General features: G+C 34.9%; 1 protein-coding gene and 1 long non-coding RNA gene across 6 annotated transcripts; one reads left to right on the top strand and one right to left on the bottom strand.

Annotated features, from left to right (window-relative positions):
- Positions 1-48,111: 48,111 nt before the first annotated feature.
- LOC100914907 (bax inhibitor 1-like) lies at positions 48,112-63,702 on the bottom strand. Of its 2 annotated transcripts, XM_031957614.1 has the most exons (5): positions 62,961-63,702; positions 61,275-61,421; positions 52,420-52,559; positions 51,622-51,731; positions 48,112-48,762 (listed from the first exon to the last, which is right to left on the bottom strand). In XM_031957614.1, the coding sequence occupies exons 1-2, from the start codon at positions 63,618-63,620 to the stop codon at positions 61,380-61,382; spliced, it is 702 nt and encodes a 233-aa protein (XP_031813474.1). In that variant the 5' UTR covers positions 63,621-63,702; the 3' UTR covers positions 48,112-48,762; positions 51,622-51,731; positions 52,420-52,559; positions 61,275-61,379. The 2 variants fall into 2 exon arrangements, with proteins under 2 accessions (XP_031813474.1, XP_031813473.1); XM_031957613.1 differs by lacking the exon at positions 51,622-51,731 and having other exon boundaries at positions 48,113-48,762.
- A 70-nt stretch (positions 63,703-63,772) lies between these two features.
- On the top strand, positions 63,773-116,777 carry LOC116422194. Of its 4 annotated transcripts, XR_004232746.1 has the most exons (5): positions 63,773-63,914; positions 105,709-105,802; positions 105,918-106,063; positions 106,793-106,913; positions 107,271-108,032. It is a non-coding gene; the product is annotated as an uncharacterized LOC116422194 (long non-coding RNA). The 4 variants fall into 4 exon arrangements; XR_004232745.1 differs by lacking the exons at positions 105,918-106,063; positions 107,271-108,032 and adding an exon at positions 116,487-116,777 and having other exon boundaries at positions 63,776-63,914; XR_004232744.1 differs by lacking the exon at positions 105,918-106,063 and having other exon boundaries at positions 63,778-63,914.
- Positions 116,778-144,179: the final 27,402 nt, after the last annotated feature.

The raw sequence follows: 144,179 nt of genomic DNA, 5'->3' as shown, positions 1-144,179 counted from the left end.
ATTTGTCTGGGTCAAATGTCTCAAAGCAAAACAGACTATTATTATATAATGAATTTTGTACAGGAGCAAACGAGGCAATTTAAACAAACAGTAAGTTTCTCATAGGGTGTCTAAAGTGGAATGGTTATTATTAAATTGGAATCATCTTGTGTGATTCTTTTTTATCCATTTTTATAACAAAATATTCTCTACTATGAGGTGATTCAAGCCAATTCCAATTGGCTTTTGATGTAGAGAGTCATCTACACCAGAAAGACATCTGTGGGGACTGAATATGGATCATAATATAGTATTTTTACTTTTTCTGTTGTCATTTGCTTGCTTTTTTTCCTGTTTTTTTTCTTTTTGATCTGATTGTACTCATGCAGCATGATAATTGTGGAAATATATATAGAAAAGTTGCTTATATTTAACATATATTGTATTATTTGCTATCTAGGGGAAGGAGTGGAGGGAAAGGAGGATAAAAAGGGACACAAGGGTTTGAAAGTGTGAATATTGAAAACTATCTATGCATACATTTTGAAAATAAAAACCCCAAAAAGCAACTAAATAAGTAAATAAATACATATTCTATGCTGTTAAATACATCACCTTTACTGTTCCTGGATTATATCAGTCTCACTTTTATATTTTTATTTTTGCTTTTGCCACAACCTGAAACACCATCTATACCCACTTCTTTGGGTCCATTCAGTTCCTAGATCATATCTCTTGGGCTTCAGAATCCTTCCAAAAATCCCGTGAAAAAGTGGGGTAATTATATCTATCTATCTATCTATCTATATATGTGTGTGTGTGTGTGTGTGTGTGTATACATACACACATATCTATATATCTATATCTATCTATCTATCTATATCTATAGATATCTATATATCTACCTATATATCTATATCTATATATCTATATATATGTCAGGGCTGCTGCCAGAAATCATCTTCATTCATTCTAGTTCTTCTGAATCCAACAGTATAGAATCCTCTGCTCTAAATCACATAACTTCTTGTTTATCTTTCAAGGATTAGGCCTTTAAGGGTATCTAGTCGAGTCTGTCTTTTGTCAATGAACAAATTGAGCCCCAGAGAGGTTCAATCAATTGTCAGTGTCATATACTCATAAGTGACAGAGAAGGGATTTGCACCCCAGTGCTCTGATCCCAATCCCTCACATCTAACAGTCTTACTAGGACTCCCTCTTGAATATATCATCCTACTCTAGGCCTCTAAGCCCCCAGGGACTGTCCTTTTTGCATAGTTTTTGTATTTTTTGTTTTTGTCTTTGGCTATTTCATAGCATTTTATCTTTGCAGTAAGATTTTAGCTTCCTCAAGGGCATACCTGCATTTTCTGGGCTTTCCTTTATACTAGCCATGCTGCAGAACATCTAGTTTATTAGTCAATTAATTTTCATGAAATGAAATGAAAATCATTGCATAAATTTCTAATGATCCTTCTAAGGCTAAAGGGGAGACAGTTGCCTCCTCTTCTGCACTTTCTAATTTGTTCAGGTTTGAATCTATCCCCTCGCTACACTCATCCATCCACCCAGTCCCAAGGCTTATCTACAAACATGACTGAGTAAGGAGAAGCTATTGTTCAGTCATTTTCAGTCCTGTATCACATTCTGAACCCTTTTGGTTTTTCTGGACAAAGATATTGGAATGAGTTTATTTTACAACTGTGGAAACTGAGGCAAGAGCAATGAAAAGTCTGAGGTCAGATTTGAACTCATAAAGTTGAGTCTTCCTGACTCCAGTTCCAATGCTCTGTGCGCCACTGTAGGAAGTGGTACCTTGAGGAAGTACAAACTCCCCTAACTCTATTTATTTATTTATTATTTTATTAGTATTCTATCTATTTATCTATTATTTATTTAACAAACTCCCACTCTATTTAGCTGCCCCAAAGGCACCCACACTCCTCACCAACCTATCCTGGCACTTACAATTGCTTCTTGCTGCAATTTTGACATATTCTTCTTTCTCTGAAAACACCACTGCCATGGCTAAGGAGGACATCAGTCACCTACAACCCCTATTGTTGTCACAACATTTGAGACTACTTAGAATGAAACATTCCTGGGACCCCCTCCTCTAGAACAAACTCCCTGAGAACAAAAACTTTCTCCTTTTATACTTATTCCCTCTGCCCTCATAGCGCAGTGTCTGGCATGGAGTAAATACTTAATGATCTTTGCTTTTCCATTCATTCAACAAGAATTTAGGTGGAAATAAATTTCTTATGGGAAATTATACTCCTTGGGGGAAGATATAGTTATTTTCTAAAGAATTATGTCAAATCCATCTTTCTTGGAAGACAATGCAAAAAGAAACTTCCCTCTAAGTGAATTCACTATTTATTTAGAACCATTATGATTTTAGGTAAGAAGACATCTGGTTTGGTTAACCAGTCCACCATTTCAAAAGAAAATTACCAATTTTTCAATTCACCTTGATAGCTGCTCTCTTTATCTATATTGGAAAATTATCTTCGATGAATCCAACTTCTTGTGTTGTCAAAGAATACCTTTAAATGCAAGCTAATTCTGTTAGAAAGATAATTTATCAGCTTTCCTAGCTGGCCTAGAAAATATGATGTTGCTTTAGATAATTTTGCCAATTCCTTTTCCAATCTCTTCTACCTGATTCACAAACAATTTTTAGGATTATTTTTCTAGCTTCAGTAAATTAACTACCCAGGGGGCCAACAATTTATCAAAATACTGAGGCTTTTATGAACACAAAACAAAGCAAAAGAAAAGACCTACAAGAAGCAAAAATAAAAACGTGAGCTATGGTTTATGAGGAGAAAACAAATCATTTGTGACCATTTTTAATTAGATCCTATTACCATCTAAATGTGATATTTACAGAAAAATATTGATACAGATGACATAAATCCAATATTTTGGTGAATTCTCTCTCTCTCTCTCTCTCTCTCTCTCTCTCTCTCTCTCTCTCTCAAAAGAGATCACTCACAAATTTAGAAGAATTTTACTAATACTCCTATCAGTATAGTTCCTTTACACATGCATGACTTGTATGTTTATTAGATCTTATTAACATAGGTATTCCCTGACACAATGTACATCCCATTCCATGTTGTGTAAAACTTTCCCAGGCTCCATGGATCAACTCAACAGAATGGAAGAAGGGTAGAATTTATTTTGATCTCCTGTCTTTTTTGTGTAGCCCTGGTTAAAGTGTTCTTTGCATAGGATATTTCTTCCTCTTGCCATGTGATTAGTTCAATATTATTGTTGTTATTGTTCAGTCATGCATTTCCTTGATGACATCTTTCATACTTCCTCTTCCGAATTATTTTTTAGTGTAGTGTTGCAGCTTGGACAGCCTACAACATGTGTCTCTATTACATGTGTCTGGGGTCATCTAGACTTTAATTATTAATTGACTGGGAAATTCCATGATTTGTTTCTTATGTGGAATAACAGGAAGCATATTGATGTCAAAGAGATGTGCTTTTTTATTTAAACATTTTATTTTCAAAACATATACATGGATAATTTTTCGACATTGACCTTTGCAAAACTTTGTGTTCCATATTTACCTCCCCTTTCTCCAAAGATGCCCCTCTCCTAGATGTCAAGTAATCTAAAATATATTAAGCATGTGCCATTCTTCTATGCTTATTTCCACAATTATCTTGCTGCACAAGAAAAATCAAATCAAAAAGGAAAAAAAATGAGTAAGAAAACAAAATGCAAGCAAACAACATCAAAAAGAGTGATTATGCTATGTTGTGATCCATCCTCAGTTCCCATAGTCCTCTCTCTAGGTATAGATGGCTCTCTTCATCACAAGATCATTGGACTGGCCTGAATCACATTGCTGTTGATAAAAGCCATATCCATCAGAATTGATCATCCTATATTATTGATGTTGCCATGGACAATGATCTCCTGGTTTTGCTCACTTGATGCAGCATTGGTTCATTTAAATCTCTTAGTCGTTTCTTACAATAATATTCCATAACATCCATATACCATAAATTATTCAGTCATTCTCCAACTGATGGACATCCATTCAATGTCCAGTTTCTAGCCACTACAAAAAGGGCTACTGCAAACATTTTTGCACATGTGAGTCCTTTTCCCTTCTTTATGATCTCTTTGGGATACAAGAACAATAGAAACACTGCTGGATCAAATGGTATAGATGTCTTTTTTTCTGAAGACAAATTGTGAAGTAGTGGAAAAAATAATATTATTTTCCAAAAGCAACCAGCCCAATTTCATTGCCTTGTTAAATTAAATTTGACTTTGTTATTTATTTGAAGGGTCCATACCAGCTCTATATCTTCAAAGGCCATTTTCATAGCTTGTCTATACAATTTCATATCATGATACTAATAGTAGGCATTCTTTACATACTTTATTGTTCTCCCATATTAAGTCAAAATCAATTGTGTGATTATAAATCTTTAAGATATTTTATAATTTCATAAATAAAATAGATATAAACCTATATTTTTGTATTCAACTAAATTGAACTGTTGAAACTCTCTTTTGTAATACTACTCAAAAATGATACTAAGGCAAATAGAAGTTTCAGAAATGCTACTCAGAAATGATCCTAAGACAATGGAAGTCAATTTCCTGTATAAAAGTTGTTCCATTAAGGGGAGAAAAAAAAGATTGTACTAGGAGAAGAGGAAAGGGGAAGCAGAATAAGTAAATTATATGAACAGGCTTAAAAGACATTACAGTAGAGAGAAAGAAGGGAGTTGGGTGAACATTGTTTGAACTTTACTCTCATTGGATTTGGCTCAAAGAAAAAAACAATACACACTCAGCTTGTATAAAGAAATTTATGTTACTCTATAGAGAATTAGGAGAGGAAAGAAGATACACACAGATTAAAGGTAAAATGCAAAAGAAGAATATATTATGCTTAGCTGAAGGGGGAAAAAGCAAGGTTAGAACAGACAAAGCAAAAGCAAAAAGAGATCTAATTAAAGGAGAAAAGATAGGAAACTACATCTCATTAAACAGTACCATAGACAATGAAATAATATCAATACTAAATGTATATTCACTAAGTGGTATACCAGTCAGATTCTTAGAAGAAAAGTTTAATGAGTTACAGGGAAAAATTGAGGGCAAAACACAAGCTTTCAAATGTTAGGACAAAAAAAGATACTTATATTTCCCTTGTGCTACAAAATTTAATGAAATACTTAACTTATTTAGGAGGATCTTACTACCGATATTGGCTTCTGCAGTAAGGAACACAAATTTTAATATAAAATGGATGTTGATATTAATTAGATATTTTACATGTGATATATACATGGACGAACTTGGATTCTAAGCTACAGGAGATTGTAAATATTAAATTACTGAATTATACTAGGCTAATTTAATGAATGAGATGGTCACAGCTGGCATTTGTCACTACATTTTCTTGCATATTTGAAGAATATATGAACATTATTTCCTTCATTCTTTTTTAATCTTTATAATTCTGTTGATTAAGCATGAAAATGGCTATTGAAAACATTATGTCCATTATCCTGCCAAGTAATTGTGCAATATTTTCTTTGACTTTCTCCCAAATCTGAATACATATATGTGTGTATATATATGTGTGTGTGTATATATATATATATATATATATATATATATATACACACATATATATATATATATAGTGGTTAGAAGTTCAGTGCTCCCTTAACTTCTAGAAATGACCCTGCAGGACTGTGCTCATATTATTCATACTCATGAGCCTTTTCTAGCTTCCTGTTAACTGTGCTTCCTATAAACAATTTGCCAGAAGATTCAGCTCTTCATATAGATCTTTATCAAAATGGCACAGAAAAAATAATAGGTATACAACAAACATTTCCATAAATCTTAGGGGCCCACTCCCACAAATACACAACCCTTATGGGAAAAGTGGACTCAAATTTGTAACAGAAACATAACAAGGTTTAAGTGTAGAATTACCAAATACTAAGTGTATTTCAAAATTCAGGTACTACACAGACACTGAATTTTTTCTAGATTTGTATAGCCCTCACATAGTACCTATAAAGTAGAAAAAAGCTCTAACATATCCCATAATTGTCTCATAGATGAATGGATTAAAGTTTTAAACATATTTTTATTATTGGGTGAATAAATGCTATGTTGTAAGAAGAAAAGCAATGGAAGAAAGAGGTCAGGTTCTTTGTTCCAGTAAATGTCAATATTATTCTCTACCATGTGATTCAGCCTCTCAAAAGTATATGAAATAATTTGGCTATTCAAGCCTTCTTAAAACTCTCTGATCCAGCAGAACCTAGTGGTCTATGCCATATTGTAATATAATTATTCAAGAAGTTAATTCCATAGGCCTACATGAAGCAGAATAGATGGCAATTGCTTCATTGTAATCAAGTGATGGGTTGAGAATTGAAATGGCATAAGATGGCAAAATGATTTTTTAAAAATGATAATTAATAATAATAATAATTCCACGTTCTAACATGAGCAAACTATTCCTTATTGCTTGCTTATGTAAATGGTAAGGAAATTGAAGATTGAATTATTTTTAAATAGTAGTCATCTCTTCTCTATTTTTCTCAGCATTCATTAAAATGCCTTCCTTCTTTTCACCACAAACCATTTGAATATGGAGTTTCCCCTCTGGTTCTATATCAAAGATCTTAAGATATTAAAATCACAATGTCCCTTCATAAAGAGAGCAAGAGCAAAAGACAGAGAGATAGAGTCAGAGAAAGATGGAGAGAGAGAAAGAGAAAGAGAGGAAGTAGAAAAGAAGCGAGGAAGAAAGGAATGTCAGGAGAGAGGAAAGAGGAAGAGAAGAAGAAAAGAAGGAAGGAAAGAATGAAGGAAGATAGGAAGGAAGGAAGGCAGGAAGGAAGGAAGGAAGGAAGGAAAGAAAAATAGAGGAATTAAAGAAAGAAAAAAGGAAGAACGAGGGGAAGGGATGAATAAGTGAAGGCAGGATGGAGGGAGAAAGGAAGAAACACAGGAAAGAAAGAAGGAAAGAAGGAAGGAAGGAAGGAAGGAAGAATAGAAATTAAGAATCCTCTAATCAGTTCTAAGATAAAACAACAGCAGCAGCAACATTCCTACTACTACTGATGATGATGATGATTATGATGCTGATGCTGATGATAATAATAAAAAATCATTAAGAGGTAAATGAAAGATGTTACCCATCTATAGCCAGATTTTGATTATTTTTTTTAACTTATTACTAGCAATTTTTTTCTCTGGGTAAAATTAATTCTTATTTACTAAGGATTGTTAAGAAGTTACTCAAGACAATGAATAAAAAGATAAAAGACAGTATTAAGTATTGATTATTTGCAAAGCATTGTGCCAAGCACAAGGGATACAAATATAAATGTAAGACAGTCCTTGATCCTAAGTAGCTTACATTCTACTATGGGAACTACACATAGGATTTTTTAAGTTAAAAAAATCAGAGGGAAAGTCCCATTATACTTATATAGTAAAAATAAAGCAGATGGCAAATTATCTTCTTTCATGTTATTTCAATTGCTAAAATAATGTTTTTCATCTAAAACTAGTTCACTGAAGACCAAAATAAAAGAATGAACAAGAACAACAACAACAATAAAAACAAAACAAAAAAACAACATTTAGAGTTCTCACTGTGTGTCAGACACTACTAAGTATTTTATTAAGGAAATTATCAAAGATTTCTTATTGGAGATAACATATGTATAAGGCCCTGGAAGAACCTAGGGATTCAATGAGGCAGAAGTGAAGAGGAAGTGAAGTCCCAGTATAGGAAACTGAAGTTTCAGAGGCAAAAAGACATGAAATGTCAAATTTAGGCAGCAACGAGGAGGAAATGTTGTTTGTGATACACAGAATAGAGAAGAGTGACACACAGAATAGAGAAGAGTAACATGAAATGAGCCTGGAAAAGCAATTTGGAAAATGGCTAACTAGCTTTGACCAAATGCATAGGAAAATCAAGGCGCCATTAAAGCATGAAATAGAAGCAAAAATCTTTACCAAAATAAGACATTGAATTTGGTGTCTTTAACTGAAGAATTGAACCTACCCTTAAATGTTTAAAAATAACCTATTTCTAGGATTTCCGTATCTCAAGAAGTTGCCGTTGAAATTCACTAAGTGAAAAACAAAAGTCTATTGGTTCGAGAGTTGTTCCTAATTAGCTGAACAGATTCTAATATTGATAAAATAGTAACAAAACAATTCCTCACTTAGATAGTCCTGAGCACCTATGAGCATTTAAAATATTAATATCTTCAAGAATTCTTGCTTGGTTTCTGGGAATTTCATGCATATTAAACACATGGACAATTTCCAGGCAAGACTTTGTGACTGAGATATAAATGGCAATAAGGAATATGAAGCCATTGCTAAATGACAGCAAACGTTATAGTCTCCAATGAGGACATACCTTCATGTGTCACATCCTGAGCTCCAATGTCAAAGTATTCAGAGAATCCTGTCAAATGAACTGCTGTAAATCAACCCATAATGACAAGTTTATGAGTCTACTTTCAATTTCTGAATTATATACTGAGAAAATGTAAAGAGAAAACAAAAGAGACTTGTGTATCATGGAAAACCAGAATAATTTTGCTTCATGTTCTACAGAAACTTTTAATCCATCCTTATGACAAGAAAGCTTGATATGTTTCAGACATCATCAAACTCCATGTATTAACAGACAATATTCTTGTTGAAATCTGGAAAACAATAGAGAAATCTAACCAGCTGCTCTCCTCTTGGGAATAATCTAAAGAAGCTTATGGTCTGTTACACAAAAGGGGATCATGTGGAATAGGTACAACAGAAAAGAAACCTTCTAAAACTGCTGACTTGATTTTAAGTATTTGTAGGTAGGCTGACTTATCCCTGATTTCATGGCTTTTCCCCATGGAAACTGCTCTAATCCTGAATCCTGAATTCCTAGAGGGATAATGACAGTGATCATCACGATCAATGAATGAAAACTGATTAAATCCTGCTACATTTCATGCAACATACTCAGTTCTCAGAATGAATTCATAGATTCAGATTAAACAGGTCCTAATTTCAAAGAAGTGCTCTTAAGATAATATGTGTGTATGTAAATTTATAGAAATTAATAGAAAAAAAAATATATATAGGAACAAGATATTTTTGGAGAGAAGGTAGAACTAAGTAGATCAAGGAAAATCTTTGGTGGAAAGTAATGCTAGGGCTAATTTTTTTTAAGTATTGAATTTTTTATTTACAAAATAAAATAAGCATTTCCATAACATAAATATAATTTTTTAAAAAGATGATTGCACATAAAACCTTAAATCTATTATGCATTTTATAGAGATCCTAAGAAATGGAAATAAGGAGGGCATGTATCTCACCATGGGGTATAGACACAGAGATGAAAGACAGAGTGTGATATGTGATGTAAAGAACAGTAATAAGACAGGTTTCACTGAACTATATAGTACTTGAAGAATAATGTAAAATATGGATGGAAAAGTATGTCAGAGAGTGGTTGTAAAGAGCTATAAATGTCAAAGAATGGAGCTTGTAATTTGATGTTAGTGGCAATGGGATGCCACTGGATTTTATTCTGTATGCCGATGAAATATAGAGATTTGAGTTGATATTGTCAGGGCTCTTTAAGACTTACATAGCACTTTATAATCATTATCTCATTTGACCCTCACAATACCTTTACCAGTGAAGTTGATACTACAGATGCTATCATCTATTTTATAAATAAGGAAACCAAGTCTTAAAGAACTAAAGTAATTTTCCAAGCAGCCATTAGTAAGGTAATTTGCTTGTTACATATTCAAGCAGATCTATTTGAGGAGCACATTTGTTACTTAGCTTCATTTTCCTTAACTGTGCAAATAATATTTTGTGCTAGATATAGTCTGAGGTCCCTTTCAACATTAAATCTTACAATCTTAATAATATGCTATTCAAATTATTATTGAGAAATGGTCTAAGAATTAACCAGCTTCGTGCACTAATAAGTCAATGTTTATTTGATGCACAAAAGAAAAAGAAAAGAAAATTTAGAATTGTATTTATAGAATAGGTAGAATAGAAATTATAATTCTACTTATAAATTCAGCTGATTATCTAGGAGAATATAAGTCATATATATCCTTTCATAGATTTTTCAGTTAGTATGATAGTACCAAGGTCAAATTTTTTATTTTTAATGATATATTAGAACTCTTCAAAAAAATCCCCTGTGTGTCATGGGTATAGGGAACGTTTACTTCAAGATTTTCTAAATGATGACAGAAACTCAATGGATATCACTGCTATAATTCCCTTAGAATAAGTTAAACATCAATGATTGAGTATTGAAAGGCAGTTAGGCTTAGAATATCAAATATAGAAAACTGGCGTTAAGACATATGGGTAATAATAATGAGTGAAAAAAGGAGTTTACTGAGTTTTGGGGTTTTTTTTGGACTAACAGGCAGTGTGCTAAGCTTTCAGATACAAGTATAAAGAAGAGAGGAAATGGACATTTTGTATTACTTTAAAATTGGGGAAGCACACACTCCCATTTGAACCAAACAGCAATTCAAGGAGGTAAATTCAACATTTTGCAGCTATAGACATTGAGATTCATTGAGGTTTTGAACTACTGATTGTCACACAGGTAAAGATTAACAGATGAAGATTGCAAAGCTCAGTTTTCTAGACTTTCATTCCAACACTATTTATTCTATTGCCTTTCAAAGTTAATGGATTAAAAAAAGAAATAAAAATAAGTTTATAACAATTTAATATTAATATTAAATCTTCTAAAATATTTTATTTAAACTTGAATGATTGTAGAAATTAAAGCACCCTTACATATTCATCTATTTCAACTCCTTATAGATTTTACATCCATTCCTACAGATTCCATTATGTTGCAAATAATCCAGGCTTTCTTGAGTTCACAAGCAATATCACTGAAGCCATTATGGTTGTTCCTACTTGGATCAGTAGTAATGTATAAAGGCCCCACCTCTTGAACAACAAATGAGCCACTCTTCAGAAGAGGATATTTCAATGGAACTGACTCAGCCAAGTGAATATCAAGAAGCTAGATTATTTCCCAGCAGAGCTTCCCAACCGAAAATGAGTAATTGAAGTGCAGAATACTTAGGAAAGACCTTTGCAGCTAGCAGCCAAAATCATTGCAATTTAATGACCATCCAGCTTTAAAATTTAGCTGGTAACATGGTGAATTTAGTGGGAAAAAATGTCATATGGATATAGATATACATGCATACACATATGCATAGATTTATTCATAAATGTATAATTATACATAAAAATAGCCAGCATACATGTATGATTATATACAATGTATTATACACATACATTGTATATATGTGTGTATGTTCACATATACATGAATACATGTATGTCTAATCTATACACACATATATGAACACTTACTATACATATACATATTATTGTACACATATAGTTTATATATAAGATATGTGTATGTGTGAATTTATGTGTATATGTGTATACACATACATATATATATATATACATATATACATATATTTATGCATATACTTTAAAAAAATTATCCTCAAGTAGACTGGCCCAAAGTGATTTTAGAAACCAATATAAAATGCATTTACAATACTGTATTCCTTGGCCACCAATGGACATATTTACATTATTAATAAGGACCTTATTTAATTTAAAAGATGCATATCTTGGCTGGGGGAAATGGCCATCCTTATTCATTTCTTCTTTAAAAGGTTTACTTTGAGAAATTTAATCATTGTACAGTACTGATAACATCCTAACTTAAACCACTTAGGAATCCTCAAAGAATTCCCTCAAGATTATGCCCCATTATCTGTTCCATTTGCTCTCTAATAACTAAAGTCCTTTTTCTCATATAAGATCAAATCACAAAGGCTCAGAGAAAGGAGTGAGGATTACTGATCAGACATTTAAACCTACTCTATAGGAAAGAGTTGAAATCAAAGGTTTGTTGGGACTTTTATGGTGACAAATAAGTCATCAGCCACTTGAACTCTAAGAGTCTGCAAATGTGGGTACAAATTCTAAGCCTTTGTGTGTCAATTTGCCTTTCCATCTGCTCTTCTCCCTATCTTCAGTGACCTAGGTACAATCTCTATCTCTTAGCTTTATTCCAGACTCTAAATTCTACATCTATAGAAGTCTTTTCTCAATCTCCCTAATTCTTCATGGGAATATCTTTCATTTACTATGCCTATCCATAGTAATTTATATGCTATATTGCATATTAAAATGTAAGCTCCATCAAAAATTAATAATAATTTAAAAAAGAATATAAGGTCCTTCAGGGCAAGAACTAGTTTTGCATTAAATTGAATATCAAGTGCAGGGGATCTTAGCCATTTCTGTGTCATGATCCCCTGTGGCAATCTGATGTTTCTTCATAATTATGCTTTTTAAATAAATAAAATCCACTGAAAACCAATATTATTGAAATATACTTATAAAAAGTAAAAGAAAAGAAAAATTAAAAATCAAAACTGAGTCCTCCTACTAAAATATGAAGCTTTATACTAATAGCTAGCATTGTCTAGTAGAGAGTACTTAATAAATATTTATTGATTGATTGACTCTGCCATTTTATTTTACATACTCTAAATGTCCTAAATAATTACATTATTGTAAAACTATTGAGCACTCATAAGAAAGCATCATTTAAAATGAATGCATATCATGTTGGAATTCTATGATATTCTAAATTATCCATTAAAGCAAAAATCTGGGAGATAACATTAATGATGGTAAAATATTTCTGGTAGAATCTAGTTGAAAAGTGATTTTACTCATTAATTCCATTAATAAACTTTTAAAATTTAAATTAGACGACATTTTCACATCCTCTTCATTTCTCAAGAAAACTCTCATATCTTACAAAAAGAACCATTTCTTATAGGAATAGAAAAGTGAAAGGGAAAAAATAAAATTAGCAAGACAATCAAGTTTGATATTATAAGCTGTCTTCTATAACCTTCACACCCCTTTCCACTTCTCCAAGGTAGAGATACACCTTTTTAAAGTGGTTTCTCTGTATAGAATATTGCACTAGGTCCTGGGAAGGAAGGAGAAATGCAAAATTGATCCATCCCAGGTCCTTCCTTCATATACCTCACAGTCTAGAAGGGTATTAATATTGATTTAACTAAATAAAGTACCCATGAAGTCTCTAGAGGAAGATGATAACTGAGTGGGAGCTCAGGAGAGGTTTCATGAATCAGGGGGTATCTGAATTGGGCTTTAAAGATTGGGCTTTAAGGGGAGAAATTCAATATGGTAAGAGTGAGAGCCAGGGTACTGTAGGCACCAGAAACAAAATGAGCAAAGTCATGGGAGAGAATGCAGTTCCAGGATATAGAGGGCTTGAGAAAGCAAATGAGTCAATCTAAGCAATCTGAGAGAGCAAAATTATATTTAATTCACCCAGATCTATGAATGAGTCTAGCATTGACATGGATGAGTCAATATAAGGAAAAAGAGAGGAAATAATATCATGTGTCATTATAATTAATGAATAGTGGAAGCGATATCATGTGCTATTATAATCAATGCATCAATTACTTAAATAGGTGAAATAAATTATTTCAATCAAAAATCTCTGGTGACTTTTTCCAGGCCTTAAAAAATGACAAAAATACTCTACAATTTGCCTACTATGTATATATTCTCTTGGTTTTTAAAAAGATTTTTAATTAAAAATAACAGGACAAAAGATTTGTATCAGTGCTGAAGAAAATATTGCTTCATGAAGTGATTATAGATACCCCAGGCATACATATAGGTATAAATAGATATAGATTCTAAGTTCTGGGCTAAGAACATTTAAAAAGTTTATTTAATTTGAGGAAGATGTGGATTCAAATCAGTAGGGTGCTGGTAAATATTTAATAACTGGCTCTCTAAAAAAATATGAAAGACACACTCAAGTTTAATATGCTTACTTTCTTATTTTTGCCCAATATTAGCCTGTAGAATCTGAGAAAATTATGGATCTCTCAGTACTCTAGGCAATTCTATGAGACTGGAAATCACAGTCCAATCATCTATTTTTATGTATAGTGAGAGCTCTTATATTAAAAGTTGTCTAATCCATGACATCATAAATCCTAATATATACCCCCCAAAAAAGAATAGAACAAGATGCCAAAGAAGTCCCTTTCAAATCCAAATTTTTATGTATCTACAAGCTAATTATATAGTGTTGTTATGAGGTTCTTGAGAGAAAGATAATATGAAAAGGAAAATCATCAATACACCCTCAGAATAATTTCAGCTATTTATTCTTCCCAACTACAAAGGTGAGTGTTCCACACATTGACTTAAACAGTGTTAATCAGAATTTCACGTGGACATTTCTTATTTATCATTAGACAAATCCACCCCTAAGGCTAAGCAGGTGGTCCATGATTCTTAAAGTGAAATGTCCAAAGGTCATCAATAATTGGATTCAACTGAAAATAAACTGGCTTGAAACTAAAGATACCTGTTTCATTAGTTATTCCCTAGTAGGATCAAAGAAACTTTCCATATGGCATACAACTTATGAATACTTGAGCATTATTGGAAATTTTGGCCCATAAGTAAAATCATGCACTCCAAGAAAATATCTGAGAAACTCTAGATTATTATGTTCATTAATTAACTTCAGTATAATTAATATATTATTATTATTAATTCATTAAAATATTCAGTATATTTATTCTGCCAATCAATGAATGAACAAAGGACTCAAAGTTCTTATTCTATGCCAAACATTATGTTACCAAAAAAATTGAAAACAAAAAAGAGTCCTTGCCTATGAAAAGCTTGCACTCTATTAGGGGAAAAGACATGCTCAAGTAGTATATTTGTCATTCATTCAGTTTAGTCATTAATTTGTCAAATTTTTATTCATTTTGCAGTATCAAATCACTTCCCATTAAGCTGCTTTTATCTATAAAAATAAATTTCACAGAGAAAGAAATCATACATACATACCGGTATTTTTAAAAATGAAGTAATTCTCAATACTCTCTGTGGCTATGGATCTTATTACTTATCAGCAAGTCCATCATTTTTCCATAAAAAACATGATAACATAAACTTACAGCTGGAAGTGAATTAATGAATAAAAAAGTGTATTAAGCGTTTACTAGGTACCATGCAAAAAGGGATACAGATAGAAAAATGAAGACAGTTTCTGTCTTAAAAAGCTGACATTGTAACAAAGGATCACAGCATCAAGAGAAGAACAGAGGCCAGGAAGGAGTTTTTTAGTTTGAAAAGTTATGGGGCAATCAGATGACACCTTGAGTAGAACATCAGACCTGGAGTCAGGAAGACCTGATTTCAAATCCAACCTCAAATACTTACCAGCTGTGTGACTCTGGGCAAATCACTTACCCCTGATTGGTTCTTCACCTATAAAATCAGCTGCAGAAGGAAATGGTTCACTATTCCAATATTTCTGCCAAGGGTCACAGAGTGGGACATGACTGAATATTATAACAAATGATGAGGCTATGGGGGAAGAGATGGATCCACCATTTTACGTAGCCATAACAAGATTAAACTGATCATGGTTCCAGAATAGGAAAGAAGAAGGTAGAGAAAGTAAAAGGTGTACAATGGTCAAGGTTTTGTTTTGTTTTGTTTTGTTTTCCCAGGTAATGTCCTGGGAATAAAGAAAGGAATGGCTAATCAAGACATACTTACCCACTTAAAGCCCTCACTATTAAAGACCCAGATCTTGTAGGGGCTTTGGAGATTATCTACCTGTCCCAATTTTATTGATAAGAATGATGATATGTAGAAAGGGAAACAAAATTATCTAATAGGTAATAAATGTCAGTTTTTTTTTTTTTAACGTAGAACTTCCAAGTCCACATTATCTGAGCCCAATTTTAGTGCTACAAAAGGAAACTGGTTACCATTTTAAGTGAGGAAACAGACTCTGAGAGATAACGTGTTTTATCCATGATTTAAAAGTAAAAAACTGTTATAATAATTCCTGAAAAATAATAATACTTTAAATTTTATAAAGTATTTATTACCTGATTTAGCTTCACAACTTTCCTGGGGGATAGTTATTATTATCTTCATTTTACAAACACGGAAACTGAGGTTTAGAGAAATTAAATTACTTGTCCATCTTTATGTAGCCATTTAATCAGAGGTGAGATGTGATACTAAGAGCTTGAGGTTAAAGCAGAATTCAGATGTCTCCAAGCCAAATTTGTCACCTGCTATGTCATACTGCCTCTGTAAAAAAGTGAAAAGTTCATTTAATTATCCAGATGTTTTATTTATAAATGCCAAACTTGCAGATGATGAGAAGTATATTATAACCAAAGGTAAAACAGGGAGCAATAGGATAATGATTGTATTTCTTTGCTTAATAAAAGTCCTCTGCTTCTGAATAGGTTTAAGCCAGTCCATATGTAGCTTCCAGCTTTGTTTTGCCTATTTTTTTCTCCCGAGTCTTCTCTCTCTTTCATTGATTCATCTCAGTCTCTTAACTAGAATGAGTAAAGTCTTGTTGAGATAATAGAGGACCAGGCCAGAATACTCTTGATTTTCTCTTTCTCATTCCACTAAAGCCCTAAGTTCTGGCCAAATGCTCCCTAGTGTGCTGCCTTCTAGAAGAGATGATGGAATTGATTATTTTTCAACCATTTAAAATTTTTTGCTCAAAAGTCCTACTTTCAATACTAATAATGGCATGAAATCATTATGGAGCTGGACAGACCAGTTGTGTTTCAAAATAGAAACAGATCCCAGTGGGTAGTATATAAAAAATAAGCACAAAAATTAACATTATCTTTTTGAGTGTGTTTATTAAATACTTCCTAATTATATTTCAAACTGATTTGGCTGCCGGCTGCCACCTGGCTTTGACACTCATCTTCAGACAATGACAGCAGTATGGAAAATGTGCCAGATCCTGGTTGGATAAAAGGCCACTCGAAAGATGAACTGGGGAGTGAGGATGGAGAATGCTCAGACGTGCTTGGAAGATGGTTAATCTAAGTATAGGAATATGTGATCTGGTTTGCCAGAAAGGACATGGATACAATAGATCAACCAAATATGAAACTAATGCAACACTTAGTATTTGTACCCTACTAACCAGGGGGGACACAAAAAAATTAAAATCTTTTATTCTCAACTTGCTTTCTAATAAAGGGATATAATGCATCCTTGAAAAATAGTCTCAAGTTACATGCAAAATTTTGAGCCCATAATCCCTCACTCCACCTCTGCAAAGAAAGGAAGGAGTTGCATTTTCCTATGACATCTTTGGGACCTAACTTGGATAATATAATTTTACAAATCTATTTTTTGTCTATTTTCATGGTACTCACCATTGAATATATTTTCCCCTAAGTATATTGATTTCACTTGTTTCTTTATATTTATCATATCATTATTTCTTCTAGTACAGCAGTGTTCTCTTATACTGATACCACAATTTGTTAGTACATACCCTTCAAATACTCATTTACTTTGGTTCTGGTTCTTTGTTTTACAAAAAGTACTAAGATCTTCATACATGTAGAACTTCCTCTTGTAATCATCGACTCCCTTGGATTATAGAGTTACTTTGTGAATGGTCTTGGAAACTAATAATAGTGAAGCCTATGTGTGTAAATACAAACCAAGTGCACTGAATTCTAATTAAATAATGAAGTAATTTAAAGAAAAGGCCAGTTCAATCAATGTATTCCCATTTTTTTTTCTGAATAGCATTTGGCTCAACAGCTTAATTTTTTATCCAGTATTATAGTAGTTTGTAAAGAAAATCTTTCCCTCCTTCCCTTCATCCTTCTCTCCTTCCCTCTCTTCCTCCTTACCTTTCCATCTCCCTCTCTTTTTTCCTTTCTCCCTTCCTGTCTTCCTTCCTTCTTTCCCTTTATCTTTTCTTTCCTTCCTTTGTTCCTTCCTTCCTTTGTTCCTTCCTTTCTTCTTTCCTTTGTTCCTTCCTTCCTTCCTTTTACAATGACTATACTGTTATAAAAATATGAATACCAAAATATGCTGGAGTACACTTTCATCCCCCCAGCAAAATTCCCACACAAGAACTTCCTCCTTTTCAAGTTATTTCAATAACTTTCTCCTATCTCACTAACTCTCTCTGTGTCTCTATTTCTTTTCTCTATCTTTTTCTCTGTGTGTCTATGTCTTTTTCTTTGATACAATTCTATATCTTCATGTCTCTGTTTTTGTGCTTCTGTCAGTTTTTGGGTCTCTGTTTTTGGCTTTGTCTCTCTCTGTCTCTCAGTTTTTGAGTCTCTGTCTCTGTCTTTGTCCATCTGTCTCTCAGTTTTTGGTTCTCTGTTTTTGACTTTCTCTCTCTCTATTTCTCATTTTTTGAGTTTCTGTCTCTGTTTTTGTCTCTCTGTTTCTCAGTTTTGCGGTCTCTGTATTTCTGTCTCTCAGTTTTGGGGTCTCTGTCTTTCTTTCTGTCTCAATTTTGGGGTCCCTGTGTTTGTCTCTGAGACTGTCTGTCTCATTGTGTGTCTTTCTATCTCTTCCAACTCCATCACTAATCCACACCTGGTCCTTTCGTAATGTGTACCACTGAGATTCCAAGAAGGGAGAGAACATTTTAATACATGGGCAAGGACAGGGATCAGAAAATCCCCTTACAGATCTCATAGACTTCTGTACAAACCTTTCTTCTTCTATGTACCATTGTCAACTTTGCCACGGGGTTCCCAACTCAAATACACTGAGCTAATATTAAAGTGCAACCTATTAAAGGAGAAAGGAAATGTCTACTACATTCAAGACTTCTCAGTTTCAAGTCTCTGGTGAATTCAGTGTTATTTTGCTGGTCTGAAAGAATTTACGGACCTGTCATAGATTAAAGACCCTCCCTACTTCCCAAACTGGAACACAGTGTTGAAGGGTATTTTGAAGAGCTAAATTTAATTGGGTGTGTCAAGATTCTTATAGTTAATTCAAATTTAACTAGATTTATCCTGAAGAGGAACCTTAGCCCTTTGTATTTGAAGATTTATTCAAAAAGGAAAATAGGGCAAATGCTTTATAGTGCAGACACATGGCTATTCCCTTGAGAACTTCTTTATTTTATTTCATTTTATATGGTATTGTCTTCATATTTTCATCTTTTTTATAATCACAAAGTTTCAATAAAAGGTGGTTTGCTTGGAATATTAGGTTTTTGGGGGTATTCCTTTGGGAAAATCCATATGAATGGATGATTTAAAAAATAATCAGGAAATGATTAAAAAAGAGGAAATGTTAAAAATAATTTCAGAATCAATCCGTTGTGTTATTTAAATTTCTTTTGGTATTCTCATTCTAGTACCCAAGGCCTGACTGGGAGGCAAAGAATTCTGGATTATGTGTTTGATCATAGCTTCACCTTTCTGATATGGAATTGCTACTTCTTCTTTTTTTTTTTTTAATAAAACAGATGCTTACATTTTTAACACTGAAAGGCAGAGCGTATATCCAAACCTCTACCGTTGCAGCAGAGTGATATCTACTCCCCATTTTAGAAACTATGACCCCATAGGTGGACCATGTCCATAAAGATGAGACCAGGATAAAAGGGGAATTAAGATGCGGAAATAAGGAGCATCCTGTGGAAGTAAAAACAACTTTGGAACCTCAAGGACACGAACTTGGTAGAAAGGGAAGGGTAGCACACAGAAGGTAAGACAGCTAGAGGGGATTGTATTTGCACCAGCCCATCCCTAAATACATTCCAATATTCCAGTTCCAATATATTCCAAAATAGATGGAGATGGTGTGGAAGTGGCCTCTTTCTTTAGGCAGTCCAGCTAATAAAAATACTAGGAAGAAAGAAACAGGAGGGAAAAATGGAATACTAGTTCTGTGGGAGAATTGGAAGGAGAAAAGAAGCAGCAATGGTCACTGGGCTTGAGTTCTACAATACATGTAACTGTGATGACTCCTGAGTATGTGAATGGTTAAGCATTGCTGCCATTGGAAAATCCATCACTCAGGATGCTTGCAGTTCCCCTGGAGAGTGACTAAATCTGGCAGAATCTACATATCTATAAACTTATATATTGGTATGGCGAAACTCCTTGGATGATGGAGACCTATAAACTAGCTTCTTCTATAAGATAATATATCTGTCTAGAAATCATATTCACTGACTGTCTCCCATTTATGTAATGTTTATCTTCCTTTTTTCTTGCTTCTTCACTTTGCTGGATTCTTTAAAATCCTAATTAAAATTTCACCTTCTACATAAAGACATTCCCAACTTCCTCTACCCCCTACTTTAAAGCTAATGCCTTCCATTCCTTCATTATCTCTGGCTTAGTTTATCTTCTATATATGATTTTTATACATAGTTGTTTATATGTTGCCTTCCCTTTTAGATTGTGAGTTCCTAGAAAACATGGACACTTTTGCCTTTCTTTGTATTCTGTACCTGGCACATAATAGTAGGTATTAAAGGACTTAAAAAATCCAGATGATACTAGTGCTTTCATTAGTTATTTCCAAGTATTTTTACTCGATTATTTTTTACATCTTTGGTCATGAGTTAAAAACAAACAAAAAATAAAGCAACAAACCAAAAACCTTACATCTGTGCACAGTTAAATGTGCTTGTAAATGGACTCTCATTCCACATGGCTGGAGCCCATTAAATGGAAATGCAGGAGGAAAAGGAAGAAATGAATCTTCTGGTGCTCTTGGAATGACCCAGGCTTTTAATCTATAGCCTTTAGACTCATGAAATGAGCAGAGGCCATCAAATAAGGGAAAGAGATGCTGATCTGGGACTATGGAGTGAGTGCAACACCTAGCCATTCCATAGTGTGGAGTGATGGGACAGAAGGACCCGGGGAACACAGTACTGGGAGCTCCTAAGTCCTCATTAAGGGAGGGAAAAAAAGATAAGTAAATCCTGCTGTAACAATATTATTATGTCTCCTGAGTTGATTGCCCATTAGGGAGTAGTTAGCAATTCAGAGTATCATTAGTTAAATCCCACAGAGCGATAATATTTTTTCATTTATTATTTTGTCTTCAGGGTGAACTCATGTTGGCGACTTCATTTTAAGTCCACTCCATCACTGAGCTCCTAATATTCAAAGCAGTCTATAGATCCCTTAATTCTGATTGAGATGATGATTGAGCCCCAAAGGCTTCCTCTCCCATGACAACATTTCTCTTGATCTTTTAACATTTCAAGATACCAGAGTAGACCAAAGTCCATCTGCCTGTCATCCTTTGTTATATTGCATGTCTGTCCCTCAGCCTTATCCAATCATGTTTCCTAAGGTTGTCGTTATTTCATTTTTTCATCGTAATAATCATTTGTCATACAGCATTCCCTATTTATATACCTATTAGAACACCTTTGAGTAACCCACAACTTGGAGCATATAAGGTTCACAGTGAAATTTTTAAAAAATCATTAGATTTGCAGACAGCATTACAATCTACTAATTTTCTCATAAAAACTCACTAATTTGCTCAGCCTCCCTGGACATGAACTAATTGATTAGAGTTTGCAGTACCAGTTATTTAGCAACATGAACACACAAGGTGACAATGAACAGACTGTCGGATATAAAGATTGAGTTTTTATTTTAAAAAATTATGAAAGGGAAGGGGTATTATTTCTAGCACATTCTCTTATCAGATTCTTAATAAGTATTTGGCAAAGTAAATAAAATTGAACTTCTTTTTTTGGTACTTGAAAAGCAGAATGGATTTTAAGACAGAGCTATAGCTACAGGAGTTCTATAATTATATTTTATGAAAATTATAGGGGGCAGGGATGGAAAGCTATTTGAATTGGATTAACCTGATTTCTCCCTTGTTTTAAAGCAAAAAGAAAACCAGAAAATATTAAGTCATGCAAGTGACAATAGGAGACCACATGAATTATTTCAAAACAGGAGGAAAAAATTAATGCCATTGATTGAATAGGACAGTATCACATTACAACTAGTGGTTATTTCTATTTCAATATACCAGGGAACCAAAGTTCTCCAATTTCCTATGTATTTGTTTTGTTTCTCTTTGAACCTTAAAGTTCATTGATTTAGAGAACTTTCGATGTTGACATTTCCTCTACCAATATATTGACAATTGCATAAAAATCCTTTCCCAATCATCATTCTCATTTATTCATTCTACAAGCCTGTTTTCAAGGATTCATAACATTATCACTGTTTTAGTTGTAAAGAATACAGAAATAAAAATTAAGCATTCCTTACTCCCTGCCCTCATCAAATTTATATTCTATTTGGGGAAAACATCATAAACACAGATAAATATACATGAATACTAATACACAGAAATGCAAAGTCATTACTTGGAGTTGGTACTAACAGCTTGAAATCAAGAGCTTGAACTTAATCAAGAGCTAGAACATTTAAGAGCTAGAACTTAATCTGAGCCTTGGTAAACCAACATTTCTAAGGTGAATAGAGGAGAGGAATGTCCATTCCAGACCTAAGGATCATTTTGGACAAATATATGGAGCTAAAAGATGTCGGGGTGAGCTTTAGACATATTGATTAGGCAGCTGTATGAAGGTCAGATTGGAGAGAGGGAAGGCTGGAGGCAGGAACACCATGTAAGAGATTACTGCTAAAGTCTGAATAATACGTGATCAGGGTTTTATCAGGTCACTAAGAAGGTGACCATGTGAGAGACATCGTGGAGACAGAATTGAAAGAGTTAATAAATAATTGGATATAGTGTGAAAGAAGGAGAGGGAAGAGTAAAGGATGCTTCTGAAATTGTGAACCCAGGGTGCTGAAAGGAGAGAAAGAACTAAGATTTATATAGTTTCTACTGCTAGTTAAGCACCGTGCTAAGTAGTTTTCTGTTTGTGTGGTTTTTTAATATTATCTCATTTAATCCTTCCAACAATGATGGGATGAAATTACTGTTATTATCCTCATTTTACAAATGAGGAAATTGAGGCAGGCAGAAGCCCTATAATACTGAGTACAATATAAAAAAGGCAGGATGATAATCTGATAATTGTTTTATTTAATGAACATACATTTATTGTTTCATTATTTTTCAGACACTCTGCTAAGCTCTGGGGATACAAAGACACAACTGCTGCATATTAATAAATAAATCTCAAATAATATGCATCTGTCACATAATTTAAGGCATAAATAAGATAACCTTTCAAATTCTGAGTGTACAGCAAATGGCAGAGACTTTTGATCAACTACTCTGTATTTTCCACACTGGAATTGAAGGACATTGACAAATCTGAATGAAGAATTCTTCACCATTTGTTTTTGATGAAATAAAAATTTCAGTCTTCTGGACTGTCACATTTACTGTTTTTGACAAGTGTCACATTCACTAAAAAATTAAAAAGAACAAAAATATGGGTGGGGAAACTAAGTGGGAATAGAAAATGCATTGCAATAGTGCTCCAATCCATAACCAATCAAAGTGGCTGTCAAAGTCCATTTTTAAACCCAAAAAGAAAAAAAAGAAAAGAAATATTCCCTGACTCCATTCTTTAGTGGCTAAGAGAGATACTTTCTCCCAGGGAATGTCTTGGTATGAATACAGCCATGTTTGCCTTTTTAAGAAAGGAAATGTTCTCAATTCACATTATTCAGGATACATTTTCCCCATTTCAGAAGAAAAGAGACATTTAAAAAAATTATCTTTTCCTGAATGCAATTAAAGCCAGTAGGACATAAGTAAGAGATCCCATGACTGTACCCAGAAGCCTATAGTATTTTAAGCAAATATTGCTGGAATAATTGTCTATTGGATTTTATTAAAAATCCATTCATAGGCTTTTGACAAATGCTTTGATTTTGATCTTAAAAAAACAGTGAACAAAGAGATGTTTAATGAGCTCTTAATATGCAAAAGAATCATTTGTGAAATTCAGTAAAGCTGTTATATTACTTCTGACTAAACAATGAACAAACATTTATTAAGTATCTAGTAGTACAACTAGTCACTATATGCACTTAGTTTATAAGTTATCTTAAGTAAAAGGACAGTAGAAATGTGATCTTCCATGACATAGCTATGTTTTGAATTTATATTTAGACATATATTTTATTATATTTATATAAACATTATAAATATAGTATATATTCATATATTATATGTCCTTATATTGAATGTATGTATGTGCATATATGTGTGTGTGTGTGTGTGTGTGTGTGTGTGTAGAAATTGGGATAGAAAGAGATATGAATGATAGATGATTTAGAAATTATTTTCCCTTCTGATTGGGAAACATTGAAGGGTATTGTTTAGAAAGCTAGGTTTGAAGCCAAGAAGGATTGAATCCCTCCTTATATACTCTGCTTCACTCTTATTCTCAATGATTCTACATTAAAGAGAAGATGCTGACCTACACTGATGGGATGAGTTTCCTTACCTAATATTTTGCTGGCCACTGAAATTAGTTTCAGTTCCTATGGCTTCCAGCTAAATAGATTTGTTCTGTCTTTCTGTCTCTGTCTCTGACTCTCTGTCTCTCTCTCTCTGTTTCTCTGCCTATTATTCTATTTGCATAGTAATAATAATTGACTACCTAAAGTTATTTTAAAGATTATTTTAAAGATACTTGACATCATAATGGGATAGGGGCCCAAGATAGTCGGGGTATATTTATTTATATATATATATATATATATATATATATATATATATATATATATATAAAATAAAAAAATGCCTACACAAATAAATCAAAGAGCATAAGATCATTGTGCTGGTTGGTCAATGTACAGCAAAAACAACAAATGACATAATTAAAGCAGTTGACTTTAAATATTCTTTTGCCAATATACAATTCTTTGGGTTTCTATTCATAATGCTTTCAGAAGAGAAAAATAAGAATAATGTGGTTACATAATATACATAATTGCATATTACACTTATTTATATTACATATACTGTATTACCTGTGCAAAATACATTATAGGACATGTTAAATAGGATTAGCACATGGATAATTTATTAATATATTCTTCAACTTTTTGTATTTTTAAAGGACTAGAAGAGGTATTTTGATAGCATGATCAAGACAGGAAATACACAGTTCATAGCAAAAATAAATAATTACTGCATTTGGTTTTGGGGAAACTAGAGGTTCTCTGGGTTAAACTGAGAAAGCCAATGAGAAGTAGTAAATGAAGTATAATTCTCATATTGCTTTGAGGAAATAGAACTGAATTTAGAGATGGAGGATCTGTACTCACAACAGTGCTGTTTCCACAATTATCTGGAAATAGGGACACTGACACTAAGTTCCACCAGAGTTAAGGGGATTTAATCAAAATCACCCAGGTAGAAAGGTGGCCTAGATAATGACTCCAGTGAGGTCTAGATCTATAATTGGGATTATCAAATTCCTTGCCTGACCTAGTCCAATAGTAGCTGATTCCTGCCTTACCTCCTGTTTATTCTTCAGAGCATTATGAACCAGTCATTATTTTTAATTCTCCATGAATTGTTTAGTTAATTTAAGAGGAATCTCTCTAATGATAACAAATGACATTTATATAGTGCCTTTTTTCAGGCATTATATCATGCAAGTTTTCACATAATATTCTGAATTTTAGAAGCATTATGCTAGATCTCTTGAACTTTTTATATATCACATAGGTTAGGTAAAAAGCACTCTGTAAATTGTAAAGAGCAATACTAATAGGAAATCGTTAATGATAATAATTAATCATGATGATGATAGTTATTATAACATTGTTATGCTTTTTATTCCTTTTTACAAATTAATAAATATAATTAAATTATTTCTTTATTTGATTTATTAAATTAATAAAGCTTATTTGAATTTGGTAAAGGTACAAGGTAGTAGGGATAATTTTCATTATAATAGAATGCAATTATAAGGATTTGGTTAGAAATGCAAAATCTTTAGATTCCCACAACTGTTTTTTTAAAAATATAATGTAAATTTCCACTTTTTTTTAGTTAATAAGGAAGAAATAGTTTGTATGGCTAGACACAACCTAAGGCAAATAAGCTTAATATGTCATTTTAACTGCTTGTTGGCCATATGCATTTAAATTTGTACTTGTACCCTGAGGTAAAGAACAAAATTTTCAGGAAAAAAATAAACAACAACAAAAAAGGCAAACTAAATCTCCAATATAAATAAAATTGCTTTAGATTCTATTACTGTTCCACAAGGAGCAATAGTGCTTTGTGAAACTTAAAATGTCCCTCTCTGTACTTATTACAATAAGGAGAATCATAATTTAAAGAAAGAAGAAACTTAAGAATTTACCTAGCTCAAACCACTCAATTATTTTTATTTATTTAAATCATTTGTATGTATTTTTTTCTTTTCTTTTTCTTATAAAGACTAGAAATGTAGCAGTCACTTATAAGATGGTCTTATTGCTGAATTGTCACATTTCTATTTCAATTTCAAGGGCAGCTAGATTGCACAGTGAATATAGAGTGGACCTGAGTCTGGAAGCCCTGAGTTCAAATCCAGCCTCAAGCATTTAGTAGTTGTTTGACCCTGGACAAGTCATTGCCTAATTCCATTTGCCTCAGTTCCACATGCATAGAATGAGTTGGAAAAAGAAACTTCATTATCTTTGCCAAGAAAAGCCCAAATTGGATCATAAAGAGCTGGATGTGACTGTAATAACTAAACAATAAGTTTCCAACTTCAGCCTCTTTACCCATCCTTAGCTGGATTCCTGGAGAGTCACACAATTGTTTCTAAATCTAGTGAGATCACTCGCTGACTTTAGCCAACTGCACAGTCCACCACAGTGGCAGGAACCACTGTCATGGGCCACCAATTATCTCTTGTGTTAATAGAAATAGTAGCCAACAAATAAATCTTAGACAAAATCTCCCACAGATAATCTCTTCTCTCTCCCTTCTTCATCAATATCATGCTAAACCAGAGGTTCCTCTCCCTGAAGTGTCTAATCTGACCACTTGGAACTGGTCATCAGTATATTTAAGAGCTCATCATCTAAATAATCTCCAGGAAACTGGCTCCACATTAGATACTATGGTTCCCTGGAAAAAGTAATGGATTTGACGGTAGGCATCTGGCACTGGATTCTGATTCTGAAACTCTGTATGTATAGAAATTGTATTAATTCTATGTTGCCTTCCTAGTAAATGCTTTTGGAAGAGCTACTTCTGTCTTGGGGTTGATTACTAATGGAAGCACACTGGTGGGGGCCAAAAACGAACAATGTGAGAAGTGCTGCTGCCTCCCAGAGACTCAGGCTTTGAGAAGGAGTGGAAGTTGGGGAAATGAGACCAGATGTTTTTTGCTGTTCAGCTTTCCAAGTGGAACCTTCACAGTTTGGATCCCCAGTGATGGGTGCTGTTTTGGACTCTGGACAACTAGATGATCCAGGGAAGGTCCAGCTTGGAAACAGAAAAACTTGAATTCAAATCTTGCCTCAGTAGGATAAACCTAGTCAAGTTCCATAATCTCTTGTAACCTCAGTTTTATTATCTGTAAAATGAGGATTATATTAACATATCTCTTGAAGAGTTTTTGTGAGGTTTAATGAGATAACATTTGTAAAGCACTATATAAATATTAACTATTGGCAATTATTAGAGGAAACCTCTGGGAAGGTTAGCCTAATACTATAGTTTAAGACCCTCTATCAGTATGCTTTCCATGAATAATTAATATATATACATACATACATATATATATATATATATATACTCACAGACATACAGCACATATATGTAGATGTAGCTTTATACATATATGTATATGCAAATATACACATATATTCTCTTAAATATATACGTATAGGCAATAGGCATATGCATTCATATGTACATATATATATATATAAATATGATAGTTTTAAAATTTTAATTTTATAGAATTTATGTCATCACCACTTTGTAAGAAATACAATTTTTATAGCCATTGTTAAAATTTTCAATGAAGATTGTATCTTTAATTCCAGGAATAATTACATATAAATATGGAAATAGATATGAATTTGAAACACTTTAAAGTTAGCTATCCCCATACTAACCCTTTTATAAAACTCAATTAAAGGTAAATCTTCCCATGGAAATTATAGCAATGGTGAAAAAAAGGCAAAATGGCTAATGACCATTTGGCTGTTCAATTATTTCAATCATGTCTGATTCTCCATGATCCCATTTGGGGTTTTCTTGGCAAAGAAACTGTGGAGCAGTTTGCCATTTCCTTTGATGGCTCATTTTACAGATGAAGAAACTGAGGAAAACAGGATGAATTGATTTGCCTAGGGTCATAAAGCTAGGAAGTATCTGAAGCCAATTTTGAACTCAGGAAGATGAGTCTCCTGACTCCAGGGTTGGGGCTCTATCCACTTCCCTACCTAGCTGCCCCTCCCAGTGAACGGCACATAATGAAAACTAATGTACATAGTGAGAATTTTTTAAAAATCATAAATGATTCCATTTATTTTTAATTTATATTTGCTTTGTAATGTTTAATATTTCTTTCCAATTTTGTAGACTTAACATATCAATAGTCAAAAAATTTCTTTTCAGGGGTATGTTGGGAAGTGTTAGGGATTCATTGTAAAATATTTAATAGTGTTTAGGGCTTGGGGGGTTAAAATCTCCATTGAAAGGTATGTGTGTGTGTGTGTGTGTGTGTGTGTGTGTGTGCAAGGAATGATGTGACTAGTTTATTCGTAGACATATTTCACTTACAGGTTGAGTGCTAAGAGAATGTGTTTGCAATTGTTAGTCTTGTTATCCATGAAGTACAGACTGAAGGGCTCTTTGGGGGAGTGAAGGGAACAGATGGCAACGCTTTGATTGCACAAGTGAGGAAATGGGCTAATTTCAAAACTTGTGGCTGGTTTTCTCAAAGCTGTTCCGAGTTGTTTGTGTTGTTCGGGTTCAAGTGTAAAACTGCCATTCTACCTAGAATAATCCCATGGGTTATGGATGAAAAGGACAGTTATACCATAAACACTTCATTTTTTTCTAATTTCCATGGGAAAATGATTTTTTTCAAAGAACAGCATAGCATATTGAATAAAGAACATTTAAATTTGGAATTGGAATCAGAAAACCTTAATTAGTATAAGTTTTGTTTCTTAGGTTCATAAGATTATAAGACCACAGAATGGCATTTGGAAAGGTTCTTAAAGACTATAAATTTCTACATGAGAAAACTACATAGCATCAGAAGTGGGGTGTGAACCTCTATTCTTTCCCATCGTAGCTCATGTCCTTTTTGAGGGAAATAAGAAATATTGAGAAAACGAAGTCTCTCTCCTCATGTCACTTATAATTTAATAGTGAAAAACACTGCATGAAGATACTCAATATTGGATGGGGTTTGCATCAGGGAGCAAGAAAATAAAGGGTTTCATGAAGTCTGAAAGTGAAAGGTGTTGCCAACTGGCAGAATCAAGCAGATTTCCTTTTTGTGTGGACTTACCCAAGTCATAGCCCTCATAACAAGCCATCAGATGTGACACATCTAATGATTTCATAGCTTTAGTTTCTTCATTATAACTCAAGGAGGAATAGATGGTCTCCAAATCCCTGTCAACTCTAAAGCATACAATCTGGTAATGCATATAATCTACAATCAAAATCAAAGAATCATCTGGGAAGCAATCCAAAGACAGTGCTTCAATTTAGTATGAACTGAAGATGTTATCGTATAATTCTTAACAGATTTTGCAATGTTGCACTGGAAAGTGTCAAATCATAACATTAATTTAATGATTAAAAAATAAGAAGGATTTAAAGGAAAAAAATAGTGATAATTATTGACTCAAGCTGAATAATAATAAAAACCACTACTAGTAAGAACTAGCATTTAAATAGCACTGAGTATGTTCAAATACTTTATAGAGTGGATTCTCACAATCCTGTGAGGAAGGGGATATTATTATTCCCATTTTACAATTGAAAAACCTGACATAGAAGTTAAATGATATGACCAAAGCCATACAGCTAATAATTATAAGAAATTGAATTTAAAATTTTGTTTTCTTTATTTTGGGCTTAATGCTCTCTCCACTGCACCACCTACCTGCCTCTGTGAATAACTATTAACATCCAATAGGAATTGTTTACTTGTTGTCTCTCCCTTAATAGAGCATAAACTCTTTGTGGGCAGGATTGTCTCTTGCCTTTTTTGTGTCCCTAGACCTTGACACAATGCCTGACACATAACAGATACTTAAATGACTAACCAATAGGTAGTGCTCTCAAATAAAAAGTAAGAAAAATATCCTTTTCTGTTTCTTTCTCCAATTTTTTACTCATAATTTATGTTACATTCAATAAAAATAAAAGTGCCTGTTGGTAGTATTATGGGAAATAGATTTGGATTCCAGGTATCTCAATGCAGACATGTTTCCCAGATATAGAATCAGATGACTTGAGTTTATCTTTGATCTCAAACACTTTTAGTAGCTGCATGATGCTGGACACTGAACATTTGACTTCCTCAGTATTCTCCTCTGTAAAATGCTGATAGCACCTATTCTTGGGGTTTTTACAATAACAAAAAGAATATTTATATAAATACTCTTAGACCTTTTGCGATATGTATGACTGGAATGATATTCTTTCTAAAGATTTTACCATTTCTAAATCTTAGAATCAAAATGATAGAACATTAGCTTTTTGGTTGTGCCAATCTTGCAAAAGAATCGACTTTACTATATCTGTTAAGTGGTTTTGCAAGTTTCTGCTTGAATCCCTTCTCCTAGTCTCTACACAAACCACTTCACCATGTTCACAAGTGGACAAGTCTAATTATTAAGAAATTGTTCCTCACATCAAATATAATTTACCTCTTTTCAAGTTTCGTCCATTGCTGCTGATGTTATCTTTTGCAACAATTCTAAGCCCTACTCCATGATGTAGCCATGCAGACACTTAAAAACAATGATCATGTTCCCTCTAGATTTTCTCCCATTCCAGGTAAAATGTCCAGGTTTCCTTCAAGGGAATATCACAGGACAAGAAATTGAAGCTTCCCATATTCCTTATCACCTTTCTCTGGATAGTCTCCATCTTATCATAATTTTTCCAAGAGCTTTCCTGTGATAAGACTAAGATAGAGTGCAGCAACACTACACAATTTATTTCTGGAACTCCAGGCTTTCTTATTTCTACTTCCATAGCATAGCTTATAATTATAAATTTATTTTGTGGATTGTAAGGTGAAGATGTCCTTCCCTAATCCCTCAGAACATGGATAGTTTCCATTCCTTTGTCCAGGTGGGAATTTACAGGGGATTGGATGAATCATGTGCAACTCAGCAAATGGAAGTCTCTTAATATTGAGGAGTCTGAAGAAATTATATCTCTGGAAGTGCTGATACAGAACTGAGTGTGTATTCCAAACAGAGTGACCTTTCCCTTTGTTATTTTTTCACTTTGTAGTTCATGCTCTGCGGGAATAAGGAAAGACATCACTATACCTATTACAAAAATAGATTACTGTTTAATTAAATAATAAAAGTGAGAGAAATTAATGATTATGTAAATAGAGAGAAGTGAATTTTTTGAGGTAAAAATCATAAGATTTGGTACTGGGTTGAATTATAATGAATTAAGAATGACATTAAGGTTGTGAACCTAGTAACTGAGAGGATAGTGATCTTCAGAAGTGATAGAGAAGTTGGAAGGGGCTATTATTTGAGGGAAAATATAATGGGATCTCTTTTGAGTTTGTTAAATTTGAGATTCAAAAGATCCATCTAGTTTGAGATGGCCAAATGTAAATAGTGATGAAGGACTGCAGCTAAGAAGAGAAACCAAGGCTAGATATATGGGAATCATATGCATAAATATAATAACTGAATCAATCACAGCAGGTGAGATTAACAGGTAAGATACTTCAGAGAGAAGGTCCAGGAAAGATCCATTGGGAAGAAGCACAGTTAGAAGGTATGAAATGGATGAAGTCCCCACTAGAATTGGTAGTGGTGAGGATGAGGGAAGGAACTAAACATTGACACAATGAGTACAAATGGACATGAAACAATAGTCATGTAGGGAAAGTAAAATTCACTTTATATAGTGAAAGGGAAATCTTCTTAGTGCCTTACTATGGTAAGGTGGAAAAGTTCTGTTATGGGATTATGGAAATATGGGAAATATCTGTCAATATTCATTTCAAATTAAGTTTTCTTCTCTATAAAATATTTAAATGCACAAATGGATATATTATTCCTTTAGTAATATGGAAGATGGGGCAGCTAGGTGGTTACTTAGTTGATAAAGGACTGTGTCTGGAGTCAGGAAGCCCTGAGTTCAAATCCAGCCTTAAACACTAAATAGCTGTGTAGCCATAAATAAGTCACTTGATCCTGTTTGCCTCAGTTTACTTATATGTAAAATGAGATGAGAAAGAAATGCAACCACTTCAGTATCTTTGTCAAGAAAACCCCAAGAAGGGTCACAAAAAGTTGCACACAACTTAAATGATGATAAAATACAACATAATTAGAAGGGACCCAGTGGATAAAGTATAGGACTGGAATCAGAAAAACCTGAGTTCAAATATGGCCTCAAATACTTATTATCTGTGTGACCCTGGGCAAGTAACTTAATCCTGTTTCTCTTCATATCCCCATCTGTAAAATGAATTAGAAAAGTAACCCTGCCAAGAAAATCTCAAATAAGGGCACAAAGAATAGACTTGATTAAAAAAAGACTGAACAATAACAAAAAGGGAAATAAAATGGCTGTAAATGGTCATTAAAATCATTCCAATTCAGATATTACATAAGTACAGCCATTCCTGTACATAAGTCTATAGCCATCAAAGATGCTCTGATAGGTAACACTTCAGGAGAGTAGTCCCAGGTAAATGTTTGGGGACTATAACTTAATTCTGAATAAAGCCTAATCATCTATTGCAGTATATTAGTCTATGAATAATAGCCATGTTTATAAGTGATGAGAATCAATCTTATCAAAATTACATATAATTAACAAAAAAGCTAGTTGTAGTAGTAATTCATATTTCAGTTTGATTCAATATAATTCAATTCAATTCAACCAAACATTTGCTGAATACATATTATAGTTTAAATACTTTACTAAATGCTAAAGAAGGAGAAAAAAAAAAAGAAACAGACTCAACCATCAAGAAGTTTATAGGGGGACCATAGATATAAGCTAGTAATCAATAAAAACAAGTATTTATAAAGTTCCCATAATATGCAATCACAAATTCTGGGATACATATACAAAGAAAAGAACAATCCCTTTTCATAAGAAACTATCGGTTTAATGGGGGACAACAGAGATACTTATGATAAAATACAAAATAAAGGTAAAGAGAATAAACACAAATAAACATAAGCTAACCAAATGCAAGTAAGTTTGAGAGGGAAAGCTGCAGCAGTTGAGACAATCAAGAAAGATTTCCTCTAAATGCTTCTTACAATATAGAGAAATTCTGAGGAAAAAGTGAAGCAAAGGACATTCTGGCCATGAAGGACAGCCAGTGAAAAGACAGAGAAGGGAGATGGGGGGTCATGTGTACTGGTTTGACTGGATCACAGCCTCAGAAGGGAGAGTAAAGGCTGGAAAGCAAGATGAAGGTCAGGTTATATAAGACTCTCACAGCTAAATAAAAAGGCTGTAATCTTGTCCTTAATTCTGATAGCAATAGGAAGATATTGGAGTTTACTTGGTCCTATCTGTATTCTGAATAATGAGTAAATTGAAAGAAGGGGAACTTGAGGAAGAAGGCGTTTGCAGGAGTCTAAGCAAGAAGTGATGAAATAGGAACTATGTAAGGGGAAAGATGAAATTTGTGAAATGTAATAGAGGTAGAAATGGAAAGAGCTGACAAAGGATTGTGTTTGTGCTTTGAGAAAAGGTGAGCAGTTCAGGATAATGTCAGTGTGATAGAATAGTGAAACAGAAAGAATGGTCATGAAGTTTGAAAGAGGAATAGACTTAGGAGGAAAGAGTGAATTTTGTGTGGTTATATTGAGATTGAAATGTCCCTGGAATATCTTGTTCAAAATATCCAATGGGAAATTGGTGATGGGAGACTGAAACTCAGAGCCTAAATAGATAGATCTGGGAATAATTTATACAAAAATGATAACTAAACCTATGGGGGCTAATGATATCACTGAGACCAAGGGAATAGATAGAATCCTAGTTCTAGAATCAGGAAGAATAGTTCCCATCTCACAAACCTACTAGTTAGGTGACCTTAACCTCTGTTTGCCTCAGTTTTTTTTTTTTTTTTTATTTGTCAAATGGGAATAATAATAGCATTTCCCTTCCGTGGTTGTAAAGATCAAATGGAGATAGTTGCAAAATGCTCAGTAGAGTTCCTAGCCAATAGTAGGTATTATATAAATATTAGCTGTCATTTATTAATAGGAGATAAAAGATAGTCTTGGAGATTTCCTGTAGATAGAAAGTATGTTCTTAATGATAAAACAGCAAAGGAGACTGGGAATGAGAAGTAGACAAATAGAAAATATATACCAAGACATACATCACAAAAGTCAAGAAATGTGAAAGTATCTATGAAAAAATAAATTCAACAGAGAAAAATGAAGCAGATGGAATAGACCAGCAAAGAGGACAATTAAGAAATTATTGGTGACTGTGAATAGAGCATTTTCTATTGATCAATGAGATCAGAAATGGCAGACAATGGATATCTGGTTAAGGAACAAAGGAAGTAAAGAAAAATGAACTGGAGGAACAGGGGGGTTTTTCAGACTAAGACAAAGAGCAGAATGCATTGGGTGTGAGAGTGGCAGATGTTTAAGGTAAAGGGAGTTAAGGACAGATTGGGAAGAAGGAAATTGTGTATAGAAAGAATAATTCTAAAGTAATGGTGAAATCCAAAGTGCTGCCCATTTCCCCTTGTTTCTTGAAGTTCTATTAGGAACAATTTTAAAGATTTTAACCAAAATCCTTGCAGAAACACATGACAGGGGATACAATTTTAGATGTGACTAAAATACACTTACAGTTGTACCTAAGCATCAGCTTATAATTATTTCTCATTGTATGGCCCTTTTCTTTTCTCATGCAGATATTGACATCTCCCTGCACTAGGGCACCTATCTGTGGAAACAACAGAGAAAACACATCTGCTAAAGCCCACATATTTTATGTTTGATGCCTTTGATTATCTGGATATGAGTCATTTTCACTGTAAGTTGATCTTTACAACGTCAATCCTTTAGCATCTCAGATGATATAAGGACCTTCTATCACCAAAGCCTAGTGCTGTCTGCCCATCAATCTGCCATCCCTATTGTTTCTGGAACTCTGATTTAAAGCTTCCTCCTCCTTCCTTCTAGTTCCATCTTTAGCCAATGTGTATGAAAGTGAGGGGGGGAGCACTTTCATTTTGAGGGGATTGCTTTTATAATCATAACAACAAAGGCTTGGGAATTTTTCCTTTCAAGATTGCAGTTTGTTTTGTCTGAATTAAGTTGTTGCTTCTGTTGTTTTTCTCTTCCCACACATGACCTCGGGCACTCTTTCTTTTCATGGGAGTAATAGTTTAAAGATTTACAAAGGGATTCTGCCCATTTCAATGGGCCTGTTTTATGTTCCCGTACACTCTCATCTCATTGCCTGGTTTGCTAAGATTTAAGGTATTTTCTCTGTCAGATCCTAGAGGTTTTCAGGACTTTTGCAGTTGAGCAGGGTTTCCATCAGTTACCTTTAATGTGTAACTACAGGCAATGTCATATTAAGTCTAAGGAAAAGGCCCACTGCCTGAGCACACAGACCACTGAACCATTGTGAAGGAACAGTTAGTTCTGTTTGGCCAAACCACTGGTGCCTTGATACAACTTCATGCTGTCTTCCTTTGCCACTGCTGTTTGTTGCTATTTTTGTGTGTTTTTTTCTATCTTTCTGTCTCTATATTCCTTTCTTCTCTGTCTCTCTCCATATTTTGATGGCACCCCCTTTTCTGTTCTCCCATTCCTTTCTTCAGTCCAAGAAACAGACACTTTAATTTACTGAAAAATGATTAAACTGACTTTGTTTGCAAGATGAAGTTTTGATAAAGTGACATTTATATGATTTAGAGCTGGAAAGAATCAGGGTTAATATTATAAGCTACCATATATAACAAATAAGAAGAGAGAGAGAGAAAGAGAGAGAAAGAGAAGAGAGAGAGAAAGAGAGAGAGAAAGAACGAGAGAGAAAGAAAAAGAGAGAGAGAGAGAGAAAGAGAGAGAGAGAGAGAGAGAGAGAGAGAGAGAGAGAGAGAGAGAGAGAGAGAGATGGGGAAGAAGACAGGGAGATAGACACATATTTGCCATGTAGAATAACTCAGAATCTCCTCCTTGAACCCTTCTCCCTGCCCCATTCTGCTGTTAATTTCTTAGTTTCTTAAAATTCTCTCTCCTCAGCACTTAAGAATAGCTGCCTCCTCTCATGACATCTCATCACAGAAGTGTTGACAGGTTCCCTGACTTTGCCTGTTGGCTGCTCTCTAGGTAGCCTCCCTCCGACCCAAGATCTCACCATATTGTGTGACTTAGGGGACTCTCAGTTGCTTTTGGAAGATCTGGAGCTCATGCAATCCCCCAACCTGAGCCTTCCCCATAGACAAGGATTGCAAGCTTGTACCACTCCCCTTGGTGCCCAATTAAATGCTTAGCTCCTAGAAGAAAATTATTATTTCCTTCTTTTTAGACTGTTTATTTATTTATTTATGGCCTTTTCGTCTTCAGATTCCAGCTTGTAACTGGTATATAATAGTGTCTAATAGATAAGTGTTGGGTTGAATTTTTGAATTAGCACAGCTCATTGACCATCGTGGAGGCTTGGAAATTGTTCTTAGGATGTTGAATGTGGTATCCCAAGCTTTTAACAACAGCAGAAAGCTTCAGCATCTCAGCAAGCTGGACCTTTACTGGAACCACTAAGAAGAAGCACTGAATAATTTGTTTTCTCTTTGTTAGAGGTTGGGATGAATTAATCATTTGAATAACTGATCAGGGAGCATATATTAAGCATCTGCTTTGTGCTATTAACTCCTAGGGACATAAGCATGAAAACTTAAGTTTCTAGGAAGAGAGAGGGGTAGCTGGGTGGAGCAGTGGGTAGAGCACTGGCTGTGGGGTAAAGGAAGACTCATCTTCTTCAGACCCTTACCAGCTCAGTGACTCTGGGCAAGTCCCTTTACCCTGTTTATCTCAATTTCCTCATCAGTGAAAGGAGCAGAGAAGGAAATGGCAAACTGCTCCAGCATCTTTTCCAAATGGGGTCACAGAGTTAGAAATGATGAAACAATAGCAAGGGATAGCCCCCTTTAATCACTTGCTTTCCATGTCAGTCAGGGCCCTACTCATCATGGCATCCATCCCATTCAAAAAGGGAAGTACAAACAACAGATCTGGATCAGATAACGTCCATTCAAATCCTGGCTTTTAACTTGTCAAATCTGCCCTTTTCATAATGAGTCCCTTAACATGTATGGACCTCAGTTTTCTTAATTGTAACAGAAAGGAATTGGATTCTATGATGTCTAAAATTCCTTCCAAAGCAAAGCTAAATTTAAAAAGAGCACCGCAAGAATTATGCCAACTGGCTCGTTTTGCATAAAAGTAAGTTGAGAACCAGTAAGAATAATGCAGTACCTGGGCTACCCTGTCCCATGGCACTAGCTCAAAAATCTGCCCAAGTGTGGAAATGCTCCCTCTGATCCTCTCTTGTACATTGGTATCATCATTCAATTAAAATAATTTGTGATTAAGACCTAGTAGTCTTGAACACTCCAAATATACATTTGGGAGTAGCTCATTGACCTGGTCTGGACCAAGGAGAGAGAGCTTAGAATTGAGATAGCCAGGTATGCCTTTGGTAATTTAGAAAAACCATAGGATGAAAATGTAATTATGTAGAAATTGGTTAAAAAAAAGGAAAGAAAGAAAAGGAAAAAAAAAGACTTGAGAGGTGATCTCTGAACAAGATTTTATTCTGTCTTGCCTTATTTTCAAGCAGCCAGATTCTTTCTTCTGTAATATATCACATGGAACAGATGGTCTCCAGAGTTAAATCTGATCCAGAATAATACTAGAGTAATCTTAAAACGATAAAATGAAAATTAAAACTAATACTAGACCTTTTAAAATGATTCAGTCATGATCATTATCAATAGCAACTCTGCCTGATGTTTTCCTTCTGATAGGAAGAATTTTATGATAAAGCTTAATCTAGTTTGATAACTGAATATTTCAATTTGCATTTGGCTATAGCGACCAACTTAAATATATGTTGGATATACTATCTATATGTAGCAAGGGATTCTTAGCATTTCAATTTTAAAGAAAATGAACTCTCCCCCTCTTTTCATTGTTTTCTCCCTGGAGAATGAAAGTCAGCAGATGTTCTATCCTTGAGTTGCCAGAAAAATTAGCACTTTACCAGCAGATACAAATAGAGTTGAAACATCTTCTAGTCATTGTCAAAATCGATCTCAGCATGGCAGTGAGTTGCAAGAAGGCAACAACTTTTTTTTTTAATGGGAATATCTTGTCAGTACCATGTTAACTTACTTTTGGACCATGGGTTCCAGGTACAAATTATGGTAATCCAAGAAATCAATACAAATGGAAGGTATTAAATCATGACAAGGCATTTCCCTAAAAATCAGTATCAGTGATATTACCCCCCCCCCTATCCATTTCACCCAATTGACAAATTTAACAGGCTTCAACGTTTTATTGGGTGAAGGCCACTGGCAATCTAAGTGGATATTCCCATCAAACTGTGTTGTTCTGCAATCACCCCTGAACCTCACCAATATTGACCTTCAAGCTTTACTTTGACAGAAGGATTGGTATATACCCTTATTGATATGGGCTCCTTCTTGTAATTCCATTCACAACCTATTCATATCTGTGCCCTTCAATCAGCCCTTCACAGGAGGTACTTATAATAATCTGGGTCCCTCATATCAATGTTGTGCCTTTGAGTAAACATGAATGGAACACATTGGCTCTTCATAACCTTTTTTTTTTTTGCCACATGATCAGCCCTCAGTCTTTTCTAAGTCGTACATCTCTTTGATACCATCATTTATCCCACTTCTCTTGTATAATTCTTGATCAGCAAAGTCACCTGAGGCTTTTCATGCCCATCATATACTTCTGCCTACTGCCTTTTATTACCTTCAACCACAGTTCTTTAGTAACTGTTGTATTCAATAACTCATAAGAATAGAACACACCAGAGGATGAAGGCTAGAAAAAGGAAATGAAATAGAAAGATCCAGAGAATGAAAGACCCTTATTGGCTTATAGTTTGGTGATTATAAAACAAAACAAACAAAAAACATTGAATTATTGATTCCATGAAGTGAAAGGATACATTAAAGTCTTTGTTCTGCGTAGAGATGAACTCTTTACTCTTGAAAGGAAGCTTGTGTAATTCTGATTTATGAGAATTCTATCATGTTGTGGTTATGAAATTATTATGATTATTCAATTTAAAACTGAATTACAAACAGTATTCAAAATAAAGATCCTAAGTTTAAATGTCAATAATATGAGCATGAACTCTAAAGCACCCAAACTAGAGACTAGATGAATAGGAAATTTTACCCAGAATGAGATTCTACAATAAAATCTTGCATGGAGAAGTGCACACTGAGAATGAGAGTGATCAGGGAACTCACATGGAAGACTCACTACTCTCATAATACGAACTACTATTGTCTCTTGATCATTGCACTCTCTGATTCACCTGTTCCTTACCAGAATAACACCTCTGATTCTCCTCTGGTTCTTACCAGACACAGCATTTATCTATTCCCCAATGGATACCTCAGTTGCTTCCTATAACATATCCAGTGTCTATTATATCTAATTTTAGTGATGCACTATCTCTGGTAGCCTCATAACCTGCACAACATCTCATGAAGATGTGATGATTAGTAAGCTTTTTGCCTGCAGAGAGGGTTACTACTCTACACGGTATTCTTAGACTATGGCAATATATGTAATTAAGGCTTTCCTCGGTTATTCCAATCAGTTCCAAAATGTTCAATATTCACTTTGCCTTTCTACCAGTTTTCAAGAAGCATGTCATTCTTCTTGAAAATATAGCAAATGATTATTAATTCCTCTAGCCCTTTTTCCTTCACTTGAGACAGCAGAGTTTAGTGACTAAAGAGCTAGATCCAATTTCAGGAAGATCTGAAATCTCTAACTTTCTATTCTAGGTCTACATCCCATCTTCTGATTTTCTAGGAAAGAGAGTAACTAGGTCTTAACTAGTGCATATTGATCATAGCCGAATATCCAATCTCTTCTTTTTATAAATGAAATAAGAGAACTTAAACACAGAAAGATTCATTGACTTGTCCAAGATAACAAAATATATAACAAGAAGTTCCAAAACAGTTTTCATTCTTCTTTCTGCTGCTCCACCTATGCTGAAACAGAATCAACAATATTTCCTTAACTTTATAATGATTTAATTTCCCAAATATTCACATATTATTTTGTTATTGAACATTTACAATATGCATGATACTGTGCTAGAACCAGAGAGGAAGATAGATGATAGATAGATGAATCAATGAAAATTGTCCTCATCTTCAAAGAACTTATACTTTAGTTATAAAATTAAAACATAGTTAAAGTACACATAATGCAAATTATATTGTGAAAGTGAAATAAGAGAGATAGAAAGTATTCTATTAGTTCAAAGGAGGAAATTTGTAGGAAAATATAAAACCAGGTTATACAGAAGCAGCTTAATAAAGCATTTTTCATTGTGTTAATCCTCTCTTCTCACTGAGAACCCAAGTAAGCTACAATGTAAGCAGAATCACTTCTTAGGAAAGCTTCAAAATTTGTTAAAACAGTGGTTAGAGTTCTCATGAACTAAATAAGTGGTATTTATATTAGTAATGACATAGGCACGAAAAGAATCAATTGAGAAAATATTATATATTTAGGTGGAGATTTTCTTCATGTTTCCCAATGTCCCCTAAAAATCAGTACAACTATGAATGGACAAACTTCTTTAGGAGTATTTTATACTAAAATGACAGCCTACTCAAAAAGGGAAGATGAGGACAGATCTTTCTTTTATTCTGTTGCCAAAACTTATCTCATTATCACACTTATTTTTTTTTTTCCTTAAATTGAGTCATGTCCTGTTTTCACTAGAGCCATTTATTTTCCTTTGTGATGACTTAAACAATGGGAGAGATCAGATTCCATATGCTGGTGACATCAAAGACAAGAACAGATTTTACTTTTTAATCTTTTTTTCAATAACTATAAATCATTCAGCAACAGTTCTACTAAACAGTTATAATATTTCATACTCCAGTAAAAGCCTGGGTTAAGGGTATCTTCAGGATAGTCATACTCTATGAAGTTCTTTTGTCTCTCTATTTTATTTTCTATTGTATTAAATTAAATAATCTGTAATAATAATGGAAAACTTTTTATCCTCCCCTCTGCCAAATTTTTCATGCTATTATGAAATCAAGTCTTGAGGATTTACCTTGAGATGGTGAAAGAAAATTTAATTCAAATGAAAAATGTTTGCTCTGCAACTATTCCCAAAAATGGAAGAATTCAGAACATAAATTATTAATCAGTGATCTCTATTACTTAACAAATAATTAAATAATGTTATCCCCTTTAGCTTTTAAAAACAGTTACATGGAGCTGATAAATGGATTGGTTCAGTTAATGGATTTAGGAATGTCACTGAAAGCTTGCTCTTAATAGTCTAGGATTAACATAATAAATTAGTAAAACATTGACTTCTATTCCTATCTTCCTTAAATTATATAGAAAACAAGGGTAATACATTCCAACAACAGTAATTTTATAAGAATTCCAAACTGCCAATTTCAGGAAAGAGATATTTGTCTTACTTTAATCAAAATTTTAAAAAAATACAAAAAGCTCAGTTCTTCCTCTGGGAATACTTTGCTTTATTATTCTTGTGGCCAATACCAATGTGGACATTCTTTAAAAAGCAAATACTTAAATGACTACTTGGAATCAAACAATTCTGTGTAGTCATAGACATACACCTATGATTTAATTTTTTTCCAAATTAAATATTTTAAAGGTTATTGTTGAACTATTGGTCAGATAGGATGTGATACAATATTGCCACATGATTATTTCTGTTATTGAGAAGACCCATTCACTTTATTTGTTCTTCATCGTGGTACCAGTTTAATAAGATCTGTTAAAGTGGAAAATGAGCAAAATATTTGAGTACAGTAAGGAGAAGAAAGTAGGAAATGTACTAAATGTCATCCTTTCCTCATTAAAAAAAATGTCATTTAATATACATTGATCATGAGATTTTAAAATTTTATTCAGTTAAAATATTAATTTTTTAAATCACAAGCAATTTTTGTATGCAAATCACATATGTAAATCAGTTGTAATTACTAGATGTGATGTTCTCAAGAACGTTATTTGATGGTTAATTAACAATAATATTCAACAAACTCTAATTTGACCAAGGAGCATTAATAAAGGCATAAAAATATTTTGATGATGTACTCATATTTTCATTCTCAAAATTTTAATGTTTGTTTTTCTTTTCTTTTGAGTTCAGTGAATTCTGGGTTATATTTTGTGAGAATAGAAGATACTGAAATTCATTGCATTATTAAAATAATTTACAAGATTAGGATATACAATGGAGAGTGTGCATTTTTATTCAATTGATGATATTGTAATTTTTCTTCAATTGATATTGTATAAAATTTGAGTGATAATTTTTTCTCTCAATTGAAAAATACTCTCTGGTTCACTCACATGAAAAAACATGTTATAAATGCTACCAAATTATGACTTCATTCTTTGTTTTAAGAATGTTGAAGTAAACCTATCATTAGTAAGACATAATTTCTATCTCTTTTCCTCTCATGATTCTTAAGTACAAAGCATACCATTTGTGCTAATGGCTTTAAAATGTATTGATTCAACTCCACAAATATTTCTTGGGTGTACTACAGACAAAGCAATGTCACTGTGATTGCAGCTCAATTTTTATTGTAATAAAAATAACTTTGAATTAGGACAAAAGTTCTGGCCACATCATTTGTACCATGTAATTAATAAACACAACAGTCATTTCAAAGATATTATACCTCTTATTTTTTTTTACTGAAGTGAATCTTCAATATTGCCAAGAATGATTCTATTTTCCAGAGGTATAGATAGCAAATCATCTATATCTTCTTATTTTGTACAATTCTTATTCCTTTTTTTTCATAAATTTGTCATAGATAATCAACCTTCTGAAATAGCAAGGTGGAACAGAGGTTAGAGTACTAAATTTGGAGTCAGGAAAATTTGATTTTAAATCTAGCAATAAATCTAAACAAAATTTTCACTCTTTGAAGATGATATATTTAGAAAAACTCAAGGAATCAATTCAAAACTAGTTGAAATAATTAAGAACATTAATAAAGTTGCATGATAAACTCATCTAAATTATCAGCATTGTCTATATTACCAACAAAACCCAGAGATAGAGAAATTTTGTTTTTCTTAATGATAAACAGTATGAAGTATTTATTAGTTTACCTGCATACTACTACTAGAATTGTATGTCAAAGAAATCAAAGAAAAAGGGAAAGAACCTACAACTACCATATATATATTTGTTGGCAAAGAATTGAAAATTGAGTTAGGGAATGGTTGAACAAGTGGTGATTTATGTTTGTAAAAGTATACTCTTGTGCTGTAAGAAATGACAAGCAGGATGGTTTCAAAAAAGCCTGGGAAGACTTAGATGAACTGATGTAATCAATGTACAGTGAGCAGAAGCAGAAGATTTTTGCACAATTGACAGCAATATTTTAATGCTGATCAACTGGGAAAGACTTAGTTATGTTAAACGGACTGAACCCATCTGCAACTGTAGCTGGCCAAAGCAAAACAGAGCAGACAACCAGAGACAGGAAAGTCAGGAATCAAACAGAAGTTAAATTTCAAAGTGAGGGAAATGGCTCCCAATCAAGGACACATGTGCTGGGACCCCCACCTATGGGAGGAATGTGCTTTAGTGTGGGGAGTTCTCAATACTTATGCCCGTGGCTACACAGTGAACAATGAGGGGTAACAGCCCCCACAAAACAAGCTTGATGTGCAATGGGATGACATGATCATGGGTCTTTGTCTGAACTTGACCTGTGCTTATTGGAACCCAAAGAATACCTGTCAAAACAACACAAACAATACAAAACTAGTCAAAACAGTACAGTAATTATGAGATTTTTGTTGAAGGGTGAATGCAAAGGATGGTTAGTTTGCTGGGTCTTAGCTCTGGAAAACTGGTAATCTCCTAATATCTTAACAGCTTCTCTGATCGGTACAATGATCCATGACAATTCCAAAGGAATCATGATGAAAAATACTGATGAGCTAACTCTGATTACAGTCTGAAGCATATTTTTTCACTTTATTTTCTTCTTCCTCCTCTTCTTCTTCTTCTTCTTCTTCTTCTTCTTCTTCTTCTTCTTCTTCTTCTTCTTCTTCTTCTTCTTCTTCTTCTTCTTCTTCTTCTTCTTCTTCTTCTTCTTCTTCTTCTTCTTCATCTCACTAGGATTAAACTGGAAATATATTCTGACTTCATTGATGTAAAGTGTAATGGATGGAGAGGGAAATTTTGAAACTTAAAATTTAAATAGGTTAAAAAAAAATTACACATTTTAAAAAATGCCCTTTAGCACATTCCCAAGTAACATGGACTTTTCTATTGCCCTTGGATCACCTGAAATCCTAATTCTTCCAGGATTCAGTTGAATATTTCCCAGATACAGACATCACTGAGAAAACATTAATGTTATGTGACAATGAAATCTCTTAATTGCACTACTTCATTTAATATTACGGCATAGTCTTTAAAATCTTGATTTAGGGTCTTTCTACATTATTCTTTAAAATGGAGCACAGTATTTTTTTAAGTGTTTTTTAGCCAAGAAAAACTGGGTCCTCATTTGGTCTCAACCACATTCTAAAAGTTTGACCTTGAACAAAATTCTAAATCTCCTCAGTCCTCAGTTTTGACCTAAATCCGAAAAATGAAGAGTTGGACTGGATGGTATTAAACTCCTTTCCCATTCTAAATCTAGAATCTTATGAAAAGAAAAATACGTATATCATTTAGCTCTAAGTGACAGAACAGAGATCAGATATCTGAGAGATTAGTATGCAAAAAGGACTTCTCCACTTCCTTAGCTGCCTCTGTATTTCTGTACCAAAGTTAAAAATAAGAAGTAATAAAAAGTAAATGAGATTCTTCAGTAGGTGAATCTGGTCTCTATTATGGAACCACAGTTCAAGCTGCATTGTCCCCAAAGCATCTCTGGCTCTGTATACATTTCTTTTTTCTTACAAGGCTCTCCAGGTCTTGAATATCCCTTACTATTATGCTGATGCTGTAAATGAGTCAGCTTTATTAGATTAGATAGTCTAGCCAGTAATGATTCAGTTTCATGCAAAATCCTCTGAAAAGATTGCTACTTATTTATTCCTGATGAAGTAAAAGGACTAAGGGGCCTCCAGGCCATTATAAGACCTTTATTTCCTGTTGATTAAAGTACGAAGCACCTTTTTTCTGTGCTAAGGGAAATAACATTGCCTGTTCTGAGACACTAGAGATACTTAAGAAAGAAGTGCACTTAATTGAAATTCATTTCCTATGGTCAAATGTTTCAGGCACTGATCTCACCAGTGGGGACACAGGAGATATGTCAATTTTCCAGGTTAGATTCTAAGAAAACTGAATGTCTTGAGAGTTAACACATCCCTTAACCCTGTGATGTTTGGATATGAAGTGAAATAATAGTCAACAAATAAATACACCAGAGTTTCCCCCAAAGCTAAGTGAACCAATTCTTTTTCTAATATTTATTTAGGATGTAAACAACCTAAGCTGATTGTTCCTGATTCATTTCACCTCAGCTCCTTCTGCTAGGTTATAAAATCAAAATGGGATTCTGCAGGTCTCAGACAATCCTTAAGAAGTTTGAAAACACTGTAACTCAGTAGTCTCTATGGAAAAAACATGACTTTATACACCTCCTAGATTTTATTTATTCATTTATTTAGGTCTTACAGGCTGACTACTTCCAAAACAATTTGAGGCAGCTTACCAAATTAAACATTATGTAAAATAGAATGTCTAGGGAGAAAAGCAGAGCAGATACCATATCTAAAAGCACAGAGGGAAGAGATTATGGTGTTTAGAGCCGGGAGAGACTTGAGAGATCATCTAAGCAAACTCCTCATTTCACGGATGAGGGCAATAGGGGCCAGAAGAATTACAGAACTTGGCTCCCATCACACAGGTATGAAGTAGAAGAGGTCGCTCCTCCACTCCAGTCTCAGCCCTTTCCATTCCACCTCGCTACATCTTAGGGCTCTTACTGGGTGACCGAAATTCCACGTTTTGGATCTGGTGAGAGCTCTTGAATTAGAAGGCAGCTCCTGCTAGCCAGTACCACCTGCTGTCATCAGCTGAATCCCTGTGCAATGGCCGTTAAAACTAGTTGTGATGGCACAATGATGTCATTGTGCTTTGCACAGAGGGGAATCTGTCAGCTTTGAGACAGGGAAAATGTCTGAGAAGGCAACCTCAGATCAAGGGTATGGTGAGGGGTGAAGGAGTCTCACAGACTGGGCTAGAGGGAGAGAGACCCCAAAACTGGTGAAACTGGGATCTGGCCCACAGCGGAATCTGGCATCTTAAACAAGCCTTTGGCAACTGCTCAGCTGGGGATACTCCTGAGGATATTCTTTGACAAAACCAAAGAATAGAGTATTCTAGTTATTCCTAGGGAGATCCATGTCTTCCACTATGACCTTGAGAAACATTGTTATTTTCAAAATGAGTCATGAAGGCACAAGATTTCTCCTTCTATTGTGGAAATATAAAATTGAGATTTCTATTCTCATTCAATTGGAAAACAGTTAATCATCCCTGTAAAAGATAGTTTGGGTTCTTGTCACTACTATCTTGATTATAATATAATCCAAACACAGTTCAAAAATACATTTAAACAATTCAAAAGGTTAGAATAACATCCCCCCCTACAAAAAAAGAATCAATATGATCCTTTTGTTAAGTGAAGAGACTGTGTCTCTGATCAAATTCAGGCAATATTGTTTTTTCAATTGAGATCCTTTCTGTTTTAATTGTGGTAAACAAGCACATACTGTCTTGCCCTTGAACAGCAAATGCATTATCTTTAAAATATTCTCTCAAATTAAAGTTCCAATCATTATCTCATTTCAGAATGTCAGTAAAAACCAAAAATCAGTTTGAATTTCTTGCTTGAATGAGACCATAGATTTCTGTAGCATGGATAGAAACAAATCTAGCTATGTAGTTTTCTTTATGATATAATAGATGATTAATGATGAAATCTATGCCAAAGGATTTAGACTTCCTGTTTAGTCCCATTAGATTGGACCTGTAGCAATAAGATGAATCTCTGAAGCGGTAAATTTATTTGACAATATTAAAGGAGCTATCCAAAAGTAAAATGCCTTGTTTTTGAGGCAGTAGTGGTGGTAGTAGTAGTAGGAGGAGGAGGAGGAGTGGTAATGGTGATAATGATGTGTATTTCCCTTAATATGCTCCAGACACATTCCTAAATGCTTTATAATTATTATTTTGTTTGATCTTCACAAGAATCCTGGAAATAGATATATTTACTCTCCCCATTTTACCAGATGGGGAAACTGAGGTACAAAGTACTGGGTCGCATGGCTAGTAAGTGTCAAAAGCCGGATTGTGGCTCATTATTCTATCCAGTATGCCATTTAACTGCCCTTTCCCAGGAGGTCTTCAATCAGACTTGCCTAGTTCCCAGGAATATTGAAGAAGGGAAACTCTGAATGGACCATTTGAACCAGTTGGCCATTGAGTCCTGTTTTAACCTGGGGATTCTGGAATTCACTTCATGCTTATACAAATGAAAAAATGCTAAAAAAGGGATGAGGGAAAAGTCATTGTTTAAAGTATTATGAAGAAATATGTATGATAATTCACTGTAGAACTATAGATTGGTCTAACAATTCTAGAAAACTAGCCCAAAATGATAGAAGAAAAAGATATTAAATGTGTTTTTGTGTAATCCTCTATTTGATCCTTACTCACAGAATAACCTTATTGATTCAGAAGTTTTCCCAGGATGACCACTACATGTTGAGTAAAGGCTCCTGTTCTTGTTTTCAGAAAGTTCTGGGAGGAAACCACTGAAAAGAAAAGAGGGAAGGAACCACATTCGAGTTTTGAACATGTGTATCTTCCATCACATATAGGAAGCTGATGGCATCCAATACTGCCATTCTCTCTTCCTTTCTTGCAACCTTTTTATTCAGAGAAACAATGTCTTTGGGGCAGTGAGTTCATTAATTTAGTGGTAGTTCCATATTGCAAATCTATCCTCTCTCAAATTATGGAATACTTTTTCCTTGTCTCCTGACGAATTTCTCACAGAAATCTGGTCCATGTACTCAAGCCATGTCTATGATTCTTTTGACATCGGTACTATACCAGAGGAGCAAGGCTATCCATTGGTCATCCTTTGTTTTAGCTATCTGGTTGAAGCTCTTGCATTCCCAGTAATATCTCTCTCTCAGATGTCCTTCATGCTGCTTCTGTTGAAAAAAATCTATTTGGGTCATATGCTGTAGCTTATTCATGTCCAATTTGTGCTCTCCCATCTCTCTTCAAGTTATTCGTCTAAACAATCTCACCCTGAAATTTATGGAGAAGAAAGTAGATTAAAGTTTTGACAGAACCAGTTCAGCAGACAGATTGGCATGTAACTTATGGATAAAAAGAAAAGCACATCATAGCAATAAAGCATTATATCAATAATTCATTACAATTTTTGTGATGGTTATTGTCAATCAGCATACCAAAATCAAGATTGCCCTGATGCTGGCAGCTGTTCAGCATTTTTCAGACTGTACCCCAAAATTTGCCATAATATCACCCAAGTTTGACTCTAATGAGATTAAAATGCTATTTTTGAAGTACAGTGGGATTGAAATTGGTATAAAATTTGTCATCCAGATTGGGAGATTATATGTCTTAGACAACTGATGACTAGAAAAAGCTAAATGTGACAGGAAAAGTAAAGGTAGACTTAGATCAAGGTTATGACTTTTGTTCTGACTTTAATGATCCAAGCTCTAAAAGAATAGAACCAAGATAGAAAGGAGAAAAATATTAATCACATGGGGAACCATCAGCACCTAATAGACTGTCATCATTAACTGAGAAGGAAATGATCCCAAGCAAGAAATGTCTTGGAACCATTAAAGAGCTAATTCGGCCACCTCAGATTTTGGATCTCAATAAGGAGAAGAGACATCTCCAGTATGTCACTGATGAGATCACAATGGTGTGGAATCCTCAGCTAGTTAAAAGCCACAAGGAAAAAAAACTCTAAAAATTGTGCATTTGACAACAGACGGAAGTTCTCCATTTTTTGGACCAGAAAAACTGTGTGCAAGGAGACAGCAGGTACTATGGGAAATATAAATCATTATCATCCCCACCAGCAGCACCAATTGCACCTACTTTGAAAACCGTTTTTGGAGGAGAGAGTTGAAGGAACAAAGTAGGTTGAGGCACTTTAGGCAGTGGGGTTGTAAACTGAGAGGAGACTGGATAAAATACAGACAAAAATAGAGATGGCTTCTTATAAATTGAGAACAAAGAACCTCCCCATTCATCTTAAAAATCCTGACTATAGAAAAGAGGGCAAATGATCCCTTACTACATACATCCTCAGGATAAAATGGCTCAAATAATAACAAAGCATCTGAGAGATGGGGCTCAAGAAACTGGAGAGAGTGCTTTGCATAAAGGCAGAGGTTTGTGCTTGTGTGACTGGAGTTACATTGGCACTGTTGCCTAAAATTATATTTTCTGCTTTCTGAAAAAAATGGATAAGTCACTTCAAAAACATTATTATAAAACAACTTAATCAAATGTCTTGATTGTCTAGAAAATTAAATGCTCTTTGTGTGTAGGCTTGCATACAATAAGAAATTTTATAAATATATTTCTCAAAGCTATTTTCTATTAAGGAGTTCTAAGATTTTACTTCTAGCTGTACTTTATCATCTACTATTTAATTAATTAGTTGTATTGTGTTTTCTTGAATCATTTATCTTCTGGCCCTTTAATTCTAGCAGCCAAGATTGTCCCTTAAGGTCGCTGTTGTTATTATTGTCATTGCTGCTTCACCCAGATTTAACTTTTCTGAGAAGACATTTTTTTAAAATAGGATATAGGCCCACTGGGCTGACCCCTGCAGAAGATATATAGATGATCTCTCTGTCATTGGTCTCCTGACTCAGTGATGATATTTTTCTTTTAGAAAATCTGGCCTGGAAACATATAGACTTATAGTGTGGATAATAGCTATCATTTATGTAGCATTTCAAGTTTGTAAAGTTCTTTATTCATTTTATATCATTTTATTCTCTCAATCACCCTGAGAGGTAGATAACATTATTTCCCCCATTTTACAGAAGAGGAAATTTGAGGCAGAGGTTAAATGACTTGAATATGGTCATACAGCTGGGTATCTGACTCCTTATTTTCACTCAGAGCATCCTGACTCCAGATTGACAACTATTGTACTATGTGGTGATCTTTATTTAGAAATGGAAGAGTCTTAGATACTTTCAGAACCAAACCTCTCATTTTACAGGTGAGATCGCTGAAGCTCAGAGAGATCAATGGACTTCCCAAATGTTACACAGCTAATAATTGTCTGAGACAGGATAGTGTGATGAGTGAGAGAGATTTTACTTTGAAAAGATACAGGGAGGGATGAATAGAGCCATTCATTGGGAAGGAGAAGGACACTCCTATTCTTATAGGTATAGCAGTTTAATTTAAAGATGGTTCTATAAAGGAAAATAATTAGGCCAAGGCTGTGCAGAGGGCATATTGATCATGAAATGCATGACACATGTTCACAGGATGGCTGGAGCAGAAATGGAGTCCAATAAGATAGAGAGGTGCACCAATGGCCCTCACTGATTGGTACAATGGGCATATCGGGGCCGTCGTTCCAACATTGAAAGGGTTAAATCTTCCAGGATGGCTGGTAAGGGAGGTAACTGGAGAGTACAGTGAAGCATGGTAAGAGGTCACCTAATTTTTATTTATGTGATATATGTATGACTCGACACTTAACTAGAGCAGGTCTCAACTCTTCAATGCTTTAGTAGAAAGTCTTTGAAAATTCCCATAGTTGAAATATTCATCACTTTGAAAATGGCCTCTACCAGGATGCTAGATGATGATGAAATGGATAATACCTTGGATCTGTAGTTAGAATGAGCTGGGTACAAACTCACTAACTGATACTAGCTTTGTGACCTTTAAATTGCCATTTATTTACTGTCCACCTCAGTTTCTTCATTTGTAAAATAGGGTTAATAAAAGTACCCACCTCACAGAGTTGTTGTGAAGATAAAATGAGATGATATTTAAAGTATTTTACAAACTTCGAAGTGATATACATTTGATAGGTATTGTTATCATTTTTTATTAATTATTCCTAGGCTAGTACTAGGACAAAAAACATACTTCTTATCATTGGGTCTGTCCTTGAAGCCCAATAAGAATCCTACTCCATCATCAAGGCACCAGAATTCTGTCTCTTTCAAGACCACAATTAGACATCAGATGAAGATTTACTGGAATAATCAACAATGTAAAAATGTTTATATGAACCAGAAAAATACAGGTATATAAAGTTAACTCAACATTCATATAATGGACAAAAGACAATGAAGTTCCTGTCAGATTAAAATTACCTTCATTCATTCTGAAATTACAATTAATTAAATGTTAATTTGTCTAACTTAAATGTTAGATCATTCCCTTTTATAACACATTAGAAAATTGCCAATGATGAACTAAATTTGTGCTGTCTATATTTAGATATTCTGATTTCTGCACACTAGTTCAAAAAGAAATTCACCCCCTAAAATCTATTTTAACATAGTTAAAATTTGCTAAACCTAAAGACCCTTCCCCAATTAACAGAATTAATAAGTAATATCTAACTTGTTAAACTATCCCGCCATTGATCTCTTTCATGTCAAATCACTGATTTTCAATACTAATATTTTCATCTTAAGTTTCTCTGCTGCAAATGTTTCAAATGTCATAGTGCTCTAAAAAGGCTAAGGGAAATCAGTGCCATTGTAAAACTTGCTGTAGCAGTTCATTCCACTTGGGAGAAATGTAGTTTAAAGTATTTAGTTTGGAAAGGTACATGAACATGTTACCAACCATGAAATCAGTTTTTTTCTAAGAACTATATCCTTACAACTGGTAATCCAGCCCGATGTGACATTAATTCAAATATATTGTCATTACCTTTTGAATACAAGACTGAATTCCAAAATGAATCATGGATGGACAAATTCTTTCTTTTCTTTTCTTTCTTTCTTTCTCTCCTTTCTTCCTTTTCTTTCCTTTTTCCTTCCTTCCTTCCTTTCTTTCTTCCTTTTTGCAATCTGTGATTTTATTGCAGAAAGAAAAGTCATGCAGTATAGTTTATTTTTTATGTAGTGAAAAGAGGGGGGAGGGCAAGAGAAGGAAGGAAGGAAAGAAGGAAAAAAAGAAGGAAGGAAGGAAGGAAGGAAGGAAGGAAAGAAAGAAAAAAAAGAAAGAAAACCATAGAAAAATAAAGCAAAACATTTAAAGTCATCTAATAAGTACTTGGGATGGGAGTAAACTCCCAGTCTTCTTATTCCAATTTACCATTGTCCATTCTATCATTCTTATACAAAGACAGCCACAGGAGATATGTATCAACATAGAAATAAGACATAATTCACTCTCATTATCTATTTCATGAAATATGCAGGACTATATTATGTTATTCATGGAAAACATAGTACTTCTCAGCATAAGCAGATATAAAATTTAATCAAGCCTTGTGATCCTTTTTTAATATTATCATTATCAATAGTCTTTAGTGGTGACCATAAAATATGATGGGGATTTAGCTCAGAAAGTCTCAGACAAAGGAATGTTAATGTATTATAATTATTAATTCTGGTTAGACATTACATAGTAAAAATATATTTCCATAAAATATTTGTGACTGCTATGGATCTCTCAGATAATTTTTGTGAAAATCAGCTTTTGATGGGCAGATAACAACTAGATATTCTATCACATATAAGTGACATATGTGGCTTTATAGACTTGTGTAAAGACACAAACTTAGTTGGGCCATGACTTTCTCCTTTTTAATGTCATCCTGAGTAAATACCAGGATGTGAATTTGCATTTCACCTATATCTATGAATCCATAATGTTTTTCCTTTTCATCTCAAGGATCCGGTCTGTAAAGCATCGTCCTGTAGCAGACATTATTGTGAAGAGTTTGTGGATGAGATTATAAAGAATGAAGATAAATTCTCATAGGATTCTGTGCAAGTGTGCAACCATCCAGCCCTTTAGTCCAGGGATAGCCCAGCCAAGTGTCTTGTGATATAGATGCTCCATACAGAAGCCCGGGTCTCTGGGTCTTATATCTAACTGTTGGGACTGGACAGATCCCTTTGTGGAAGGAGGACCTTAGGAAGCAATTTGTGCATATAAGTATAAATGTACATGTGGACATGAAGTGAATATATATATATATATATATATATGAACACATATATACACACATATAACTATGCACATTATCTTTGTGCTCCTATATGCACACACATAGAATTTGTATATGTGTAGTGCGTGTATACGTATAAGTAAAATGTAATATATATTGTAGACAATATACATGTGGACCTATATCTGTATGTAGACATAGATACAAATGTATATTCTCTAAGCAAATATCAATTTTAAAGACCCCAAAAGACAAACTTCTGAAAACTTTCAGGTGAAAATTTTTATAATAATCTGCAGAGAGATTGTGAGAATATGGCGCTGTAGAGTCTGTTGCTTAGCATCTCAAAGAAATAAGAGTGGGTAGGGTAGCAGAGAATAGCTTAATGAGACAGTTAGGTGGGAAAACTGTACAGCTTCTCAGTTCCTTCTGAGTCAGGTTTTCATAATGTGACTCAATTATATTATTTGAAAAGAATTCTAAGAAATGACAAACAATACACCAACTTATAGTAAAGTGAAATACAAATTATTGTCAACTCTATGTATTTCTCCTTCTATGTATTTGAGTCATATACTAATTATTGTATATATTCAGACATGCAAGAAAATACATATATGCAATGCATATGCATAAGAGCAAGTGTTCACATGTACCTATATATGTGTATTTACAAATCTAGCTAAGTATAGTTGGAGACATATGTGTGTGTGATTGTGTATAATAGCATTGATTATTACCATAATTCCTATTAATATGCTTTATTCTAATAGTAAAAGAATGGAGGATGGTAGAGAACATAAGTAACCGAAAATTGAGTCTTTTGCTCCATACCCTTCAATATATTTTCCTCCATATTCAGGAAAGTAGGGGCGGGCTAAACACTAGGTTTTCTTAATTTCAATAAGCTAGTAAAAGAGGACCATATGGTGACAATCATATATATTTATAGTTTTGAAAATATAGGACTTTATAGTTTTGAATAATAGAATGGTAGAAGACCATGAAATAGGAAAGTACATTAAAAATTATGAAGATCTATTTGCTTCCTTCTGTCTAGTTCCTTTCCTGCGTGAAAGGAGTGTATATGTGTTCCTGTGCATGACTGATTGCATTTCTGTTTCTTTTTTTTCTCTTTGTCTATATTGCTCTTTATTAAAAATTCAAATTAAAAAAAAAACAGATATAAGCTATTGAGCTTTCAACTAGGATAAGTTTCTGTATTTTTCTCAAGTTGATTATTTCAAGTAGTTTATTGAGAGCATCTATATCAAAAGGAAGAGATAATGGTAATTATTTTCAAATAAGTGATAAAAGGATTTCGCATTAAACCATATTATTATCAGGAGATTAACACAACTCTCCATACAGACAGATAGCAATTATATTAACATCATTGCTGGTATTTGAACAGTAACTAAAATTTGTATATTCAACTCTGGATGTCAGACTTAGAAGTTTTATGATATAAATAGCATCAAAATCTAAAAGTATGAATGTACACAATTTCATTTTGAATATAAAGTAGAAGATAAAAATAATCTAATCCTCCAACTGTGTCTGTCATCACAATATATTCATTATCCAGTCATATTAAGAAAAGATTCAGTGCATTGTACTACATTACCAAAATATATTGTTTATACACTTTTCATGTTTATCCATTTTTTATCACAATCCTAATGTCATTAAAATATTTATGAAAGGATTGTAAAGGCCCAAGGCCAAGAGAAGAGAAAATAGATAAGATTTAAAAGAAAATCATGGTGCAGCTAAATGTAGGCTTTCAAAAAGTCCATTGCACTGGAAAAGCTACATGTGGAGTCATGTGATATGTTAAATGCTTTCTCTGGCACATCAACTCTATCACTTTCATAAAATCACAATCTCAATGGGCCTCAGTTTCCACATTTTAAAAAAATCATGGGAAAAGAACTAAATTCCCTCTAAGATCCCTTCCCAAATATAAAACTGTGTTCACATTTAAAAAAAAAAGACATTTCAGTTGCTAGGGAAGACCTCTGGAAATGATCAATTAGAATAATTGTTTTCTAGATACAAGACATTTAAAGTAATCTAAAGGAGATTTTATAACAAAATCTCGATCTTTTTTTTAATGAGAATCCTTAGAACTATCTATGTACAATTTTGAAAAAGGCAATATTTTTCAAAGATGCTAATTCAGGAAAACCACAAACCCTTACCACATTATCACATTAGCAAATCCCTTACCACAAATCAAGAGCTGAATTTCTAACTTTTCCCATTGAGTAAACTTATTTTTTAAAAGATAAGTAGAGTTTAGGTACATTAGCACTGGCTGTGTAACCAAGTTTCTTCTTGCTCAGATTTATATTCCCAATTGGATTCTACATCATATGTGTTTTCTTCCATAATAACTGATTTAGTATTCCTATTCAAAGTCTAGGCTGGCAGAAACAATTGGAAAAAGCATTATTATTTTCACCTCTTTGTTTATCACCCAAGATATTCAAGTCACTAGAAGCCCATGAAGCATTTCTTTTGGTAGTGTCATTTGTTTCCATATGACTCAGGGCTAGTGTGGAGAACAAGGCAGTGAGTACATTTGATATTTTAACAAGCAAACTGACCCCCCTTTCAGATAGATGGTCCTGATAAGGCCATCCCTCAAAGTTAGCTTGGTCAAGTTGCCTCTGTAACATTCAGGAAGAAGTCATTAACCATTATTATGTGCCTCTCCTGGTGATAGTAACAGATTTCTGCACATGGTGAATCTTTCATATGAACTAATAACACTTCTTTAGAATCTACCATCCATGAGAAAATCTTCATATCAATCATATAATTGCAATGTTACAGAATTTCTTTTTCCCTTGCTCAATCAATGCATCAAACAACAAGCAATTATTTAGTAATTATTCTGTTTTATGAATTGTATAAAAAGTTGGGGATATGAAGAAAAATCAAAAGGAAGTCTTATCTTCAAGGAAATTACATTCTTTTTTTATAATAATTATAGCTTTCTATTGATAAAACATATGCATGGGTGATTTTTCAAAATTGACCCTTGCAAAAACTTCTTTCCCAACTTTTCCCCTCCTTCCCTCCACCCCTTCCCCTAGATGGCAGGTAGTCCCATACATGTTATATATGTTAAAGTATATGTTAAATACAATATATGTATACATATTTATACAGTTATCTTGCTGCACAAGAAAAATCAGATCTAGAAAGAAGGTAAAAATAACCTGGAAAGAAAAACAAAAATGCGACCGGCCAAAAACAGAAGTGGGAATGCTATGTTGTGGTCCACACTCATTTCCTAGTGTTCTTTCACTGGGTACAGATGGTTCTTTTCATCACTGATCTTTTGGAATTGATTTGGATCCTCTCATCGCTGAAGATATCCACTTCCATCAGAACTGGTCCTCATACAATATTGTTGTTGAAGTGTGTAATGATCTCCTGGTTCTGCTCATTTCACTCAGCAACAGTTCATGTAAGTCTTTCCAGGCCTCTCTGAAATCATCCTGCTGGTCATTTTTTACAGAACAATAATATACCATAACATTTATATAGCACAATTTACTCAACCATTCTCCAATTGATGGGCATCCATTCAATTTCCAGTTTCCAGTCACTACGAAAAGGGCTGCCATAAACATTTTTGCACATACTGGTCCTGGGAAATTACATTTAAAGGAGGAAATTAGCATGTAGAAAATAAGTATAAGAAGAAACATAGAAACTAGGTGAGTTGGAGGGAAAACATGAGCAATTGGGAAATTTTGAGACTGCTTATTTTAGAAAGTAATGTAAATTGAGTCTTTTATTCACCAAGCTATTAACCTTATTTTTAAAAAATTTCTAAATTTCCTTATGATTTGTTTCTTCCTTATACCATTCTAAGAAAAGTCTCTCAACTCTCATACTTTGTCTATATTCTCTTCCCTAAACTCACAAGACTTTATTCCATGATAGGGATTATATTCTCTCTGCAAAAGGGAAGCAGCAGAAATGTTATCAGAAATAGCAGATAGTGGGAAAAGTCTGGGGCTTAAGGTCAAAAGATGTACCTTTGTTTCCCAGCCCAGCCATGAATCATTGCATGATGTTACAGAAAACCATGTGACCTTTTACAATATGAAATATTTCAGTAAATATGAATATGTAAATATGAAATAAATAAATGAAAATATGAAATCAAGTGGGAGAGCATATGAAAGATGAGCTCCTAAGGGAAACTCACAGTTACCCAGTGGAAATGGAGCACCCCATGAGGTTGGGACATGTCCTAGCTGGGAAACTAAATCCTGACAGGGACTTAGTGCTCTAGAAGATTTGGTGAGCTATAAGGAGAAATGGGATTGGGAAGCCTAGGAGAGTGTGGGGAGAGTCCATGTGGCATGGGGAAAAGAAAAGGGGAAAGACACCACAAATTTAACAGGAATTCAAGCGACCAAGTTCCAAAAAGATTTAGCAAAGAACCAGAAGCAAGGAGACAAATTTATAGGAAAAGTTAGAGAGACCAGGAACTTCATGTTAATTATTTACTGATTTTATGATTTACAGGGAGATCTGAGGGGTTGTCTATTCACTATTGTCCCAGGAACTTGGTTATACTGACCAACACACTATCTGACAGTCAGAAATGTTTGTAGGACTATATTAGAGTATCCATAAGGCCAGGAGACTATAGAATTATTGACAGATTTTTGGAACAATATTACCAAGGTCAGAGGACCTCAGGATGACTGCTATATTTCCCCTAGAATATGTACCCAATTAATACTCTTACCAAGATGCTCTTAAAATATATTTTTAACATCTCTGAACCTTAGAGTTTACTGGATAGATTTCTTTCTTAAGGATCAGGCCTTAAGCCAAAAAGAATCTGATTCTAATTGACCATCAATAGGTCCTAGCCCCATTTAGTAATAGCTTGGGTCCTGATTGACTCCGATTGAATGTAAATAGCTGTACTTTCTATTTTGCCTAGAAACCCTGAAGCTCTTCTCCTCCCAAATTTATTTATTTATTTGTTTGTTTGTTTATTTGGGTGGGATGGGTGGGAGTAGGTGAAAGAGAAAATTCTTTGTAGCTTCACTCAAACTGAGACCACTGAAGGACTTTAGCTTAAAAAGGACAAGCTCTCCCATTTCATCCAGAGCCATCTTGAGTGGTCCTGATCCATATCTGGCCATTGGACCCAAATGGTTCTGGAGGTGAAAGTAAGGCAGGTGATCTTGCCCAGCCCTTCATCAGTTCTAATTTACTGTCATGTCACAGTATTAACTCCTTGAGGATGACATGTCCTCTTCTCGAACAAAGGACAAACCAAAAGAATTCCTTTGAAAAAGACAGACATGATGCTAATCACCTGGTTCTTTCAACTTCTTGGGGGACAAGTGCTAATTTATGGCTGAGGAACATTCCATCAGTATATGCTCCTTTTTCCCCTTTTTGTATTAAACACTCAAGTGCTATCAGCAATGAATTGTACCCTTGATGTGAAGGGCCATTACCAATGTGCTTGTGGTGGAAAAATCATTTCCTTTTTAATTACTACAAGAATAATAAGGAAAAGGGAAATGAACACCTTTATTTGAATCTTGTTTTTCATTTCAGGCACACAAAATTCTGTCTGTCACTGATATTTCCTTTCAAATTAGCAGCATGTAACTCAGTTCAACAATCTTGTCATTTCCATTTCTCACATTTGATTTTTGTTTATTTAGTTTGTATTAATCTTGCTGCTGTCTCATCTCAGTTAATGGTTTACAGAAAAGCTCAGCCCTAGAAAGTTTAGTTTCATGAAACAATTTCACACACACACACACACACACACACACACATACACACAATAGCTAAAAGCAACCACATGAACTCAAGTCTTACTGAAATTATAGTGGTTTGGGTAATAACAAATGGATAGGGCAGGAGATCATTATATACTTCAACAACAATACTATATGAGGATCAATTCTGATGGACCTGGCCATCCTCAGCAATGAGATCAACCAAATCAGTTCCAATGGAGCAGTGATGTACTGAAACAGCTACACCTAGGGAAAGAACTCTGGGAGATGACTAAAACCCATTACATTGAATTCCCAATCCCTATATTTTTGCCCACCTGCATTATGGATTTTCTTCACAGGCTAATTGTACAATATTTCAGAGTCCAATTCTTTTTGTACAGCAAAATAACGGTTTGGTCATGTATACTTATTGTGTATCTAATTTATACTTTAATATATTTAACATCTACAGGTCATCCTGCCATGGAGGGGAGGGAAGAAGGGGGAAAATTGGAACAAAAGGTTTGGCAGTTGTCAATGCTTTAAAATTACTCATACATATAACTTGTAAATAAAAGGCTATTAAAAAAAGAAAAAAAAATAACAAATGGATAGTGGACAAGTGACCAGGTAGGCCATGACAATAATTGACTTGACATGTATATTCTCATAATTCTCTTAATCTCATATCATGTCATGTCAGTCACATCATTTTTTCTTTCCTCTTCTCTTTATCTCTCCTTTCACGTTTTCTATGTTTCTGCTGCTGTCTCTCTCTGTCTCTCTGTCTCTCTCTCATTCTCTCTCTGTCTCTCTGTCTTTTTCTCTGTCTCTATGTGTGTACATACATATATGCATATGTATATATATATATATATATACATTTTACACCCACAAAGGCAAATACACATATGTATTATAGATTTGCATACATGAATGCCATGGTGTATACACATGTACCTATGTGTGCATGTGTTGTATATACACATATGTTGCAGATGCACATGTATGTATTGTGCAAACTGTCCCTGAGTGTTCACACCAATGTGTAATGAGCAGTTTCTGTCATGTACATGCTGACAATGTGTATATTCTATATGCACATACATGCACACACTTATGAATGTGCATGTACCTGCATACATATGTATGTGTTACATATATTCTCTATGCATATATTGTATCTATATATAACATACATATATACCAATGAAATATATATGTGTGTGTGTGTGTGTGTGTGTATGTGTATGTGTGTATATATACAGTTAATCCTCAGCTTCTGAGGTTACATTTCTAGAAAATGGCATGATTAGAATATAAATGTTGCTACATTGACCTTATGAGACATGAGAGGTGAGCTTCCTGAAATCACTTAAAACTAATTTTTCACTAAAGATTGCAGAAAATGCCCTTTTCTGTATAGAATTCTTTACAACAAAACATTATTTTATATAATATATATTTATCCTAACCCAGAAGCAAGGAATAACTCCTAAAATTCAGTGTGCAAAATAAAATTAATAACATGCAAAAACATTTTTTTCTTGCTAGTAATTTCCTAACATTTCATGGCCTTTTGTGATAACATCTCAATTAAAATATATTTCAGACAATATTTACTTTGCGTGATATGAAATCTACCATAACATAACTGCATATAGTAAATAAAATACTTAAAACAAACATTTTTTTGACCTGAATCTTACTTTCCACTGTGACAGATGGCAGTGTTATAATTCTACTGTAAACCTCTTTACCTTGGATGCCCTATGAAAACAAAGGTAGTTATGGGGATTTTAGTCCCTACTTTCAGTACTCACCGAGTCTTGTGTGTCTTGAGAATACCTCAGATATTCTGTCCTTCAGAGCTGCTGCATAGAAGAGAGGCTTGTGAAGTATTACTTAATCCATCACCAATGTTTGCTTCATGCAGAGTCTGAGATCCTAAAGGGTCTCTCTTCACAAGCCTGCAGACATTTTGGAACAAAATTTATCTTACACCTTTATTTTTTTTTCATGACATTTTCATCACTGACTTTGCACACTTGAGCTTAGAGCTAAAGGACTTGCATTAAACTTTGAAGGCATAATTGTAACACAAGTTTCAAATTTTAAAAGCAAGCAATGAAACTATGAATGCACAAGAAGCTCTTTACAATACAGGGTAAACAAGACCAGTTGAGTATCTACTAGAATACTGGCCTCTCCACAAACTTGACATATCACAATTCTTTTTCCCTTCTTCTTACACATAGATGCCATTATGTGGTTTCCAAAGCAAAAGTGAAATTAAGGTTATTAATATAATCACACAAATGTTTAAAGTTGGAAACATTTAATACTTAAATGAGGATTAACTATGTCTATGTGTGTTTGTGTGTGTCTGTGTATAATAAATTTCTATAGTAGTAAATAAATGAATGAACAAAAAATGAAAAAAATAAGAGTCAAATAACCCATTTGCCCCTTCATGAAGCATCCCACCCCCAACACTGACACACACACATACACACACACACACACACACACACACACACAATTACTCTTAAGCATCTTTTTTTTTTTTTTTCACTTTTTTGCTGAGGCAATTAGGTTTAAATCACTTGCCCACGGCCACACAGCTAGGAACTTATAAGTGTCTGAGACCAGATTTGAACTCAGGTCTTCCTGATTTCAGAACCTGTGTTCTATCCACTGAGCCACCTAGTTTATCCTAAACTTCCTTTTTAAAACTATCCTCCTCTTGACCCTTGCAACCCTAAGGCCTGGGGATAAATGTGAGAAAATCTGAGAAAGATCCAGCATTATGGAAAATATTAGATGCTCAAGGACATTTCTTGGTCCAATATCAGGGCATGAGGCATTATCTTTTCATCTTCCTTCTGGTCTCACTTAACAACCATTTAAAGAACCCTCCCCATCTCCATCCAGTTCTCTGAACCAATCTTGGGCAGGGAGATCAGTTCTCAACCTATTGCTGCAGGTTCCGGTCCAGTCTGGCTCCTGTGCTCTTTCCTTTATGACCAGAATTCTAAGAGAAGGCCCCCTGAAAGGACAGCACTTTCATTATGGAGGGAACTAGGTCATCGTCTCTACCCCAAAGCTTATCTTCTTCCAACCTTGGTGTTTCTCCTCTAGACTGAACCACTGGGGAAAAGTTCTGTTGTCCAACCCTAGTTAGGACTCTGGTTGGATGGAGAAAAGAATGGCAGATGAAGGGAAAGGGTAGGGAAGAGGTGATAAATGGAAACCCAGGAACCAAAAGGCCAGAATTTTAAAAGATCTGATGTTTTCTAATTTTAAAAAAATGACATAATAGAAAACAAGAGAGGGCCAAAGCTTTATTTTTTTTTAATCAATGCCTTTCTTTTTCATTGATATGCCTCCTGCTGTTGGTACAAAGAGAAAATTTGGGTTTGTAAGAAAAGAGCCAAGGAGAAAAATGTCAGATGGTTGTCTTTTTATTGCCTTTTCAACTTGCCCTTTTCATTCATTTCAATAATCACCATGAATTTCCTGAAGAGGGTAACAAAGTCCAGGAACAGGTCCATGCAGTGCCAAATGTAGTCTTCGTCCTTTCTCTCTGCCTTCTCGATGATGAGCTGCGTGTCGAAGATCACTAGTCCGCACAGAAATGCCAGTCCGATGTACATGTTGGCTTGGGAGAGCCAGCTGGACAGGAAGAAGAGGTTCCCCAGGTAAGAGACGAGCAATAGGGTGAGGGCGGACAGCAGGATGCCCCCCAGGCAGAGACAGCCGAGGCAGCGGCCGTAGAAGGCGTTCAGGGTGAAGGAGCTGAAGGTCATCACTGTGCCCATGAAGGAGGAAGGGACGATGTTGGGGTCAGTGTCGATGCAGGAGTCCAGCTCAGGGCCCAGCCCGACCCCGATGAGGAAAGCGAAGCCCCCCAGCAGGAGCAATCTCTTGGGCTCCGTGTCATCTCGGTGGGGGGTGATCAGCAGCCAGAAGAGAATCACAAAGGAGCTCAGCGCTGAGAGAAAGCCGGCCTCGAAGAGGTGGGCCGCCACATTCAGGTGGGCACCCGTGGCTGCCACCAGCATGCAGAGGGCAAGGCTGGCGTAGACCTTCTTCAGGTGCTTCTGGGTAAAGGGGGTGAGATTGGAAATCCTCCAAAGGGCTTCCAAGTTGGTCTTCCAGTAAAACATCTTCAAGGTGTCCGAGAGCACGGGATGGCCCAGGTCTTCACCATCTTGGCTCCAGCCTTCTGAGTTTCAAATTGCCAGGATCTTTGGACTTGGGTATCACAGGTGAGTGTGACATCACGTGCCCCACCCCTGGGACACAGCAAGTGGATGAACCTTCAGCCTCTGTCCCACTGAATGCCAGGGGGCTGTCACAATTACAGGAAAACCAAAAGTCTGCTACCTCCCAGACTCCTAGACACTCAAAGGTCACTTAGGGAGCAGCACCTGGGACACAAGCTCTGGAAGATGAGGAAGGTAGTCATAAATATTATTATATATCACTTTTGCATAGAGTTTTAAGGGTTGTCAAATCCAGTGTGGACATTATCTCACTATCTAGAGCTTAGAAATCAGAAAGTAGAAATCCACTTATTGGGAAGTTACTTGAATACATTACTGGTATTTGTCTAGCTTGTATTCATTTCCAGCAGGCTCTGAAATTCTGTTCAATTAATCAACAATTGTGGTGCTGGGGATACCAAACTCAAAATACCCCTGTCCTTGTAATAGGAGAGAAACTATGAGTGCAAATTCATATATAATGGATACTATCACAGCAGATGGAAGGTCACTTTGGAACGTAAAGCATGAGCAGCTGGGGATCCAGCAGAAGTGATGCTCGAGCTGAGCTTTAGGAGGAACCGGGGATTCAGTGAGGCAGAAGGGAGGAGAGAGAGCAAACCAGACTTGAGGGACAGCCAGAGAAAATGCCCAAAGATGGAAGATGGATCTTTTCATGAGAAGAGAAAAAAAGGAAGCATTAAATGGAATATAAAGGATGCAAAAGGCAACTTATATCAATTCTCTTTATGTGCATTTTGTGCATGATAGTACATCAGTCCACTAGGATGGAAGATCTTTGAAAGCGAGGATTATTTCATTATTTGCACCTTCAACACTTAGAACTAAGCCTAGCACACAGTAGGGGCTTAATATGTGTCTTTTTGATAGATCAGTCATATAGAATGGCATACAACTGGACGCTTGGAGTAGAGTTTGGAGGGGGAAATGGAACATCCACATTTAAGGGATAGGAGAAAAAGGGGAGAGTCATTAATGAAGTCAGAAGAAACAGTTTTAGAGAAAAAAGTAAAGTCATTTCAAGTTATGGAGGCCAAGGGAATGAGATTTCAAGAAGTTAGGAATGGAGAGCAATGAAAAATTGTACAGAGAGAAGACCAAAAACAAGCTTTCAGTAAAGGTCATTTTTTTCATCTGATTCCATAGATTTGTGAGGGACTTTTGGTGGAGACAAAAGTCAAAATGATTCTTTTAGAAGAGATTGGGGGGAGGAAGAGATGAGACTGGATGACAACAACTGCCAATGACATATGAAGTTTGATCCTATCAATGTTGAAAATTAATCCATGCATATGATTTGAAAATAAAAAGCTTTAACAAAAAAAAAGAAAGAAAAATTTAAAAAAGAAGTCTGACCCCAAAATAATGGCGAGAAATAGAGGGACTAGGCAGACTTAGGGATCAGATTAAGGAAAGGGCTTACTTTTCAAGTGAGGGATCACTTGGACATGTAAAGACAGGAGAAAATAAAGTCAGGAATTGAGAGATTGAAGGTGTCAAAGAAAAATAAAATTGAGGGGAGCACATTGCGAAAGCTGACTTTTGACTTTGACTTTTCCGGGCTTTATCCTCCTCGTCCCTCTCATTTCTTTTCTGCTAGCCCTCTCAATGGTTAATGCCCTTATAGACTTCCTGAAACTACTCAGTTTCTAAATTTATTCTTACCATTCTGAGTAAGACAAGAAAACAGTGTCTTTCGTGTCAAGAAATTGTCTCATCTCATCCCTACCTTTTAGAATCTCTTATTTCTTTCAAAGATCTTCCTAGGCTATGATGCTTTTCCTAATTTCCCCCATCTTCTAGTACCTTTCACTCTAAATTTTGCCTTGTGTTTTTTGGGGGGTTATTAGATGTTTACATTTTTTCTCCCTAGAAATAATGTAGCATCCATGACAGAGGGTGGTTTAGTGTTTGCTTTATCACCCCAACACCCATCACAGTGACACCCTGTACAGAGGAGATAATTAAATACTCTTTGGGATGAATGAATAAGCTCATTTCAACAGCTCCCCCTCACACTCCCACCCTTTGTTTTTTAGTATTTAACTCAGTTTTGAAGACTGAAGAGGATTTGGGAAAGTAGAGAGAAGGGTAGAAATTTCAGTGAGGTTTGAGTGGGAGGATCCAAAGCTCAGAGGTATAAAAATTGGGAGGTATGTTTGTTGCACTATATATGAATCAGTCTGACTGCATTAACATAAGAGGGTAGGAAGAGGCCAGTTGACAAAGGCACCAGGGGCCAGATGGACAAAGGCCTCATCAACACAGCTAAGCACTGTATAATATGAGAAGCTATTGATAAGATTAAGGGTGGCAAAAGACATCTTCAGAGTTATGGACTAAGGTCAATTTTAGGCAGTGTTGTGAAAGAGAAATTGAGTTAAATGTGTATACTAAAAAAGTAAAGTTGATTAAAAATTCAGATTGAGCCATGCAGTAAAATATGTATCCTACTGAAATACCACAAGGAGAAGAATCTATTCTCTCCAAGGAAAGAGGGGAAGGGAAAGGAAAATGGAAAGGGAAAGGGAAAGGAAAAGGGAAAGGAAAAGGGAAAAGGAAAGAGAAAGGAAAGGGGAAGGGAAGGGAAAGGAAGTGGGAAAGGAAGGGGAAAGAAGGGAGAAGGGGAGAGGAAGGGAAAAGGGAAGAGAAGTGGGAAAGGAAGGGAAAAGGAGAAGGGAGAAGGGGAAAGGAAGGGAAAAGGGAAGGGAAAAGGAGAAGGGAAGTGGGAAAAGAAGGGAAGGGAAAAAGAGAAGGGAGAAGGGGGAAGGAGGGAAAAGGAAAGGGAAAAGGAGAAGGAAAAGAAAAAGGAGAGGAGGAGAGAGAGGGGGGAAAAAAGGATGAATGCACATAATTATACAGGAAGGAAGGAACCGGCAAGTACCTCAACTGACAATAGCCAATGTTTTAGTATTTGTCCTAGGATTTGACATTGTGCAAGACAATGGGCTTTTGTTATGTTTTCTTTTTCTTCTCTTTTTTGATATTGCCATTTTTCTTTCAAAAGCCAGTCTTCAAAATATTTTTGGGACAGTCATTGGCCCTGCTTTAATATGTATAGTACTTTCAAAGCAAGGGCAATAGAATTTTTAGACTCCCAGATTGTATATTAGCACTGCCAGTTAAAGATAATGAGTTACTGAAATTTAAGGATTTTTATTGCCAGAAAATAATTGCTTGGCAGATTTTGTGTGGGAGAACATTGCAAAGTACTGTACATGGCAGTATTGTTTCCCCAGATTTGGGCTACTAATTCTAAGGATTGTGCTTCACTTTCATTGTCATGAAAGTCTATCAGTCAATTGGGATAGCTCTTTTCCTTTGGCAAAAATTTAAATGAGAATTAAATAAAGAGAAATGTGCTTTTTGCACAAAGAAAATGTGGTTACCTTGAGTGATAGGTATGGTTTTTTCACCCATGGCAAGAAGTTTTCTAGATCTGGTGTTACCAAAAACAAATCCATTAATTATTATTCATGCTACTAGTCCTTTCTTATTTGCATAATTTAAAAACTCCCAAAAGAAAGAAAAAAATATTTCAATGCCAAAGAATACCTACCTAGGAGCAGGCAGAGAGTAAGCTTATTGTATGATTTCAGTCTTCACCTAAATATTCTATACTCATAAAATATTCATGAATTTGCATAATATAGGAACAATAATAATTCAGTGGTCTTTGGGGAGGGACTTACTGCATTATTAGGGACTTATCTAAGAAGATATATTTATAAGACTTGAGTTCTAATCTGAGATAAGAACTGAGTTCAAATGTGACCTCAAACACTTAATAGGTATGAGACCCTGAGCTAGTCACTTAGCCTTGGTTTTTAACAGTTTCCTCTTTTGTAAAATGTTGATTATAATAGTCCTTCTCTCACATGGATGTGAAGATCAGATTGTAAAGTGATTGCATAGTATCTGACACATAATTATAGCTACATAAAGTTAGCTATTCTTATTATTTTAATGAAGTCCACTCTCAAATTAGGTTTTAAGGCTCAGCAGAATGTTGATCTTCATTCTGATTAAAAAGTGCTTAAACATCCCAATTTTTGAAACAAGGCGCGTTAATGATGTTTTTTCTATTCTGTACCTGTGAAGTTGATTTGTTTAACCCAAGCATAATATTTTTTCCATTTATTCTTATTTAATTTCATCATCTTAGATTCATTCCAAAGGCCAAGATCTCTTAGGATTTTGACTCTTATTTCAGGTTTCAATACAAATTTGATGTCATGAGAAAATTTGATGAATTTAACATCTATACCTTATTCCACAGCATTGCTAAAAAGTAGTTCTTCAACATACTTACAATTTAAATTTTTTGTTTCAACCATTGATGAAAATATTAGATATTTTTTTCAGATCATAGCATTTATTAGAAAATGGGATTCTCATCTCATAATAATGAGGCCTTGGGCTTATTAAATACTATGGTATGGTGTCCATTTATTATTTATTATTTATGATATTTATTTATTATTTACTTACATTTATTATATTTTTCTAATGTTCACCATTGTTTGTTATTTCTGTTTTTAACATATGCCAAATCATTATAATGATTACTTCTTTAAAGTTATTTTGAAGTTTGTTACTGATATTCCCTTTCATTCTTATTTTTTCCCCCATCATTTCCTTGGAAATTTAGGGCCTTTTGTTCCATCCAATTACTTGGTTAATATTTTTGTTTGAATTAATAAAATAACCCTTTCATAATTTGATTACAATCACAATATATTTGTAATTTAATTTAAATAGTGTTGTCATTTGTATTTTACATCTTGGTTCAACTATGGACAATTAATATCTCTTTAGTTATTTGGACTTTCATTATTTTTGCAACCAATTATTTTGCAATTGTATCCATACATTGGTTGACATGTTGTAGAAGGATGTACATTTAATATATTCTCTAGTTATTCTGAATGCAATTTCTTTTATTCTCTCTCTCTACTAGCAATATACAAAAGAATCAATGAGTTCATTTATAATCTGTTTCCTCCCTGATGTTATTCTTTTTATTAGTTTTATTGTTAAATCTAAAGGATATTTGAAGTATGCATCATCTACAAATGGTAATAGTGTTTTTTCCCTTTCCTATTTGCTTATATTTATTCTTTCAATTTCTGTTTTTCTCCCACATTCCTAAGGGAAACATTTCTACAACAATATTGTAAAGTAGTGGCAAAAATAAGTTTCTTTGCTCTGTACTTTATTCTATTTTTTATTTTTTTGTTTTTTTAATTTTTTTTTACTGTTTATAATTTTTTTTTACTTTATTCTATTGTAATTTTTTTCTACTGTTATTCTATTACAGATAATGCGGGTTCTTGGTTCTCAGTAGATCCAAAGGAAAAGTATATTTATTATACTGCTTCCTAGTGTTTTAAAGCTAAATGAGGAGTTTATTGATTCATTTCTTCTTCACATACTGATATAAATGCATAATTTATTATTATTTTATTAATGGGTTTTTAAAATATTAATTACTAATTACAAAATAAACTTACATTCCTAGGATAAATCCAACTTAATTATAATGAATTATTTTTAATATGTTGCTTTAAACCTTTAGCTTATAATATCCAATATTCAAGCATTAATATTCTTTAAAGATATTAAGCTATTATTTTGTTTCCCTGTTTTATTTCATCCCACTTTAAGTATCAAAGTCATATTTATTTCATAAGAAGAAATTTGATAGGATGATGCTTTTATCTATTTTATAAGGGCAGCTAAGTGGCATGGTGGAGAAAACATTGGCCCTGGAGTCAGGAAAATCTGAGTTCAAATTCCACCTTATACGCTTGCTTACTCTGTGACCCTGAGTAAGTCACTTATCATGTTTTTCTGGCTAGCACCTACTTCTCAGAGTCCTTATGAAGAATAAATGAGATAATAATAATAAAGTACTTAAACACATTAGTGCTGGCACATAATGAGTATTTTATAAATATTCATCATTATTATAAATAGTTTATATATGGTTGTCATATTTATTAATAATTTACTGGTGGTTGTTAGAATCCACTAGTAAATTCATCTGGTCTTTAGAACCTTCTCCCCACCCTCCCTCCCAATCCCCTATTATCTCCTCAAGAATATTTTCCTAGCTTGTTCAATTTCCTTTGCTGAGACTGCTTTTTTCTTGCTTTTAATGTTGGTAGCTTATATTCCTGTAAATTTCAATTTGTTTCAAGTTATCTATGTTGTTAACATATTAATTGCAAAATATTTTTTAATAAATTCTTTTCCAACTATCCAATTTGCTTAACCTACTGAGGATCGTTAAAACCTGAAGGGGCTCTTGCTTCAGGTCCTCTGTCCTTTCATCATATTTTAATGGATGAGAAAGATTGATGGTATTTTTTTTCCCTTTGATTATTTTATTTGGTATTTTTCATCATTAACATATGTTTGGATGTACCCTAAGATATTTCACATTTTCCATCTCAACCAAGAGTCTATGTGATAAAATTTCAAATTTTTTCTCAAACTATATATATATATACATATGTAAATATATATAAATATACTCACACACACATATATATATGAATGTATAAAATCGATTCCATATCAAAAATTTCACTTGATATAGATCATCTAATATGCTATTTATAGATTAAGGTCTATGAGTTTTAGAAAAATAAATATTTTAACAAATATACTTAAACATGATTAACATGTACATGATTCTGCCCTTCTTCAAAAGGTCTCTAGTACATTGGAAATGATGCTGAGTTTGGAGTCAAATCCCAATCCTATCACTGTGACCTGGGGAAAGGCATTTTTCTGTTTCTGGTCTAAGATACTTCAACTCTAACTACAAAAGCATTGGAATCAAGAGCTCCTAAAGTATCTTCCCATTCTAAATCTACTGGTTTGTGACCCCAGTTCTCATAGATTTAGATATTCCTTCTTCTAGTTCCTAGCCCTGGCCCAATCCAATTCCTCAATGATTCATCATCGTCCTGTGGTTATTCATCTCTTCTTCCTCGCCATTAACCATGGGAATCATTCTAGCTGTTAGAATTTAGATAACCAAATAATAGCAATTGTGAACTTGATTGCTAGGTTACAGGAATGAGGACCTGGAACTCTGTGAAGGAATATTACTATTTTGTAGTCAGGGATCCATTTTTGGCCCTTCCTTTTCTTCCAACCCAGCAAATTCTCCCAGTCTGAGAGTCAAATCATATTAAATTTTAGATTCCACTAGAAAATTATTTTATTAGATAGAATCTAGTGAATATCCAACTATTATTTTTATGTAATTATGATAAATTGTTTTTATTGTTTAGTAGTTTAAATCCTGTCTCTCTCCAGTTTTCTTGGCAAAAATATTGAAATAGTTTGCCATTTCCCTCTCCAAGTCATTTTACAGACAAAGAAATTGAGACAAATAGGGTTAAGTAACTTGCTCGAACAACTAGTATGTATCGTTGGTTGAATTTGATCTCAGGAGAATTAGTTTCCTGACGTCAGGTCCAACATACTGTGCACTATGGCACCACTTGGTGGCCTATTATTAATAGAAACTGCCAGCATTGGTGAAATATTTGCAAAGAACATCACAAATATTATCTAATTTTCTCCTCATAACAGCAGTAGGAGTTAGATCCCATCTTTATCCCCATTTTACAGATGAGGAAACTAAGATAAACTTAGATTAAATGACTTTTCCAAGGGTACAGTTAGTGTTTGAGCTTTACATTTGAACCCAGGTCTTCCTAACCCCAGGTCCAGGCCTCTATCCATTACATCACTTTTTGGGAGATTCTTCATTCAGTGAACTTTTCAATGTCATCCTAAAAATAAAAAGGAAACATAAAAAACAGAGAAACTTGAATTTTCCATTTTATCATATAGTCTCTTTCATTAAATAGCATTTGAAAAAGTGGGAAGGAGGTAGGAAGGAGCAAATAAATTTGAGACAACAGGATGTAAGAAGAATTAAAGAAAAACACAAATTTTAAAAACCTTAGGAAGCAAGTTTTCCAGTTCTCTATCTAATAGATTTTCTCTGAAACCATTCTGCTATAAGTCAAGGAACTAAATTTCATAATTTTCTCTCTAGTAGAGCCACAGATGCAGATTACTGTCTAGAGAGATTACTTATTGTTGTTCATAAAAAAGTATTTATATGTACAAAAGGAGGCTACTAAATCAGGGACCCAGTCTTTCCTTCAGGAGAACAAATAGTATCTAGATATTGAGTCAATCTGAGTATTTCATTTTTTCATAAAACCTATAATCAATGAATTTAAAAACCATTGTTAACAAAACTATTAAATCACATTTCTTGAATTTTTTATATTTTACCTCTTTTAAAAAAAGTGTCTTACTCAAAAACCATTAAATAAAAATAAACAAGTAACCTGATTTTTGGTCTATATACCTTTGAATGATTATGTGTGTATGTGTATATGTGTATACACACACACATATATAACACATATATGTCTCTGAATAACATATATTATAAATATATCTATTATATTTACAAGAAATGTATTATGAATGGGTTTTTAGACATTTTATATGTGATCAGCAATTATGTATTTATATATGGTCATTATACATAATGATGATTAATATATAATTATTTGGGAGTGGGGTATATATGTAAGCGTATTGACATACATTTGAGCCAGTTTGACCTATTTTCCAGAGAGCTGGCCTCTAAAGGAGGAATAAAAAGGTATATTTATGGTCTCATTCTGATATAACCTGACTTAAAATGGCCCAACTCAGAACTCCTAACATCTCAGAGCTTGAAGAAGCACCCTACCCCAGCATTATTGTTTTTCCCTTCATTCTCCAAGAAGGACCAGGACATCAGGGAGATGATAATATGACATGTAACTGAAGTGGATTGAAGGGAGGGAGGGCTGGGCAAGGTCAACCGCCTCACTTTCCCCTCCAGAGTCATCTGGGCCCAGTGGCCAGATCTAGGATCAGGAAGACGGGAAATGGCCCTGGATGCAGTGGGAGGATTGGTCTTCTTTAGTTAAAGCTTTCAACAGGTCTTAGTTTGCCTGAGGCAACATACCGTGACTAAGAAAAGGTGATTGAGGCAAAGAATCTCCTTTTTCACAATAACCAAACCAAAGGTTTAAGATGTAGGTGTTGCTCTAGCCTGCACTGGTAGAAATAGCTCATTTATCTGGGATTTCCCTTTTCCAATGAAAGGGCAGGGTTAATTAACTTTATTTATTTATCCCTCTAATTAACTTTATAGATCTGCTATACTAACACCCTCATGTAACAGATGAGTTAAACAAGTTCCAGAGTGAAAATGATTTGCTAAATGAGGGTACAGCAAGGAATAAATGTTAAGAGATTATGTCTTCTGGATCCCTTGATCTAGTAGATTATTCAAGTAGAATATTTCATTTTTATTGCTCCGAAGATAGAACAATTTCTGTCATATTCCCCAGTTTTAGTCTGGTAAAACAAGTTGGGTTTGTTTGTTTTTTGCCATTGGAGAGAGGCTTCATTTACTATATTCCTCTTGTTGATGCCCACAATTATTCCTTTGACAATCTTTTAAAATTTAATTTAAGGGGGGAGCTGGAAGGCACAGTGGAGAAAGCCCCAGCCCTGGAATCAGGTGGACCTGAGCTCAAATGTGAATCTCATACACTTCACAATTCTTAGCTGTGTGTTTCTGGGCAAGTCACTTAACTGCAATTATCTTGCAAAAAAATTAAAATAAGTGGATTTTATTAAACCTAGTAGCTTTCAGTAACTTGAAAATTGAATTTCCCAGGGAGAATTGAACTCCCAGCAACTTAACTCTAGTTGTATCTAAGGAGTAGTTTCAATTACAACCCCTTCTTTTCTTCCTTTTCAAGCAAGAAAGCAATAGGCCCTTAAGAGATGGTTCACCTCTTTTCAATACCAGGTACTATAGAAGGGCAATAGCTGTTACTGAATCTCTTAGCCAGTGAAGTAAATTCTCTGGTAAAAACCAATAATCCCTTAGCTCCAGCCTTCTATCAACTGCAAAAAACTTCTACCAACTAAAAGCTAAAGTACTTTTTTAAGCCCTTCTTTACCTCCTTCATTCTCAAGTGTATTTTAAATTCTCTACCTCAGTCTTCTGTGTTCCTAATTCCTTAATGGTTTTGAGACCCACTTAACTCTTAGCAGCTCACCTTTCACTTTAAAAAAAATGCTACGATTCACTAAATTTCCCCTGTCAACTTAGTCTTTTCTATATCTTAAATCAGTCACCAAATGTTCCATGATTTATTTTTTAAAAATCTTTTTCAGTCATAAAACAGTAATATGGAAATCAAGATACCATATTCCTTTATAGCTCTAAAGTCTGCAGCACTGTCCTATATCAATTTAGGCATACTTCAAGCTATTTTTACACTGATATTTCTCCAGCTTTAAATAAATAAGTATTCTTACCAAGGTCCTTTAAAAGCTCAAACTATTTACTTATGAGTAAGGTATCATTCTACATTGTACATTAGATGATTTGAGCTTTTATATTTACTCTACACCTTGTTTTCATGTGTTTTTTTATACATATGTTAGAAGTTTATTTTTATTAGAACAAATGTGATTTAGGATCAACATGTTTATCTGTAAAAGTTATAATATCTTATGCTCTTTAGCCACTTATATAAATCCTTTGTTTTTTTATGTAAAAAATGTTTTCTAGCTTCTTTACTTCTAAATCACTTCATATAAAAAAGAAAAAAAAACTGAAAGAAACTGTTTACTCAATAGAAACATTAGAATAGAATACAGTACTTCATTTTTCTGCCCTGGTTTTCTGTTAACAAATATTTTGCTGCTGTTCGTTTTATTTTCTGGTGAATTTTTCAGAATGAGAATGTTATGTATGCAAACTGAAGCTTAGAGCAGATGGATTGAGTGGATAACAGGCTTGTAGTCAGAAAAAAACTAATCTTCTTGAGTTCAAATCTGGTTTCAGTGGCCATGTGATCCTGGGCCAAGTAGGTCATTAATCTTGTGTTTGCCTCAATTTCCTTATCTGTAAAATGAGCTGGACAAAGAAATAGCAACCCTCTCCAATATGTTTACCAAAAAACAGAACAAAACAAATCAAACTAATAATAATAATAAAATAATCAAGCAAACCCCGAAAACCAAAACAAATAAAGTAGAATATGACTAAAAAAATGACTGAACAGGAACTAAAAAATTAAGCTTCCAAAAATATGTTTCTAACATATGTAAATTGTGTTTCCTAAATCCTAAATTATGTTTTCTACTCTCTCCCAATTCTTTAAGAAAATATTTTTGCCTAACCTTCAGATGGCCATTGCTCTCATTATTTTTCCTCTTTACTATCATCAAAACCTGTTTTCAGGAAGCAATTGTCATTCTTTTCTATTTTTCCATGAATCTTAGTTTGTTAGGACAACTACACAGAAAGAACAGAAAGAAGCTCATCAAGAATAACAGAAACAGCTTAAAGAAAAATATTATTATGATAAACTTAAAATACATTTTAAAAGTCTATACATAATGCACATTTGAAATACTGACAAATGTTTAACAATTGACTTTGCAAATTGTGACAGAATTTACAAGTATATCATACATGAAGAAATAATATTTTGAGTAACATCATTTTTACGTTCTTGACTGAAACTGAAAAAAATTGATGCCTTTGAATCACTGAAAGGGAGAATGGTATACTTTGGTTTCCCAAACTTTAGAAAATAATTTCCCAAATTCTTTTTTTCACTGATATTATTAGCACACTTTTATTTTTACCACATACTCTCATATTTAATCTTCATGATTAACATTTTTCCATCATTATCATAAAAGTAAACTCATGAAAGAATAAAGTCCTAATTTGTAGTGTTTGCCAATTTCTGAGCTATAAATGCTCACATGGAAAATTTAATAAGCAAATCTCATGAAGCCAGTTCAAGCTTGCACTTAACTAGATGAACCTTATTTTTGTCTATTTATAAATCTAGCCCTGTTCAAAATATTCAGTTTTATGTGTCACCAGTCATATTATTCCTTATACACTATTCTTATCATATATACAAAGTCCCACAATTTGCGATTTTTGAATCTTATAAATTATCTATTAGAATTCAAAATCTAATGCCAAACAGAGATTGAACTATTTTTTTTTAAATGTAAAAAATAAAATGCTTGGAGGAATATTATCTCTACATGCACTCCAAAAGAACTTGCCTAGACAAATGAGGGAAAAATTCTAGGCTTGTTTATCCTTATCTCCAAAAGAATTAGCTGAGCCAAGCAAGATGCTCTGACATATTTCAGGGGGAAAAAGAATTTGGAAAGTTATTTTCTAAAGTTTGGGAAACCAAAGTATACCATTCTCCCTTTCAATGATTAATTGCATCAATTGAATTTTTCTAGTCTTAGTCAAGGACATAAAAATGATATTCCCCAAATATTATTTTTACATATATGATGTACAAATAAATTTAGTCACAAGGTAATTCTACTGCGTGACAAAGCAGTGAATATCTGTAAAGGATGCTTGTATTAAAGTGCAGTTCTAAGAAATGGCTTATATGGAATTTTATTAAGTGTTTATATATATATATATGGAAAATTTGAAAACATCCATAGTGTTGAAGAATATTACAAGTCAGTAAGACTTGAGTTCAATTTCACCTGGGAGACTTACTAGCTATACTTATATGTGTGTGTGCATTTGGGGGTTGTATGTATGTGTATAGACTTTTAGTCTGTGAACTACAGTTTTCTAGTCTTTTAAATAGAGATAATCACTCATTCCCACATGGCTTAAACTGAGAGGATAGTTGCAAAGATCAAATATGATAAGGTGAATGAAGTGTAATATGTAATTATGAATCATGAATCTGTAATATAAATAATTTAGCTCGAGAAAGCAATAATTTAAAGTTCAAGTCACAACTTAATTGGGGTATGGTATGCCCAATAAATAAATTCTATGAGCCATTCATAGCTGGAGACTTAGGGAAAGTATCTAGAGTCACACAGCATTGTTCAAGTTTGAATCCGGAACCTCCTGACTCAAAGACCAACTTTCAATTTAGTATTTTCTCCCATCCTAAATATATTTTGTCGGGGTGAAGGTGAGATTGGCAAGAAAAAGCAGGGACTGTCCTGAATTTTCTCCCAAATCCTTCCAAACTTTAAATAATATCATAAAAGAATTCCTGGAGCAGCAGAACCTGGAGCAGTAGCTTGGAAGGTCGGCAGAAAAGGTCTTCAAGCCTTTGTGCGACAGTTCAGTGCATGTGGCACTAGCATAGACCTCTCCCAGCAAACCAGGATGAGACCTTGAGAGAGAACCGGTGAATCAGCAGCAACTGCTGCTGGATATCTCAGTTCACAGACAGTAAGGGGGGTGAACAACTGGGCAGAAGGAAATAACAGGAATCTCTTACTGAGGCTTTGCCCATTCTAGGTTCTGGGTCCCAGTTCTGGGTCTCAGTCCCAGGACTAAGGGGAGCACTAGCACCCAAGAGCCACAGTGGAACGTGGACCCTTCTCACCATTTCAGGGCAGAAAAAAGTGCTTATGGTCATTAACAGACCAGATCCAATTATAAATACAGCTTTTCGTAGCTCATAGTACCTTTGAAGAGCTGAAAATTTACAGCTTCCTAGAACTGTTTTTGAATACAGTTGCGCAAAACCCTTGCGGTTTGGGAACACACTCTTCACCCTGGAAATAGAGTCCTACTTTAATAAAGATTTAAAAGTCAAGATAAGTTGAAAAAATGAGCAAAAAATGGAAAAAAGGAATTCTGACCATAGAAAGTTACATGGTGACAATGATGATAAAATCACACTCAGAAGAAGATAACAAAGTTAAAATTCCTACTTCCAAAGCTTCCAAGAAAAATTAAAAATTGGTCTCATGTAATGAAAGAGCTCAAAAATTATTTTGAAAATTAAGTAAGAGGTAGAGGAAAAACAAGAAGAGAAATGAGTGATACAAGAAAATCATGAGTCTGCCAAGAAAATGCCAAATGGGGTCAATAAGAGTGGGAAATCATTAAAATGACTGAACATTAACAAAGATATGGCAAAGATCTGGAACATTACCAAAAGATCTGGGTTCAAATATTAACCTCTGGCTTTTGCTATTGTAACCTTGGATAACTCACTCAAACTGCCTCAGTTTCCTCATCTATAAAATGGCATGATCTTCTAGATCTTTTTTTTTTCTATGACCCTATTAACTATCTAGATCTTATTAACTATCTAGATCTTTTTTAATATGACTATGTAGTTAAGCAAATTTTTACCACTTCATCCCTTCATAGTTAATTAATTCTCTCTTTAAAAAAAGATAAAAGTGTCAGTGCATGGGATTTGAATCCAAAAAAGGCAGCAATGGGACAATAAAAGGATTATGATCATAATAGGAAAAACTTCCTTTTCCTGGTGGATCATTAGAACATGTCTGTGTTGTGCTTTCCACCTCTACAAACAGTAATCATATGTGGCATTGGCTGCAGAGCTGGTTGGGAGGCAAGGGTTACAAATGAAAAATGGCCCTGGGTGGTATTTCTGCCACATTGTTTTTGCTTACAGCTGCCGATGCCCCATTTGAATTGCATCATATTATATTTAACCTCCATGAAAGACAGCTCAAAGGAGCACTCTGTGCCTCATGCAGATTTGTTGACACAGAAAATGTAATTAGTGTCAAAGCTGTATAAATGAACACAGGCTGCAGATACATTTCATATCCCATTACAGTGTTTAAATACAGTGCAACTAAGTTGGAACTTAGGAGGGTGCCTATAAATTGAACCCTTTGAATAAAGCATGTGCAGAAAACAATGATGGGGTTATCCATTAAGGAAAACCAGGCTTTCGGAGAGATGACGGTATCAGTTCTGGGTGAGTAGAGAAGGAAGTTCTTGCCCCAAGTGTTCAGGGGATCCATGAAATCTTAGAGAGATACGATCTAGTCCAAATCCCGCACTGAGTCCAAGATCACACACACAGAAAAAAATGAGGAGATCATAGTGGAAGAGTGGACTCAGTGATCCACACACAGAGTGTAATTTGAAGACATGTGTAAGACAGCTGTTGCCTTCCCTCATTGCATCCCCTTTCCCACCTCCCTTGCAATCCAAGTCCCAATGTCATCACTCATGGGATCTGCTCTTGCCAAATTTTGTCCTGTTTATTTTAAATCCTTCTGCTCTTCTTGATCTTGACCTTTTAATAACGTTTGCCCAGTCCCTCCAATTAGATAGTCTTCTCCCTAAGTTTTTGTGACTGAGCTCAACTGGTTCTCTTCCAACTGTTCAAAAAGTGTGTTTGGGCTCAACTCGAGGATCATCCCTAATGTTTTATACCTCCTCTGTGTGAACTTGGAATATTGTTTGTCTATAGTTTCTCTTTTGGTGATTTCATCCATCACCACATAGAACTCATATTCTAAACTTATTTAAAAAAAAGTGCATCCAACACTTTAGTCCTGTATTTCCACCAGTTTGCTGGACATTTTCATTTCAATATCACACAGGTATCAAAAACTCAACATGTCCAACACATGGAGGGGATGTGGGAAAATTGGAACACTAATGCATTGTTGGTACAGTTGCAAAATGATTCAATCATTCTGATTAAAGCTCTGCATACCCTTTGACCCAGCAGTGCCATTTCTGGGTCTGTATCCCAAGGAAATCATAAAGGAGGGAAAATGGCCCACATGTGAACAAATGTTTGTAGCCGCTCTTTTTGTGGTAACAAAGAATTGGGAAATGAGTAGATGTCCATCAATTGGGGAATAGCTGAATAAGCTGTAGTACATGAAGGTAATGGAATATTGTTGTTCTATAAAAAATGATGAACAAAGCTGATTTTAGAAAGTCCTAGAAAAATTTACATGAACTGATATTGAGCAAACTAAGCAGAACCAGGAATATATTGTACACAACAACTGCAAGAATGTGCAATGTTCAACTATAGAAAGACTTGTTTGTCTTCAATGGTTCAGTGATTCAAAGCAATCAGACTTTGGGCAGAAAATGCCATCTGCTTCCAGAAAAAGAACTATGCAGAATAGCACATGCATTTTTTGTCTTTTTTTTTTTCTTCTTATGGTATTTCCTTTTTCTTCTGGTTTTTCTCTCCCAACATGATTCATAAATTAATATGTATTAAAATAAATTTTAAGAAAATGTCCAACACTGAGCTCATTATCGTTCTCCCCAAACCTTCTACCCTATCTGATTTTCCTACTCCTTTTGAGACAGTCACCATTCTTCTAGAAGCCAGGTTCAAAAAGTTATTTTCATTCTCCCCTCTCTCATCCTATAGCCAATTAATTGATTGCTAATTCTTTCATTTCCTTGATACAGATTGTGTCTTTTCTTTTCTTTCTATTCATCAGCCATCTACCTGATTTAGGTAGTCTTGGTACAGTAAAGATTTACTTCGCTGGAGTAAAAGGACCTGGCTTCAAATTCTACCTCTATTAATATGAGTTTAACCTTAGCATATCACTTAATTTCCCCAAGCCTTAGTTGTCTCATCTGTAAAATAAGTGGATTGAACTAACTAAGATTTATCTCTAAAGCTTATGAATCTTTCACCTCCTAAATGAATTATTGACACAGCTTCCTAATTAGTCTCCAAATTCTCAGTATCTCTTACACTGTGATCTCTATTTCTGTCACTTGTAACAAGTGTGTAACACAAGCAAGTTATTTAAAATCATCACATCTATAAAAAAGGGATCTTGGCACTCATAATCTCTAGTGTCTTTTCTAGCCCTAATTCCTACAATTGAGTTTTCCTCCACTCATTTACCAAAGTGCTAATCTTAAAGCACAGACAGAAGCAACTACCTGATTTCCCCTGGTTTTATGATAAAACGTAAACTCTTTTCTTTGGCATGTAATTCTTTCATGATCTATCTCCAATCTAACTTTAAAGACTAATTGTACATCACTACTCCTATCCTTTACAACTTAAGCTATGTTCCAGTCAAACTAAATGACTTATTTTTCAAAAATACCATTCCAACATCACTTTCATGTCTTTGACTAGACTTTGCCCATTTCTTGAGTACAGTGCTTCCTATCTTCAGATTCATGAACCCCTTAGCTAATCTCAAGGCTCAGTTTCTCATGCCCCATGTCCAAATCAGGATGTATTTATTTTGTTTCTATCCAGTATTTGCTTAGCTGTGAATATGTTATATCTTTACTCTAGAATATAATTTCCTTGAGAACAGAACCTATTTATATTTCCAAAGTGCACAATGTTGAAGTCATAGGGACTGTTTAATAAGTACTTGCTATTGATCAATTATTGCATGCATCCTGTTCCTTTTTTGCTCTTGTTCAGAGATTGTTTTTCTCATTCCTTATTATATCTTGTACAACCTTAGCCTGGAGCAAATTTTGGCACAAACCTATCTTCCATGCCATATCATATATATATATATATATATATATATATATATATATATATATATTATACTTCCTCCATTCTCCATTGATAGGGGTATATGACCTATGGTTCCCTTTTCTAGTATTTTCATCTGTTTGATTTTTATTTTTTTTATAGCCTTTTATTTACAGGATATATACATGGGTAACTTTACAGCATTAACAACTGCCAAACCTCTTGTTCCAATTTTTACCTCTTACCCCCCCCTCCCTAGATGGCAGGATGACCAGTAGATGTTAAATATATTAAAATATAAATTAGATACACAATAAGTATACATGACCAAAACGTTATTTTGCTGTACAAAAAGAATCAGACTCTGAAATATTGTACAATTAGCTTGTGAAGGAAATAAAAAATGCAGATGTGCATAAATATAGGGATTGGGAATTCAATGTAATGGTTTTTAGTCATCTCCCAGAGTTCTTTTTCTGGGCATAGCTAGTTCAGTTCATTACTGCTCCATTAGAAATGATTTGGTTGATCTCGTTGCTGAGGATGGCCTGGTCCATCAGAACTGGTCATCATATAGTATTGTTGTTGAAGTATATAATGATCTCCTGGTCCTGCTCATTTCACTCAGCATCAGTTCGTGTAAGTCTCTCCAGGCCTTTCTGAAATCATCCTGTTGGTCATTTCTTACAGAACAGTAATATTCCATAATATTCATATACCACAATTTATTCAGCCATTCTCCAACTGATGGACATCCATTCAGTTTCCAGTTTCTAGCCACTACAAAAAGGGCTGCCACAAACATTCGTGCACATACAGGTCCCTTTCCCTTCTTTATAATCTCTTTGGGATATAATCCCAGTAGTAACACTGCTGGATCAAAGGGTATGCACAGTTTGATAACTTTTTGAGCATAGTTCCAAACTACTCTCCAAAATGGTTGGATTCGTTCACAACTCCACCAACAATGCATCAATGTCCCAGTTTTCCCGCATCCCCTCCAACAATCATCATTATTTTTTCCTGTCATCTTAGCCAATCTGACAGGTGTGTAGTGGTATCTTAGAGTTGTCTTAATTTGCATTTCTCTGATTAATAATGACTTGGAGCATCTTTTCATATGACTAGAAATAGTTTCAATTTCTTCATCTGAGAATTGTCTGTTCATATCCTTTGACCATTTTTCAATTGGAGAATGGCTTGATTTTTTATAAATTAGAGTTAATTCTCTATATATTTTGGAAATGAGGCCTTTATCAGAACCTTTGACTGTAAAAATATTTTCCCAGTTTATTGCTTCCCTTCTAATCTTGTCTGCATTAGTTTTGTTTGTACAAAAACTTTTCAGTTTGGTATAATTGAAATTTTCTATTTTGTGATCAGTAATGATCTCTAGTTCTGCTTTGGTCATAAAGACCTTCCCCTTCCACAGGTCTGAGAGGTAAACTATCCTGTGTTCCTCTAATTTATTAATAATTTCATTCTTTATGCCTAGGTCATGAACCCATTTTGACCTTATCTTGGTGTACGGCGTTAATTATGGATCAATGCCTAGTTTCTGCCATATTAGTTTCCAATTTTCCCAGCAACTTTTATCAAACAGTAAGTTCTTATCCCAAAAGCTGGGATCTTTGGGTTTGTCAAAGACTAGGTTGCTATATTTGTTGACTGTTTTATCCCTTGAACCTAATCTATTCCACTGATCAACTAATCTATTCCTTAGCCAATACCAAATAGTTTTGGTAACTGCTGCTCTATAATATAATTTTAGATCTGGTACAGCTAAGCCACCTTCATTTGATTTTTTTCATTAATTCCCTTGAAATTCTTGACCTTTTGTTTTCCATATGAACTTTGTTGTTATTTTTCTAGGTCATTAAAATAGTTTTTGGGACTCTGATTGGTATAGCTAAATAAATAGATTAGTTTAGGTAATATTGTCATCTTTATTATATTTGCTCGCCCTATCCAAGAGCATTTAATATTTCTCCAATTGGTTAGATCAGACTTAATTTGTGTGAAAAGTGCTCTGTAATTTTGCTCATAAAGTTTCTGATTTTCCCTTGGCAGATAGATTCCTAAATATTTTATATTATCAGTAGTTACTTTAAATGGAATTTCTCTTTGTAACTCTGACTGTTGGATTTTGTTTGATTTTTAAGTTATTTCTTCCACTTCTGCACATCTCAGTCTGATCAAAACCTTCCCTTCTCTCTATCTTCATTTTTCTCTTATATTCCCAAGGAACATCAAATTTTGACTCAAGCACACCACCTCTATATCTGAACTACCTGAATGATTAATGATTTTTTCTTCATAGTTAAACAATTTTATATCTTTCATAATAGAAGGTAAGACTTTTGAGATCAGGGATATTATTTTTCTAATTTTTCAAATGTCAACACCTTTCACAATAAAATACTAACATTTAATAATAATAAAAAACACTAGATTTAAAAAATACGATGCTGGTTTACTTATCCAAAGCACACTTATATATGGAAAACTTAGGGAAAGAGTTTCCATGTTGTCCAAATTCTCCAAAGAACAGGAAAAAAATTGGAGATTGTTGAAATTCATATTTGAAGTAATTTTATTATTATTTTGAATTCTATGATACTACTGTGAAAACAAAAAGTTGTTGTGCAATACTTAAATCAGATATATGCCATAAGTTAATGATTAACTAACACTGGCATTGGGGATGGAATGGGGAGGTGAGGAACACAGGGCCTAAAAAAACTTGCTTTTGTCAACATACACTTTGAGCTTTTTAAGTCTACTATGTCTGAACTCTGGTTTCTTGTTTATCCTTTTTTTCCACTGGACTATAATGTATGGTTTGTAAACCTGTGAATCTTTAAAGTATGATTTCAGGATTGTTCTATTCTTTATTGTGTAATAAAATGCTTAAAAACAAGTAAACACACACATACACATGTACATACACACATGTAACATCTATTTCATTGAATTTTATCTATATTCCAACATAGCTGTTACTAACTCAATGAAATCAACATTGATTTCCTGTGACTGCAGTGATCTTAGCATCATGGTCATTTAGTTCTAGATCTAGAATACGTATCAAAGGCAATCTCCCTCTTCACATCTCTCACAGCATCTCCTTTGTAGCTTTCCATTACAGTTAGAATTTTCTAATCCATATTATAGCTATTGGTTTACAAGTCTCAGCTCTTTTACTATATTGCAAGCTCCCTGAGGACAGTGGGGAAAGGTTATTTCCCTGAGTCCATTAATGGCTACTTCTACAAATAGATCTGGGATCTCAAGGTGTCTTCTTTTTGGTGTAGTTTGCAACTTAATGACTATTACATCTGTTAGTGTGTGTCTCTAGTTCATGGCCTCATTTAAATATATTTTGCTCATGGATTTAATGCTCTGAAAGATTTTCATTTCTAGATCTGTTGACTTGTGAATGCCAGTGAAGCATATGGAATTATTCTGCTAACCCTCCCTCTTCTAGTTCTCCATTTCTTTCCCTGAATATAGTTTGCTTTGATATTATTTTGTAAGCCTTTTGTGATTCAGTGTATATTGTCATTATCAACTACGCTGGGCACTTATAAGTGTCAAATAAATCTTGGTGAATTGTTGAATAGGAAGAAGCGCAACACATTTTAGTCGTTGACTTCTAAATTGTGCAAGAACAGGGAAATAAAGACAAAAAAGAAACCAAAAAACATATTCAGGAAACACAGGCGGTTGGAGGACAATGAAGGTGAACACAAGCAGCAACCAGAGAAAGGAGAGAGAGAAGCCAAATTGAATCTTCAAAAGAAAACGAAATAACCATCCACACTCACCCAATTATCTTTCTTGTCTTGCTGTGGCTGCTCTCCATGAAATTCAAATACCAATGATAGCTTTGCTTGGTAAATAGAATATTTTTCATCTCCATCCATCATTCTTTACTGTAGTTAATGTCATTAACAGAAAGACCAGGCAGTGACAGTTTCGGCTGAATCGAGAGAAAAAAAAAAAGATAAGGAATAAGGAGAAGACAGGAGATAATTGAACTAAGTGACTGGAATCTAAGTACTTTCACTCTGGAAATGTGAGACAGAGATCAGAAAAAGAGAGAAAGGAACAGAGAAGACATAAGAGAAAAAGAGAGTTAGGCAGAGAATCAGAGAGAAACAGACATGAGGATATAAAGAGACAGAGATAGAGATAGATGCAGACAGAGAAAGAGAAACAAAGACAGAGACACAGAAAGAAGTAGAGAAAGAGAGACAAGGATAGACAGAAACAAAGAGAGAGATAGAAAAAGAGAGAGACAGAGAGACACAGAGGGGCAAACAGAGACATAGAGAAAAGACAGAGACAGAAAGAGAAAGAGAGACAGAGACAGCAAGACAGAGAGAAAAAGAGGAGAGAATGGGAGAGATAGAGAGAGACAGAGAAAGAAGCAAACAAACAAAGAAAGAAAAACAGAGAAACAGAGACAGAGAGCCAAAAAGAGAGAGAGACAGAGAGAAAGACAGGCAGCAAGATGAGAGAGAGAGAGAGAGAGAGAGAAAGAGAAGAGAGAGGAGGAGAGAGAGAGACAGGGAGAGAAACTTCATTTCAGATTTGTTACTATTAATGGATATCTAATTGTGTTTATAGTCTCAAATATTGTTTTCAGGTTTATAGAGCCTTGAAGCAGCCTCATAAATATTCACTTCTGTGGCACCTTTTCCTGTGGACAACAAGCCTCTCTTGTGAATTTGCTTACTTATATTTATTTTGACAGCAGGAAATGCAAACACTGGAAGAACGCATTTGCTCCAATAAAGGGCGAGGGTGAGTCTGCGGCTTTCTCAGAAATGAAGCGGGATCGCCCACTGTGGAACTGGGCCACATTAGCAGGGATTGTCAGGTAGATTCCCCTTGGGCTAAGCTGGATATGTTACAGAGTCAGAGAACTGAGCAGACAGACTGACAGAGATATGGAAACAGGGACAGAAAGACAGAGGAGGCAGAGGCAGAGACAGACATAAGAGATGGATAGACTATACATCCATATATACCACTTAGATAGACAGATAGTGACATTTTACAAATAATGAAATTAAGATTAGACTAGGGTCCTACAACCCATCTATCTGTATAAAAGAGCCTTTGCTACAGCTCAATACTTTCTGAGTCCACGACTAGAATTTTATCTGTTTTCCCATACAGACTCTTGACCTTTGAGTAACCTCTGAGACTGGTTTGGATTCTGGATATATTATGTTTTCAATCATTAAAGAAATCTGGAAGTGGCCAACCTAGGATGCTTGAAAATTTATTCTCCTTTTCAATTTCATCTAGAAACTAGGAGGCTGGCCATTCTTCATTTTTATAGTGAGAAATTCATTTCCTCCGATGTCATTTTGGGTTTATTGTATGAAGCTTGACTAGTTATACTTAGACTATTAAGGGTACAAGACTTCTGAATATAGATATTGTTTTTCATCCTTGTTTGCCCAATGAAAATCAGAGGCAGATTATTCTGTGCATGATCCAGCCTTTTAAAGTTCATCTTCAAATTCTACTTAAAACATCTACTGTATACAAAGAAGGAGAAGGAGGAGAATGCTCAATCACCATCCCAGTCAGCCAAATGGGCTATCTCTGTCTCTAGATGTCTCTGCCTATCTTTCTCTTAGTCTGTCTTATTCTCTGTGCCTCTCACAACACACATGTATGTGAGCACACACATACACACACAATTTATTGATTTATGATAAATTCCTACAGGCGATTCTAAACCTTGGCTCCAAATGATAGTTTCAGGCAGATAACCAAAACAATACCTCCCATGTCTCTTTAGGAAGATATTATACTATAATTTTCTTAGTCATCAGAGTTAAAAAAAAATTTAAGCTTAATGCACTTTTTTTTACCCTTTTTACCAGCTTCCCATAACAATTTCAGGGTGTAGTAAAAAAAGCATTCCCCTTTGGAAATGTGCAACCTATATAGCACTCTGGACCTTGACCTAAATTCAAATCCTGATTCATATTAGCAACGTGATTTTAGACAAATCACGTAATCCTGCTAAGCCTCAGTTTCTTGTTCCACAAAATAAAAATACAACTCCTTATAGGAATTTCTTCAGGAGATTTCTGTGAGCTTAAGTGAAATACTGTATGTCAAGCACTCTGTTAATTTACAATTCCTCTCATAACTTCTATGTTGGTAGGAAAATTCTTTAAATTCCTTGGTCCTTGAGTTCTTGCTTTGTAAAGAAAGGTATCTAGACTAGACAACTTCTAGGGCTTTTTCCAGTTTTAAAAGAATATTTTTTCTTTTTCTTTTTTCTGTTGGTGAGCTTGCCCTCCTCTAGAACAGCTTTTTTTGAATATCCCCCAAGTAGAAATGAGTAATGTCCTTTGAGGACTCCGGTTAAGTTTCAAGTTTTATAATCAATATTCTGGCCTCTCTTTAGGCGCTGTTATTTCAGAGAGAGAAACTCAAAGGTGATTCAGCGATCTGTACTAATTTCAATCTTCCCTTAAATGAGTTTGACATTTTCTGCCCTCAGGATTTTCTTTACCAATTGAGAACTCACATGTACTGATTGACAACATTGAGAACCTGTGTGTCTTTATGAAGAATATTGTTTTCAAAGAATATCAATGGCATTGAAAAAAGGTTCCATTTTACCCACCTCATTGCTGTAGATTCCCTCTGCAACATAATGAGGAAGGAAAATGGGAAAGAAATGTGAGGAGAAGAAGAGTATAGAGAGAAATAAATATATTCACAATGGAAAATCTGTGGGAGAATATAAACAGGAACTTTATGGAATGAGAAAAGAAAAGTAGTCAAGTTCTTATACGAGGGGTAGTGATAATGGATAAGAGCAACAACAAGGAGGTGTTCTGGGAGTGTGATCGATAGTTCCCAAGTGATTTAATAATGAGTAGAAGAGAAAATCATCCTATAATTTCAGAATTACAAATATGCAGGATCAAATGATTGATGGTATCATAGAGAGACAAAGATGAAGTTAGAAAATGTCAGATTTGTAGGAAATTTTCATGAGTTCAGCTTGAATAGCTAGAAAATTTGTTCTGTAGGCAGATAGAGATGCAAATTTGAGCCTTAGCATAGGGAGGCCAGGAAAGGATGTAGAGATTTAAGGGTCTTGGACAGAAAAGAGATTAAAATTAGGAATGGATGAGATTTCTAATGGAGATAATGTAGAGGGAGAAGCAGTGAATGACACATACTTAAGCATTACATTTATCAAAGCCTTGTGGAAAGGGTGAAGAAGCAGGGAGTGATATAGAGAAAGAATGGTTAGAAAGAATACCAAAGCATTGAAGTATTTCTGAAGCCATGAAAAAAAATAATATACAGCAGAAGACAACATTCAAAAGTCTTCAAAGCTTCCAGTCAATGTATAAAGCATATACTTTATGTTAGGGTTTGTATTGGACACTAGGATTTGAGACTTTTCTCTAACAGTGGCTCTGTGAGCCTGAACAATTCACTTAAACTCCCAGGATTCCAGGAATTCTCAGAGTAAAAATAAGAAGGAAATTGAAGGGATATTTTCCTGACAGATTTTATTTCTCAAATATATAGAGAACTAACCCAAGTTTATAAATCATAGGAGTCATTCCCCAGTTGATAGTCAAAGGAACAGGCAGTTTTCAGAGGACAAAAAAAGAATTAAAGCAAGAATTATCATATAAAAGTGCTATATATAATTATATATGTTTAGAAATATTATGTATATATATATAAAATACAAATTAAAACAATTCTGACATGATATGTCACATACATCAGATTGCTCAGATAAAAAAGAAGGAAAATGACAATTGGTGGAGGGAATGTGGGAAAATAGGCACATTAATACACTGTTGGTGGAACTGAGAACTTGTCCAGTCATTTCTGAGTACAATTTGAAATTGTGCCTTAAAAGCTATCAAACTGTACATATCCTTTGACCCTATACTTCAAGAGCATCAGAGAAAAAACGTTTTGTTTTGTTTTGTTTTTCTTTTTTTGAGTAAGAGGCAAAGAATTGGAAACCGAAGGGAAACACATAAACTGGGGAGTGGCTAAACAGTTTACGATATATGAATGAAAAAGAATTCTGTTAGGCTGTAAGATATGACAAAGGAATGGCTTCAGAAAACTTGGAAAGACTTCTGTGAATTGTGATCAGAACCAGAAAAACATTGTAAACAGTATTTGCAATCTTCTTATATGTTGAAGTTCAAAGAAACCCCCTAAAGGTTGAGGTTCTAGACCAGTATGGCTGATGTAAACTGTGCCCCCTTTAATCTTTGGAGGGCCCCTGATGTAAACAGTGCTCCCTTTAATCTTTGGGGAAAGGGTTGGAAAGGAATCTTTGGTGGAAGGGTACTCCTGACTCTCAAACCTTACGGGCCTCTGTGGGTGGGGTGGGGCCTACCCATTCACGATTCATGAGGAAAACTCCCAGACAAGTAATTTCATTCAATTGGAGATCTTGATCAGGGGCATAATCACCACCCTCTATTGATTCAAAAATTAGCCCTTCATCTCCACAGCCTCTAACCTTAGTCTCAAACCTCAGAAGGCTGTTCAAAGAGGATCCCCCAAATCTTTGCTGATGTCCTTCTGGACTTAGCCCACTGGGTCTTTTTCAGTATAGACCTTTGCAGAAGTCCTAACAGGATTTTGCCCACTGATGAAGATATTTTCTTCTTAGTGTAAACCCATCTTTGCAATAGACTTAACAGGATCTTGCTAGCTAAGAAAGCTGCTTCCTTAGGGAATTTAAACCACTTTTACCAAAACTTCAGGTTTGTGACTTCTTTCACAAAGAATCTGCAACATGGACCAGGGGGATCTCTCAAATCCTCAATTCTCACACCCCATCATAGCCACTGGAACTCATCTCCAAGTCAAGGTGCAAAGTTTATCATAATTATAATGCTAATGGAAGTGGCTAAATTCCAAAAGAACCAGGAGGAAGAAGATAAATTTATAAGAAAAAGATGGCGAGATCAGGTAGTTCATGTCACTGATGTGCAAATTTTATGGCTTAGAGGTCAAACTGAGGACTGGTCTGGGAGGTCCCTCATTACTGAACTCTATAGCTTAGAGGTGGAGTTGAGGAATAGTCTGATATGCATCTCATTGTTGTCTCAGAAACTTTGATATTACTGCCCAACAGATCACTACTTGACAGCCAACATTGTTTATAGAACTACAGCATCCTGTGGCCAGGTAGTCTTAGGGTGACTGCCACATCTCCCCTAGGAGATGCATCCCATCATAAGGATGGTCAATTGTGAAAGATTTAGATATTCGAGTCAATCCAATGATCCACATTACAAAGGACTTGTGATGAAAAATACCAATTGTTTTTACTAAGAGAACTGATGTCTCCCGAGTAAAGATTGAAGCTTCTATTTTCTCTTTATTTTTTTTGTGTTTTTTTTCCCCCAACATAGTTTATGTTGAATATTCATTGTTTAACTTCCTTTGTTTAATGGTACTATATGTCTCCTATTGCCAATGGATAGCTGTGAGTATGGAGGAAAAAAAGAATTTGGAATTGATTTTTTTTTTTTATGAAAAAAAAAAATTTCTCTGGCTTTTTTTTTCAGCCAAGGGGAAGGGTAAGGAGAGACACTGATATAGGTCACATCCAAGGCATCTCCTCTTGTCCCACCTCTCCTTGCCCTAGGCAATTCCTTCTCAGGGGTGTACTAGAAAGTCACCCTAGCTCCAATTTATAGAATGAAAGTATATCTTTGGCATAATAACTTACACCTGTCCCCTGGGACTTGGCCAAGTTTTTTTTCTACCAAGTTTTGACCTGATTCTTTTGCAAAATCATTTCCGTCTGAAGGACATTCCACTTTAAACTGCATGGTTGATTGACTGAGTACCTTATCACTGGCTTTAAGGAGGATGGAATTTTTGACTATAATGACTCCACCCTTCCATATAATGGAGGTTATTCTGACAAAAGAAATAACTAAATATACAGATGCAGAGAAATCCTGGAGAACTTGCATCATCTGATGTCAAGTGAAATAAGAAAAGGTAAGAAACATTCTATAAAGATAACTATCATGTAAAGGAAGGGAACTACCAGTGATTTAAAAATGAAAATGAAAGCTGGAACAGTGGGTAGAAAGTTGAACTGAGAATCTGGAAGATCTGACTTCATGTCCTGTGAGGACACTTCATTTTTTTTTCAGCATCATATCTCATCAGCAAATTGGGGAATAAAAAGAGCATCTAGCTCACAAGATTATTGTAAAGATGAAAAGGTAGCACAGAGAAAGCCCTTTGAAAACCTGATTGTACTTTGTAAATACTAGTTATTATTATTGTGATTCCAAAGGTTGATGATGACTCATATTTCCACTTTTTCCAAGAGAGGGCATTGTCCAGTCTATTTACAAACTTTACTGATGGTTGGATTTTTTTTTCCTGCATCTATACATATTTATCATATATATGGAGTTTTGTTGGGTAGTATTGGAAGAGATTAGGTAAAGCTTTATTGTACTAAAAAAAAGAGAGAGAACACAAATAATCCTATAAACAATCTAATAATAGAGAAAGTAGAAAGTAGTAAATAATGAGAAATAGATAAATAAGGCAGTAGTGCACACATATATATGCTTGTCCAATTTATTTTTGGTATTCTTTTATTAAAAGTTTGTGTTCCAAATTCTCTCTCTCCCTCTTCTCCCCCATGATCATTGAGAAGGCAAATGACATGATATCAATTATACATGTAAAATCATGCAAAACAAATTCCTGCATTAGCCATGTTGCAAACAGCAAGAAGAAATAAAATAAAAAGGGCATACTTCTGTAATATTCATCAAGTTTCTCTCTGGATGATGATGTTTTTCATCATAAGGCCTTTGGAATTGTTTGAAACCTAGACATGACTACAGTATCTAAATTTTTTACAATTGACCATTCTTATAATATTACTGTTACTATGCACAATTTTCTCCTGGTTCTGCCCACTTCCCTTTGCATCAGTTTGTAAAAGTCTTTCCATGTTTCCTGAAACCATTCCTCTCATTGTTTCTTATAGCACAATAGTATTCCATGATAATCAATACATCCCACTTGTTCAGTTATTCCCAATTGATGGTTATCCCTTGATTTTCAATTCTTTATCACCCCCCAAAATAGTTTTGTTCATATGAATCTTTTTCCATTTTTTTTCTTGTGTCTTTAGGCTACAGATCATTCTGTTGTGACTTTTCTGTATCAAAAGCTATGCCCAATTTTATATCTTTTTTGGGCATAGTTTGAAAATGTTCTCTAGAATGATTAGAGAAGTTCACAACTCCACCGACACAGTATCTATGTCTCTACTTTTCCACATCTCCAGCATTTATCATTTTCTTTTTTTGGGGGGGTCAAGTTAGCCAATTTGTTATGTCAGAGGGGCTGTAATTTGTATTTTTCTAATCAATAGCAATTTTTCCTGTGACTATGAAGGCTTTGATTTCTTCTGAAGACAGACTCTTTCACCAAATATCAATTGAAGAATGACTCTTATTTTTATAAATTTCTCAGTTCCTTATATTTGAGAAATGATACCTATATCACAGAAATTGGCTTTAATTTTGCAACAAGGAGCTTGATGGCACAGAAGAAAGAACAGTGGACCAGGAGTCAAAAAGAACTGATTTCTTTCTTTTTTTATTTATTTAATAGCCTTTTATTTACAGGTGATATGTATGGATGACTTTACAGCATTAACAATTGCCAAACCTCTTGTTTCAATACAAAAGAACTGATTTCAAATACAGTCTCAGATACTAACTAGCTATGGGACCCTGGGAAAACCATTCACTCTCTATTTCTGAGTCATTTTCATTACCTATAAAATGGAAAGTACTATAACTACTAGATGTACTGACCTCCCAAGATTGTTGTAAATATTAACTCATGTAATATTTGTAGATGATTTTAATATAATAGAGTGATTCACCAACCTTAGACTTTACTAGTTATTACTGTTGTTGTTAAGAATATTATAAAACAAAACAATACCAACTTTGGAGAAGAAAGGATTTTTCTGCAAATGCTTTTATTGTGATGACCAGGTATTGTTCTACTTTGTTCCTGTCCCTCTTCTGTTCTTAACAGAAGGATCAAAGACATTCCTCCTGGGCATCTGGTCAGCCACTCTTCTACCTCATATAACCCACTACTTATTTCCATTATATCAAGAATCGCCTCTAGTGGTTCTGATCTATATCTTAGTTTTAAAAAGCTGAGGATGACTCTGGAGGAAAAAATGAGACTGGTGATTTTGCACAATCCTCCCACATTCAAATCCAACTCAATGGCATATCATGGCATCATCTCCCTGCTGTCATGGTCCTAGTCGAGAACAGAAAATAAATAACAAGAATTGACAAATGGTTCTTATTTTATAAATTTATAAATCTCAGTAGATTTGAAAATGGGATTTTTATCAGAGCAACACGCTTTTAATTCCATCATCTCCCCCGTCCCCTTACTCCAGTTTCCTGCTTTCCTTCTAATTTTGACTACATTAGTTTTATTTGTGCAATAACATTTTAATTTCATGTAAACAAAATGATTCATTTAATTCTCATGATTCTGTTTTTATTTTATCATAAACCCTTCCCTTCTCCATAGATCTGACAGGCAAATTCCTTCATTTTTTCCTAATTTATTTATAATAGCACTTTATGAGCCTAATCACCACTCCCCAAATATAGTTAACAGTTCAGTTATACAATTCTCTTTCTTTATGTTCTTAATATATGTAACTTCTTTGTTGAATGCTGTTAAATTTATAATTCTAAAACATATACATGTGAAGAAAAAAGTATATGTATTTATTCCTTAGACCTCAATGATTGTCTATTCTTATAAGAGAAGAAGAACCTCTACAATGATAACTATCCCATCTAAGGGGAATATAATAAAATAAAATAATAATAAAAATAATAGTTCTACAGTGTCACTTAAGCATGCCCAATTACATCATAATTTAGGATGGGAGTATCTCACTAAAGTCACTTTATTGCTGTATAAAATGTCACTTCAGCAATGAATAAACAAAGGTACTTGCAACCTGACCCTTAATGGAATGATAGTTTCTTGAAATTAGAGAAAAAAAAGTTTGCTATGGAAAAACTGTGTTATCTACTTATAGCCTAAACTCTGAGGGACAATTAAAATAGAATAAGATCAAATTTCAGTGTAACAAGTATAAGCAGCTTAACCAGTTTAGTTTATTGCTTCAAATATGAGCAATTTACTCTTTAAAGAGATCAATATATTTATACCACAGACCTCTAAGAAACAAAACATTTTAACAGATCCTTACATTGCTGGTGCAAGTAGTCTTGCCTTGAACAAATATGGAATCAACTGCCTCGGGCTGATGAACACAACCATTCACAAAATGGTTAAAAATCCATGAAGGTTCTGATTCTCAAGTATTTTACTGCTTTTGTCCCTGCTCCCATCCAAGGTTCCAGGTGGCTATTGCATGTAATCAATTAGGCAAATCTTGGCCTTTGCCTCCTCTAACACAAACACTATTATCAGACCATGCAAGTGTCACTAATCCCATAGGAAATTCATCTAATTAAGACATAAAATGTTGAGAATAACAAAAGGAAATCTTATTTACCTTCCATACAAAAAATAATCACAACCCTCTTAAATGGGGTGAGAGGGCTGCTGCCTAATTTTCATCCCATCTCTCAAATAATAAACACAGAACACCAGGAGAGGGTTATAATTCCCTCAGCACTCAGGAAGCTGGTAGAAAAGTTTAGAGTTCAGTGCCATCTGATCTTTGGAGCTCTGTAGTACCCAGGCAGGGAAATCTGTAGCATCCTTGAGGTCTCCAGGTGGGGGTAAAGATTTGGCAAATCCTCATCTCAAATCTGAGGCTCTCAGGATTTTTTGGAACTTCTGGGTTTAGAAACCCCATTCTGGCAATGATCTATGAGGTAACTCTTCCCTCCCTCAACCCTGTTTATTGCCTGAAAACCCTTTCCATTCTTTCTCTATCTATTCCACCCCTCAGCTCTAGCAAATCCACCTTTTAAACCTGGCACTCTTCACAGCAGTCTCCATTAATCAATGTCTACTCCTAGGGAGGCTGATACTTTGCAGCAAGACACCTGCCCTTCTGGGAAATACTGGCTTGACTTTTTTCCCCTATTGAGCCATGGTGTCTGAGCTTCAAACAATAGAAAACTGAGGCACTATGAACTTTTCTCCTCAGTCATCATCAGCAGCAGTAGCAGCACAATGACAACATGAATAAAAGCAATACCTTAAAAGTATATAGCACTTGGAGTTTTACAGATGGTTACACATACACTCTCTCATGTGATCCTTACAGTGACAAGTGCTACTACTATTTTTTACCTATGAGGAAATGGATGGAGACAGGTTAGGTGCTCAAGATCACACAGGTGATGTCTGAGGCAGGATATGAATGCAAGCCTGTTTAACCCCAAGTCCAGCATTCTATCCACTGTGTCTCCTAGCTGTACATATATATATTATATTATATTATATTATATTATATATATACACATAAACGTATATATGTGTATATATATACACACACATATATGTGTGTGTATATATATACACATATGCATATATATATGTGTATATATATGGATATATGTGTGTGTGTATATATATATATATATATATATATATATATATATATATATATTGAAACTATGAATAGGGGACAGCCAGTATGCAATTCTCTATAGCAAACAACCCATTCACAATCAATTAAAAAGCCTCACTGACTAGTTTATACCATTCATTTGGCTTTTTTTTTGTATTGTAGATTTCATTCTTTGTTGTTCAATATGTGATTGTATGCAATAATCTGTACATTTGTGGACACATAATATAAATACACAGACAGGACCATCGATGGCTCTGTAACTGAAAAGAACCACAAATGTTCTTTACTCCAACTTCCTTATTTTAGAAATAAGGAATCTGGATGAATAAATGAAAAGTAATTTATACAAAGTAATATTGGTAGTTAAGCAACAGATGCAGGATTCCCACCTGGGTAATCTGATTCCAATTTAAGGATTCTATTTATTGCACTCAACAACTTAGAGTATATATAATAGGTACATTTTAAAAATAAAGTATATCATGTAAACAATACCTATTAAAATTATGAGGGAATGTGAATTGAGAGCAATCCAAAGAGAATTATAATGTAACATTGAGACAGCCTGGTATAAAATTGTGCATTCCCTTTGATACAGCAATCTCAGTATTGGGTCTGTATCTCAAGGAGATCATAAAAGAGGGGGAAAAACCCATATGTAAAAAAAAAAAGTTTCTAGTAATTCTTTATGGGGGGAAAGAATTGGAAAGTAAATAGATTCCCATCAATTGGGAAATGGCTGAATAAGTTATGTTATATGATTATAATGGGATATTATTGTTCTAGATGAAATAATGATCAGGCTGATTTCAGAAAAGCATGAAAAAATCAGAAAAGCACTTACATGAACTGATGCTGAATGAAGCAAACAGAATCAGGAAAACGTTGTATACAGCAACAAGATTATGTGAAGCTCAGCTATGATAGACTTAGCTCTTTTTAGAAATTCAGACATCTAGGGCAATTCCAAAAAACTTTGGATGGAAGATGCAATTTCATCCAGAGGAATAATTATGGCAACTGAATGCAGATTAAAGCATATTATTTTCACTTTTTTTTCTTCTTTTTTGTGGTTTTCCTCTTTTGTTCTGATTCTCCTTTCCCAACTGCCTTAAATGGAAAATTTTTTTTTAAAGAAAGAAAAGAAAAAGAAAATTAAAACTAACCTGGAAGGTTAAGAATCACCAGACTTTTCTCTGGGAGATAGAGGGGAGAGATACTTGAAATACCTATGATAATGTAAGAAATAGAAGATATCAATAAAATCTTAATTCTTAAAAAAAAAGTCAATCTGGATATTGAGTTAAAATTATTATTCTCAGCCCTATCACAAACTAACCATGTGACCTTGAGCAAATCATTTAATGTAATAATTCTCAGTTTGAATTAAGAGATATGTAGATAGAATCACGATTTCCCTGTATTTAAAATGATTTCCAACTCTAAAAAGGAAAAAAAAAAAAAACATCTTTCAATTGCCATGTAAAATTATGCTGCAGTTATGTATTAGTTATCCACAATTTAATGGAGTGATTGGTTCTATTAGTGATCAGAGGAGTCTATATGCCCACTCTCTCAGGCTTGGCTCTCTTTACACTGCTGGTAAATTTAGGGTTTAAGCCTAGGATTCTCAGAACCAGTCACTAAAACTCTCCCAGGTTTGCTGATGCACTATCATGATAATTTTATCTTCTTTATCCTGAGTAGATCTTTCTGGTTAAACTTTAGCACCTCCTCTGCCCCTTGGTTTTTTTTGTTTGTTTGGTTTTTTTGTTTTTTTGTTGTTTTTTATTTTTACTGGTTCATATTTCTTGACTCCCATTTCCCCTGAACATGATATGATAGCAGCCCTTCTGCCTAAAAAAACCTATAGAAATCAGGGTGTCCAGAAACTCTGCTCTGTTGATCTTTGTTTATATCCAACTGTTCATCTTGGCCTGGATTCTGGGGGCAAGAAAGACCTCATGGGAGACTATTCATGACTTCAGTGACATCTTTTTATATATAGTCTCCTAAGCTGCACTTGGTCATCTCAATAAATCATTTTGCTTCATCCTAATTTTTCTATGTACTATTCACTGGAATTTTTCTCTAAATCAACAGAACATTCACTTTCAGGTCTGTTTGTTTCTTCTCTGATCAAATAAAAATCTATTAGGGAGATATGAGTTGTCACAGTATTGCATAATGATAGATGCTACAATCCAAGGCACTAATTATAGATCATGGGATGTGAGAGCTGGAAGGGACCTTAGAGACAGTTTAGTCCAAATCCATCATTTAGAACATAATAAAATAGAAACCCAGAAATAAGAAGTGAATTGTCAAAGGTCACAAAGGTAGCTAGTGGAAGAACTGAGATGAGGACCTAGGATTCTTATCAGATTTCATGAAAATGTTACATTATTAGTTCTCAAATGTCATAGAACCATGAAATCTCTTTATCACTCACTGAAACATGAAAAGTAAATGAAATATCCCAATCCTTAAAACAAAAATCAAGTTATAGATGGAAGCCAGTTTACCAAACAGAACATTCCTAAAAATTTGACTCACATACAAACACACATAGGTGTTTATATATATGTACTATTGATTTGTAAAATTTCAGTTATATATATATATATATATATATATATATATATATATATGTGAGTATATATATATATAATATATATGTATGTATATATAAAACTATATATATATATGTTCCACTCTATCCCTTCCCTATAAGTCCATCTGTCACTTAGCCTTTCCATCATGTAATTAATGATTATTTTTGTCAGTAAATTTGGAACCTGTTTCCAAATCTTCCAATTTGCAGCTTTAGAGGACAGCCCCCTCGAAAGAGATCAACTAATTTCTAAAAATGAAATAACATTTATACTATAAAGAAAGACTGGAAAATTATAGCATTTCAAAGTATATATCTGAAGAATCAATCAATCAAAAATAAATAAATAGAATGGAACTTATTTAAACCCTCCTGCCTTTTTTTTTTAAATTGATAATGATTTGGGTTGAGAAATAAGGCCTGTTCTGTATAGAAAATGTCTAATGTGGAAATGCCCTTCACAACGGGAGATTGGAACTTGGGTTTAATTTGTAGTCTTAGAAAATTGCCTGGGTCACCGAGAAGTTGAATGACTCACTTGGGATGCCAAAGTCAGTATGTTTTAGAGGAAAGATTTGAAGGTTTCCCCAACTCCAAGGCCATCCCTTGCTCTTTTAAATGTATGAGAATAGAATTACAATTGATTTTCTCATGGCACTTTCAAATTAGAGAAGAAAATGTTCATAGGGTTAAGGTCGCATATTGCTTTATTCTTTTGATAAGGAAATTGTAGATCAGAGAGAGATTAAAGGGTCCAAAGTTACATCAGTAGTTTAGAGCAAAGAAGATTTTCAGAAACCACATTCAGTTGCTTTTTACTATGTATTCTACACTTTAATTTTCCATAATCCTTTTAAGATACAACTTTCTTACTTTAATCCTTATTTTAATTAGACATTTGTGAGATCAATGATTTTCAAGTCCCAATAAAAGTCTCAGAAAAATGTATCAAATGGACTTTTACAAGACCAATGTGGCATAAGATAAATAACTCTTGTTTATAAAAGTAATTTTCTACTCCCTATTATACCTTTATTTATAGACAACCAATTTGGCAACAAACAGCATAGTATGTCTTCCAGATGTGTTCAAACAAATAAAATTGAAACTTTCTTGTCATTCATTCATTTCAGTGTTCAAATTAAACAACAAAAGTGCTCTCTCCTTAAATAAATCACGATTTAATAATATCTTTGTAAATGATCATCACATGTTTCATGATTTTCAAGGCAAGCTACCTCCTATCTGGTGTTTTTATTATCCTAATTTGAAACAACTACAGATTTCACATAGGGGAAATGAAACACTTGAATGAAAAAAAATAATAACCTACTTCCAGAAGTCCATATTACAAAATAAAATTTAGTAAAGAAATGTTTCTGATGTTACTGAGGTGAGACTGTGTGGTCTAATGGATAAAGAGGCAGATTTAGAGTCATGAAGACATATTTTTCATTCCTACTTTTGATTTATATTATCCTGGAAAGGCAATTAATCTATCAATATACCAGGAACTCAAAGATCCTAAGTCCAAAAACAAAAATAAACAAACAAAAGCAGATACCTCTTTGCATTGGGAGCATGAGTTTACTCAGAAGAGTTCTTTATACCCAATAAATCACACATCTTTTGTAAAAATAATGGGACAATCAAAATAGAAAGTATTGGACCAGGACCAATGTGAGTATGAATCCCTCCTCAAAGTGCTTCTTTGATTTGCATTAATGGGCAGATCACTTTACCTCTTGGAGGCTGTGGCCTCCAAGCCTCTACAAAACAAGGAAGATGATAGTACTTTTTAATGATCATTCTCATTGGCTACTATGAGAAAAGAGCTTTCCCATCCCTAGAGTACTGTATAAAGTGTAAACTATGATTATCAATAATAATGAAACTTAATGCTTGAATAAAGAAATGCTTGACTTACAGAAAGTTTGTCATTTTAATTTTGAATTTTAAATATTATTTATGCTAATTCCCCTAGATTCCTCTTTCTTGGTATCACTGCTATAGCTAGCAATTCTAATGCTATTTTTAATAAAACTGGTGAGAGTGAGAATCCTTGCTTTATAACTGATCTTTTTGAAAAAGCCTTTCACTTATCTTCACTTCATTTCATAATTTGTTCTTGGATTTAGAGAAATATTCATTACTTTAACAAAAGGTCTATCTATTCACATGTTTTCTAAAGTTTTTCTTTTTTTCCCCTTAATGGAAATAGGCTGAATTTTGCCAAATATTTGTTTAGTATCTGTTGATCCTGTTTTTATTGACCAAATTGTTAATATGTTAATTCATTTCTTTACGAAAGAAACATTTTCTTTTTGGGTTCATATGGTAAGTAATTACTACTAAAATATACCTACTACAATGCAGAAATTATAGAGGGAAATACCTATTAGGCTTAAGCAAGGATTTAGATTTAATACTGATAATGATAATGATGATAACCATCATCTGGACTAAAATTTGTGTTCTTACAAGGTCTCATAAAGACAAAATTATGTCAGAGAAACAGAGAAATAATTATTTTATATAATACATTTTGTGCATTCCTTTAGGCTGTAAGTTAAAGAAAAGAGATTCATAATTCTATACTTTCTTCAATGTCATAAAAGTTGGACAAACCATAAAACAGTCATAATCTCATACATCTCATAAGGAAACAAAACTAGGTAGATAGACTCTATAGGTAAACTAATTCAATTATAGATTAAACTATGTTTAGACGGTTTCAAATAGGTTAATTGAAAGAGAAAGGATTTACATCCTGCCGAATAATTGGGACAGTTGAAATTTTTCCTGTGGGTTTGAGGACTTAAGCAGATTTTCACATCTCAAGGGACAGGTTTCAGGTTAACTCAATAATCTGCTACATAATCTATTTAAAATTATTTAAATATTAAATATTAAAATTTATTTAAAAAATCTGTTTGACCTTTCCAAATAGGAATTTTAATCAAATGAAATCCAAAATACCTGTAATACTTCCTCATGTTCAATGATATGTTCCAGGTATAAATCCAACCTGAGACTAGTATACAATCTCACATTTAATTTTAGCCTAATTAATAATATTTTATCCAATATTTGTTTGTCATTATTCATTAAGGATAATGGTATGTAGCTTTTTGTCTCAGTGTTGTCTCTCCCTGATTTAAGTATCAAAACCATGTTATCATGGAAAGGGTAACATTATTATTACCAACAATTTATTTAGTATTTGAATTAACTATGTATTGAATGTTTTATAAAATTCACTTGTAACTCTATCAGGTTCTATAGATTTGTTTTTGTTCTTTGTTTATTAGCCCTGGTGGCTTTCCTATGTCTGCAAATGAAAACCTGAGAATTTTCTCAGTATTTGAACAGAGCATGTAGGAACATTTCAAGGTAAATCTCACTTGAATTGGGTTGACATCAAGTCATGCAATCCTTTGTCTATAGTCTCTTTATAAGTAAATGTTCTTCCCTCCACTCTCTGTCCCCATGAAGGACACCGTTCTCTGCCCTAGAAGTTCAAAACAAAACTCTGTGCTAGTCAATGAATTTCTAGGATCTGGGACACATCAGGGAAGAGAGACAATATGAAATACTTGTTTTTACTAATGACCACTTCTGAGTTCAAATCCCAGCTTTATTATTTACTCTGTATGTGACTTTGAGTAAATCCTTACTCTCTGAGTTTCATTTTCTTCAGCTGTTAAATAACACGGTTGGAATAGAGGACTTTAAAGATTTTTTTCAAATTTTTCTTTTCTGATACTATGACTACGATCTTTAATGAGTTAGTAAACAATCCAAAAGTATGAACCCTTTGTTCAAGCATAGAAAGTTCTCAGACCCAATCCTCCTTTGGTCATTCTATGTTATTCTTATTTATGTTCTTCTATATAGCTCCTCCAAGAGTTCACAACCCCCAAAAGTTTGTCAATAAGGGAAATGAGAAGGTGACATAATTCTTTAGTAAGTTGATATTACTAAAACAATTATCACTTGGGATAAATCCTCATCTTCCCAAACATAACTAAGGCTTAGCTTCAATTATAGATACATAGTTCACTGGGATATGAACATGTGAAACTTTTCTAAATTAGGATGTAGGGTTCAGAACTCATTCTCTATTGAAATAGCTATAAAACTTGTAAATAACTAAGTAGGACTTCAGGGCAGAGGTACAGTACCACAGGCTTAAAATCAACATTTTCTCTGTTACAGTAGAAACATGAATCAATGTCTTATAAATATCAGTCCAGGGTTTTGGTGAAGGGAGAAAAAAAAGGGTTTTGTTTCCTTCTTGAGTTCTAACAATATACAGGTTTCTTTAATGTTCCTCTATCGTTTCTATACTCCCTATGGAAAATTTCCTTTCTGGACCATTATTTCTATATGCAGGTGAATTCTATACTTTAAATAAATGTCAATATACTCAGCCTAATTTATACTAACTGGTGGACTATTTGCATTGCTGTAGCACTTTCTATTTGTGATTTTAATCTGAAAACATGAAATGTATTATCTCAATATTTTAATAGCATTCATTATTGAAATGACAAAATTAATTAGATTACATACTTCGATGTCACTAATGAGGTGAATTAATAGGCCATATAATTTAAATTGTTATCCCAAACATGAAGAACGTCATAATTTATGGAAAACTCCAGTAATTTTAACTTAATGTACATATAATCTTGTCAGTTGTGTTTGACCTACAAAATTCTGTCTTGGTAATTATTTCTTTCTTTAAATACTCTTGATACTTTCCTGAAATCTGATTAGAATGAATACAGGATATAAATACAGGAACTGGATGGTCTCTGGACTGAGCTTTTATGCTTTTATATTCTCTCTACATCAAAAAAATTTGAATATTTCAAGAATTCCTTGTGTCTATAATTGTTCCACAATCCCACTAGTTTATGCTGAGCACCCAAATCCCATCCCACTTTTTCTGAAGGAGTCTGAATGAAGTCCATTTGTCAAATTTATTTTTATTGTAGAATCTAACCCTTTGTGACCTTTGTAACTCTTGGCCATTTCCTTCTCCAGCTCATTTTATAGATGAGGAAACTGAGACAAGTAGAGCTAAGTGACCTTCCCACAGTCACACAGCTAATAAGTGTCTGAGACCAGATTTCAGTTTTCCTGATCCAGGTCTGGCTGGATCTACCCACTGTGACACTTAGATGCTCCAAAGATTTTTACAGTTAAGTTTCCCCATCAGTCCTATGGGCTGGATAGATACTTTAGACTTCAAAAATCAAGAAAATGTCCAGTTAGTGATTGGAGGAGAGCACTAGGAGGAAGATTTGTGCTATGATATATTGAGGTACTGGTCTAGCTCCTTGGCAAGTGTAAACATGGATGAACCTTGTATGGGACATGAAGAAAAAGACCCTGAAGCTTCTAAAATACTCCACACTGGCTCCCGACAATTTACTGCTTAAAAAGTTTGTAGATTGAAGTTGAATTAATTCTTTTGTAGGAAAGAATGGAGAAACGTTGCATAACAAACATTCTCAAACTTAAAACATGTGAATAAAATATTCCACAGGAATGAAATGATCACTTTTTAATTAATACATTCTTTCTTTAAAGATTTAAAATGTGTTTATTAAATTAAATTATCTCAAATAACAGGGATGTAGTGAAACAAGCCCAGAGCAAGGTGTCACTGACAGACATTCTACTCCCACATCTAAAATGAACTGGCTATTTAGCCATCACCTTTTGGCCCGCATCAGACCACTCTTGGATCACAGAAAGCTCACAGGCTCGATTTGCTCCTGAGATCCTAAAATAATACAACACCCAATATTTTAAGAAAGTAGCAATTGAAGCAGCCCAGACCTTGCTGAACTCTGAATATTATGAACAATGAGAATTCCAGAGACTTGATGATAAAATGTGCTACCTACCTCCTGAGAGAAATGTGAAGCATTCAAAATGCAGAATGAACCATTGCTTTTGACAACACGTAGAAATTTATTTCGAATGATTATACATGTCTGTAATGGGTTTTACCTTTTTTTATGTGTTCCCAATGGAAGCTGAGTTATTTATCCTGGAAGAACAGAGCAACACACACACACACTTTTTCCCCCCTAAAAAGTGTGAGCCTGTAAATACATTCCTGGATCTCTTCAATTAAATTTTTAAAATGAGATACCATTTTGATTTTTAGTAAAATATAAGACAATTTTTAAAATCTAATTTTGGGACTTTTCTGAAATACACAGATAGAGAAAGAATGAAAAAAATTAGAAATAATTCTATGTTTCTTCAGCAAATTTTATTTAAAATATTATTAAAAACTGAAACAATTAGTTCTTACCTAGTCAAATTAATTAAGCAGTCTTTACTACTGGGTAATTATTCTTTGTTTATATAGTCCTAATTTCATTAGTGTTAATTGGAAGTAATTATGACTGATTCATGAAGTACTTAATTAGAAGATTTGTCTACTAGTATAGTTATGATCCCTAATATCCAAATAAGCCATCTGCAAGAATTACATAACTATAGGGAATCAGTAAAATGTTTGAGATAATTTTCTTTAACTTTCAGCATGAAGCACAATATTTTTAGTACATAATAAAAAAATTAACTCTTATTCCATTAATTTATTTCAAAAGATGGGGTTAAAAGAAAAGGAAGGAAGGAAGGAAGGACTTTGCTTGGGACTTCTCTTTATCCCTTATGAGTTCCCTCATGTAAAGAACTTGTAATGGTAGTAGTTGGAAATGCAGGGAAATGTGAAATCCAAACTAGTTGGAAATGCAGGGAAATGTGAAATCCAAACATACTCATTTGTAGTTTTCCCTATGGGTACCTGAGATTCTCACCATCTGAATCAGTCCACTGTCTTCTGAGTTATGTTCATTTTAAGTGGAGTCAAAAATATGTTTTATGCTACTTTTTTAAAAAGCTAAATTGGAAGTTCTGCCAACTTAACAAAATCTAAAAGCCTCAGAGAGAAGGGCAAGAGAGAGGTAAGTTTTGATTATATCGAAGTGATGCAGAGAGTGAACTATGGAACACTGGGATGAATACATGTGACCCTGCTATATGAGAGAATGGAAGGTAAATGACAATACTGGTTCCCTTGGGTGGGAAGCTTTTTTCCTAGAAAACCAAAGAAAATGACAAATTTTCACCATTTCTGGAACTATATTAAATATATACGATGTTCTAACACTTTAAATAAGTTTTTTAAAAGATATAATTACTATCTCTAGAATGTTGTGTTTTCTTTAGGATGATGTATTTAGGGTGGTCCTTGACAAGTGGGGTCTCATCCAGAGGAAGGAATCAGAATGATGAGGGAACTGAAAGATCATGGGAGGAACAGGTAAACAAAACTCAAAAAAGAAAAAGTCTCAGGGAGGGAAGAAAAGTCATGAAAAACATCTGCAAACATTTGAAAAGCCATTTGGTAGATGAATCATTGTTTTATTTGGCTACAGGAGGCAGAAGGCGGTTCAGTGAATAGAAGTTATACAGCAGCAGATTTTGGGTCAATGTGAGGAGGAGCTTTCAGATAATTAATTGTGCCAAAAAAGAAAGAATGACTCAGAAGGGAGGGAGCATCTCATCACTACAGATTTTCAGTGTATGGATGGTGATTTATTGGGGATATTTAAAGGGCAACTTGATGTACTGGATCGGGAACCAGGAATGCTGGGCTGGGAAGCAGGAAAATCTTGCCACTAACACTGACTTGCTACATAAACATGATTAGGTCAGTTGACCTCCCTGAGCCTCTGTTGCCTTTTCTGTGCAATTTAGACCCAAATTCACTAACTCAACCCCCCAAAAATCACCCCAGGAATCTGGGTCTTCAGAGAGCAAAGCAGCTAGAGAGAGAGATGGGCCCCTCTACCCTCTAGATGCTAAGGGGGAGCAGGTGGCTTTTTCTAATGCTCATGAGCCTTTCTGTTTGGCTTCCCCAATTTTATCAGTTAATATCAATTGACCAGCCACATTTAATACATTTATGTAGGTAATATAATAAGAACAGTTGGTATGTAGCACTTTTCTTCCCTTGCCCTTCAAAAAAACACTGGGATGCTCCAGTCTCCTTCATCTCCTTGAACCTAGCTAAAATGGCTTCAGCCTGTCCTGCCACCCGTCACCCCTGGTCAGCCCTCTGTTGCTGCCACCAGCCAGCAGAGCATCTGGGCCCGCTGCAGGGTCCGATCAGATACCGCACTGCTTGTGTAGTCTACCTGGGTCTGAATCTAACTTTAAATATGGCTTGTGCTTGGTATTTTCAACATTCTAATCCTCTGAAACATACATGAATCTCTTGAAGAAAACTCATGGATTTTCTGTTTTTCAGTTGGGTTTTGTTCTGTTTCTGGAATCTCTCTTTTCCTAATCATCTCCAGACCGCTCCAAATCCAACTCCTCTCCACTGGACAATTGGACTCCACCACTGGAACCACCCTAGGCTTTGAGAGGTGGGCTTTAAGTGTTTGCTTTTATTTTAGCCACAATATTTAGCACAATAATTTTTCTTATAATACCTGCTTTCTGTCTTTCTGTCTGTCTCTGTCTCTCCATATTTCTGTCTCTCTTTCTATCTCTGTCTTTCTCATATAGAGATACCTACATACATGCATGTAGATAATAGATACAGAGATATTTCTATTATCTCTCTGTCTAGCTAGTTAGAAAAGCTAAAGGGAAAGCTAACATGTGAATCCTAAGGAGATGTGTGAGTACTGGTTTAGAAGCAGAGTTTAGGGTTTTGTTTTGCTTTTTTCTTAGCTCTTGGTTCTTTTGCTCTTCATTCACATCCTCCCTTTCACTACCAGGCATGAAAGATGCCTTCACCTGGAGGAGACTCCTGTGACTCCTGGACCAAAGGATTAGCGCTAACTGAAGGTCCTCTGGCACCACCAGAAGAGGATGGGGAAGGGAATTGTGCCGTTGATGCAATCACAGAACTTGAGGCTACACCATGAAAGCTACAGAAGGAGCAGGGCTAACCATGAGAACTTAGACTTTATGGCCAAGGTGGTGAGGGGAAATGGAGCATTAGGAGCATCAGCCTAAATGCTGGGTTGCCTAGCCCTCTCTTCCCCAGTCCCATCTCCTTCATACTGCAAATGCAAAAGATTGTGAGTGATTGCCCCCTTTTCCCCAAATCTCCATTACCCCACCCCTGTCCCGGAAGGGTGGGACTATTTCCTGAAAGTTATCTCCATTTTTTAAAAGAGTTTATGATTTGTGTGTACACTCTGTGCTTTAAGTGTTAAAAGTCATTAACTCTTGAATTGCTAATATATGTATATCCTTGCTCAAGTAGAGAAAGGCCAGGAGGGAGCAGCTGGAAGAAGCTATAAATCTACCACCATAGTGTTTTCTAGAATGATTGCTTGCTTAGGATGCACAGTTAAAGAAAGAAAAACCATCCATTCATTTTTCACAGCACTTTGCAGAGGCAAAAGAAAGACATCTTCAGGGACTTTGTCTAGGCTGGTGATTCTTAACCTATGATAAGCATCCCCAATGGGGAGGGGGTTAAATTCCCCAATGGATTTCAGAGACCCATGAAATTGGATTGGGGATAATTATACTCACTGACCTATAACTTTTACTTCTATCTTATTTTTAAAAATTATATATATTTTTATGTACATACATTTACATATATGCATCCATATATGTTCACACACATACATATATGTGTGTATGCATGTGTACACAGTACATGTATACTTATACATATATATATATATATATATATGCATGTGTATATATACTACACACAGATACACACACACACACACACATATATATATATATATATATATACGCACATAATATATGAACATACATACACATACATACACACACAATTCTGAAAATAGGTCTCCAGGCTTAACCTGAATATTCAAGGGTTTGTTAATGATGCTGATTATCAATTACTGTCTCTTGGTCTGATCCTTAAGGAGGGAAGATGACTGTCTAGGGGTTGTGTTGAGCACAAAGACTTTACAAATTTTCTTTTTATACTTCTTCAAGATAGATCTTAAAGACTAATCACTCTCCCAAATGGAAAGGCCTGAGAGAGGAGGTGAAAGGAGTAATCTGTCTAATATAAAGACTGGGGACCAGGGAAAGGGGGTCACCTTGTTATTCACAATAGTAACTGGATCATATCAATACTCTTCTGATAGAAAACCAAAAACCAAAAACCAAAACAAAAACAAACAAAAAAAAAAAACAAATAGGAAGGGATAAAGAGGCAGCCAGAAACATATGCAGAAACAGAGAGAGAGAAACAAATAAAAAGGGACAGAGAGAGTGATGGAGACAAAGACAGAGACCGACAGAGATGGAGATGGAGAATCAGGAAGAAATAGACACAGATAGAAAGGGAAGAATGGAAATATAAAGAATGAGAAACAGAGGGCCAAGGAGAACCAAAGCAGGCTGGACAAAACTGTTCTCCTTCTAATTTTGTTGTTCAGTCCCTTATTACCCTTCACTCCATTTGGGGTTTTCGTGGCAGAGATACTGGAGTGATTTGCCATTTCCTTCTCCAGCTTATTTTATAAATGAGAAAACTGAGTCAAACAAAGTAAAATCATTTGCCCAGAATCACATGACAAATATCTGAGACTAAATTTGAACTCAGGAAAAATGAATTTTCCTAATGCCAAGTCCAGAGCTCTATGTACTATGTATGGCGCGATCTAGTTGCCCTTGTTCCTGTACTTTCTTCCTAAATCCTATCTGTCTGACAACTTCTCCAACTATGATCCCACAGTCAGGATAGTTAGCCATCACTTCATACAACCCTTACCTGGTTAGAGTATGAAAGTGGAAAGACAATTATCTGAGCAATCACACATCCATGCCTGAAGCAGTTCAATGACTTGTTCTAAGTCTGAAATTTGGCTCCAAATCCAGGAACTATTGCCATGATATCATTTTCCTTGAGAGAAATTATTATTATTATATTTACATTAATAATTAATTATTCCTTGTGATGCATCTTTTTCTCTTATTTCTGTTGAAACCCATCTCCTGAAAATATCAGTCTCTGAAGGTCATGGCTGAGTCATGAGATTCCTCCTAACTCCCTAGACACAGACTGTAACTTTGGGCTGGACAACCCTCAACTATTCAACTTAATTTCTGTTTAGAGTATAAACAGAATCCAGTCTGGGTCAGCCTGGAGGAGGAATTCCCTGTCCTTGAATCACTTCTTTAGAGTTTATCAGCTCATGAAGGAGAAAACTAACTAGAGAGGTCTGCATGAAAATGGCTTCCCTTTGCCCAGATACCTTGAGACTGATGAGTATCATGTACTGAAGACTTTTAGGCCATTTCATTAAACGTCCACCAATTGGGGTGGAAATTTACTTGTGGGGGGTTCTTTTACAAAAAAAGATTTAAAGAATTTCAAGGTCTTCGTTGAGATCTTTGGTTACTGAGACAAACCACTGACCATCAATTTATTGTCAACTAGCCTAATTAGTAAATTGATTATTAATTACCCAGAAACCCCATCTCTCAGAGTTTTTCATTTTAGCCTCAATTCCAGATTCTGTTGTATTGGATTTGGTCCAATTGCATGGAATTTAAGGAAAATGGACTATCACCTAGGACTTAAAAATGCTATGTAGTGAAGCAGCCTAGCCAAGGGAAAAAGATCTCTGAATATGAAATTCTGGGACTTGGGTTCACCTCTCAGTCCTACTCCACGCTCTTGGGAAGACAATAGGAAGCTCCTTTCATCTCTCCCAAACCTCTGCTCTCTCATCTCTAAAATAGAAAAATCAAGACTAAATTATGCCAAAGATTAATCTGATTATATGATCCTCTGAGTAACATCTCAGAAATGGTTATTAGTCAATTGAAAACACAAAGCTAGGGGTGGCAAGGGAGTGGAGACTTCAGGAGTCCCACAGGGGACAATTTCCCTGCATACTTTATCAATGGGAACTTATCATACATTATCACTTGTGTACATTATCGGTCTTGGACTCTAGCAGAATATTATAATGTGGAAAAGATAGATAAATACAGATTGTTAAATTTAGAATGTAACCTGATGGGACCCCAAAACAAGATGCACCAGGTGGTCAATCAATTAGTCAATCAAAAACATTTCTTAAATCTCTATAGTGTTCAAAGGGTCATACTTCTCAATGAGGAAAAACAAAGAATAGAAAATGCATTCCTAGCTTCATAGGTTTTTGTATGACCAGGGTCGTGCTGTAGTCAGCTCCTAAAAGCCCCAGTCTTGTTAAATTTTCAGTGTGAGTAGTCATGCCTCAGAAATTGGTAAACATTACAAATTAGACCTTAATTAATTAATTAATTTTGTTAATTGCTTAGATTTAAGAAAATGATGGCGTAAATGTCCCTAACAAGAATTCAACTTAAAATGTTTAAGCATACATTGAAAATGTTAATAATGGTGGTTAAAGTTTAAAGTGTTTCCTATTTTCCCCCAGAGAGTCAATTGTTAAACATTTCCCAGAATATTGGCTGCATAAGAAAATGTGAATCAAATACTAATAGTTAAAATATATTATATAAATTCATATATATATATATATGTATATATATAGACATACACACATATAATTAATGTGCATTATATATAATTGAAGTACATTTTATATATACATACACATCTATATACACATGTATATATAGATATACACAGATATATGTTGGAATCCTAGTGTTAACTCAACTTGAAACAAGTCATTCAGTGGAACTGAGAAACAATGCTTGTGTTCACACCTGTACTTACTGGAGTTCACACGTTTGGGAGATTTCAGGGTTTAGTATGAGCTATCTGAATTCACACCTCCCTCGAAGCTCTCAGGGCCAGAGAGCACTCTGGGAGAAACCCATAATCCCTCTCTCTCTCAGAAGAGACCCTATATGAGAAACAGGCAGAGGCTTTCTCGGGGAGTGGAGCTGAAAACACTGAGAGAAGAGTTCAGCTGAATTAGATCGGAGAAGGGGGCGTCACTTCATTTGAGGCGAAGCCCTCTCTCGGAGGCACAACCAGATTCGGCACTCTGCCAGATTGAGAGCCAGAAGCCCTCTCTCGGAGGCAAGAGAGATTCATTCCACCTGGAGACTGAGGAAAGCAGAGGCAAGGGACAATCTGCAAGAGCTCTTGGAACCAAGCAGAGAGACAGGCCTCTGAGCTAACCAGGCCCAAGGAAAGAGACAAGACTTGGAAGGAGAAAATAAATGTTTGCATTTTATCAGCTGGCTGCATTTTGGGTGATTATTTACTTGTAACTGAAACTAAGGCTGCCTCCAGAAAACCTCCCCAAGAAACCCTCTCTCCCAAAAAGAACCATTATTATTTTAAAGAAGAGAACATCACAGATATAGATATGGATGATATAGATATATAGATTTAGATGGCGTTCAGCTAGGTGATGTATGGCTTAAAAAAACAGACCTAGAGTCAGAAGGATCTGAGTTCAAAGTTGATCTCAAATACTTATTAGCTGTGTGATCCTGCGCAAGTCATTTCAACCTGGTTGCCTCCCTAAAACAAAAACAAGCAAAATAAAACCAGAAAGAGATAAGACAGAGAGCTATGCCTGCTTTCAGGTAGAAGGTAGAATACATAATTGACTCACTTTTCATGTTCAATTCTCTGCTCTTTGACTGATGGACTGAAGAAAAGATCAATAAATTCCTTCCAAATCTTCTTTCCTAAAAACCTCCAAACTCTCTAAATTGCTCTTCATTTTCCTTTCGTTTTTTCTGTTTCATTTCAATTCCACCAACATCATGACCCTGCACCAAAGTTCCCTTTTCCTTTTCTCTGTGTATTCTTTCTCATTAAATTGTAAGCTCCTTGAGGGCAGAGACCATTTTCCTTTTACATATTAGTCATCTCAGTGCCTCCTCCATAGAAGACACAATAAATATTTATTGAATTAAATTGCTGTGGGTTCAGGGGAGATTTAATGGAAGTGATCTGCCAAAAATAAGTAGGAGAGGGGTAGCATCCTCCATGAATTTGGAGAGTTTTTTTATCAATAGTGATCAAAACAATTGTTTGTCCCAAAAGAAGGAATGGCAGGGGATGAAGTGTTTTGTTCTGTGCTAGATCTCCCTCTTTTTATAGCAAATTGTATTTTTAGCTAGTGAGAGGAGTTAGCCCTGCCAATGAACTTCCCCCTGCAAATCAGAATCATAATAAAAAGTAAGGGGGTCATTTATCCAGTTTCCTTCTAATCATTTATTATTTGTGATACACTCAAGGACTTGACCAGTGTCACTGTGATCTGAGAACCTTTCATACCCCTGACGTCTGATGCCCTCATTAGACACTTTTGCATGCAATTTCCCCCCTGCTGACTCTTGGGTTGTTGATGAGAAGCCATTAGTAAATCATTGCCCCCAGGCCCTGGCACAGTGGAGACCAAGCTGTACTGCAGCAGTCTAATACCCCACAGTGAGCTGTACCCACTGGGCATCATAGCAGCCAACAGGACTCCATGACCTGGCAGTTCCTAATGGCATCATTGCCACCGTGTTTGTCATCGCTCCGTGGATACTAATCCTCCCCCAGAGTCAGTTTGACATTGCAGCTTATCTCATCTGCCACAGGAAACAGAAAGGGAACAACAAGAAGAAGACCCTTGGTCAAATCAATTATTGAAATTTTGGAATAATTTAGACTGATAGCAGAGCAGATTTCTCCCTTGACAGAGTTTTTCTTAACAGGAAAAAAAAACACACACAACCATGAGCTGTTAAGATGTGAGTCACAACAATTACTATACTAATTCATTCTGACAAGGGACTGATTCAAAAATAAAAGGATACAATAAAATCCTTATTAATAGGATACTTAAATCTTTAGGTACTGCAGCAAGTCTGAGGAGAATTTCTGGGGTTCTAGAACTTGGATTACATGGCTTGGGATGCCAATAAGTATAAAAATGCTGAAGAATTTAAAATCTTTCTTTATCATGACCTTCTAGGGATAAAGAGAATGAGCTTTATTATTCAGCAAGCTGCCAAAAGTTGCATCCTAGATTAGTACCATTGCTAAGGTCATGAAATATGCTTAATTTCATAATTAAATACAGGAAAACTCGAATAATGGCTCTGTGTGTCATAAGAACAAAGAATTTAAAGCTGGAGATTACCATATAGGTCACTGAGTCACCAAATCTGTTTCACAGCTGAAGAAACTGAGGTTCAGGAAAGGGAAGTGACTTTCCCAGTATCATATAAAGAGCAAAGCTTAAATCTGAATCCAGGGCTCCAAATCCACTTTATTCAACCCACCCTGACACTAAAAAAGCTTAAGTTAATTTCTAAAGTAATAGTCTTGAGTAAATAATTCAAAATGAGCTATGGGGTTTGCAAGCTGAGGATCAAATATTTGAGTTAAAAAGAGATTGAAAATATTCTTGGTAAGGAAATAAGAGTTTGCTGCAATCAAATATCATTATTCAACTTTCTTTTATTGAAATGGAAAAACTTAAATGTTCAATAGTAATCATGATTTCTATTGCAATCATTTACTTATAAATTGTCAGAAAGGTAGAATTCATGATGCTTTCAACTTTTATTAAGCTGAAGGATAACAGACTTCAAAAGCATGATTAAGATCTCAATTTGATTTATATTAGATCATTTGAGGGGTGCTATAAATAAATGGACCCCTTTCTTTGGGGGTAAAAGTGATAACGTTGATCCTGCTTTAACATCTGTTCAATTCAATTCTTCTCTCATTATTATGTAGAAAAATTAATCAAAAGAAACTGAGGGACTGATCATGATTGACAGTGTCACTGACATTTTATATACTTTCTCTACCATTTTTTTATTCATAGAAGAGAAGAAAAGTGTATTGCATCAATAATTCTATAGAATCAAGACTGGTCATTATATTCAAATTCTAATGACTTATGTTTCTCTGACCTCTGATGGAGGTCATATTCTATTACATTTATGATTATATCATAATTGATATAGCCATTTCCTTGTATCAATAAATAATATTCCCTTCCCCTGGTCTCTTTTGTTTGTATTGTTTTGCTAAAAACAAAAAAAACATTGTTGTCAATATCTTGGTACATGTAGGACCCTATTTTGTGGTAAAAAAAAATGTCAGTCAACAGGTATTACAAGAAACATTTATTAAGTTATCTATCATATGCCAGGTTCTAGGGATAGATTTTTAAAAAAGTGAAACAATCCCTTCTATCAAGGAGCTGACATTCTAACATATGCTTATAAAGGTATATACAGAATAAACAGAAACTGTTTCAAAGTAAAAAGAAAAAAAGCCCTTTAATAACAGGCTTTACACCACTGTTGCATACTAAATTTGAAAAGTTTGAGGTTAGACTACAGGGGAAATCTATAATGGGACTATCGATTATCTCAATAACTTGAAGCCTTTGTTATATAAAAACATTTTCTATTGGCTTAAACAATCAGAACCCCATGAGAAGAGAGTCCATACATTTCCTTAAATCAATCAGAGTCATTGTGTGAAAAATTGGGGCCATGCCTTAAGAAAAACTTTCTTAAGAAAAGAGAATTTTTCTTTCAGAACAAGGTGCAGAGATTCTAAAGGTCTGGATTCAAAAGGCAGAGCCAGCCTGGTATTTAAACACACTTCTGAGAAGCAAAGGGGAGGCCTGAGCTCTGGCAGATAAGGGAAATATTGAGTGCCATCAGATTTTCAGTTCTTTCAAAGCACAAGAGAAGCTGAGAGAAATCTCATGAAAATATTTGCTCTCTCCTTGACATCTTCTCCCAGTGGCTGTCTATCCATAGACACTATAATCTTCTGTATTGTTATCCAGAAGTTTCCAGTAAATAGAATTTTGCCTCAACTATAAAGAGTCCCTGGGTTTACCAGACATAGATATAAATACAAAATTAGGCAGCGAGTCCAAGTTTTTGCCTAGTTGTTAGAAATTACTTTAACCAGGGGTCCAATTGTTAAAAATTTCTTTAACTTGGGTTCAGAATAATTCTAACTGAACTCAAAACTTTTTATCTAAGATAACTCCTTAAAAATCCAAAACTAGTCCAAAACTAAAATCCTTAAAAATAAATAAGAGGAAACCATGTGGATTAATAGGAATCTGGGAAAATCATTTAACATCTGACTCAATTTCGTATAAAATGAGGAATGCTTATAGCATCTACCTCCCAGGATTATCCTAAGTGTAAAATAAAGCAATATTTGTGATTTGTAATTTAATGAAGCACTTTATAAATCTTATATTGTTGCTAATATGAATATTATAACAGAAAACAATACTGGCTTTGAGGAGGAACACGTTTTTTCCTGAAGACGTTTTCATTGTGATGGCCAAGTATCATTGTATCATTTTACTCTCCCCCTTCCCTCTGCTGTTCTTGCCAGAAGGATCTCTGTGACTCCAAAGCACCTGTGAAGCACTTTTCTGCCTCAGATTTCCCACCACCCAAATGTAGAGATGTTGAGACTGTGTTGAGCTTTCACATATTGTTAACTCCACTTTGTGTCCAATTCATGGGCTCTCCTGGGACTCCCCAGGGCATCTCATCCTCCAAAAGAAATTTAATATTTTGAATTACCGACCTTATCATCCCCAAATGCTAGGTGATTGTTTTGAAAACTGGAAGGAGGAAACTTCATGAAACAATTGCAATTGTTAATGTCTTTCAAATGCACCATCTTCTCGATTTTACTATGGCTGAATTTCAGGTTTTGGGAACCCAAAGTCAGTTTTAAACTACGAAAGAGAAGGAAGAAATCACAAAAAGAAAAGTCTGAGGCTTTTGGCTTCATGTGGCTTTTGTCTCCTGGGTTTTGTCATTTTTCTAACATGGACAAAACTTCGCTCAATGGAAAGGGGGGAAAATGGCCCCAGTGATGGGGATTTGCTTTCGATTTGCTTTTTTTAAAAGAGTAGCCATGGGATGCTGTTAATTCACATGGCAGCTCCTGAGAAACAGCCTAGTTTTTGAGATGTTTTTAAATGATGATAACATATTCAATTTTACTCTATTTGCAGGAACTAAATTGATAGGAAAAAGAAACATCTTCTGAGCCGATAGTTTCCTTCAAAACCATGTCGGTAAAACTCCCCAGATTAATAGAATACATCAGTCGCTGTATTGTGAACAGGTAACAGGCTGAGGAAGGCATCGGGGAGGATGATTAAGTTAAAAAGTGACTGCTGACCTCTCCCTCCATCCTGAACCCCCCAACACATACAGTTACATACCTTCTGGGGACTGAATGATAACAGGAAATGGTTGGTTAGTTATATCTTCCTTTGAAAAATAAAAACAAAAACTTTTCACTGGGCTAAATGCAATGCATTATGTAGCTATGGTGAGCTGAACACACATTGAACACGCTTCGACACGTGGCATTCAGCAGGCAATGGCTCACTTTACCCCGAGTCACACCAAAGGACTCCCCATCTGCCATGAGCTGCCAAAGCCAAGCTAAAGTCATCCCAATAACGACTCACACCACAAAAGTTCGTCAGAGTTTTAATGCGCTTTCTTACCAATAGACCTGCCTGCAAAGCTAGGTGGGACTAAGCTTTATTATCTTTCTCAGATGAGTAACCCAAAAGGGAAGCAAAGGGACTTTTTAACAGTCACACATTCAATTAATCATTGAGCAATCTCTCTGGCCGTCCCCATGTCTGGAACTCTCTGACTCCTGACCTCCAAAGTCCAAAACTAAAATCCTGCATGCTTCAGGAAACCTTCCCCATCCCTTCTTGATTCTCAGGCCTTCTTTCTGTTAATTATTTTCTATTTATCCTATGAATAGTTTGCTTTATGGATATTTGAGTGCATATTATCTCCCCATTAGATTATAGCCTTCCCGAGTCAAAAGTTGCCTTCTGCCTCTTCCTCTATCCCCAGTGCTTAACACAGTTCCTGACACATAACAGGCACTTAATAAATGTGTTTTGATTGAGCATCTATTAAATACCTACAATCTCCTTGGTATTTAATTTAATAAACTCTGGGATTGCATTAACAAGTGAGTCTGTCTTTGTCACTGAGGAGCTAATAATAATCAAGCCCAGAGAGACACGGATGCAGGTAGGATTGTACAATAGAATACAACATGATTTGGAAAAGGAAGCATTTTTATCTGGGTGATCAAGAACGCCTTCAAAGAAGGTGCTGCTTGGGCCAAACCCCAAAGGAAAGAGTTCTCAGAACAAGGGCCCCATGGATTAAATTTTGTCCTATATGAATCTGAGTGGCAGCTACATGACAGAATGGATAGTCATCGACTTGGAATCAAGAAGTACTGAGTTTTAATTTTGTCCCAGATTCTTCCTCGTTCTGTGATGCTGGACAATTAATTAAGTTTCTTTCCACCTCAGTTTTCTCTGCAAAATGGGACTGATCATTAAAAAAACAACTTATTAAGAATTAATGACTCCCAAGCATGAAATGAGCTTGAAAAGTGGAGAAAGGCTCTCCTTGGAGATCTCCAAATGGAGGCTGGAAACCCACTATAATGGCCAGAACTCTTTTGTGAATGCCTTTCAAAATCAAGTTGTACAATTCTGTGAATTGTATTCACTTCCCTCTGACTTGTTCAAATATTTTATCAATTATAACACTTGTTATACATGTTATAAAGGCAGAATGACAAGGTTTATAAAGTGTTTTAAAGGCATCACATTTGATCATAATTCCCACCTCAGGAGGCAGATGCCTTATTATCCAAATTTTGTAAATAAAGAAAGGGAAGATGTAAAACTTTCCCAGGATCACAAAGCTAGTAAGTATCTAAATCTGATGTCTCATGGTCTGTCTGTCTTTAGATCCAGGATCCTAACCACTGCTCCATCCAGCTGCCCTCTATGTTGTAAGAATATGTATTTGTAGAATGAAGGAATAAATAATTTGTACCTAATCATGTCATACAAAATATGAGGGAAAATTCCTAGAAATCTGATGTCTTTGAGAAGTTAAAAGTCTCATATCTATTCTTAGCATCCCACTAAAATATCTCCTTGAGGATATCTGAAGCTGGAAACATTATAAAATGTTGGTTTGGTAGGAAGGTGCTTCCTTGAAAACAATAGGTTTCTCATATTCAAAGGAAAGAATGAGAATAAATAAATGACAACTAAGGACCCCTTTTCCATGGGTAATAAATTAAATAATTCCCAATTATAGGTTAAAATAATTTTAATTATCATTTTTTAAAAAAAGTTGAGTTCTAAATCTCTCTGTCTCCTGTTTCTTCTCCTCTTTGAGAAGGCAAGCAATTTGATATCCATTACACATGTGAAGTCATGCAAAACATTTTCCATATTAGTCATACTATAGGAATTGGAATTAATGGATTTTTCCCTCATAAGAGGTCCTCAAGAAACAGTTCAATGACTACTTGACAGGTTTGTTATAGAGAGGAAGTATTTCTTTTCAGGTATGATTTCTTCTAGATAACTTCGGAGGGCTTTTTAACCCAGAAATTCTAAGATTCTTTGAACCATTTTTATAGACAATTTACCATAAATTGGAATCTTTTGCATGTGTCAAGGAGTGCCTTGGAACATAAGCTTTTAGATATGGAAAAGAGATGGCCTTTTTTCCTACTCTCATGACCCCAGCTTCTGTTGTCTTCAATTTTTCTCCTTGAGGAAGTAACAGAAGAGGAGTTTTGTTTTGTTTTGTTTTCTCTAGAAGTATATTTACATCTAGTAAGAACACATGGGAAAGTTTCAGAACATATTGACATGCTGTGCTTCTAGCCAAGTACCCACCATAATCTCTAAAACTAGGTTTATATTGGATACTGGTCAAGTGCCAAGAAAATTGGAAATGTTCTTGACATTGTTGCTCCCGTGGGGAACAAAGGGAGAATACATGGCAAATAGAGGTAGTTTCTTTCTCTAAAAATCTGGCAAGAGCATCTACTTTTCATTATGTTTATGCTCCAAATGAGTAGTGAGAGGGACCAGAATGTGCTCTATGCTCTTATAGATAGGCAAAGGCAAACATGATGAGAAGGCTGATCAAACCCCACTTCCTTCCTAAAGCTTTCAACTCAAATATTGTACACAATAACAGCAAGAATGTGCAATGACCAACTAAGACTTGATTCTTCTCAATGATTTATTGATCCAAAGCAATCCCAATAGACTTTGGACAGAAAATGTCATCTGGATCCAGAAAAACAACCGAGAAGACTGATTGTAAATCAACACATACTATATTTCTTTTTTCTACTTTTTTAAAATCTTTCCCATGGTTTTTCCCTTTTGCTCTGATTTTTCTCTACCAATATGATCCATAAAGCAATGTGTGTTAAAATTAAATAAGTTGAAAAATTAAATAAAATAAAGCTCCTAACTCACTATGAATCATAGTCATCCGTATGATGCTATTGCTGTCACTAGAGTTAAATGGCTTTCATTATCCTCATCTCAGTCTTACTGCTTCATTCCTTCCTTTGGCCTGATTAAGTATTGCTAAATATTACATGAAATATCCCTGATTTGTGACAACCAAAAGGTTGCCTAGACAATAAGGGAGAACTTGGGAGACCAGTGTCAGTGATGTTATATGCTTGTGAGGGACTGATGACTCAGACTGCAAGGAATCATGGCTGCCATTTTATCAGCTTCCCTTGCAAATTCAGTATGATAACTTTGATCAACAAATTCAATTAATTTGTCTACCTGTCAAGCATTTGCTAAATATCTAAAATTTGAAAATTAAAAGATAAGTTGGTATTAAAGCCTTAGAATTTTTAAGACCTGCATTCAAGTTCAGCTATAAATGAACACACATTTTGTGGATGACTTTTGTAAAACCATTTAACCTATATGATTTCCATAGGGAAAATGTTAGAACTATAATCAATCAATCAATCAATCAGTAAATACTTGTTAAGTGCCTAAAATGAAGATGGCTAGGGTAAAGGGAGATATTTGCCTGACTTCTCCCCAATTCCTCTCCAAACAACTTTAAAATAGTACTTCAGAACAAATTTTGGAGCATTTATAATCAAGAAAAAGGTGGGGTGAAGCAATTTTCTAGTCCAAGACAAGTTATAATTTCAGCAGGAAAAATCTGTGATGTCCAGGCAAATCAGCAGCAGGCCTTGCAGGCAACTGAATCAGTGATGGTTTTTTAAAGCACTCAGGCCATACATGGTAGTGGGGTCAGACCACCGATAAAAAGATCACTGGGAGCAAGACTTTGTTGTATTGCTTATATGTGGTTCCAGGATGCAGTCCTAGGGAGAGAAGGAACACTGTCTGATGCAGGAAGACTGGTCATAGTTGCAGAATGGAAAATTGTATTTGTGGTCATTCATAGATACAGGCCAGGAGAAGAATCATCCAACCCCTGGGTCTGTGTTTTCTTTCACAACATAACTAATATAAAAATATGTTTTGCTTGACTGGACATGCACAACCTCTATCAAATTGCTCTCTTTCTCTTAATGAGCTTATATTTCATGGGAAGAAAAATGTAAGATTTTTTAACAAAATGTTCTGTTATTTGGTTGTTTCACTTCCTAAAAGAAAAAAGAGAGAGAGAAATACTAGTATAATTGCTTTTTTAAATTAAAAATAATATATGTAAAAAAGTATCATGAAGCCATAATTAGATCTCAGTGCTATTATAATTATTATTATTGAGAAGCATTTTGGTACACTTCAAGAGTGTATTAGGAAAACTAATTAGAAAAACCTGAGAAGTCCTCCCTCTCAGACATAGACACTAAGATAATACTTTACAGTAGGGTTGTCATCGGAGGATGCTGCTATACAGATGTTATAACAAATATTTAACAACCAGCTCTACTCTCAAAAATGTACATTTAAGATATGTTTCTCAGCAAAAGTGATTTTTCAGATTAATTTCCATTATCAATTTTTTCCTTGTTTTCTTCAATCTAAATAGTAAAGTGCAAACTCACGTATAGCATTTTCCAATTTCCAAATTGTAAATACTCACCTTGAAAATTTAACAATTGGCTTGCAACCCAGTTTGAATTTAATCCAGAGTACCAATGGATATAAACATCTAGAACACATCTAGAATCTTGCCACTTTCAAAATAATCCACCATTTGATAGCAAAGCAAATCCACAGAATTCACTAAAAGGCATTACAAGTTCCCTTTGTGGTTATTATGATTTGACTTCTAAAAAATTATTCAGTGATCAAAACACTCCCCTCAAGGCTCTCCTCCAATACAGTTTCTCCCTTGCATGTGTCAAAATCATACAAAATTACTTGAAAGATGCAACAGCAGAGATAACTTTGTTTGCGAGGCCTTTGATCACTAATGTAAAGGGAGGAAAAAAAGAGGGTGATATCTGCTCTTCAAAGAGGTTTGACACTGACATAATTCAGTAAAAATGATTTTTCTAAAGGAAGATCTGCCCACGGCATTCCCCACCCCACTCCTGTGACTCCCCATTACATCCAGAATCAAACATAAATTCATCTCTTTGGCTTTGCATCCCTTTACAACCTTACCCCTTCTTATCTTTCCAAGCTTGGATCATTTCAATCCCCTCTACAGACTTCACAGTTCAGCCCCACTGTGCTACCTGCTGTTTGTCACAAATGTCATTCCCAACGCTAGACTCCTAATCTTTGTAGTCACTGTTCACCATTCCTGGGCTGCTCTCCCTCCTCTCCTACAACTTCCAACTTAAAAACTCAGCTCTCCTCCTACCTTCTTCAGGAGTCTTTTTCTGCCCTCTCCCTGGCAGACAGGACATTCTCCTCTGAGATAATCCAGCCCCTGCTCTGAATAGATCTTGAATGTAGTTACCTTTTGATATGAGGTCCCTGACAGCAGAATACTTACACTGAGTCTTGGAGCTGCTCAATCTCTGAAGAATTCATGTTGTGAGTTACCCAAAGGCTAGTAGGGATGCACGGAGCATGCAAATAATGCCCTATGATACCAACAAAAAATTACGAAGGATAAGCTGCATGGAAACGTTATCTGAAACTAAAAAAGAAATAGTCTCGTCAGAGAGGAAGGATGAGATACGTAACTGATAGAGGGCTCCAATGGCATCCAGAGAGATTTAGAGAAATACTCCCTCTAATCTCAGTATGTGAGATGGAGTCATTGTGGATCTTTTATAGGAAGATAGGCAACATACATCCCATAAATTAGAAGGGATAGATTGGGAGTAATCTATCCTGGTCAAGGTCATCCTAGATGAGATCACTAATATGTCAAAATATCTAAGCCTAATTTCAATATTTCAGGTTTTTCCAAGAGTGCTTCTTTAACAGAGAAACTTTTATAATGCAAAAAAATCTCCTAAAATGGCAGAAAAAAACATAAACATGTTTGAATACTTCTGTCTTGTTTATCAAGTCTCTAATCTCCTTTCTATTGTTTAATCACTAACAAGTAGGTTTGATAATCACTGCTTTATAGTACATCTCAAGATCTAGAATTATTAAGTCCTGTTTATTCCAACTCTTTTTCAGGATTTCAATTATTATTTACCCAATCCTATAAAGTAAACTTTAAACTGTTTAACTGGCGAATTGCTAACCATTTAAATTAATTAGAACTATATTGTCATTTTTATTAGCATAGCCCCAAATTCTTAAACTATTAATACCCCTTCCCATATGCTACATGATTTCAACAATTATTTTTGCTAGTTCTCCAAACAGCTCTAACATATTTTGATTTATTAACATATGAAAATTGCTTTGCAAACCTTAAAGTGCTTATCGTCATCATTATCATCATATTCTCCCCCTCCTTCCCCACATACAAGGATGCTTTTCTTGTCATATGTCTGTTTCAGGTCTTCATTACCTCTAGACTATTATGTTAGAAGAGCAAAAAAAAATTCATGATTTCCTATTGGCTCTAGGATAAAACATAAAACCATTCATATAGATTGTGGTTCACATAGATTGTGGATTTCTTTTCCCTTCCCAAACCTATTTAGTGTGGGATTCTTTCCCATGTTTCCAGCTTTACTCCTTGCATCTGCTGCTGCTCTCAGTTCAAATACTACTTCTTCCCTCCAGAGTCTTTTCCGGCATTATAAGGCTCTTTTAAAACTCCTGCTCATAATTCAAGTTGGTCTCTCAGCTCAAAGATCACCTTAATCTTTTGGGTCTTTAAAGCTAAATGGAAATGTTTTTCTCCCTAAGTTGCATGACCCATTAAGCCAGTCCATTCTCAAAACTCTTATCACAATACAAATATAATATGGAGTTCCAACAGTTGGGACTTGTAAGGGTAATTTACTTATTATGGTTCATTTGCTCTCCAAGCTGAGAACTGTGAAATTCTAGAGATAAACTCAACCTCGGTATCAATAGTTCACATGCTAATAGGTCCAGGGAAATTATAATATTGAAACAGTAATCATCCAATTAGGAAAATGTTGGTAGTATATTTAATTTGGACAATGGCAGCCTTATTCTTGAATAAGAAAAAAATGACCTTTTACTCAGAGCCCTCTATCCACCACACAAATATTTTGGGTCTGAAGTTACCTTTGTTGACCATTTCATTTATCTTATATCCATTGCTTATACATATCTGTTTGTACCAGCTTCTATCCACCATCAGTCCCTGAGCTTCTTGAGGGCAAGAACTGGTTTTTTGCCTATCTTTATTACTGAGTTACTGTTTTCTTTTCTTTTCTTGCATCCTTTGCATCCCCAGAACTTAGTACAGTGCCTCAACATAGTGGAAGCTTAATAAATGCCAGTGGTTTGGCTGAGTGATGTTCCAAGGCTCTCTTCCTCTCGGTTACAATGGAAAGGAATGGAAGCAGCAAATATTTTAATTTTTCTATAGCTGAATGTAAGCTCCTTGAGGTTAAATACTATTTCTTTCCTTTTTTGTATCACAAAAGCCTAACAATACATTATTTAAAAAACACTAAATTGAGTTGGAATGAATATAATTTCCCATATTTGGAAGGGAAAATAGAGGGCAGATGCCACATATAATATGGAGATAGAAGCCACAGGATATTAATAATTGCACAGAGTTGGCAGAGAGATAGAGAAAGAGATATAGAGGGGAAAGCAAAAGGGGAAGTCAGGTCTCAAAGGGAGCCAATCTTAGAAGGTGGCGGTAACAGCAGTGGAAATGAGGAAGGCATTAGTATTAAAACATTTGTTAGGGTAAGATGAGAAGTTTGTTTTTGGACACGCTGAGTTCCGGCTAACAGGGAGACATTGGATCGGAGATGTCCCGCTGGCCACACCACAGGTAAGATAAAATAAAATATACATTTATAAAAGACACACAGAGAGCCATATGAGCCCATGCTGGAAATGCATAAACATCCTATTTTAAATGCTTGAAGTTGTCATCACACCTCCATGATCTATTTCCTAGTTCCCACCGGTTTTCAAACACTCATGAACAAATATGGTACTGCTGGATTTAGCAGCCTACGGTGCATCTGAATCTTGCTTCCTGCCACAAAGTCCAGGTTGATCTTGGGAAGGTCATGGGCCATCTTTGGCCCTTCATCCCCCAACGACAAATAGAGAGTGAGGTGAGATGAGCTTTGCCATCTCACTGAGCCCTAAATGCATCATCTTACCATCGTATAACAGCAAATGGAAATGAAGTGCTTGAGCCCATAGTAATGAAGCTAATCTTCAATTGCCTGCTATTAATTTTTATCTTCTCTAGGTTTTTTTTTTTTTGAATCCAGCTCAGGCTTCTACTCTGTACATGACCTTGTCTTAAAGTTGTTCATGAGCTTGGGAACAGGCAAGAATTTATCAAAGTGCATTTTAGGGAGGTTGACTGAATATTTTAAAGTAAGAAAGCAAACGGCTCAGTCCTTCCAATATTTTTTTCATATTCAATAAATTTGCATATTCATACTATTACTATAAGAAAATTATAAACTGAGTGACAGGGAGCATATCAAATTCATTTATTTGAATGGTATTCCCAATCACTAATACTCAATGGTCAATACCAATAGTATCAATCACCAAAAGATAAAGCCTGAACGAATTGAACAACAAGCTATTTTGTCCAGTTAGACATCGACTAGTCTCTCTAGACTTAACACTTTCAGGCGTTTTTAGTCATTCCAATTGGGCTGTTTTAGTATTAGACTGAGAGCATCATTCTGAAGAAAGAAGAACTATTCTAGGTAACAAGAAGATATTGGCTTTGAAGAGAAAACCAATTTAATCAATAAAAGAAGTCTGCCCTGAAATTTAGGAATTATGGCATTTTAGGAGCAGTGGTGAAAATAACAATGGAAGTAGTTCTATGTATGTAGCAGCAGCAATAACAGTATTAGGAGATGGCAATTGTGTTGGCCGTGACGGCTAGAAGTTGTAACCAAAGCAGTTCAGTGCAGTCTCTAGCAAATATACCAGAAGGTCCACTTCAATTATAGTCCTGATTTTATAGCAAGCTACATAGTTTTATGACCTTTTTCAAAATCCTTTAGCTGTCTAGGTCTCAATTTCCTGTTTTTTTAAATAGGGATAAAAATTCTTCTTTGACAATGTCAAAAGTTTGTTAACACAAAATTAAATAATAGAAATCAAAATTTATAAATGGAAAAAATGTTATAGAAATGCAAGATCATTTTGTGTTATTTGATTAAAATAGAGAAGAATTTTAATTGCCTAACATATGACCTTGCATAAGTAGCTTTTTGGATTATCTATATCTATATCTAATATGGCCATTTCTATTTAGAATCTTTAAATATTATATATTTATTGTGCAATGTCATATGAAAACAATTCTGAAACCCACTTCTATTAAACTGCCTTCCTGTTTTATCAACAATCCTAAGGACTTTTTCCTACATTGGTTTGTGTTCTTAGATTTATTTAAAATTGGGTTAGTATAGCTGTCTTTTGATCTTGCTTTTTTTGTTCTGTCCCACTACAATCTCTTTTTTTGTCTCTCTTTTTGTCTCTGTCACTTTATGTGTCTGTCTATCTCTATCTTTGTCTCTCTCCTAGTGCAAAATATTGCTGATTACTTTTTAGCATATAGGTAGAAATCTAATAGCCCCAGACCCTTTCTTTCTTACTTTTTCCATTAATTTCCTCTTGATTTTTAACTAGTTTTACCAAATGAACTTTGGTATCGTGTTAAGCTCAGCAAATTATGAGATATAAATATATTTACATATACATATGAAATATATACATACACACACACATATATATATATATATATATATATATATATATATACACACACATATACATATTTGTAGATAATCTACATTGGTGAAGGAAATTTCCACACTGGAATCTGCTTTATTTTTGATCATTGTTCTGTAAATGCTATTTTGAATTTCAGTACAAACAACTGAGCACAGAAATATTGTGTAGAGTTTCTCCCTTCTCCTTTACTTCTTTCCTTCCTCCTTTCTTCCTTCCCTGCTTTCCTCCTTTTCTCCTTTTGTCCACATAGGGTGTCCTACCCTTACTTACAAAAATCATTTTTTCTTTCTTTTGTACTTCTGAACACTTCCAAGATATCTTGGGGTTTATTGGCTAGATTTCTTTCTTAAGAACCAGGCCTTAGACCAAAACCAATATGATTGTAATTGGCCACCACCAGGGCCTAGGACAAGCCCACTTTGGTCATTGTTCGGGTCATGATCGACTCAGACAATGTAAATAGCAGTCATTTTTTGCACTGGTCAAAAAACTTGAGGGTCATCCCTTCCCAGCTTAATCAATCAATCAATTAATTAATTTAGATTATTTGGACTAGGTGAAAGAGGGGATTCTTTGCCTCAATTCCTCCCTAGCCTTAATCACTGAATGGGTGCAGCTTTAGTCAAACTGCTGAAGACCTTAGCTTAAAAAACCTTTGTCTCCCATTTCATCATCTCAAATTGTCTTGATCTGTATTTTGCCACTGGACCCAGAAGGCTCTGGAGGGGAAAGTGAGGCAGGTGATTTTGCCCAGCCCTCCCTCACTTAAAAACAATTCACTTGCATACCATATTATCACCTCCCTGATGTCATGGTCCTCTTCCAGAAGGAAGGACAAACAACAAAGATATCTACTAAAATACCCCATTCTTAGCTCTAACCAATAAACCCGTTACTTTCTCTTTTCCACTTCATTATTTGCTTGCACTTAAGTCCTCTTAGTCTATGATCTTAAAAACTAAATTCCTTCTTACCTCCTCTATTTTTTAGAGTACATTCTCTAATAATCAAAGACCAATTTCTAGCAAAGGAATTCATCCAAGATAATGTTTCAACAGAGAAAAAAAATCAAGAGAGCTTTTTTAAAAAATTATTTTTCAATCATATTAATAAGGGTTATTCTTAAAAAAAGAAAAGAAAGAATAATTATAAGGAAATTATAAGGGTGCTTTGAAACTGTGTGCTTGATTTGGTGAATATTGGCACAATCACATATTTCAGAAAGGACATGTCTGAAAGATGCATCAAATTGGATTGAAACCAGGTCATCCAGAGCAGTGTGAGAAACATTCAGAGCCAAGTGACCCTCAAGTGAATATTGAGTGACACTGAGAGATCTCGAGGAAGGGCTGCTCTTTCACACACATGTGAATGTGCTAGCTAAGCTAGCAGGGCTTTTTCATTTCTGATTTTTTCTAGTTTTTGTGAATATCATTGTCTTCCATTCCCAGTATAATAAAGTTCAAATCCGATTTGTATAACTTGTTAAGTAACATATAACTCCCTGAGTTTTCAGCTTAATGGCATTTTAAGTGAAAAATGTCAGTGCATCTAATGTGTCATCAGATTGTCACAGGCCCTCCTTCAACCCCTGGATTATTTCGTGATTTGATTTCTCTGAAGCATATATCCTATTTTGTGCCTGAAACCCTTTAACCTTCTCATAAAGAAACAGAAAATTGAAAAATTGGATCTGTCACACATTATGCAATTAATATTCAATTAATCGGTGTAGGGAAAGTGTTTGTTTATTTTTCCTCTTCTGAAATGGTTACTCTAATAAGAATTCCTGTTTGTCTTTTGGGGAGTATTCAAAGTTGGGTTTTGGTGGATACATGTGTATATAGTGGTGCAGTATCTAATCTATTGAGTTTAAATAGTCTTAATGCAATCATAGAAGCATCTCCAGAACTGCATCCCCACCCAGAGTTTCCTCAATTGTCCTAAAATGGATAGATATTCACACCTATATTATTATTATTATTACTGAAACAATTGGGATTACGTGGCTTGCCCAGGGTCACACAGCCAGGAAGCATTAAGTGTTTGAGACCAGATTCCATTTCAGGTCCTCCTGACTTCAGGGCTGGTGTTCTATCCACTGCACCACCTAACTTCCCCCTTCACACCTGTATTTTAAAAGGGTACTATTTCCTATGGGCAGCTAGAGGGCTCAGTGAATAGAATTTTGGGTCTAAAGTTAGGAAAGCTCATCTTTCTAAGTTGACATCTGATTTCAAACATTAACTGCGTGGCTTGGGACAAGTCTGTTTACCTCAGTTTCCTAATCTGTAAAATGAGCTGGAGAAAAATATGGCAAATCGTTTGGAAATCCCAAATAAGGTCACCAAGAGTGGGACATGACTGAACAGCAACAACCAATAACAAACTACTTCCTTTGCAAACACTGACATAGCAATGCAAAAAGGGCATAAAACTGCCTGTTTTTCCTCAAGGAAAGAATGCTGATGTTAATCTCATTATGTTGTGAATCCCACCTCTCTTTTCCCTTTAAAAATAAGTCCTCATCGCCACATTTCATAGACTGGTGTCCCCTCCAAGAGAAATTAGCTTTGGGTTACTAGAGAAGTAAATTCTCCAATCCTTGTGAATCCCACTATAATTCAAGGAACTATGCAAATCTGTGCCTTTTCAATACCCACGGGACTTTTTCCAGTCAGAAAGAAATATGGGATGCCTGAGAGAGGCAAGCTCCTTCTAAACTAGACCCATCAGAGCCATACCTCTGTATAACTCATCTAGCAACAAAAGACAAAGTCCTGTATTTTGTGGCTTGGTCTCTCGCTTCTTTTTCATCTCTTAGTCAACATGTGTTCCTTTCTTGGCAAAAGGCAGGTATCTGGGAATTTTCACTTCTTTTTAGATTAGATTGCAGAATTCTCCAGAAATTCAATATTCTCCAGGAAATCTCACCCCTCTCTGTGTCCCAAAGGCTGGTGAAAAGCTGCATCTTCTCTGGTCTGTGTGCTTATACCTGAGAACATGCGATTGAAAAACAAAATTCTACTACTTATTCCCCTCTGACAAATCAAGGGCTTAGGTTCACTGCAGATCTTTGATCTGATCAACTCTCTTTCTCTTTCTGTCTTCCTCCAAAACCATCAATGCTCCCTGGTCCACCAAAAAGACTTCTTCCTTATAGGATCAAAGAAAGGAGCTAATTGAGCCAATTAAATCCATTGCCATCTTTGAGATCTAATTGTTGCCTTTTAAAAGATGGAAATGAGTTGACAATTAGGAGAATGAGGGGATACCTTTAATCCCCCATCTTCTCATCTGGTCACTACCATTAAAGAAAGGGGAATAAACTTTTGTGTGCATAATTCTGAACTGCTTTTCAATTTAAAAAAACCTATTTGCACAAAAGCCCACAAATAGAGAATAGCAAGTAAATATTCAAAGAAACTGCAAACAAAATTCAGGGTAGTCAGACAGATGGGAATATACCAGAAAATGCACAAAATAAATAAGCTCTTTCCAATGAGGGAGATAGCTCCTGTTTGTCAATAGAGGGAAACCTTTATTTTTCAAGGTAAAATTTCCAAAATGTCTAGGGAATACAGATGGAAATCAGGGACAATTTAAGGAACTGACTTGCCCTATATTTCCACATGTTGAATCTAGAAATCCATTCTCTCATTGCTTTGCCTTCTATGGATATGGATTTGGGGAAGAATCTTAATTATTTTGTCATTTGTTCTTAGGTAATGTGTATTATATATATATATATATATACATATATATATATATATATATATATATATGTATATATATATATATATACATTTACACACCTATCTATCTATCTATGTATCTATATATCTCCTGAGAGAAGGAAATGAAAGGGTGGATACTTGGAATTAATAGTTGCAAAAGAGAAACTTTGACATACTTTATTGTTTTGCCTCCTGTCAGTATTGATAGAAGTTTAATGAATACTACTGCTCTTAACAACTGTGTTCAGTTAGTTCTTGTTCTTTTGTTTTCTTATTAGCACAGTTAATAATATTGCTTTCTTTCCTTAATGGCACTTCCTATAAGTGAACTTGACAACTATTTCAATTCTGTAATTAGTCCAGTATCTACTAGACAGATAGCCGATGGCATTTTCTTGAGTCATAACCCTTAGGGACAGACTTTTAACTCAATCATATTTTAAAAATATGAAAGAAAACAAATTATTATCCAGTTGTTTTTGAATTAGTGCTATGAATCAATCATCATTATCAAATGACATTTCTACTTCTCTTCCACATATGTGCAACTACAACATAAGAATCCAAAATAAAATACTGATTTCTCCTTTTTGTCCCCCAATTATGAGAGCCTATTATCAAGAAAATCAGTCTTTTTAATTCTACTTCACTAATATAAAAATTAATAAAGAGCCATAGATGCAGATATGGGTATAGATACAGATATGATGAAATGACCAATGTGTGTGTGTATATATATATATATATATATATATATATATACATACAAAATACATATATATATATATATTAATAATATCTAGGACTTATGGAGAGTTTTAAGTTTCCAAAGTGCTCTACAAATATCTCATTTTATTCTCACAACACGTTAAAGTCCAGTCCTTTATTGTCTCTTCCAAAATAGCCCAGTTAGCTTTCTTAGAGGCTTATCTCTCTCCTTGATTCCGAGCGCTTGTTATTAGTCCTTTAGCTCTCTTCCAGCTTCAGCCTCTAGCTCCCTCTGAATGCAAAGCCTCCAGCCAAATATTGAATGGATCTGACTCTTCCTCTGAGAGAGTGGGCTTGTGGGAGCTGTGACTTGTGAATCTCCTCCACTGAATCCTGACTTGTGAATCTCCCAAAGTCTCTAGTTGGCTTGTGGGAGCTCCTTATATATGATCTCTTAAAGGTGTGAACTCTAAAGGTGTGAGAGGTGTGAACTCTCCCAAAGGGGTGAACTCCAAAGGTGTGAACCAAGTACATAAGCATCGTTTCTATCAACTCCAATGACTTAGCACCTTGTTTCAAGTTCTGGCCCATAACACAACAGCCCTGGCAGGTAAGTGCTATTATTATCCCAATTTTCCATATTAGGAAATTATTGCCAGTAGAAGTTAAATGAATTGTCCAGGGTTACACAGCCAGGGTTGGCAGGAACCAAGGTGCCACAATGGGTAGACCACTAGGCTTAGAATCAGGAAGACTCATTTTCCAGATACTTACTATTTGTATGACTCTAGGCAAGTCACTTAACCTTCTCTATTTTATTTCTTTATCTGAAAAATAGGCTACAGAAAGAAATGGAATGGAATGGAAAGAAGAAGGGAAAGGAAAGGAAAAGTAAGGGGAAAGGAAAAAAGGGAAAGGAAAGAGAGGAGAGGAAAAGAAAGGAGAGGAGCGGAGAGGATTTTAAAATCTACATTCAGACCCCATCCATTCTTTCTTTGCAGGTACATAAATATGTTTACTTGCTATTCTCTATTTGTGATAATCCAGTGATTCTTTTTTTTTCTTTCATTTTCCAGTCAGTTGTTTTTCCTATGAGAAATTTTGCATTTTCCCCACATTTTTAGTCTCTTTATCTTGCTTTAAAATTTTTATTACCTCACGAAGCCCTTGACTTCTATTTGTCCATTCTAAAGTTTAGGGATTTTGTTACTTGGACAATGATTTTTACCTGTTGTGCCTAGGTGTTAATCTACTTTCCAATTCTCTCTTCCATTGCGTTCATTCTTTTTTTTCCTTTTCCTCCATTCAAATACTCTCATCCCATTTATTTAAAAATAAAAACAAACAACAAAATCTCTTATTTTGTTTTTTTTTCAGGAATTCTAGATAAGTCTGTGAACAAGCTATGTTTTAATGTAGGGCACGGCTTCTACATAATTTGGAATCATTTTCCCCCTGCAATTATGTCTTGAGTTTCCCTGTAATCAAATTAGCTAATAAGGGGGGGGTGTTCTTTTTGTTTGTTTGTTTACCCATCCTTCCAGCCTACTCCCTGACTTTTGACTTTGGGCTCTGCCATACTTCTGGAGGGAAGGTCTGGATTGGTCCTGTTTCTTTCTTGGGGCATTAAGTGTTTTGTTATTTCAAGATCTCAGGGTTAACTTGGGGATTTATATGCTTTCAGTTCTTCCCAAGTAGTCTGATCCAGAGGGACAAATTCTAATTGCTGACCCCCAGTGTGAGCTCTAAAACTTTCTGAGCTGAGGTTAGGTCTCCACAAGCAAAGACGTCTGCGGACTCTGGCCTTATCAGGTGTCCACAAATGTAGGGTCCAGGATTTTTGTCTTGATTATTATTTTGTGACTTGGCTAGATTCTGAGAGCTAGACATTCTGTTAGAACTTGAGATCAAAGCTGAACCATCACTGCTGCTTGTTTCTGAATTTCCTCCTTTCTTGGTAACTTCTCAGGGCTTTCCTCTCTTAGAAAGGCAATCCCACTTCCAGCAAGCCCAAAGTCAGTCAATAATAACACATGTCCTATTACTAAATATGTCCTATGTAGTACTATGCTAAGTGCTAGGAATATAAAAGGCAAATAATAATAATAATAAAGCAATCTCTGCCCTCAAAAACTCTCAAACATCAGCTTGTGCAGACTTCTCTCTCTTTCTGCATCTGTGACCCACAATGAGACAGTAGGCCACGGCTGGCCCTCCCCATTTCAGTAGCCCATTGGCTCTGGGATCTTCTTTGCTAGCGTTCAGCCTCCATCTGTACTCTAGAGTGCTTTATCTGACTCTGTACCTACTGTCTTTCTCCCAAGGATAAATCTCCAAAGGATTTACTTTGCCTTTCTGGATTTCATGACAAGTATCAGGACTTGGTGAGGTTATGTTTTCTTGCTCTGTTTGGAGGAGTAGGAGAGGAGAGCTCAACTGTACTGCATCCTTCTAATCTGCTAACTGCAAGCATCCAGGGAGTGAGAGCTTTGTTTCCAAAGGAGGAAAAATAATTTTAGATTCTAGGACATACAGGAGGAGCCTAAGCCTTGAGTACATGGGTCACTGAAGTTGTTGCTTTGGAATAAACAGAACAAAACAGAGACACTAGGATGCTGTGGTGGGGGAGAGGGGAAGGAGAAAGAGAAGGGAGCAAGAAAGAGAGAGAGAGAAAGACAGAGAGAGACAGAAACACAGAGAGACAAAAAGAAACAGAGAAAGAGAGAGATAAAGACAAAGAAAAACACATAGAGAGACACACAGAGAGAGACAGAGAGACAGAGAGACAGAGAGAGAGAAAGAGCTACATCAGGAGGAAAGATAACTAAGTCAGAAGGTTGCCTTTGTCTGAGACAACAATTGTCTACTTCACAACTCTCTAATCACTTTGGCAGCAAACATTTTGGATTTGCCCCTGAGGACTGCTTCCTCTCAGCATTTTTTGCCAGGTAGGTTACAGGACACTCTAACTTGAATACTTCAAGGATCCATGATTTCATGAATATGAATCTCTTTTTAAAAACCCTTCTCATGGATGGAGATCCCAACAGTCCTCTAACTGATGAGACACTTTTTGAGATCTGATGCCATGAAGATTCATCATCCCGTGGCCAGCCTGATAATGAGCCAAGCTTAGCAAAGCCTGTGCACAGATGGCAGACATATGGATTGCTGCTCCTTCCACAGACCCAGGACATCCTTATTATGAATATTCCCTCTATCTGGGCAAAGACATTTCAGTTGTGCAGGACTCATCAAAGCTGGAGCTCTGCCGGCGTAGACTTCAGGAATTGGCAATCAGTTCTCCACCATGATAAAATACGATGAGACTTTAATGTCTCTCAGACATCCACAGGCTGATGTGATAACTGTCTGAATAATATAAAAAACAATTTGAGACGGTCAATTCAAAGGATTCAGCTCCTCTGCAACCGTTGAAGTGCTCTGTGGGACAGCAAGGAGATGCAGTGGCTGAGGGTCAGCTCTGGGGATGAGGGGACCTGAGTTCCAATACAGCTTCAAACACTTAAGTGGACAAGTCACTTAACCCTGTTTACCTCTGTTTCCTCATCTGTGAAATGAGCTGGACCCCTCCAGTATCCTTGTCAAGAAAACCCCAAATGAGGTCACAGAGAGTAACATTCACTGAAATGACCAAAACAACCCAAAGTATAATATCAAGAATATCTACCATTATTTTTACTATTACTTTTGAAATGCTATTTCTCTGAGCTTTTAATCTTCATAATAAATAAAAACTATTTGCATTCACATCCAGAACATCAGGAAAGAAACTTTGTTCCCACAAATTAGAATAAGTTTTAGCTTGGAAGGGAGATCACATTGAACTTCTGAAACTTGTACACTCCTGTGTATTAGAGCAACTTGTTGGAGAATGAGGTCATGGACCCCCAAAGCTCCATTTAAGGAGAGGGCTCAGCTCAACCATGTTCTCATTTCTCAGCTGACTGAACTGCTATGGGATTTGTGTGTTCCCACATTGGGGACCAACCCCTCCTTTCAACTTCCTCTTATGTGTTGTCTTCCCCCATCAGATTGAAAGATATTTGAAGGCAGGGACTGTTATTTCCCCAGTGTAACCCAACCTCTTAGTGTAGAGCCTGGCACATGGTAAGTGCTTAATAATCACTGACTATTGAGTTTTTCATTAAAATTCCTTTTTAACTAGCATTTGTAAAATACTTGAATATTTAAAAACACTTTTCTCATCACCATCCAGTTAGGTAGAGAGTATAAGTGATTCCCATTTTATAGACAGGGCTAACAATCTCTGATTTTCATGTAAATTATTCTCATGGTTCTGTTCCTTTCCCTCTGCATCAATTCAGACTTTCCTTTATTTCTATGAATATTTATCATAAGTGGAAATCATCCTTTCATGCTTTGGAGATGCAAATATGAATAGTGATATGACATCTGTCCTCAGAGGGTTAGACTTGTAGAGTGCTCAGAAGTCTCCTGCTGTACAACTTGAGTATTTTAAGAAAGTAAAAGGTGCTGGGAATTAACGAGCACCGAAAAACATGACAAACATTGGAATTTATAATATCTTAACACCCAGGAAACATTACTGAAATGGGAATTATTTTACTGCCAACTTACTGTATAGTTAAATCATCAATTAGCTAAAAAATTAGTTTAAAAAATAAGCTCTAAAAGGATAATGTTGGGAATGTATAGTTATAGCAACATAAACACTTTTTGAAACTAATTATAAACTTGGAAACATGGCCAGCAAGCAAAAAAAAAGTCATTGACTATGTGTTATTATTATACTAGTTAGAGAAATAAAATAGCATTATTAGAGATTTAGAATTAGAAGAGACCTTAGATGTCATGTAGTTCAGGTCTCATTTTATGAGCAGACAATTTAAGTCTAGATAGGTTATGAAAGATTTGCTCAATATCACAAAGAACTCAGTGACAGGATCTGCCCTTATTCTTTCTGCATCCAGTATCTTTTTGTGGTACAATATTGTCTATACCCTGCAAAGCAATTGCTGTTTTAAGAGACATTCAAGATAAGGAGTAAATAGAGGTACAAAAAGTCACCAAATAGGAAACTGCTCCCATGTCCTTGGTTGTTCCCTGAATTCTGCAGCTACTTAAGAAAGATCCAAACAGTACCCCAACATGGTGGTCTTATTTTTGGCGAAGGAACAGGGCATCCTGGACCTGAGGGGATTTTAGTGAGTGCAGCCAGAGTCTAAATTACAATGGTTGGATTGACACAAATTATTGGTGTGAGGGAGAGCTGCTGGAGGAAGAAGCCTGTGGCCACTGATCATTCAGACAGAGACCCTCCACAGAATGTGTGTGACTATAATGTAGGTTCTCCCAAAGGGCTGGTTCTGCTCCTGAGCCGAAGCTTGTTTTGGGGGAAGAGGAATGAGAATTAGGCTGGTCAGGGTCATGGCTATAGCCAGAAAAGGCTGTGCCCGTAGCCATCCAGGGCCTGTCCAGCTGGCTGGTGAGGGGGATTCTTGTTTCATTCCTGAGGAGAGGAGTGAAGTTTCTGGGGAACTTTGATGAGGAGTCCCCACAGATATTGGAGAGCTGAACGGCACAGGTCGCAGCAACTTATGGTGCTATAGAGGAGAAATAGAGCCCTTAAGGGTGAAGGACTCCAAGAGATGCAGAGAGTTGGATCTGAGAGTAATATGGTCTGGCAGCCACACTACTAATAGAGAAACAGAACCAAAGTTGCCTTCACTATCTAACATGAAACAGTCTTTCTAAGGGTGAAAGAGAACACTCTAGGAGAACAACAATTAATAATACAAATTTATTTTTAAAAATTAACTTTGAAGATGAGACAGAAGACAGGAAGGAGTAAAAAGTCAATAAAGAAAAGTAAACATTCAGAATTTCTTGTGAGAATAACAGGTTAAACCATCCCCGAATTGTTTATGGATAAAACTGGAAGATGATATACAAGTAAAATAGAATGGAAAGTGACTGCCACTGTTTCTGTTGTTATTTAATTCAATCAACTCTGAAGCAATCACCACTTTTAGATCCAAGAACTGGATGTCCTTATGAACTGATGACATAGTACATGAACTGGTGTACTATAGGTAGAAGTGGCAGGGATATTTAACAAAATTAATACATCTAAAGTGACTGTACCTGCAAGAATATAGAAAAGAAATCTGAACAGAAATCAATAGTTGGGCAACTAGGTGGTTAGTATAAGGTCTGGAGTCTGAATTCTATTCCGGCCTTACACATTTATTAACTATAACCTCCAGCAAGTCATTTATCCTTATCTGCCTCAGTTTTCTCATTGTAAAATCAGCTGGAGAAGGAAATGGCAAACCACTCTGATATTTCCTATATAATACATATATATGTATATGTGTCACATAAATGTGTATATACACGTAAGATTTTGTATGTTTATGTTAACCATAGTGCATATTAGAGATACATACACTTTTTCATATATTAAAATAACTGAGAAGAAATCGGAAACCACTGACTCATACGCTATAAAATTTCTCATTTATTTAAAATCTTTTTATAAATTATCTCTACTCAAACTGTTGGCTGCTGCAATTAAAAAGCACGATTATAAATTTATTCAAATCCATGATTGTTCAGCCACTTAAATTTCCTGTGTAAATTTGATTTATTTTCAACCACTGGAAGAGTAAAAAAGGAAAGAGGAAAATACTCTCTAAAAATATGAAGAAACTTCTATTCTGAGGATAAGATACTTGAGAATGATTTTTCCCAATCCAAGTATACTACGTACACCTAAGGAAGATTCATGTTAAGCCAAATTCATTCTGTGCTTCCCAATGAAACTATTCATTGGAGCCACTATGGCAGTAATGAAAATTGCAAAACTAGCAACAGAAAGGCTAAAAGAATGCATGATGCAAAGTCAAAAAAACGATTTTTCTTAGCTAGCCTCAGTGCACTTTTTGGTAAACTACACAAACACATCTATTTATCTCTTTCTATCCATCTATCTGGCATCTATCATCTAGCTCTGAGTTATATCTACATAGCTACATAATCTTATGATTTTTAAAGGATGATGCAGCAGTCTGTGAGAAGTCTAGTGCATCAGAAAATGTGATGGATTTATCAGGAAGACTTGGATTCAAAATCAGTCTTTGACAGTTAGTTACTTTGAACCAATCACTTCTCCATTATGTGCCTCAGGCAACTCCTTAGTATTTCTGATTTGCCATCCATCTTGGCAAGGGGAGTTCCTATTCTACCATTTCCCCTACTGAAAAAAAAATCTTTACAATAGTAGTGTTTGTATATACAAAAAGTTGCTAAATGCTAAAAAAAGAGTAATTATTAATTAATTGTCAACACACTAAATCTAGTGCAACCTCAGAATGTTGGCTAAAATCCACTTTTCTTGTTCTTTATTACAAGTGGACTTAGCTAGAGCTTTATATTCTTTCTGTTCCACCAAGAATACCTCACAAGAACATAGATGAACATGTAACGGATAGTTAATGCAGATTTTCATGATTTATGAATTAATTTCAACTTGGTCACCCATGAATATAAGATTGGCTCTTCGTTGACCAAAGAATTTAGAAGAGAAAAGGAATGTTCACTGTTAATTGCAGTGAATATGGGCCTGTGCACTCTTATACAAATTCATTTTCTCAGGAAGTCTAAATTCCAAATAATGAAGGACTGAAAAGTGAAAGAATATGGATATTTAGAAAAATGTGTGTAGATGTGTATATGTATGTATATATATTTATATTGAGCATGCTTTCTGATTTTAGAGGTAACCAGTTGGGGCTGAAATAAATAACAACTCAAATTAAAATCCTGCCTCAGATATGTCACTTACCTCTTTCTTCCTTAATTTCCTCAACTGTAAAAATGGAATAACAATAGCACTTAATTCACAGGGTGGTTGTAAGGATTGCATGAGATAATAACTTATTAAACACTGAACATAGTGTCTAGCACTTGGTAGGTACTTAATACATTCTTATTTCTTTCCTTCTCCTATAATGATGTTGTCTATATCTCACTGTCCTAAGAGGCTATCGGCTAAAAATTCCATTCTGGGTATTCTTCCACTCTTAGTTGACAGTTAACAGCACCATAGTTCCAATCAATTAGCATTACATAATTTTCTTAAAAGATAAAAAAAATACAATTTTCCCACTAAAACTTGAGGGAAATTCTTCAATCTTCCACCTCTTGTCACTGGGGAAAATGCACTTAAATTTAAAATAATTTTTACATATCAGTCAGCAAATCTACTCCTAGATTTAGATCTACTACTAGATTAGACTTTGTCCCCTCTCTAGATCTTGAAAGTCATTCCTTGATTTTCAAGTCTCCAAATTAAATCAGGTGACTGCAAATACAAACAAGGACTCAGCTTCTACAATTCCAGGTAGTTCACTCTCTTATATTTCAAAACACTCAGGCTGGTCATCTCCAACCCTAACCTAAAAAAGAAAGAAAAAATACCAAGAGAAATAACAAAGGCCATTTTCTTATGGACCACATGTTAGCCTGGGATAGGGAAGTCCCATGTTCTCCCCTCTAACATCACTGTCTGTCTATAAAAAAGAACACTGGACAGAAAGAAGTCTGCTAGGAGAGAAAAAGTTCTTTTGCACTAATACCTTAATATATTCTATATAGGGAGCTATTGGACATTCTTGAGTGATAGTATCAGAGTTATGTATGAAGGATGGAAGGGAAACCTTTGGGAAATAGCAAATGAGTTGAATCTTGATGGAAACTAAGGATTCCAACTTTGATCAATTTGGGGCAATGTTTGAATCTTTTCTATTTTTAGTTTCCCCTTATATACTGAACAATTAGGCCATTTTAACCTTTCTTTTCTTTTCTAAATTCTTTGGTCAACGAAGAGCCAATCATATATTCATGGGTGACCAAGTTGAAATTAATGTTAATTATTCATAAATCATGAAAATCTACATTCACTACCCATTACATGTTCACCTACATTCTTGTGAGATGTCCTTGGTGGAACAGAAAGAATATAAAGCTCTAGCTAAGTCCACTTGTAATAAAGAACAAGAAAAGTAGATTTTACCCAACATTCTGAGGTTGCACTAGATTTAGTGTGTCGACAAATTAGTTCTAGGGCTTTGACATGTGATATAAATTTGTCTCATATTGAGACTGTGGGGACCCTGTGCTGTTGCCTACAAGCTACTGTAAGAAGCTTTTAGGATTATTTGGGCATTTTGAAATTTGTTCTTACCTTCCTATGGAGTCTGAATGAAATACCCCAAGTGAGACTGATTGAAGGCAATACTCATGGTGTTTTCCAGTTTCATTTTGCAGTTTCAAAGTTTCAGTACCAAAGTGAGATGCTTCCTGGTATTTGTCAATTACAATGTGAAAACATTTTGAGTCTGAATTGGGTATAAATTTTCTACCGGTGGCCATGAGAAGAAGGGATCATAAACACAACTACAGCCAAAGATTTCACTGAGACTAGAAGAAACTTTTAGAATGACTATTTCTAGGGCTTAAATTCGAGTGTGGTGACTAGTAACCAGTGGACTTGAAATGGGATTATTTAACTGTCAGTCTGATAATTCTAACTATTCACTCATTCATACAGCATGGATTAAACTCTTGCTCTCTGTTGGGGGCTAGGATAACAAAAGAAAAAAAATAAAGCAATCCCTATGCTATCCGTAATGAGATTATATTTCAGTGAAAGAAATAAAATATGAGTTAAATAAAAAAAATACAAGGAATAAGGAAGGAGGGTTTTCAAAGAGCCCTAATTGGGTATAATATATAAACACTCATTCTGAGATCAAGGGAAGGGGTTACAAATCCTGCTTTATATATATATATATATATATATATATATATATATATATATATATATGTATATATATATATGTATATATGTATATGTATCTTTCTCACTGTTTTCCCATTTTAAGTAAGCCACATGAACTTTAGGGTCTTAGTTTTCTCACCTGTAAAATGAATAGATTGGACTAAATGGCCTCTGAGGCGTTCTAATTCTTGATTTATGATGTTATGAAAGCAAGGAAGGGGCCAAGAATCAGGAAAGACCATTTGTAGGAGGATGTCTTTGAGCTGAGCCTCAGTGCAAAGCAGGATTTCTAAGACTCAGAGGTAGTAAGTGAAAATGTCCCAGGAATGGAGGATAATTTCACTAAATTGAATGCCGTGTGTGTGCAAGAAATTAGATGAGGTTGACAAAGATTTAGAATAAGCCTGAAGGGTCCATGGACACCAGATTGTTGAGACATTTATAACCTAGAGAAATTGATATCTGGGAATTCCCAGTACAAGGTCTGTGAACTTTACAAACGTTTTGACAATTATTTCAATATAATTGCTTTCTTTTGTAATTTTGTGTGTTTTGTTTTAAGCATTTCAAAACAATATTCTGAGAAGGGGTCCTCGGGCTTCCACACTTACGTGAGAGTCCATAACACACACATATACATGTTCTCTTTGTGTGTCTCTTTGTCTCTCTGTTGCCACTTTGTCTCTCTGTCTCTGTCTGTCTGACTCTTTTCTTTCCCTCTGTCTGCCTCTCTCCTTGTCTTTGTTTCAGTTACACACACACACACAAACACACACACACACACACACACACACATACATCACCTTAACAAATACCATCTAAGCAGTGAAGATGCTTTGACAGATAACTAATGGTCACAAATAGGCTTGGAGAATAGATACATAAATAATTTTTTAAAAATAAACATACTGAATAAAACAAGAAGAAAAAAGAGATTCTGGAGTAAAAAAGAATATTTATCATTTTATTTTGAGTTCATAAATAAACAGATACAAATAAGCAAAGGAAAGGGAAAGAAGAGAATGAATAGTCCTAAAGTATCTTATCAAGAAGAGGACAAGGAAGGTTGGAAGTAAAAAACTCTTACAAATTTATAGAGGTGAAAGAATGCAGGGATCTGAATTATTATTATGTTTGGTTCATGGTGTGTGTGTGTGTGTGTGTGTGTGTGTGTGTGTGTGTCTTGTAGCTTCCCAGAGTCTTTATCCAAATAGTAGAATAGAATAGAAACAATAAGCTAAAGTAGAAATGTTTGCAGAATTCACTTTGAATCTACATAGGGAAGAGAGATTAATCTCTCATGGAGAAATGGTCAAGAGCCTGATTGAATCATATCTAGTTTTATGATGGAGATTGCCTCATCTTCCTGATTCTGGTAGGATGTAGACTAATAGTAATATTTGAAACTAATGAAATGTTCACTATTGATCCAACCTTTATAGAAACAGAAATCCAAACTCTACTCCACAACTCCACTGCCCATTCCATGAGTAGAATGTTAATTTATTCCATTTGCCTTCTGATTGGGTTTTCCCTTTACACAGCCATGTATATAGTATATTCAATTATACATCGAGAAAATTCTTGTCCAGTATGATAGATCTTGGCAAAAGGGAGAAGTTTAGGGAAAGGTTTTGACATCTGTAGAAAAAATAGAAACACATCCCAAGAACAATAAAGCTGAGGTGCAAGTGGGGATGTTTTATATATGTATGTATATTGTGTATATATTTATCTAACTTTCCATCAACCATCTTTCATCTATCATTCAAATCTATTATCAATCATCTTATCTACACATCTTCTACTTAGCTATCCATCTTTCTGTTTCCTTAAGTGTAAGGTAAGTCTTTACTGACTCTTATATCACTTAAGGGTTCAGGACTCAACTAGACAGATAGATTTTTTTTCTTCATTTATTTCTTTTTGGGATAGAGTGTTGGAGGTAAAAAGCACTGTGATTGGAATCAGGAAGACAAGTTCAAATTCAGCCTCAAACACTTACTAGCTGAGTGACTATAGGCAAGTCAATTTACTCATTTTGCCTCAGTTTGCTCATCTGTAAAATGAACTGGAGAAGTAAATGGTAAGTCACTCTGGGGCAAGAAAACCCCAGGGGAGTCATGAGGAGTCTGACATGATTTTGATTACAACAAATATATATATATATATATATATATATATATATATATATGTAGGAAACTGTAAACATATACCCATATTGCCAGCATTTAAACCATGAAGCAATTCCACTTTTAGAATTAATTTCCTAGGCAGGTGTAGGACCATGGAAAAAATACCAGTCTCTATATTTCATGTCTCAGTTTTTTTTTTAAATCAGTGATTGTTAAGTCCAAATTTATCCCTCCCTCCCAATGCCAGGACCACACTGTGCTGCTATGAGTGGCTCTGAGATGTTCCCACAAATCCAAAGCACTCTCAGAGATCCTTTTTATTTGCCACTGCTGAGGATTTCCTAAAGAATGTGGCACTAGCTCTTTTAAAAAAAGAAGTACTAAAAATAGTTTGAGCTCAAGCAGCAGTCCCTTGGATAGATTAGTTCTGGTATGTTTGCAACAGAATCAATCTCATTTCCTCTCTTGGTGAATGTAAAGTGTTAACAGCACTGGGTGTTCCAATGATTGGAAGGTAGATGAGAAGGAAGAGAATGATTTTGTATTTCTGTAATTAGACCCCACGTGTAGAGAGAGCCACGGGTGGCAAGAATTGTTGCTCCCTACCTGGAGCAAGCAGTGTGTACAGAGCCCGAGGGAGGTAGAACAGATCCCTCCAGCCACTTCTCACTCAGCCCCTTTCCAAGAAGGCTCAATTCCTGCCAAGAAGGGAAGCTGGAGCTTGGACCTTTGCAGAGAGAAGAGATACTAAGCTAGAATTTTATCTATCTGTGGCTCTGAATATTATTAATTTCAGGGTTGTGATCAGTTTAATCTAACTTCTGATTGCTGTTTCCCATTTTTGGGGAGAAAGGAGTCATCCACGTTCTATATTCAAGACTTGACCCCTATCCCATCCAATACCAATTCCATAATAAAATGACAAATAGCAAAGAATCCTACAGCAAAACACAATTCAGAGAAGGTATTCATAGGAGAAGATATAACAGACAATAGAGAGTGAAGGAGCTCTCCTGTTGGAAGTGAGTTCATCCAACTCAACCAAGAAGACAAAAGCATTCTAACTCTTCCTCAGGGGGAAACTCCCCAAATCTCTATAGTGGTA

The sequence above is a fragment of the Sarcophilus harrisii genome, chromosome 3 (assembly GCF_902635505.1).
Source record: "Sarcophilus harrisii chromosome 3, mSarHar1.11, whole genome shotgun sequence".
Classification (NCBI taxonomy): domain Eukaryota; kingdom Metazoa; phylum Chordata; class Mammalia; order Dasyuromorphia; family Dasyuridae; genus Sarcophilus; species Sarcophilus harrisii.
The sequence above is the reverse complement of the archived record's forward strand: the minus strand, read 5'-3'. Positions and strand labels throughout refer to the sequence as shown.

Bases quoted from the DNA above. Each gene is read 5' to 3' on its own strand.
- LOC100914907 (XM_031957614.1), bottom strand. From the start codon at position 63,620: ATGTTTTACTGGAAGACCAACTTGGAAGCCCTTTGGAGGATTTCCAAT. The intron at 61,422-62,960 runs GTGATTATTGAA...AAATGTCTGCAG, and splicing joins CCCTCTTCAGGAAATTCATG to GCTTGTGAAGAGAGACCCTT.